Raw genomic sequence first — 144,179 nt, forward strand, 5'->3', positions numbered from 1 at the left:
AGCCATGAGGAGGATTAGAAAACATGGTTTATAGTGATAGACTCATGGAGCTGAATCTACTTAGCTTAACAAAGAGAAGGTTACGGGGTGGCTTGATTACAGTGTACATGTACCTACATGGGGAACAAATATTTAATACTGGGCTTTTCAGTCTAGCAGAGATATGGCTAGAAATGAAGCTAGACAAATTAAGACAGGAAATAAGGCATACATTTTAAACAGTGAGGGCAATTAACCATTGGAACAATTTACCAAAGGTCATGGTGGATTCTCCATCACTGGCAAATTTTTAAATCAAAATTGGATGTTTTTTCTAAAAGATCAGCTCTAGGAATTATTTAGAGGAAGTTTTCTAGGCGGTGTTACACAGGAGGTCAGACTTGATGATCAAAGGGTAGCTTCTGGCTTTGGAATCTATGGGAAAGAAAAACAAAAGAGCCTGATTTCTCTAATAGTAGGCCAGAGTTACCAAAATGTTAAAAATATTTGTTGGAACATTTCTGTAAGAGGGAGTTGTCCTGGAGAAATTTAACTATTTTTAATAATATGTCAAGACTTCAAATAAATGAGAGGTTCAGTTAGCAGCCCTGCTTCTCTCCTTTCTTTACATGTGTCCCACCCACACTACCTGTTGCTGTCTCCTTGGGGGACACCCAGTAACCTGCAGCTTCCCACCCCAGTGTCTTCAGCCAGGAGCAGGAGGCCTCTTCCCCCATCTGGCATCTTGAGGGATATATCCCATGCTTTCTTTATCAGGTTTGTCCCCTGTTTGCCTCTCTACTGGGAACCAAGGAAGTTTCCATAGTATTGCCAACCCCAGATGTTTGACAATCATGAATCAGGCTCAGGCCCCAAAAAATCATGAGATTGATTAAAAAAATTAAGAAAAATAATACATGTTCTGATGTTTTTATCAGCCTCCTAATTTCTGCACCTTTAGTGTGTGCTCAGGTTGTTTTCAAGCTTTTCTGTGCAGTCATGAGGCTAGAAACTTACATTTAAAAAAAAAATGAAGCCAGAGATTCTCCCATAGTCAGCTGATTTCTGGAGCTGGAGCTTTAAGGAAAACACCAAATATCATGAGACTTGTCAACACTGTATCCCCCAATAAGTCCCACTGTGTGCCAAGTGCAATTCCCAGTGTAAGACCCGGAGTTAGAAGGTCTAGAGCAGCGGTTCCCAAACTTTTCCTCTCACGCCCCCTCTTTCAAGTAATAGAATGTGTCCATGTCTCTCCCCCCAGTCCAGAAGCAGAGTTGTGGCCTGGCCAGGGTCCATGGCAGAATCCAGGAGTGGAGCTCTGGCTGGGAGCAGGGCCGCAACTGGGGGGCCAGGAGTGGGGACGGAGCAGAGCTTGGGGCACAGCGGGGCTAGGTGGCACTCCCTTCCTACTCCCTTGCGGAGGCTGGCCTGGGCCCACTGTGTCCCCCTGGATGTTTCTCTATGCCCTCTTAGGGAGGTCTGCCCCATAGTTTGGGGACCACTAGTCTAGAGCCATGGAACTCTCTACTCCCAACTGGAGAAAGGGAAAGCTAGCTCTAGCAGGCTTAGTTTACATCATTATAATTTCACCTCAGTGCAGTGCTGTACAGCATTTTATGTTGTCTTATTTGGATTCAGTTATGTTCTGCTTTTGGAAATTATATTACATGGTGCACGTAGATGTAATTCAAGAAAGGAGGGAGGATGGAAGGACTCTGGAGATCAGGAGCTCAACCCAGGTGTGATACTCTGACCTGGGATTCTTCTCCCAGAGATTAGGAGCTCTGTGCTGAGCAGGGTCAACAGGACCAGACTAGCAGAGCTGATGTAGATTCCGCAGACTGCAATGGGCTAAGCATGCACTTGACTCTACTCTAGACCATACTTGGACTCTGTGGGATCATACTGCTGCCAGTGGAACAGACTCTAGGGCTGCTGGACTGAAGCAGATAAGCAAGTAGAGCTACTTAGAAGAAATCACTTGACCAGCAATAAATCTAAGGTTTCTGCGTGAGGTTTGGGTGATAGGAATTGAGTTATTCACCTCCCTCCAGTGGAGCAAATTACCTAAGACTTTGGGGTTGGCTATAAATCTTATACACTGTTTGGGTTTTGCTAATTTTATTTTGTTTTCCTAAATAAGGGTTTTTTGTAATTTCATAATGCAGAGGACTCCCAAGTGCTTCTAAGTCCGGGAAAGGACATCTGGAAAAGTGATCAGGAAGGTTTAAATTTAGTTTCCTGGAGCCAGAAGTGGGAGTGCAGCTTTGGATGGGGGCTTGAGTTAAACATTTATTTTAGAAATGGATCCCCTAGACTTAATGATATCAGTCCTTGTTGCTGCCATCAGCACTTAGCACAAGCGTTACATTGTGTTCTCAATTAACTCTCACCAAATCAATTCCCCCTCTATGGACATCATTCAGTGCAATTACTAGCCTATTACAGACAGGACTGCTGAGAAACAGTACGTAGTGTTGCCAGCTCTAGTGAGTTTCATCCTGAGTCTCATGATATTTAGTGTTTATCATAAAGCCTCAGTTCCTGAAATCCTGCAGCTAGTTGAGAATCTCAACTTAAATCTCAATTTAAAAATAAATTAACCGTCGTGGTTGCTCAGAGAAGCTTGAAAATGAGCTGAAAGCACCGTAAAGGCTCAAAAACCAGAACACAAATAAAAGAACCAAAAAGTGTTGGTGGGGTATTTTTTAACATCAAGATCTTTAAGCTGATCTCATGCATCTGTACAGTGCTTAGTACAATGCGGCTCCAGTTTTGCTTGGGCCTTTGTGCATCAAGGATCCAAATCGCTTACTCACAAATTTTTGTGAGCTGACAATATCAGCCAACAGACCAAAACTATGATTTAATCTTTTATTTAAAAAAACCCTCATGATTTTTGGTGCCCTGACTTATGATTTCAGATCACCAGCATTGTTTCTAAAACCCAGGATTGTTGCACGTAAAGTGGAACTGTTGAACTCTGCACAAAGCTATTGAGATTTGATGGAAATGAGACCAAATGGATGCCAGAGAGCCATTGACCCCAGTGCATCCATATAACAGCAGATGTAATTTGGCCAAGGGGGGTGGGGAGAGTGAGGCATAATGCAAGGGCAAGCCAGTAGCGGTAATGGCCTCAAGGAAGTGAGGAGAGGATGACGGAAGAAGCAGGGAGGTTTGCCTTGGAAGGAGCACTCTTTACATCTTTTAAAACATAGTGCTGGGGGGCACCTCTTGCCATTCTCACCCCAGCAGCCCAATCTCTTTCTACCTTGCACAACAACTCCAGGCCCTGCTGCTGAAGTGGAGCAGCTTGTCCTTAATTTTGCATGGTTCTGACTACAAGAGGCACAAACAAGCCCACAATAGTTTATAAAATAACCAGCAGTTTGGATCTGATGTTTGAGGTGCTTTCTAATGAGGAGACAAATGCAGATGATCCTGTGGGGGCAGGAGGAGGGAAGTTAACAAATGTAAGGGATGGACAGTATAATACTAAGACAGGGCTTTGATAGTTTTTCGGGACTGAAGCAATACAGTGGTTACTCATATTTTAGTAGTGTATGGATAATCTTCTAGGTGATCATTATTTTCATGATCATTATTGACTTGACTGCTAAGCGTTTAACCACAGACAGGCAGACACCTGGGATTTGTATATATTTTGAGTCACAGAAATAAGCAACCTACCCCTTTATTTTCAGATACGATAGCTTCAGCAAAAACAACATACTACATCTGGAGGAAACCCAATCCTGTTCCCATTGCAATCCATGGCAAATTTCCCAGTCCCGTGAATGTCAGCTGAAGCAGGAATGTATCTATGAAGGAGAGGCACTTCAACAAAATACCTGAATATGTAATCCCATTTAAGGATAGATTACTGCAGTGGGCACTACATGGGGCTACACCTTAAAGCCATTTGGAAAATGCAGCTTGTGCAGAATGTGGCTGCCTGTTTATTAATGGAGCATCATGCAGGGAGTACATCACACAAGAGTGCTATAATCTGCATAGGCTGCCAAAAGGTTTCCAGGTGGGGTTCAAAGTATTGTGTTTTAACATATAAAACTCTTCACAGTTTGGATCAAGTCACCTGTAAGACTGTCTGCCTCTCAATGCCATACTGCTGCAGTTGCTATCAGTAGAGGCACTTGTGCTGGAGCCCCATTGGCTTAAAAGGGAGGCGGTTAGCAAGGAGTTCTCAGGCAATGGCTTTTAGCTTGTAACTCCTGGCATTCCTTGATCTACCTAAGTCTAGGGCATTCTGGAAAACCAACCTTTTCTCTCAGGTATTTGGGGAGGTTGTAGTTGGGGAATATACTAGATTTGATCCAGAGCAATTGTCATGATCACTTAGTTAGAGGGCTTGTTTATTTATGACATAAGCTTTTTTAAAGTATGTGAATGATGTTAAGTATGGTATGAGATTACTGTGTGACTTAGCTCTGTGAAGTGGCAAGAGTTTAATGTAGGTATTTCTTATATAAATAACATACAATCAGTCCTTCTTAGGTAAAATGTCTGTGGATTTTTTTTAATCTTTCAGGAATGAGTAGAGAATGAATTTACTAGTAAAGACCTGAGGGTTAGGAGTTGAGAAGTCCTGAATTCTAATTCTGTTTCAGCTACTACTCACTGTATGACTTCAGGCAAGTCTTTTCACATATGTGCTTCAATTTCTCTGTCTGTAAAATGGGATAATACTCATTCTCTGCCTCACAGGGGTATTTTGATAGTCTATTAGTTAATATTTTTACAGTGCTTTGCCTGTGTAAAGTGTTACCCAAATAGGAAGTGATCTTAATTGTAATTTCAGCTGATTAATAATGCAGCAGTCAGCTTATTTGCTGGAGTCAGTCTTTTCAAACTCATCCCGTCCTTACATTTTTACACTGGTTCTCAATAATACACCATACTAGTTTTAAAATTCATTTGCTTATCTGTAGTAAGTTCTTAATGATTGTATAGGCCCAGCTTAATTTTCTTACCTCATATGACTTTCTATTCCTGGCTGTTTGCTCTAGATTTGCTTCTAAAGTGCTAATTGTTGACAAGTAGCAGTTTGTCTCAGGCTAGGTCTTTCTAGCATCAACATAATACAGTATTAAACCAGATGCACAATTAAATGCCTGCATAAGGTTCCAATTTTAGTTTAGCCAAAGGTATAAACTGTATGCTGACTTTAGTACACACAGAGAGAGAAACTATACCAAATGCAGGGAAAGCCAATTATGCATTGGCATGGATACTAGAGTAATTAATCAATTACCCAAATACCTTTTTTAAATGACATATAAAAATTAAGAGTTAATAACAGAATTTCCAAAAGTCTATTGACTTCCATGGAGCAGAATTAGATCAATGCTGATTGTTTTTGAAAATTTCACTGTAAATGTGCCAGAAAAGGGATTTATTGGCACATAGATACCCCAGTCAAAGGTTCTTTGAACTGAGATGGATGGATAGGTAGCTAGTTAGACTGGGAATACATAGATATACACTGCCCTTATGTCTGAAGAAAGACTAAGCAAGGGAAACGTCAACCAAAAACAATGTTTGAGAAAGTGATGAGCATGTGAAAACAGAGAATTATACAACTGTTTTGCAGCCTAAATTGTAGTACTTGCTGCCAGCATGACGGATGTACTGTATTTATCCCTATTCATGTTTGGAGTCAATATACTGTTGTAAAACTCAAGCAGCAAATGGTCTTCTGCCACAATATCAGACCTGAACAAAAATTGTTTCTGCCTGAGCTACAGCCTACCCAGTCATCTCTGACAGGATCCTGTCCTGTTAGGAAAGAGCCACCCTACACCATCTTAGGAAATCAGGCTTAACGCAACATATGGAGTCAGTGAACTAGAGAAAAGGAATGGGAGAGATCACTCACTAAGAAGAGTAACAGCCATTTTCTGAGGTGAACTGTGTCTCCCACACCCCCACAATGCCTGATAACTCTTCTTCATTATACTTGCAGCCTCCCCCTGCACTGGGGAGATAACTGCAATCTGCTGGTGGGACAGAAAGGAAGGAACAGAGGAGTGACGCCAAAACCATCTTTTCTTCTAGGGATCTAAGGAAGAAGAACTAGCGGAACATCTAAGATGTAGGCAGAGGTGTTCTCCTGTCTCTGTGACCCTGTGCAGGAGAAATGAGTCTGAGGGGAAAAAAGGAGAGAGGACAAAGATGGGCCTTTTCTCCCCTAAATAATCATTTGCTGGAACTCACCTCAGATACAATCACTCCATAACCAGATCTCATCAGAAGAGCTCAAACTGGCCATGTCTTGGACAAGGTATTAGAATTGTATGGGTGGGCAGGCAAAACCCAAAAATACAAATTACAGAAACATTTTTACTCTGAGTACAGGCTGTACACCAGTCGGGCCGCTTGTGTGCACCAGTAGTATTTGCTAGATATGACCTTTTTTCCTTTGTTTCATCTGCAAGTACATTTAACATCCATTGGGGTTGAGAATGGAAGGGTTATACATGTATCCTGTACTGCGTTTACTTTTCTCTGTGTGACTGTGAGAACCATCACTGTTTGCAGAAGCTAAAAACCAGAACACAACAAATAAAATCTCAGGTATGACTGAGGTTCAGGAAGCCATATCTGCACTAGCATGGCTTAAGAGACAGCAGTGAAAACACAGCAGCATGGGCATCAGCACGGGCTGTAGAAACATGCTGGGGACTCTAGGTGCATATTCACATCACTAGCCGCACTGAGACCCATGCTGCTGTGTCTACATGGCTATTTTTAGCTATGTCAGCGTGGGTAAAGCTAGCACAGGTATATCTAAACATGCTGCAGTCACACCTCACAATGCAGGGCATATAAACTCTTAAGTAAGCAGGCTGCCCTGAGCTTCTGCACTAACTTCAGTTTCTTGGGGGTCTGATCATCTGGCCCTATGTAGAATCATTAGCATATTCTAGTCAATGGGCATGGATAACTGTACCAAGGTCTGCATCTAAAAGAAAAGGTCTCACACTCCTTTTGCCAGGCACAGATTGGAAAAAAGCACTCTTGGCTACAGTTGCTAATTAAGCATTTAGGAGTAGCTTCAGGTTGAATTAGACTCCTGCCTTGTGAAGTGGTGGTACACAAAGTAGATGCACTCAGTCCAGGGTTCTAAAATCCTTCCAGTTGCTTCCTCCAAGCTGCCATCATTCTTTCAGTCTTGGTGTGCAGCCTCAGCAAGCTAGTTCTCATCTAAGTTTCAGTTACATTTAGGCACTGAGTCATTCTCTTCTATGCACCAGCTGGGTCAGATAAGATGGACATCTAAAGCAGGGTATTGTCAGCATAATGAAGACACCACTGCCCAGTTCTCCTTACTAACCCCCCCTCGGGACTTTGGGTACACAACAAACAGGAAGAAAGATAAAATGGACCACTGCAGTACCCCATATGAGAGAGCTCTGGGGTCAGATGAGAAATTGCCCAAAAACTACTGTCTGGGACCACTCAAACAAAAGTTTGGAGCTACTCAAAAGCAATGCAGTCCAGTCATGGTAGGATCTGTAGGCATCTGAACAATATCTCGTGATGTCAAAGGCAGATAACATCTAAGGAAATTAGCAAAGATGCATTATCCTATTTCATCACTAAACCTACTCAGGCTTTTGTCCCATGTGCAGGCCTAAAACTCAATCGATAAAGCACAAAGAAATCTGAAGACTCCACATATTGCTACAACATAATCAATCGTCTTTCCCAAATTAAGTTAATAGTAAGACTGTCAACATCAAGAGAAGGTTTCTTGAACTGGGGCTTTACAATAGCTTTCTTAAAAACAGCTAGCCAGCTAATTCCTGCCTTCTTTCACTAGCCTAGGAGAATGTGAGTCCAGCTTGAATTTTATAGTCCAGAGTGCAAAATACATCTGAACTACTAGCAGAGTCTTAGAACTGGTCCCCTCAAAACACAGCTCTGTGGCTATGGAGGCAGACAGCTCACCCCGGAGCAGACAAATCATAAAATCAATCTCTACAAAGGCATGTGAAAATTCCAGTTATTCAAACTCTGCTTTATCGCAGAATGGAAATAGCCCAGATTAGCTAAGCTATCCACCACCCAGAGCAAAATTCCCTGAATTTCTTAGGTGTGTGGATGTAGTTCCTCCTATTAATTATCTGTTCTAGAAACTTAAAGAAAAGAAAGGTAAGGGGCAAAATGGAAGTGGAAAAAAGAATGAGCCCATGAACAAACTTCTGAGCTATGGATGTTTGCTGACAGCATTATGCTTAATTTTTGTATTTCCTTGTTCATTATCCACAGTAAACAATACCATCATTTTTAAGGCCATTATTTTGTCAGTGACAGGAACTCTTAAGCAATTTGATGTCTGAAAGTAAGGGCCAGTTTTCTTAATGCTAAAACTGAAATTAGAACTTTGTGGTTATTTGCCAAATTCAATTTGCAGATTACAATTCTGAAACTACTGAGGACTGAAAATGTTTTATCTGTGGCATGTAATCCAGTATTGTGAGCTATTCAGAGGCAGCGTACGTCAGTGACCTATACCTGTCAGAGGTTGAATGCTGCTCTGTTTGTGATCAGCCTTGGCGCTCAACTGAAATACACTGCATGACTGACTGTCTGCTTGTGGGGTACCCTATAGGACTATTGAGCTGTGTCCCTGCTTCTCAGAATCAGGCCCTCTTTTTAACCCATTTACCAGGTTTTATGTGGGTGTCATAATGTTTTGTCAAAACAACCTCATACAAACTAGACCTAGCTAAAGTGTATTTAAATTAAACATTTACCCTTTTGAAATGTCAGGAAAAACCTGCTTTAGGTGTCTGAGGAAAAGAGGTACTCTGACATACTCTGACTGGTGTCTGTTCTCATCGGTGCATGTTTGTATAAATCCCATTAATGTTAAAAATATTTACGATGGCCATTGCCACAGTCCTAATTGACAGCCTCTATTGTTGTGCACATCTCTTCTTCATTTTTCAGTCAATAAAGGGTACTATTATCACTGGTACCAGTGATATGTGGCGGTGCAAGTGCAGTTCCCTGCTTGTGGGGGCCTGTAGAGGGAGGGTGCTGAATGCAGGTGGATCCCATAATGAACAGACACAATCTAGCCTGAAGAAGAAGTCCAGGAAGGAGCTGATGTTAAAAGTAATTCTTAACGAAACCTAAAAGCAGCAATAAAAGGTTGCTGATTTAGGGTGGGATTGTGTTTTGCTTTATCCTCTGTGCGGATTATCCTCATTGCAGGTCATAACACTATTGAATCACTATTTCCCTCCCAATGCAGGTGGGTGAGATTGGGCTAGTAAGGGTGGGGATTTGACCACCTTTGGCTTTGACCATGTTCCTCTTCCCATGTGTTGGCCCACACAGTTTAGTCAGCACAGAAGGTGGTGGAATCTACTTCTTATACAGACCAGTAGCAAATTAGTTCTCCTCTGAAGTATGAAGAGCCAGAGAAGTAACTCTGACTCTCAAAATCACAATTCCTCCCAATTAGCTCATGTGCTGCCTCTTATTCAGGACAGATAATAAACTGATAATCTTTGAAGTCTTTGTTTGGTATTGAGAGTTATGCCACTAGAGTTAAGGTGTAAATAGCCATTTCATTTTTAGAGCCAAGTCCCGTCCAGTGCTGAATTAAGTGGGCCGCAGCGCTGGGCCTCTGCTTTTCTCGGGGCCCTCCAATCCTTGCAATATATACAAGGGAGATTTTGATCATGTTCGTGCTAACACTAAAAAGGAAAGAACAAAAAATAATTTACTCCCCCTGCTGACACTGATTTTCGTCCCAGTTTCTTAAGCTTTCACAGTTAAAGTTTAATTTTTTTTCAGAGTTTCAGTTGCTGGTGGAGGAGGTGCAAATTGGCAGCACTAATTGCTGGTTGCTAATGGCCAAACTGCACAGTCCTCCTTTAGTATTATTTTAAACACACTTCACCTAGACAGGCCCACCAACAGCAATTCCAGTCCCCAGGGCAGATAAGTCAATGGTCTCCCCCTAGAAAGGGATAGGGATGGCTGAGGTCTGAGTGAGCTTCTGCTGGAAGTTTTTACTATGCGCCCTGCAGGTTCCCAGGCAGCTGAGGCAATGGTATCTGCTACTCAGTTTCCCAGGTTCATTAGTAATCTCCCTGGGCTATTCAAGGGAACCGGGAAGCTGAGTAGCAGATATCACCTCCTCAACCACCCAGGAAGCTGCATGGAACATAATAAATAAGCTCAGCTCAGGGGAGGGGCAGAGCACGAAAAGCAAGGGCCTTGGGGGAAGGGTGTGTGTGGAGGGCCTCCCCATGTGGGCCCTTTTAAATCACCAGGCCCCTGGGCAATTGCCTCTCTTGCCCCCCTGTCGGCAAGCCTGCACCTAGATGTTCGGTTGACAACTTTCAAGTGGAGCAGTGAAAAGGAAAGCTAAGTTAGAGAGAAAACTGTAAGCAAGTTACCCAAACTATTTTTCTGCTTGTACTGCGTCAGAATCATCTTCAGAGATGCTGGATCATCTTTCTCAAAAAATGTTAAAGTGACTATATGGACATGAACCTGTTCTCTGAGGAGAGGGCAGAAGAAAAGGCAAACATTTTGGAAATTCAGGACAAATGTGATGAAAGGGATGACCCACTTTTCCTACCACTTGCCCATTCAGAAGGCAGACAGAATAGTAGTGATAAAGAAGATAATGTTGCTGTTAGTGTCAAACAAGATCTAGCTAAATAGCCTTCTTTGATAACAGGAATTTTGTGCCCAGTTTATCAAGAAAGATGTGCTCTAGTGTCAGAATCACAATGACAAATTTATAGCTTCTGAGTGGCAGTACAAACGTCAAATGGTATCTCTCACAACTTCTTTTAGAATATCTACCAAGTGGAGAATGTTATCAGAGGCATTGGCTGATGTATTCTAAATCCACAAGAGTAGTATTGTGGTTTGTGTGCAAACTCTTCTAATCTCCTAACAATCTTAGCACCTTTGTAACCTCAGGCTTTTCAACTGGGAAAAAAGTAGAGGAGAAGACTTGTTCTCATGAAAACAATGTGGAACATCACAATGCCATAGTTGCATGGTTAGCACACTCACAAGGCAAGCATCTCATTGACAGGGAGATGGTACAGCTGCTTCTAATTCAAACTGCTTACTAGAATGAAGTTTTAAGGCATATTGTGACAATTAACTTCCTCCCTTTCTTTAAATGCTACACCATGTTCAGCAAGAAATGTATCAGCTCTCCATAGAATGCAAATTATCTAGGTATTCTTGAAGCCATCACTGAATTTGACCTGTTTCTAAGTGAGCATATTAAATGCTATGGGAACAAATGGAAAGGTCATGTATCCTACTTGTCAAAAACAATCTGTGATGAGTTCATTGAGCTAAGAGAATATGGTTTTGGAATTCATTGTAACTGAAGTCAAACAGGTGAAATACAACTCTTTGATAGTAGATTCAACTCTTGATATCGCTCATGTTGATCAGTTATCTGTCATTTTACTATGCTGCTTACATGATGCTGCATATGAGTGTTTTGCCGGCTCCATACTGATTGAAAGCCACATGGGCAAGTCGCTCTTCCAGACTGCAGTCTTTATTGGACACAAATGACATTGCCATTGAAAACTGCAGAGGCCAGTCATATAATAATGCAAGTAAGGAAGCTGAAAAGTAATGAAGCTCTTCAAGGTCTGATAAAAAGACTAAACCCACTAGCTGAGTACTTGCAAGGCACAGCTCATTCTCTGAATTTAGTTGGAACTTGCTGCATCGATTCTTGCATGGAAGCCATAAACATTTTTAGATTTGTTCAGAAATATGTATTTCTGAAAGTGAAATTGCCCCCGTCATGGCAGCTTCTGTGCAACAATTTTACCAAGAGTGAACAAGGAACTGTCCTTGCCCTAAAATCCTTGTCAGATCTGAGATGGTCCTGTCATGCTGAATCTTGTAAAATGATTGTAGTGAACTATGAGGGCATTCAGCATTGCTTAAAAGAAACAATGAACAATGCCGATGAAACTGGTGAAACTCAAAGGAAAGCATGATTGTTGTATAAGAAAATGTGCCAACTGGAAACTGCATTGATGAGTATCTTATGGAAAGTGATGCTAGAAAGTTTTAACAAAATTAGTGTAAAGCTTCAAAAGTCAGGTCTGCATCTTGTTGTTGCTATTGATTTGCTGACTTCATTGCAAGGGTTTGTCATAAGCGTATGGTCTCAGTTTGACAATTTTGAAGAGCAAGCAAAAACATTTGAGAAGTGATGTTGATGGGTCTCATCAGAAAGCATTTGGACATATTAAAAAGCAAAAATTTCCAGATGGCGAAAGTGACACTATACTTCAAGGAAGAAGGTAATTTAAGGTGTACTGCTTTTATGTTATCCCTGACAAGTTAAGTTTGGAACTGAAAAGAAGTGAATGTTATGCTAAACTATCCACAAGGTTTGGCTTCCTTACGTCTCTTGTTCAAGTATGAAGTGAAGATGAAATGAAACATGCACTGAGGAATTGCTTGACGCTCACCCCAATGATCTAGAGCCTGAGCTTTTCACCAAAATGTATCCATTTTCCACCTAAGATATAATGATTATGCAGCAGAAGAGTGCTACTGGAATCATCACCTTTTTGCATGACAAAGATCTGAGTAATGTTGTCTTGCATATTTTCATTGTGTTGAGACTATATTTGACTGCACCCATTGCCAGTTGTGAAGCTCTTGGGAAGATCTGGAAGACTGGAAGAAAGCTAATGTGCCAATTGTTTTATCGATCCTGGGCAAGATAATGGAGCAGCTGATATAGGACTCAATGAATAATGGACTAAAGGAGGGTAATGTAATTAATGCAAATCAACATGGGTTTATGGAACTTGATACCTTTTCTTGATGAGATTACAAGTTTGATAAAGTAAATTTTGTCAACACTATTACCTTTTTTTATGGCATATGATTTGGCGCCGCATGATATTTTCATTTATAAATGTTATCGTTTTAGTTTCTTAATGTATAAAATTAACATGGCACACATTAAATGGATTGAAAACTGGATCTCAATATAATTTGTAAATGGGGAACTGTCATCACGCGTGTGTGTTTCTAGGGGGGTCCTGCAGGGATCAGTTCTTAGCACTATGCTATTTAACATCTTTATTAATGACCTGGAAAAAGAAGAAAAATCATCGCTAATAAAGTTTGCAGATGACACACAAATTGGGTGAGTGGTAAATAATGAAGAGGACAAGTCACTGATGCAGAGTGATATAGATCGCTTGGTAAACTGGGCACAAGCAAACAATATGTTTTAATTCAGCTAAATGTAAATGTATACAACTAGGAACAAAGAATGTAGACCATACTTACAGGATGGGGGACTCTATCCTGGGAAGCAGTGACTCTGAAAAAGATTTGGGGTCATAGTGGATAATCACCTGAACATTAGCTCTCAGTGTGATGGATTCTCCATCACTGACCATTTTTAAATAAATGATGTGCTCTAGAAATTATATTGGGGAAATTCTATGGCCTGTGTTATGAAAGTCAGACTGGATGATCACAGTGGTCCCTTCTGGTCTTAAAAATCTATGAAGTAAAGCAATCATTCTCTGAGTTTGCTTTAATCCAAAATCATCTTCAATCAACTATGGTAGAAACAAACCTTAAAATAAGCCTCCTGCTATCATGTCAACTGAACGGATTTACTTCATGCCCTGTTGTTCGAGGATACAATAACTGAATCCGTGGCACTTAAACATCATAAGATGAGAGTTTAAACACATTTGACTCTTATTGTCTGGATAAACAAAAAACATTATATAACCTGTTCATTGTCTTAGTTTTTTTGTGTTTATTCAGTAATAACATTAGTTGTTTATCATAAACTGGGTATTTTTGTTTTGCTTTCATTAAAAATGTCACGAAAAGGGAGCCTCAGAAAAACATTAGACCTGGGCATCCAGTCTCATTAATCTGGCCCTGGTCCTGTCCCAAATAAGAGCAGGGAACATCTATCCGCTGAAATTTAAAAGGCTACGACAGAGTCTAGCCCTAAGATCCTATTTTCAGGTAGCTATAACTTTCGTAAATACTACTTTTGGAGCTGAAATTCCTGAGACTCGCCACACACACATTTTTCTAACTGGTCTGACAGCAAGTTAGGTAACTTGTTTGCAATATCTAATGAGACTAAAAGGGATTTTTATAGGTTGTGAATTTGAGTATCAGACAGACATTTGAGAGAGAGAATTTATAATGGAAGAGTTGTTTTGGCACATTTTATAACATTGCTTGCTTCTTTTCAGCTTGTTTTAAGAATTAACTTGTGACTAAATAACAGTATAAAAATGTTACCTTTTATATTTTGAGTGGAGTAAACATCCAATTCCAAAAACCAAAGTGCTAGCTGTAAATGGAAAGAGAACCAAATTGTGGCATTTAAGTGATACATGAAGAATGATCTCTGTTAGGATATTTCTCTCTGCGAGTGGGGAGAGGAGAGGTCTTTCCCTGTTGTTGCAGACACAAATGAGTTATTCAGTCTCCTCTCTAAGGATATTTACTGTCATTTGTGAAATCAGCCAGCATGTATCATATTTATACAATGTATATTTTGTGTTCTCCCATTGTTCTGCAGCACTGGAGCTGATTTTTAGTGACATATATGATGCTTAGAGCAGAGGACCGGAAGGCAGGAAATCAGGGTTTTATTCCCAGCCCTGCTACTGAGTCATAGTTTGACATTTAGAAAGTCAGTTAACCTCTCTGTACATGGGTGAACTAACGCACAGTGAGCCTGATTCTCATTTACACCAATGCTCCTTTGCGTTGTTCTAGCAGTGTAAAGTGATCTTCATATTTACACCCACCTTGAGGCCATTTTACACTGCCAGAGAGATGAAAAGGGACCTTGGTGGTCATGAGAATTGAGCCCAATGAGTAACAATAATTATTTAATACATATTTTAAAGCATATTGAGATCTTCAAATGAAGGATTCTGTTTAAGTAAATCAAATTATATTTTGAAGAAAATAAAGATATTTGGAGGCTGGACCTTTAAAAGATAGTAAAGTTTTAGCAACCTGTGAAACTGTCTCCTCAACTATAATACAACAGCTGAGATGTCTTAAAACTGCGCGCAAAAAAAAAAACAAAAAAAACCCAACCAAACAAACAAAAACAAAAAAACAACTCCTTCCCCACTGAATCTGTAGAAATATAAACCTAGAGTAAAATGCCACATAAGTTATTTAAACAAAAATCTGTTAAAGCAGGAATAAATCATTTTAAAAAATAATTGAAAGAGCCTCTTTCATACCATATTACCCATAAGTGTGTTAGCCGTTTTTTGGGGTTTTTTTTTTTTTTTTTTTTTTTTTTTAAATCAGGCTAGATATTCTGGCTCAGAGGATTGATTTATGTGGTAGAAAACTTTTCATCTTTAGTTCGCAGGGTCCAATCTGGCCAGATGGTTAGTCGAAGTAACTGAACAACATGGCCTGGGAGCTGTTCAGTATGTGTTTTGTTGGTATTATCCATACAGTTCTTAGTGAGTAGGGTACGCTACCCAGCAATACGGCTGGAACCCCGGGTAACAGTCCAGAACAGAATGACTAAATAGCCAGAGAGAGTGAACTACCTTCTCAACCCTAAAGTAGGGTTCTTTTCAGGACAAGATCTATTAACAAACCTGCATGGGAAAGCTTGCACTACTACTGCACTGCTATAAACATTGTTGTCCCTTTTTGACCTGAGCAGTTAATCAAAGTTTGGGACACAGGAGATGTTCCTGTTGGAAGCAGAAATTAGTGATAGTCAACTGTTTTTTCTTTCATGCAGTGCTGTTTGTTTACAGGGAATATACAAAGTCCTGCATCTCTGAATGCAGAAGGAACCAAGATCAAAAGGAGTAGTTTCGTAACTTACAGCCCCCAAGCCTCTTTAGCCGACCAGACCCCAAAACTTTCTAGCATTTTCCAGTGTCATTCATGGTGTGTTTACAGGTTTCTGCTTGGCTTTTTTTGCCTTTTTTCCTCTGCCTCTCTCTCTCTGTTCTTGTCTGTGACCTCTGTCGGTATCCCCCACACACCTACCCAAAACACTGCTCAGCTCAAAAACAATCTTGGGCAAATTCACACATTCCTTCTGTCTTACATGGGATTTATGTTTACAGTTAAGTTAAGTGAAGGGTGAGTTAGACTCATAGAAGATTATGGTTGGAAGGGACCACAGGAGGTAATCTAGTCCAACCTCCTGCTCAAAGTAGGACCAACCCCAACTAATTCATCCCAGCTAGGGCTTTGTCAAGCGGGCCTTGAAAACCTCTAAGAATGGATATTCTACAACCTCCCTAGGAAACCCATTCCAGTACTTCACATCCCTCCTAGTGAAAAGGATTTTCCTAATATCCAACCTAGACCTCCCCCAGTGCAACGTGGGACCATTGCTCCTAGTTCCGTCATGGGCCACCACTGAGATCCATTCTCCATGGAACCCCCATTCAAGTAGTTGCAGGCCTCTATCAAATCCCCCCCCTCACTCTTCACACCTATCAGCCTCAAGGGTGTTTTCACCCAACCCATAACAAATTGTGGATAAAACCCCACAATTTGCAGTTAATCTAGCACTCTTTCATTATCACATGTATTATATTTGCGTAAAAACATTTAAGAGGAGGAGGAGGAGGTGGAAGACTCTTTATGATACGAGGTTCTATTTTTTTTAAACTCGTTTGAAGTTTTCAGTAGACACAAGGAATAGAAGGAGTGGGAACACTTCTCAAGTAGTATTGTGCGTAAGCAGGGTACTGTAGTTATTTATTAGAGCCTGGCATATGATCTTTGTAGATGTTTAAAACCAGATAAGAAAAGAACAAGAAGAGCTTGTCAGCTTTTCTTCTGTCATCTAATACTTGCATAGCAAAGTACTGTTAATAATAATTTAAATGCTTTGGTTGTCAGTCACTACTCTTTCTTTGTAAATGTTACTCATTTCATAAATAAATCAAAACCTGCAGACCCTAGGTTTTCAGAAACTTGAATGCTTTTGTTAAAATTGTATGAAGCAAATTCACAAACACATGATTTATATTATCTCAGCACAGCACAGGAGATGATAGAATATACTATTTAAATTAACTTCTCTCCCAACAAATGAAATCAGTTCTGTTCTTCGGTTACTTTTCATCTGCCTTTTGTCTTGTTGCTGAATCTTTTCTATTTCTCTCACTCATTCATCTATTGTGCCCTTTCCTTGATCTGATAGCATTAAACATATAATTAAGTCATAAAGGAGGGAACTGATGAGTATAGCAGATGGTAATTGCTTCCTACATTTGAATGAAATGATATGCATTGCTACAATTTACAGCTCTCGCCTCATATTTTATTCAGGAACCTTTTATCTCTTTTCCTGCAGAATTATTCTGCAATAAATTTAGACATCTTATCAATAGCTTGTGTGATAGTAGCAGAAAAAGAGAAAAACTGAACTTTGTGCATCTTAATGTTTAAAATAATTTTCTACAATAATTGAATTATCTACCAGCCAATATCATATAGAGAACCTGACTGCCTTTACTTTTTTTAAAAACTAACCCTATGATTAAAGAGGGGGAAAAATGGACTTCTGCAATTATAAATTATTGGTCTGGAAGATTCTGAGAACCAAACAGCTTTTCTCTTTTGGTTTTGTTTTATTTTTCAGTATACGGAGACTTTTACTGGGCCCGATATGTGGGGCTCAGACTCACAGGAAAATAGGGTGGGGTGAACATGAAGAAACTTTGTCTTGCTCAGGCACTGGCAGATTTACACTCTGGATTATGTTAATGACAACATTTGAGAAGTTCAGGATGTACTTCAAATTTCTCTAAACTGCAGAATTTATAGAATGTTTCAACATGCATTCTTTAAAAACTTAATCCTGGTGCTCTGTATAATTGTAGGGCCTCAAGGGACCTTTAAGTAATTTGCCACTGTAGTGTCATTGCCAACAACAACAAAAAGCCTTATGTGTTTGCTTTAAATTATCCCTCATTATTCCATATTGTAAAATCAGGTAAAATTTTAAGTAGAAGGATGCAATAAGATTTGATTCCTCAAACAGTGTGACTGATATCCTGGGTTGCCAGGAAGTCAAACATAAAAGGAAAATGAGAATGAAAAAAGGTTATTCCAGCTTTACTGGATTTATGGTTTTAACTTTTGGAGTACTCTGTAGTAGATCTAAGTAAAAAAAATTTAGTCACTCATTTAAAAAAATTAAATGCACAGAGTTCAGAGAAATGAAAATAAAGAAAATTGCTTTTACTGTGAAACATAACGTCTCCATGTTTTACAAAATTATTTTTAAAAAATGTTATTTTAGTGCATTACCTCTTGAAAATAAAAAGGGTGAAGTGAGAAAAGGTTGCAGAAGAATGAGTGAATCACTTATGTTTTTTCGCCCCTCCCCCCCCCCACCCCACCCCAGATAGAACAACCAGCACGAAAAAGGTGACATTAAAGAAGTTAGCTGTCTTTTAAAATTTTTAACAATTACACAGATGGATAAAAGGAACTTTAGTTTGCATTGCTTTTATTTTGGTGATTTAAAAAAAAATGAAACCCAAATATTTATATTGTGGGTTTTTTTGGTTGGTTTTTTATAAATGTGGGTGGAAGGTGAGGTTGTCTAGTCATGATGCAAAGTGGCTACCATCACAAAGACATTTGACATTAGAGCTCATAATTTCTTCTTGAACTGCTTGCTACATGGTTAGATATTAACTTGTTTCAAAGAGTCTTAAGATTCTCAAACTCTATTTTCTGTAATTCTCCAGACAGTTAAGATTTCTAAACTTTTAATGTAACTTTTAATGCCTGATTTCTTCTTTCACAGTAGTGAAACTTTGCTGGTTTCAGCTGAATTACTTCTGTTTATACAGGTAGAATGACGAGAATCAGGCCTTTGGAACAATACTTTAATCCTGTTAAGAACACAGACTTTTCTCATTGAGATAAATGGGAGTTGTGTGCAAAGATCAAGGGCAAAATTCAAGCAGAGATCTTACTTTCTGATGACTGCTTAGGAAGGAATTTTTTTGCTAATCAGAAAAGCACTTGCAGTCAATGTGTTTAGTTGATATAATAAATATTTTATTCTTTTGTTAATGTGTGAATGAAGAGCTAGTTGCAGATTTCACTTCCTAATGCAAGCTATTCATAATTATGGTAGATGCAAGTAGGAAGGAATTACCATTCCTTTTGGAAAGGTAGGACCTAAAGCAATTAGTGTTCCCTATTGAGGGTATTATTACTGCTGTAATATTACAGTGGAGGTTGTCCAGCATTGAAATTTCCAGCCTATCCAAACACCAGCAAAATATTCCCAAATAAGTGGATCACTTGAACTGTCTGACACTCACTGGTTTTGGTTTCAAATAACATTTTTATGATCAATTCATTTCCATTTGCCTTTCATGGAGTTTTAATCTCACTTCAACCCATATAACAAGAGGCAAATTTCAAAGCAAAACCAGTGCATTTTGTTCTACTTTATTCTTTACCTGTTGGGCTGGCTGGTGTCATTTTGGTTAACTAAGGCAATTTTGTGGAACCCAGAAGACCTAATCTGTGACCAGCTGTCACAGATATTCATGCCTATTCAGAGACACCAGAACAGGTCATCTTAAATTCTGAATAGATTCTGTAGGTCTATGGAAAATTGAAATTACTGAAGTTTGGTATAACTTTGGTCTTAATGCTGAATGAAGGTTCCAAGTTTTTATTATGAAAATGTTGAGACTCAAAGTGCAGGATTAGATTTAAGTTTGGTTTCTAAAGAAATTACTCAAGAATGATTGGCTGTAGCTATTAGGTTTTCTGACCAGCTGTCAGACATCTAACATAATATCAAGGAATAGACTGTTCTACAGAAAGTATTTCAAGTTTATTTATATAGGTCCAAATTGTGCTACTTTTGCTAGCACATTACTCTGGAACAATACCATGTACTTCGATGAAACTTCGGATAGAGAAAGATACTGCTTGGCATGACCAATGTCATCACAATCTGATTCTTAAAGAGTAAGAAATGGAATGTGAATGACGACCACTGGTATTATGAGCTGCAAAGGGTTTGTCCTTCAGGCTCTCACTGCACATGCGTCTGGAAGTATCTTTTGAGGGTTCCCCCATTGCTGCTCGGCAGAAGAATGTCAGTACAGATAAAGTGGTGGTGGCGGCATTTTTCTTAAATTCCTCATATAGGTAAGAGCAGAGCCTGGGAGGGGTCTGTAACAAAAGCAGTTGCCAAACTGGCCATTAGCTTTTTCCTTTCTAGTTTTCCTTTCTTCTTTGTGTCTTTTTTTTTTTTGTCTAAGGTTTTAGAGTCTAGTGAAGTATGAAAGTGCACCACAATAAGGAGTATGATGGCAGACACAACAGAGACATTGGAAAAAGTGAAATACCAGCATAATGTTATGTTAGTATCCTCAGTGGGTGAGATAAATTTTACACAGGAGCCATCACTTCTCCTATCACTGAAATGCAAGCATCTCTATGGTGAAAAACAGCAGTTGTTTGGCAGGGCAAATCATGTGTCTCCATCTGTATTTCTATTATATCTTATCAACATTGTCTGAGTTTAGTATCAATATATCTTATGATAATGTAGTGTAATGAAAATAAAATCTATGGCCAGTCTACAGTACATGTAGTGCAAGATTATACTGTGCTGGACTAGCCTACTCGTGAAAAGCCAACACATTCACCCAGAATTACAAATAAAAACTTCCCTAACAAAAATATATTTCTTATTTTCACTTGGCCAATGAGAGCTTTGCCTGAATATGGTCTTAATAGCCAAGGAAGAATTTCAGAATGTGATTCATTTTGTTTAGAACACTATGTAGACCAGGTCCTCGGCTGGTATAAATCAGTACCTGCCATTGGAGCTATCCTGATATATACCAGCTGTGAATCTGGGTCTGTGAGTTTATGATCAACAGTCATTTCCCATAAATTTTTTTTTTTTTTTTAATAAGTCCAGTTTAAAAACTGTCTTATTGTCCTCTCACTTCTACCATTTTTATACCAGTGCAACTGGATTGACATTAGTGGAATTGCTCCTGATTTTCCCCAGTGTCAATTAAGTTTGGGCCCTAAATCTGTAAGAATTTGCAGAGATAATTTGTCAAAGACATGCATCCTTTACTGCCATGTGACAGTGATGTATTTCTGTCTCATTTAATTGATCAGATCCTCACAAGCAAATAAACTGAAATATCAAAATACCTCATAGCTCATTTTGTAAACAGAATATCTGCAAATATTTGAGGAGGAAAATTATTTTTTTTTGTACAGTAGTAGTTTCATGATCTGTCCCTTAATATAACACAACAAGAAATAATAGAACTAAACAAATCAGTGAATGAGGATGACAGTTGCTACCATTACACATTTTTGCGTTATTGCTATTTTAGACAGTATTTAATATTTTCTGACAAATAAGAAGCTTGCTATAAAAAAAAAAAAAAAAAAGTACAAAACACCCACAGCATGTCTGGAATTAATATGTATTTTTCCATCAGTCAGCGTGTGGGAGGCTCTCTGTTTATGTAATTGCAGCTTTCAAAAAAAAAAAAAAGCTCAAATAGACAGGGAGCAATGAAGTGAAATTATATGTGGAATATTCAGATGATACTGTATATGCCAGGGAGATTAGACTTTTTTTCTTAGAAAAATTGAAATTCATTGCTTGAACTTAAATAAACTTGAAAATAAACTTTCTGGCTGGCTGAAAAGCTGTTCTTCAATGCTGCTACTGTTGTCAGTCCTGGCGAATTCACCAAACAAAAAACTTCCATCTGTCTGCCTTTACAGGACACAGTTAAGTGTTTGCATTACTTCAGCTTTTCACCATGAAAAGTCATTTGGTCACTGGTGCAATCTGTAGACCTGTATATTGTTCCCAACTGAAACGACTATGCTTCTTTTAAAAACTGTTGTGTAGCCTGACTAGCACTGATCATCTGCCATATTCTGTGTGAGGGGACTGCAGTTCAGTGGTGGATGAGTGATATTTTTTTATAGCTTCCACTGAAAGCTTTAGTTAAGGCTAAGGTCCAATTTCCTCTTCAGCTTTATCAAACAAATTCACTTTCGAACCATCTGAAATTTTTCATCTTAAAACATTTGTTTAATCCCAAAAGGTGATTTTTTTTATTTTTTTTTTTGAGTGGCGGGGGAGGAATTCTAGCATATTTGGTTACGCTTGCTTTTGAGTTTTGAAAGTGGCAAAATCAAATCCACATATCTTTCTATCTTCATGATATTGCCATCCTAAAATATTATATGCTAAATCCCAGTACCATTCTGCATGTGGAATTCCAAGTCTAGCTAATGGGAATACTGAATAAAAACTAATGGCAAGATTTTACAGTTTGTAAAGAAAAGTTGTCATTTATTATGCAGTGGTGGATAGCTGCACACATTTTCCATATGGAGATGGGTGCTGCCAAATGTCATTACAGAGACATCTGTCTCTCAAAGGATTATAATAAAAGGGTGGTATGCAAGAGTACTGGGAAGAAATTGGTCTTTATTGACTGTCCCTAATCACTTTGATATATTTCTATTTATGAGATCTACAAGTTTGGTTGATGTGGGTAACTGTGTTGACATAATAGTCTTAGATTTTAGTTTCACATGACATTCTGAGGTCTCAAAAAGCAATTGTAAATAGGGAATCAACATATTATGGGGCACATCTACATCCAGATGCAAGTTTATGCATCTACCAAAAAAGAATGTTGATCACATTTACAATCTGGGAAACTGTGTCCTGTAATATAATGACACTGAAAGTCTTAGGGTTAATGGTAGAAAATCAACTGAATGTGACCTTCCAGTGGAATGCTGTAGCTAGGAGAGGGAATATGGGCATGGGATGTATAAGAAGGGGACTATCAAGTAGAAATAGGGAATTGGTATTACCTCTATATACACTAGTAACACCATTACTTGAATACTGTGTCCAGTTCTGGTGTCCAATCTTCAAAAAAGATGTTGACAAAGTGAAAAGGTGTCACAAAAGAGCTTCAAGAACGTTTAGAGTTATGGAAACTAAATCTCTCGGTATAAAGCATGATCTAGTGTGTCCAAGGGAAGATTAATAGGTGACTTGATCATGATCTACAAATATCTACATGGGAAAGAGATTTCTGATAATAGCAATTTCTTTAATCTAACAGGAAAAAAGGTGCAATGAGATCCAATCATTGGAAGCTGAAGCAAAACAGATTCAGACAAGAAATAAGGCCAATGTTTTAACAGTGATGATGATTAACCATCAGAAAAACCTGTCTAGGGACATGGTGGATTCTCCATTCCCTTAAAGTCTTTAAATAAAGGCTGGATAGCTTTCCAAAAGATATTCTGTAGCCCAAATAGAATTTATGGGCTTGATGTAGAAATTACTGGGGGAGGTTCTTTGGCCTTTGTTAAGCAAGAGGTCAGACTAGTGGATCATAAATGGTCCCTTCTGGCCCTAAAATCTATTAAACTTTTTCTAGGTCACAGTTACCAGAGGTAAATACATCTGTTGCTTGTCCTGGTTCATTATTTACTGACCCCAGTGGACACTGGAACACGTTATTTCATTTTCCCTCTTTATTTTTTTTTTAAAAAGCAAATATAACTCTTCTGCCAGGAAATAACAGTAACAAGGCCAGGTTCAACATAATATCAACTGAAAATGACCATGATAGACTAAAACAACCAATTAATAAAGAGTTCAGATAACCTGAATCCCTTGAGAGGCTTATAAAGACAGAATAATCTTCTCATGTGTCTATCAGAAACCACAATCTCTGAATGCTGATAGCTATCTGTTCAGCCAGCCTCTTCTTGGTCTTGGAACAGTTTTTTCTCTGGAGGCCTGGTTGGCCTTTGTGGATCTAACACCTGAAGCCATCTACTCTTCCTGCTATTTATCATTGTGTGTGTGTTTCTGTCAGCACTGGAGCCAGGTCAGTTGTATTCTGGCCCAAGAAATAGGGGGCCAGTCCTTAAGGGTATGCACTGCAATCAAACTCCTCTGGCTGGCCAGTGTCAGCTCACTCAGACCGGGGCTGTGGGGTTTTAAAATTGCAGTGTAGACATTTGGCGCAGGCTGAAGCTCCCATGGGGAGAGTGTCCCAAAGCCCTGACTCTAGCCTGAGCCCAAATATCTACACAGAAGTATTGCATCATGAGACCGAGTCACCTGATGTGGGCTAGCCACAGAAGTTTAACTGCAGTGTAGACATGCCCTAATGGTCTTCTGGTCTTCATGTAAGACCATATCTCCCTGGTTGTTATGATATGTGACACTGGTGTGGATGATACAGCTGTTACCTTGGCAGGTCAACAGCCACTTTCTGTTTATAACAGGGGAACCATTTGGAGCCCTTATTCTAATATTTTCTGGTTCTAGTCTGCTGGCATATAGTTCTATTATAACTGCTTCAGGATTAATTTGTCTTTGGCTCACAAAGCTTGTTAGCTTCTGGGACATAAAAAAAACCAACAACCTTATTTCCCATATATGTCTGTGTGGTGGACTAAGCCGTTATGAGGAGCACTGCAACACTATAACAATGCCAGTTATGGATCCCTCGAATATGCAATGGCTTTTTGAAAATCAGGTCCTTTGCTAATTATACTGACTTTTCTGATAACCAGTCTGATTGTCCATAGTAAGGCCTTGAATTGGTATATCAAGGAGAATTGTGAAAACCATACTCATGAATTGTAGGTCACTATCTACTATTAATACATGTGAAATCCCAAACAAAACTTTCAATTTTCAAAATGTTATTACATTACTACCTGTTGTGTTGTGCAATAGCACAATTTCACAATAGCGAAATAGTGAATAGTGTCTGTAGTAGTCCACTCATTAGGTAATCTCTCATTTAGGAATCTTGTGCTGTTTCAGAGGTTCTTTTGCATTCTGGTTTGTGTTTACTGGCTCATCTCTTAGCTGATTTTACAGGATGAGATGCTGGATGCTAGCATATGTGCCAGGCCATAACCAGGATAAACCTCCACCTAAGATAAAAGTGGGATGTGAACCCGCCATTTTGCTGAGTATGGGGAGGTGAGTGAGTTTTGTGTGTGTGTGTGTGTGTGTGTGTGTGTGTGTGTGTGTGAGTGTGTGTGTGTGGGGCAGAACAGACAAAATCATAGGAAAGACTCGGGCCATGTCTGTACTAGGGCATTATAAGAACATAGCTACAGCACTAGAGCCATGCCACCGTAACCCCCTTCTGTAGACACACACGACAGTTACCACCTGGGGGTGTGGGGCGCGTTCTGTTGCCGTAGGACCTCCACCTCCCCAAGTGACCATAGCTGTGTCTACACCAGGGATTTAGGCTGGCATAGCTACAGTGCTCAGGAATGTGGATTTTTCACACACCTGAGGGCCATAGCTATGTTGACTTAAGTTTTAAGCGCAGACCAGGCCTTAGAGACAGCCTGAAGGAGTAGTTGGAAACATGGTGTCTGACTTTGGAAGAAACCTGGGGAGAGGTTTTTGGATCAAGGATGCAGGGTGAAAAGAATGTTCTTGGTGCTGTGAGCAAAAGAAGCTATTTCCTGCCATTTGATTCCTTCTGCATTCAGAGATGCAGGACTTTGTACATTCTCTGTAAACAAACAAAACTGCATCAAAGAAATACCTATCACCAATTTCTCCTCCTAACAAGAACAACCTACTAGACCTAAAATTTTTGGCTGGCTGCTCAGGTCAAAAGGGGTAAGAGTATGTTGAGTCCTGCTCTTACACTACCCAAGCACCTTATGAAATTCTTAAATTAATGCATTTTGCATCATGTTCAGTAGATTAATGGATTTATAACTAGATCATCTGAACATATGGACTGCTTTTCAAACCAAACACCCATCAGACTTCCTGTTCTACTATATTAACGCTACCGAGTGGTATCTGTTCTTATGCAGACATATCATTTGTGCCTTTGCCATGCTTCACGGAGTTCAATTCACAGCAAATACATACTAGCTTGTGTGGTACGTAATCTTTCCCATATGCTTGCTATGTATGCTTCTTTGCTTTAGACACGTTGCTGCCAGTGTCGGGTTGTGCACCACAGCAGAATTCCAGCATCCCATCTCACACTGTACAAGGCTGCTTGCCTATGGGACTTTAACTTCCTGCTGACTTGTGCTCCTGAGCAGGCAAGTACAGGATTTAGCCTTAATGACTACAAGGCATACCATGTACTTTTGGAGATAAAACAGAATTTGCGGGATTATTTTGCAAAGCAGTGCAAACTTGTGGGAGTGCCATTCATTAAAACAAACTCCCTCTTCATACAACTCTTAACAACTCACTGTAATACTGGTAGGTTTGCCTGGCATTACTATAATCCAGCTATTATTGGAAAATAAAAATAAAAAACAGGTGGATATCCCAGTGTCTATTAGCAAACACTGAACTCAACAGAGTTTTATAACAGTATTTACAGAACATCTAAAAATTAATTTCTTAGGGGACTGACTTTTTTAGCTGAGCTCCTGGATACATGGAAGGAGAATTAGGTTTTAAGTATTCATACAGTGGGTGCACTTAAGTTTATTCTGTTTTAGTAGTGTTTGCTGGTTCAGTTTAGGCACAGGAATGAACTTTGTAAGTGTTCACACCCAATGTATGATGTAAACTCATATTCTTTCCCACCTCTGCCAAACCTATTTAAAAAAGCACAAATCAGTGTTGAACAGGAACTTCACTCTCTATTTACTGTTAATGGCAAGTTATGCCTTTTATAATTGTGGTACAAATTAAACTAGTTTTTCTGCCCAAACAACTATTCTTGTCTGAATAATCCCCTGCATTAGCTTTTAAGCAGCATGATTTGCATGCTGATACACCATTGTGACTTTGTTGGTCTTAGTATTTTTAGTAACAAAACAGCACAAACTCAAATGATTGTCTGGTCCTCGTATTAGATGGGATGGGTGAATTTGCTGATTTTTTTTTTATTTTATTGTATAATTTAACTGGTACATTCTAATACTATTACTATATGAAGTGTAGAGGTAATTGGTAATTTTAGAACTGTGACAAGCTATTGGTGTTAGATGACAGTATTAAAAGCAATACTTGGTACCTGTAGAGAGATTCAGATGAAAGGCACTATAAGTATTTTCCAAAAGTTAGACATTATTAGAGTTCCTGTTTTATGAAGGAGGAAACTGAGGCAACAAGAGGTTAAATGGCTTGTCCAAATTCACTCATGGAGTTAGCTGCAGAAATGAGAATAAAATTTGCTTTCTAATGCCTAATTTAGGATTTAATCCCCCATCCACTGAAGTCAGTAATAAAAGTGCTATTAACATAAAAGGGTGCAGGATTGGATCCTTAATTCTGTATTCTCTGCACCATACTGCCTCTCCGATGTAACTTTATAATATATAATTTATCACTGTTCTCACTTGTTGACTTGTGGGATCTCTAAAACAGTTCATCACACAAACACGTGGACACGTGTGAGCGCCCTCTGGGTCAGCTTTGACAGAAAAAACTTGGAGCCTGGTCCAAAACCCATTGATTTAAATAGGTTTTGGATCAAGCCATTGGAGTATAAATAGGACTAGCCCTTCATGGCAATCCCATGTTGCCTGCACCGGACACAGTGATCACCAGCCAATGACAGCCCTCCTTTGTTAAGAATGTCACCATTGGTTTATTTGTAGCATTTCTTTCAAGTGCTGGGATTGGGTATAATAGAAATGCACTGCTCCTATAATGCAGCAGCAGCAGCAGATGGAGGTGGCCCTATTTGGAACCACTCTCTGCTGTGAGGCCTGGGAAATGTTAGGTCGCTATGGATTTGAGCATAAAAAAATGGGAAGGTTGTTGACAGCCTGGGGTTATGTAGTCTTAACCCTCTGTATCTGCTCACTACCTCCAGGACAAATTGTTTATAGGTGATATCCTAAGGTTCAATAAAGTTGCAGAGACTTGGCAGAAAAAAAAAGAGAGGGCAAATTTCTGACTTTGTCCTCATTGACCCCTAACGTTCACAGTAAATTTTTTCCCTCTCTTTTTTTTTCTGTCACTTAATCCCTCTTTCCTTAATAACAACACAAAATACAAAAGTTGCACAGATGGCCACTGTGTTACTGCTGTTACCTCTTGAAATCTGAGAAGCATAACACTTTAAGTGAAAGGTGGCTTTTTCCCCCCAGATTTTCATCTGTTTTGAAATGAAAATAACTACTGCCCAAAATACTTACAAAAAAGTGTAATTTCAGGAGTGCAAAACTGAATTTAAGTGAAATTTCACATTTAAAAATAATCTTTGTCCAGTTTTTAAATGAATGTGAACATGAACAACACAGAGTACACTAGGAAAGAACCAGTGAATCTTTGAACACGTATTGTGGGTTATTGCAGGTGCTGTTTTGACTGTATTTGTAGTGTAAGGTACTGTTCAGTATGAAATTTCATTAAATAATTTTTAATGTCCTGAATGTACATTGCAGAAAAATCATCAGCTTCCTTTCAGACAAGGCAGCTTCTTCTCACAGCTTTTCTTCTACTTAGTGATTCAAGAGAGAGTTGTCAGTAATAATTTCCTGAGTGATTTTTAAAAACCGGTGACTCCCTCTCTTATTAGTTTTAATAAAGAGTCACAGGTCCCTAAGCTTGCTTGGAAAATTATTACCTATCAGCAAGACAGAAGACAAACATATGAGCTATTGACAGCAGCAGAGAGTGTAAGTCCCTCATGATGGCTATCAAGAGACAAGAGTTACCTTTTTTTTTTTTTTTTTTTTTTTTAAATTCCCCACAGCCTATCTGATATTAAGTTCTTTTTGAAGATCTGAACTCTTGAACAGTTGGGAGTTCATTCAGACTAGCATAAAATGGCTTTAAATCAAATTGATTTTTAAAAAATCAGATTAAGTGGTATGCATAGACAAGTAGTTTATGCTGTTGATTGGTACATGAGGTAAAACAGATTGGAAAAACCACACATTATTTGTACAAATGTGGTAAAATTGTGTTACTTGTTTATGTAAGTCAAAGAGGAAAAATGTATTCATCTCCTAAATGTAACAAACTATTCCTGATAGCACTGTGAGATGTAGACTTTCTGTATGGATAATAAAGATTTCCTCATGAAAAATATTGCTGGAGGGTAGAATTGCAATCTGTTGAAGTTTCAAATAAACCAGATTCATGTGACAACATATTTCCACATCCTTATATATTTTTTTAACTATTAGATAGAACAAGGTATTTATGCTTTCACCCCAAATCCCTTTCTCTTGCTAGTTTTGTGAAAATAAAAACATAGGAACTGTTATATTTAGTCACCTTTAACTGTGTATACATTCAATCCAGATTTACACACATTTTATAGTTAGACACCCTGAATTATCCTCTGACACTTTTATCTTTGAAAACTGTCTCTGGCCTACTGGGTAGACTTTGTGCTGCCATTAAGAGGCTGGTTCCAAACAGGATTTGCGATCCCTGTTTCATGGGATGACAGGGAATGAAGTATTATGGTGTGATACTTTCAGCTTCTGGGAGTAGGTGGTGGAGGTAACACGAATTTCATGCATCTTCTAGGAGCGAGCTATAGCGCAACACCATTGTAAAATACGTAGTACGCTGAGAAGAGCTTGGCATGCAGCACCTACAGCTATTGCTGAGGGAGCGCTGCCTTTGCTCATCTGGCACAGCTGCTGCCTATGAACTGAAATGACCCCAGTTTGCGTTTTAGTCCTGTAACATACAGGACTCGCACACAATAACTCCAGCCACCAGAGAAGGGAATTATACTACTGTTACCTGTCTGCTCTAATATCTATATGCAGTGTAGTTGTGCTATTTGGGAGAAACAACAATTCTAACCTCATCAGAGGTTGTTCACTCTTTTAGCATTAATATACTCATCTTGCAAGGCACTTAACCACATACTTAAGCACGAATAGGACTGTTCACATGGTTAGAATTTTGTCTACTAATATAGAATTAGGTATAAAAGGAGTAAAGGAACTCAGAATTCCAGGGTTGGTGGAAGCTCTACAAACACACTGTCTCCAGCCTAGTAACTACAGAAAGATGTAAGCTATCCTGATATCCACCCTTCAGAAGGGCATTGGGTAATAGCTTGCTCACACATCTTGTGCTCAGTGATTTTTTTATTTTTTTGTGCTCTACAGGTTATTCTCCATTAACAAGCTAATGAATGAGATCAGCCATTATTACATCATGGCTAAAAGGAACTGAATGAAAGGAAAGTTTAAAGTCTTACCCTGTGTCAAACATAGTTAATAGTTTATTTGCAGTAAGATAAGATGCACATCAGTGTGCAAGCATATCATCAGAACACATTTGACAGTAAAGCTTATGGCATACATCGACGATTTCTTCTTTACTGTCTAATAGTCATTGCCATGCTGTTTGAGTTTTATATGACACAAGCAATTTTCAACTTTTTATTAAATTTAATTTTTTCTAACCTTCAGCCTAGGGAAAAAAAGTAGTCATAATGCAGAGGTTCAGCTGTGTGCGGGGGTGGGCGAGAAGCAGAATAATTCAGATTTTGGAAGCATATAGGCTAAATTTACAGTCGTGTGTGGTCAAGCTGCTATTGATGCTTGAGTTTCCAATTGCAGGTAATAGACTGGGGGGAAAAAAGATAATGTGTTTGATCGATCAGCATGGACAAATTTCATTTAGGAGATCAATAACAGTTTATACTTGACAGAGCTGAGGGACTACATTTATTTTTCCCCTTTGATTCAATAAATGTTTTCAATGGGACTGCAAATGTAAAGCAATCCTAACCATTTCTTAACTGGAGGCACAGCTCCCACTACAGTGTTGTTGCAAGCAATGTGTATTTAAAACCCATATGCAGTACAATGGATAGCCAGAGGCTGGAGCCACTGAATGAAACTAATGTACAGTTTATTAAAACGGAACACATGGAAAGTGTATGGTTTTGTTTCTTGGTTCCTAGCAACGTGAAATACAGAAGAAAGACATCACTTTGCTACAGTCCACCCCCCCCCCCCTTTCTTTTTTTTTCATTAAGAATAAATCCTTCTAACCTTCACCAAAAAAAAAAATGAAAAAAAGCATGAAGGCATGAAAGGAATTAAACATGTGTGACAAACTGCAGTGGGCATGATTCCATCAAAGGCTGTCTCACTATGCACTCGGGGCATGATTCCCCTGCTCATGTACACAAACTCGTGCTAGCGCTCCATCAAGCTAGCCTGAGTATAAATAGCAGTGTAGCACAGTAGCATGGGTAACAGCAGCAGAGGCATGGTTGAGTATATACCCACCAGTTTCAGGCAGGCTTGTACTCAGCACAGATAAGCCACGTCTCCGCTGCCACTATCCATGCTACTGTGCTATACTTCTATTTATGCTCATGCTGGCTCCAGGAGAGCTAGTGTAAGTATGTGTGTGCAAGCAGCGAATCGCATCCCTGGCTCATAGAGTAGACATAGCCATAATGTAAGAGACTCGTTTTCTAAATATCTTTAACAAATAGGCTTTCCCATTACATTTTAAGGCTCTAGGTCTTGGTTAAGCAAAGCGCTTATGGACACACTTAACTTCAAGCTTCAATGAGACTTAAGCATGTGTCTAAGGGCGTTGTCGAATGAAATCTTTAATCAACTGGAAGAGCTTTTATGGTCTGTGCCTGTAAGACTCCAGCGTCTGCCCTTGATATCTCAGCAGACAGTCTGTTCTATTAATATAAACTTCAATATATGTATATCGCTGACCAGTAAAGAGGGGGTCTGAATTTTTACTTGCTGATGTAAACGGGTGGACATCCAGTGATTTGAAGACAGTTTTGAGTCTGATGAATCATCCATGTTCTGAGTGTTCTGAGCTTGATTAACCATCTGAGGTAATTTCTTGCAAATCTAAAGATCCAGCCAATCCACAAGCAAGGCTCTAGCCCGGTGACCCAAGGCAGGCATATAGGCTCCTAATGAAAGCAGCTATTCCAATCTGCTTATCATTGCCACCTGATCAGGAATACACCCATCTGCCTGGTAGTTCTGACTGACTGCTTCTGATCAGCTTGTTCCTGCTCCAGGTTACCTGGCTGTCCTGACAAGTTTGCACTTACTCATGTTTTCACCAGGTTGAAGTTTGGCCCATGACCTTAAATGCTAAACACAGTGACATTCTAGTTTTTGTTTTGTCTGATTAATCTATTATTAGGGTAGGGCAGATAGTTTTGAGGTGGTATCTCTCACAATAGACACTAGATGTCCCAAAAGTGCAGCAACGGCTTCTATCGATTTGAAGACCCATCATGCCTTTCCCCTGCTGAAGACTGGCAAGACTTTCCAAAATGGGTACTCCACATGGGGTACTCTACTTCTAACTTATTTCCTTAAACCAGACACCCACTAACACACACACTAACTGAATGAGGAATAGAAGCAATGTCATGTGACCTATGGTATGTGTCAATTAAGGCTAATCAATACATCTCACCTTTTTAATATAGATCATGCCTAAGCAACTGCTTTTAACAATCTACAGCCCAAAAATTACTCGCTGAGAGCATTCAGCGAATTTTTAATTTAATCACTGTTCAAAAAATTCAAAATCAAAGGAGTCTAAACTCATCAAATTATTTGCTATAAATTTCTCAAATTAATTGCTCAGATCTAGTAACTAAGAAATAATAAAAATCGAACAAAGCGGGAAACGTAACATTCAATCCTTTCTATTGTGATCTCACCTTTCGCATAGTTCACTGTATAAAACTGACCAATATGTATTGCAATCTTTTGCAGTTAGGGTTGCAGCACTGTGTGGTACATCTCACAGTGAAGTGAAAAGCAGATCACAATTGTGACGTATCTTAAACAGGTGACACACTGCAGACAAAAAAAAAAAAAAACCAGTGCAGCATGCCTGTCACTGTACTGACATGCCACACAGTGCTACAGTCTTTCTCACATTTTATATAAGCAGTTCCATTTGTTTGTGTTGTCATTCACATTGTTAAAGAAAGTGGAGAGTATGTCTTCCTTAAGCTTATCTCATGGTTTTTTTACTGTTGTAGACTCGGTTATCTCTATCCCTAATGCCTTATCAGCCCTTGCGGTGTTTTTATATGGACTAGATTGCAAGTTGCAGTCTTTTTACTGGTTCTGTCATCCTCCCCCACTTATGCTAGACAATAAAAATATTTGCAACTATTGTTATTGAGTAATGCTTGGATTATGTATTTACGCAGTAGATTGACACATTACTCAGGGCTCTGGATATGGGTTGGCACGTGTTGCAGCTGTCTTGTCTCAGGAGGAGTATTGGGGAGGAATTGTAATCCTTGCTCCAGTAGGATAGTAATCTGTACTCCCCTTTAATGAGCATGGCATGTCCCTCCCACCAGTTGCAATGACCATGCACTTTGGACACGTCAACTCCTTCCCCTCCACCCCCTTCTCAAGGGTGGAACACAGCTGCATAGCCCTACTTTCCTCCCCCCCACTTAGACCCAAGCTTTGGGGGACCCCAACATGGTCACACAGGGAAGGGGGTTGGAAAATTGATTCCCCTGCTTGGCCACACTAGGGCCAGGTGTAACTGGGTCTTAAATGAAGTGTAGTCTCTTAAAATAAGAATACTACATATATGTATCTGGAGTAATGTCATTGATACAAAGTTGCTCAGAGATGGGCACAAATCCAGATGATATTCCTGAGGGTTTGATTTTTGGGGTGGTTTTTCTCTGAACTTGCTGGAAGGGGTGGGGAAACAAGTGGCTAGATATTTCTGTCTGCACAGTTGAGGAGGTTGATGATTACAGTTGTGCTGTCCAGCAAAGGGCTGGAATAAACTACATTAAAGAAACGTGTTCTTTCTAGGCCCATTTAATGACTCTCCCGTTGTAACAGATGGAAGTCTTTGAAAGAAGTATTCCTAAATGGAAGATTACGAAATACTTGTGATAGTCTTGGCTTCATATTTCATAATCATGTAGAGATATTAGATGACAGACAATAGAGAGATTGTCTCTATTAGGGAGACAATATTATTATTAGAGAACATTATTATTAGAGACAATATTAAGGGTGGTTTTGGATTTGCCATATGATATTTAGTTCCCATGTTATATATGGTGTGGTTTTGGATAAATGGTTCTAGTTTGGTCCATTTCTAACGGTGCATCAATTCAAATACTTCTCAGGAAGCATAAGCTGACCTCTAGTAGTTATGCTGTGTTAAGCACAAGCTTTCAGATGAGATTTCTTTTGCAGAGAAAGGTGGTGGGGTTTTTTAAAAATGAACTCTGGCTAACAGAGACTTCAAAATAGGCTGGTGTTACATAATAACTAAGTTTCTGATGACAATATGGAGCAAATGCCAATACTAAGTGCAGCTAGTTTCTAGTGCCAGATGCATCAGACTGTTTTGTTAGCTGATTTGTTCCTCAAAGTCAGAGAGCTGAAACAGTGAGAAGTCTGTTATGAAAAGGGATCCGTGGTCCAATGACTGTTTTAGGCACACAGTTCTGAATTGTTTAAAATGCATATTGTCTGTGTATATTTCAATAAGGAAAATGCCAACTATGAATGCCTTAGGGCTGCTTGTGTGTCAACTGATTAAATCTTCAAGACTTTCAGTCATAGGGTCATTATCAAAGATACTTCCAGGTCATTGTATGCACAGTAAAGTTTGAGGCAATGGTTGACCTTTTGACAGCACTGCAGGGTAACTTAGCTTCATAGGGCATAAATAATCATTTTTAATTTTTTTGTGTGATGGCTATTTATTTTAAAATGCAAATATATTATAACATATGTGATTTAAGGATATTCATTTGGAAAAGCAAAACAGTTTCCCTAACATTTCTCTCCCTCAGTGACTTTAAAAGCAAAATATTTAAGGGGGAGGGGAGAAAAGAATGGAATAAATAATAATAAAGATCTCCTAACTCATCTTCTCTGAAATGACACGTTTTTACAACTGCGTATGTGCGTTTTTGTCAGTTGCATGCTGTACATGAATGAATCTTTCCATACCTCAAATGAGTCTGTGATACTGAGAAAAAGATATTGAAACTAGTTTGGATGTTGTCTCTTATTTTACACATAATGTACATTACTGTACTTAAAATCAGTGAGTTTTCAAGAATCTTCTTTTGTTTGTCTTTAACAAGCTTTTAAAAACCTGTCTGTTACACTTTGTAATGTCCTGAGTCGCATAAATCCAGAAGCTGTTGTTTGACTCTGTATTTTTAATCTCTTCACAAGGAATGGAACTCAGGATAAATACACATAAAACAACATGCTTCAAGAAATAGCATCTTGAAAGGTTTCATGATTACCTATGATCAACTTATTATAATACTACAGGGCCAAATTCTGAAATTTCCAGTCCTTACTTAATAGGAGTTTTGATTGAGTAAGGAGTGAGTTAGAGGTTCAGGATCTGACTAATAGTTAACAATTCTGTGATGTCACAGTCCTGAAGCTACCTTTCAAACATTAAAGGCAATTATTAGAAGTTGGTTCATTAAGGAAAAAGGTAACACATAGGGATGTGTGTTCAGTTGTATTTTAGTTCAATTTCTTGCATTTGCAGTAATGTGATTTTTCATTATGAGTGAACTATTAAACACTGTATCCCATTAAACTAGTTGTGATATAAAATTGTATCATAGAAGTGTAAGATAGTATACTTAAGGTGCATTTTGCAAGAAGTAAAGGTGTGTACAAATACTATGGTTGAATTCCTGTTCCTTAAAGATAATGGGAGTTTTGCCATTTACTTCAGCAGAGCCAGGATTTCACCCTGTGTATTTTGCAATGCATTAATAGCACGGACTGGAAGATGACACAGTCAACAGCATATTCTTAGCAATGGTGGAGCACTGGAGAGATGGAAGCAAAAAACACTTATGGCAGGAACCTTATGCCGGCTCTCTTGCTCTACCAGAACAAGTGGCTTCCCTCCAATTCCTAATGAATAGAATGCCTGAAGGTGTTTGGGAAGGGGAGATCACCCCCCATCCAACATATACCACTAGGTTGGCTGCTTTTGCATAAGTTTATTTTGTACAGCAGATGGTGAGCTATTTCAAAACATGTATGCTTATTTCTGGTCCATTTTCCTATGTGATTCTTTGTGATATTTTTACACATTCATCAGAGCATTCAATGCCAGCTGTTTTTGATACGTCTTAATTGTTGGCATGTATCACTGTTGTATTGCATTACACTCATGGTGACGATGAATAAGTTAGAATAGCGAGGTGTTCCTGGAGCTCCATACTTTTCAGTTTTACAAGGTCATTTCCAAGAATGTGTGTTCCCTAATGCATAGTCTGTACAGTTATGTTGCTACCTTTAGAAAATCCTAGATCAGTGTTATAAAAGTGCTTCCTGTGCCTGCAGTACTGGGCATGGCAGGGCAATACACAGAATAATGCTAAGATCCTATTCTTGCCCTTGCTCCTATGAAGCGTGCAAGGGTGCCTAAGCAGAGAGATGTAGTGGATATGCAGGGTAGACAGGCAGAATGACTCGGGGGTGAATGTGTGGAGAGGAAGCACTCCACATATGCACTGTAGAAAGCTGCAGCTCCTCTCCGCATGCCTATGTCTGGTCGCTAAGTGATGTGCAGGAGTTGGAACCCTGACAGCACTCTGAAAGGGATGGAGTGTCACTGATTCTGTCTAGATGTGCTAGTGGAGAAGTGGTCTTCTAGCTGGGAGGAGGAGGAAGTGAAATGCAGTCTGCCGTTAATACCTCTTAATCAGAGAATAAGAACTGGGTATCCAGATACTGTTACATTCCTCACTCTTTTTCTCCCAGATGTCAATATTGTGCCTGACAGATTCAAGGAATGGAAACCCTAAGGACGCTTTTGAACCTGCATCTTGTTTGTTGCAGTGTGTCATGCACCACCAAGCTTCTGCTTTGCTTTCACCTTCTAAGGTGACCAAGGAACACATAGCATAGTACTGTAGAACATGTGCAGCTTGTAACTAACTAAGCTATATACAGTATTACAATACGTATTTTATTTGAGTATTTTTTAATAATTATTTTCTCCTGGATACTATGGACTAAATTTTCAAAATGAGAAGCCATGCTCTGTTTGTAAATCTGGACACCAGTTACTGCATTTGTGTATGCTAATAGTAGGGAGTCTAAATAATATAGTCATTTATGTCCATTATTACTCAGTTTACTTACACCATAGTGCATTATAGACAATTTACATGCATAATGTATATGTCTGATGCACACTCATTTTCTTCTTGGTCCTCCTACCTCTGATAAGGAAAAATTGGTCCTAAATGAAACTATATGCATATTAACCACTAATCTCACCCCTTCTGTGAGCAGGATGAGATCAGGGTTTCAGGCTGGGTAGAACCCTCTCCTGCCCTTCCTGTAAGTTCTTCTTACAAGTGTGGATGGTCAGTATCCTTACACAAAGCAGAACTCTGCTCTTATGTAGGGTCTCTTACATAGGGTTTCCAATTTCAGAAACACTAGAGGTTACAGTATCTTAAAAGGCTAATGGACAGATTTTTTAAAGGAGTTTAGGCATTGCTGCACTTAGCTTTCTAAGTGCCTAAATCCCTTTGTAAGACGAGTTTGACTCTTAAATCAGTTAGGAGCTAAATTAGAGCTGAGCACAGCAATGCCTAAATACTTTAAAAATCTATGTCCAAGTGTGTTGATAATAAAACACTCCTTTTTAACATTGTTTTAAGTGAATTTGGTGCTGGAAGAAGGTTTTGGACTGACATCGTTGGAGACTGAGAACTTCAGTTTATATACATAACGGATGCTGCAATGGCTGCATCAGCGCAACTCACTGTTCCACACGCTGCTTTTCCAATGTACTTGAACCCTGACCTGGAGGATCCACATCTACTGTACGGAGAGATGCTTCTGTAGTTTATCTACATTCTTCTTGTCCTTTCTGTGGAAAGTCCCAGAAAGATTGGGACTGAATAATAAGATGAGATAATCAACAGATTTCACATATAGTAAGCCATCAAGCAGCCAAGTCACTACTAGGCTGGGTTTGATTGTTCATCATAGGAAAAAGAAATCTGTACCCCTCTAGCCAACCAGATCCCTGGCAACCCTTCCAAATAAACTGAAAACCAACAGCCAACAGTAAAAAAAATAGTAAAGACTGGTATCATGCCTCCGTCAATACTTTATCATGCAGAGGAAAATGAATATGCCCCTTCAAGCAGTTAGTCCATGTGCAGTGTTACTGTACATTTTGGGATGGGAAAGGAAGTTAAATTAATTGAACAAGGTTACAAAACGAGCCAGTGGCAGAGCTGGATATAGATCCTAGTAGATGAAGACGGATATGTTTCTTGTGAAGTATCTTGCAGCCCTTCAGAGCAGGTGTGATAGATGAGATAGGTCTGGGTGAAATTATGAAACCACATTGTACTATGAGTGAATGAAAGCCTGGATGTGCCCAAACAGCCTGTTGCACTACCTTTAGACAGCTGCCCTGTCAGGAGACTGCAGTCTGGAGCCATTGATTTTTGATCATCTCTCAGCTGCTGGCCCAGCCCCATGAAACAGTGATGGTTCTACATGGGGCCTGCAAGAGGAGCAAGCATAATAAAGGGTGTATGTAGCTTCTCAGCTGGGCCGATGGCACAGAGGAGAGACCCTACTGAAGAGTAGTGTTCTGCTTTGTGTAGGGGGAGTTGACCACTTGGAAGAAGGACTTGCAGTGATAGGTAGCAGGAGGGACTCTGCCCAGCCTGAAATGCTGACAATCCTTGGACTCACAGAAGGGCAAAGATCAGATCAGAGGATGGGTGCATCTCAGGACTCTGGTTATTTTTAAAGATTTCTAACTCTCAAAGACTTCTAAGAGTAAAGTTTCTGTGGTTAAAAAATTCCTTGGTTAAGTCCATGTTCCTTGCTTGCAGAGGCATTGGGTGTGTGTGTGAGGGGAAGGCATGGGGGGTCAGGTGCCCTCCTCAGATTTGCTGCTTGGCTTGTACTGAATCTGCTCGCATGAACTGAACACGCTCAGTATCGCTGCTGAAGCCGGCTGACCTCATTTGGCCCCTCCTCCTCCTAATATTGGCAGGCATGGGTCATCTCTGCTTGCTTGCCTTCCATATTGACCCCCAGAAGGTTAAAACTAGAAGCCCCGAGTGCCCATAACCTAAATGGAGCTCTGGGGGAGTGAGCTATGATTAAGGTTTAATTAGTTGTTTTCTTGTGCAAGAAAATCCCTGCCTTTTAGCTAATGTTATGAATTAGCAGGAGAAACTCAGAAATAGAGTTGCCTACACATGGTTTGAAAATTGTTTACAGCAAATAATGAACAAAGCAAATCAGATTGCCAAAGGCCTAGCTGTTGAGATAGTGTATCACATTATTAATTAAAATACAAGTCAGCTTTTTCCAGCACTTGTAGCCTGTGGGTATCCAATGTACTCCACTTGATTGAATCAGGTAGTGGCAGCACAGGCATTCTTTATTTTGTGCTTGAAGGGATAACAAAAAATGTAAAGCTGTTCTCATTTGGAAAAATATTATTTTGGAATGAAAGCATAGCAGTTGCAGCAGCCAGGCAGAAATAATATGAGATATAAACTTATACCTTTGCACTGTGATTTAAACAAGGGGTCTACATCCATAGAAACTCCTATGGCACTGTATTATAGGCAGACCTTTGTCTATGACCAAGGCAACTGTTTCCATGGAGATGCAAGGCATTTGACAGTGGTCACTGTTTTGGTGAAGTAAATTAATCCAAGCAGGAGACCAGTTGATAGTTATAAGGGGTTGTTGGTTTTTTTCTCTTTTCTGGGGAGGGGGGGGGGGAGGGAGGGAAGGGGAGATGTGTTGGTGAGTTGCAAGAAATAGAAACACTTCTGTCGTTTGGTTGTTCAGGGGGGCATGCAGTAGTCATGGATATTTCAAGAAACCTTAAAATGTATAATGAATTTTATTTGTAGAATTTTGATTGGAAGCTTCAACTGTACAGTGAATGCAGATAAAAAGAATAAGCTGGAAAATCTCACTTAACCTCTAGCTAAATTCAGATTAAAAACAAATAAAGCAGTTAGGTTCTTTTCTGTTGAAAGGGTCAGTACTAGAGGGTTTTTAGCTAATGTTTTCAATGTAATATTTACCTTCATTTAACACAGTGATGAAGCCAAATAATGGTATCAATGGAATTTGGTTGTGAAGAGAACACTAGGAAACAATATTCAAGACAAACATGGGGTTGCAAATATAGACATATTTAAAATATACTGTATTTTTAACTATCATCCTTAACTTTTGCTAGTTTTTAATTTACATCAATATGAGACTCAAATAACTTGCAGCATTTGAAATTATATTATTACTTTTCTTTTGACACAAGCAGGTGGCCAAAAATGTGGGGTGTAGTAAATTGTTCCAGTTAGGAGGAAAAATTGATGATAGTCAGGTATTTATTTGATGCAGTTTTGTTTATTTACAAAAAATGTACAAAATCCTGTGTCTCTCGATACAGAAGAAATTAAATAACAGGAAACAGTTTATTTTGTCCCTAGCTCAATAGTGTTTTATTTCCAAATTGAAGAACAAAAAGTGTGGTTGTCTATTTGCTTGGCATCTCAGGCATCATCTTTATTCCATTACTAGTCCTGTACATGAAGGCCAACATTTTCAGATCTGGGTTAGGCTTCTATGGGTAACAGTTTTGAAAGTGTCTAAGTGACTTAGCAGCCTGCTTGCTGTTTTCTAAAGTTACTTAGGCACTTTGGCGCTTTTGAAAATGTTACCCTAAATCCATCTTTAGATACCTAAATAAGTGATTTTTTTTGGAAGTGTTGAGTAACTACAGCTTAATTCACTAGGAACAGGAGTTGCTCAGCACCTCTGAAAATCAGGCCACTTATATTTAGTTGCCAGAATATGGGCGTAGGAGCTGATTTATAGGAAACATTCACTTTTTGGGCTGACATCTTCTATGGATGGTCTCTGCGCAGTTCCCTCCTCTACCCAGAGTTAGTGCAAAATCGTTTTAGATATTTTTGAGATCACGAAGGGAAGGAAGTAAACATCTTTCCCATTTAAAAAAAAAACAAACAAAAAAACAATAACACAGCCACATTTTAAAATAGAGATGTAGAACAAATGGGTAAAGTTTGGACCTTGATATGATCCTTATTGAGGATTAATGCTTTCCTGGGATTGAAACAGATTTGATTTAACAAAAAAGTGAGCACTGGCATGTAAAGTAAGTCATTTCTTTATTTCTACATATACATCTTAAATCATAGAGTCATAGAGTTTAAGGCCATAAGGTGCCACTAGATCATCTCGTCTGACCTGCTGTATAACACAGGCCACCAACATCACCCAGCATTTGCACACTAAACCCACCAACCAAAATAAGATCCAAGAATTACAGCCCACAGTAGACTAAACTATTATGTGCTACAGGCAGGGAATAGGAGTGCACCAGTGCTCAAGGCCCCTTCAGTGGCAGGGAAATGATTAAATGAGATATATTTTAACTTCTGGAATTTCCTGAATTTTAAATGCTTGATCTTGCAACATTAACATTGCATTAACACTAGGTTTTTTACATTTACTTTTATAAAGGCCAGGGGGGAAATAATCTATTTCTTTGTAGCCCATATTTGAAATCCATGCTCAAGTGCACACTGGGTCAAACCATCACCAGATGTAGGTACACAGCCATGTTATTGGATTTCTTGCTGATGAATAGAGATCAGAAAATGCACCTGTCTGGCTGCAGAGAGATTTACATAAAAATGAAGATTGTGTACACTTGCATATGTAAAATATTGATGAACAGAATCTACTGTATATATGTAAAAACATTGGTTTTCAAACAATACCATTCACAGTGTTTAGAGAATTACCTACTGTGTGAGGGCAGTCAAGTCACTTAACATTTCTGCCTGTTTCCTCATTTGTAAAATAGAGCTAGTGCCTACCTGCTTCATAGGTGTTTGTGACACATCATTCATGAATGTTTACAGAGTAAAAACCTCTAACATGTCTAACCCTCATCTTGCAAACCTAGGCTTATCTGCTAAATTGTCCCTCAAAATTCTGGGGTAACGTATCACTGGATGGCTCAGCAGTGCAAGCTGGAGCAGCTTGAAAGATGCTCAATATTGTGTCAGCTGCCCAAAGCCCCAAGGGGCTTTTATCCAAAGTGATCAGATAGGCCCAGGGATGATCTAACCATGCGGCTTGCTTCTAGGCAGATTCCTTTGCCCTCATCCACTCTCCTATAAAAATCTCCTCTCTACTAGCACAGATTTTAAGGCTGGAAGAGACCATTATGATCATGATTATGATCATGTCCTGCATAACACAGGACATTGAATGTCACTCCATAATTCCTTGAGCAAGCCCATGACTTCTGGTTCAGATACATCGTATTTTGTAGAAGGATATCCAATCCTAATTTAAAGATTTCTTCTGATGGAAAATGTACCATATCCTTATTTAAGTTATTTTAATAATTAATTATCCTCACTGTTAAAAATTTGCACACTATTTCTAGTCTGAATTTGTCTAGCTTCAGCCGCTGGATCTTGTTAGGGAATTGTCTGCTGATTAAGGAGCCCTCTGTGATCAAAAAAATTCTCGTGTAGGTTCTCATTGACTATGCTCAAGTCCTCTCTTAATCCTTTGTGAAATAAATTAAATCGATTGATCTTCTCAAGTCTCTCACTTTAAGGCAGGTTTTCCATACCTTGAATCGTTCTTTTGGTGTTTTTCAGAACCCTTTCCAATTTTTCAACATCCTTTTTGAAACGTGGATGCCAGAATTGCACACAATATTCCAGTTATGGTTGCACTAATGCCATGTACAGAAGTAATACCACCTCCCTACTCCATTCAATATTTCCCTGAGTATACATATAAAGATTGTTAGCTCTCTTAGTCACAGTATCACAATGGAAGTTCATGTTTAGATGGAAAATTGAACTGCTATACTAGAAGGCAAGGGGTAGTTCAGTAAATCTGGTATTTGTGGGAATGCTTTTAAAGCAAACAAAGGAACAGCCATTGCATGGTGGCACGAAAATTCCTGATTCCATCGCTGTTGGCAAAAATGATGAAAAATAGGTGAATTTGCTGCCACTTTGGTTCTGCTTCCCTCTTTGATATTGCTGGTTTAAAAATTGATTAATGCAAAAGAGAAATATTTCCAAATAGCTTTCCCCCCCTATTTTGTATTCCTCTGAATTTAAGAAAATAGCTTAAGGAATATAAACACACTACCTACTTTTTCCAATACCTTTGTTCTGAGTGTAAAGGTAAAATAGTATATTGATTACGTTTTTAACCCTTTGTTTATTGTCTGAAAAGACGTAGCTAAATTATAGAGACAAGGTGGGTGGGGTAATATCTTTTACTGGACCAAGTTCTTGAAAGCTTGTCTCTCTCACCAGGATAAGTTGGTCCAATAAAAGATATTACCTCATCCACTTGTCTCTCTAATAACCTGGGACTGACATGCTACAACAACACTGCAGATAGCTAAATTATGCCATTAAGTATAAATATCAATTATCTATATGCAGTCCACATTTTTTGGGCTTATCCTCAGTTGGTGTAAATCAGTGCAGCTCCATTAACTTTACTGGAACAATGTGATTTTTATACCAGCCTTCAAACTGAAATTGTTTACAGAGGGAAAGTGGCTCAATTAGAGCAAGATTTTGCCTATTCACTCCCTGGGTGCACAAGGAGGGAAAGCACAAGGAGCCACTTTTCCTTGCACCTTTGTGCAACATCTGGGTTTCTGTGCTACCTGAGTGCAGGGACCACTCCCTCTGTGTCCCACTACAGCACAAGACACCACAAAAGGAACAGGGAAGGGGCAAGAGGCAGGATCGTGGCCCCAATTCACATATCAAGCAGCTGTATCCCTGAAGGAGGGTAGCAGTGAGCCACCGCCCTGAGGGGCCTTGAGAGGCTGTGCCTTAATGGCATGACTGAACCCATAATAACGGGATGAAAGAATTACAGTTCATTAACCATGTTTTTAATAAAGAAAAATCTCTCACATATCAAGGCAGTTTTATTCCATGGCAACCAAGCCTTTATTATTATATGCTTAACTCCAAAATATTGCTGCCAGTGAATGAATATTACAATATTGAGAGTGTTAACCTCTATATGACACAGTGCTATGAACCACAAGGTGTCATGTTGGTCTCAGTTTTCACATCAGCTACAGCACACAGCTTACGTTCTCAGCCCTGACCTCTTTTGGGTGCTTGATGGGCTGTCAGGGGCTGTAGCGAACTGGCCAAATTCCAACTCTATTTATATTCTGCCTACATAAAATTCCCCTGTAGTTTCAATGGAATAATTCTTCCCCTCCTAAAACACAACTCTAAAATGTCACTGATTCACATGGCTGCTGCACTTCCTTCCTACAGAGGGCTAGATTTCAGGAGTTGGTAATGTGACCCCCTGAATAGGGCACAATCCTGCTCTTTGATCTATTATCCACAGTGAGGATGCCTATTGGATACTCTGCACGTGATCCCAAGAACAGGCAAACTAGTTTAGATAAGATAGCCTTCAGCCTTCTTTCTTTCTGTGTAATCTGTTGCATGTGGAATGTGTCCATCAGAGTAGGACACAGATATCAAGTCACCCCCTTTTAGAACTGTTGTTGAATCTATCTTGTGGTTCTGCAATGTTTGGGTAAGAACCATATAGGACAAGAAGAGAAGGAGTCATAATATTTTGAAAAGACTAATTTCAAGGTAAGGCCAAATGGAAACTGTCATGCCAGGAATCTCACTAGAAAATCTGTTCTCAAGAGGTTTTCTGCTCATTTTTGCAGACTGAAGAGTTTAGGGATAGTTTGAATAAGATTTTAAGAAATGTGTGGATCTTTGGTTGCTTATCTAAACTGAACCCAAGCTTTTGTCAATTTGAAGATTGTCCATTCCTACTCAAAGCCAGCAAAGAACCTCCTTTGATTTCAATAGATGTCTTGTGCAAAGATTGAACATATGATAGAAACCTGCAATTTGGCTCCAGGGCCAAAACTTAGCCCACAGTCTATAAAGCAATCAGGAATCCTAGAGAATAGAAATTGCTATACAAATGGGAGGGGTTATTGTTAGAGATGGAGTTTTTTGCATCAACAAAACAGAAAAAATAGTAGGAACATTTAAAATTTCTTGACAAAACATCAAATGAAAACTGTTTCATTATGACATGCTTATGACATGCTGAGTGCCTGCTGGGTGATGGTGAGCACCCTAACTCTCTGTACTAGAGACATTCACAGGATCAAGCCCTAACTGAGTTCCACAGAACTGGGCTCTGACTCTTCTGAAACAATGAGGGACCCAAAGAGGGACACTGGCAGGACGTCAATTAAAAAAGTTATATATATGGCTCATATGTATAATTTATCAATTTGGGCCTTAATGACTTGACAATGTCATTTTTAATGCCCAAAATGGGAAACATTCACCAGGGTCTCTCTGCTAGTAGGTTTGTATAATTACCATACAGCATGCCGACAAAGGTAGTCCCGTCTTTCCATTTGCTCTTTCCCAGCCTCTCTCTATTCGCTCCAGCCTAAAACAAAGCCAGCACCTTGAAATGCAGGTCAGATGACTAGTCAAAAAATGATAAGAGAGAAGCTTCTCCAGGTACCATCCTCTTTAAACAGGCGAGAATCATCTGTTCCCCTGGCACCTGGTCTGACAGTATCATCACAAGGAGAAGGCTCAATATATCTCTCTATCTCTTGTGTTATGGGAGGGATCAACACTGTCATTCAGAACCAAGCATTTTGATTGCCATAAGGAGAATGATGGAAATAGGGAACTACGATGCTGTAACTTAGTATAAGAAGGAAGGTGAAAGAAGAATGTGTTATGGAAGACAGCCTTATTAAAAAATAGGTTGGAAAGTACTGGTAATAACTATTTTAATTCATCTCCTCTGACATGAATAGGAACTTTCTGTTACAAGTGAATATAAATAGAAGTTGGACATAACATTACTATATGAATAAATGAATTAGTCAATCAATCAATGACAAAAATATACTATGTAATCAAAAGATTTTTCATGTTAAGATTAATTTAGTGTAATACAAGCCTAAATATTACATAAGCCCCTTTGACATTGAATTATAGTGCTGGAAGATGGCAATAGAACATTGTGCAAGCCACTGAAAGGCAGGACAGAACACACAATCAAGCCCATTATCAGACTCTTCTTCCATTCTTTGTGTGGCAGTGGTGAATAAGGGAGATGGGGGGTGGGGAGGGGAAGGGTGGTAAAGGCAAGTTGAACAGTTGAAAGCCTTCAGATTTCAAAGCCATAGTCTTACCAAGAGAACTGCAGGAATAACGGCACTAGACTCAACCATTCAAACTGTCAGCATTTTATAAAGAAGTAACAAATGTAGAGTGAATGAAATAAGTTATCGCTTGGCAATGGCCACTCTTACCCAGACATTCTGCTTAGCTTTGTAATGGATGGGAAATTATTTCCTCGTGAAGGCACTTTTTTTAAAGTGCGCATCTTAAAGGAATATCTTCTATATCTGTTCCTCTATGTGGTATAGATGAGCACCAAGGGAATGTGTATTTTTGTGTATATTAAAAGTGCGGGCTAAATCTTCAGGACATCAGGCTAGATGAAGTCCACAAGAAGACAATGGGAGTTGAGAACATTCAGCATTTTGTAGGGTTTGGCCCGAGGGCTCTAGTTACAAATATATAATTCATCCAATAGGCAACTGTTCTTGATACATTATGTTAGTCATCCCTTTTCCCTACAAATGATCACACATCCTTATTTCCACACGCTAAAATATAATCCTTAATTAATATAATTCTTAATTGAAAACTAATAGACCTATTATATATTACTGTACACTGTATTGCATTAGTGCCTAGGAGTCATGGACTCAGTCATGGACCAGGACCTCATTGTGCTAAGTGCTGTACAAACACAGCACCTAGATGTCCCTGCCCCAAAGGACTTAGTTGACTAATCATCGTGTGCATCAGTATCATTATAATAATAATAACAACAAAGATAACAAGTGCACTATGAATTGAATAAAGTTAAACATAAAAGAATTGTCAGTACAACACAAATAGTATTTGCATTAGCAGAATAGAATCAATATTAGGTGGTCTTTAAGTAATATAAGATTATAATACAGTTTTTTAAATGCGTGGGCCTCTGCTGCTGATTCTGGGTAGATTGTCTCCTTGGTTGTCATGAAGGTTCTTGAGCATTTAGATGATATTTTAGGCACATTGGATTCACTCTGGCATTTCTCTTTGATACCTCACCATTACAAAAAAATTAATGCTATAAGTAGCTCCAGTGTATCTTGCTAATGACAAAGATTACAAGAAAGTTCTTTTTTCTGGCAAGTGGATTACATTGTGTCCTCTGCATCCACAGTAAATTCCAGTAAATTGCATGGAATTGATTGCTTCAGCCTCAGAAGTGCAAAGGGTTGAGTTGTCCTGCCAAGATTTTAGCTTCTAGTTCCAGACAATTGCAGTGTTTCAAAGGTGAGGCTTCAATCCCTATACCATCATTGCCCGATATATTGGCCAACCCAGACACTCTCAATATCAACTGGAATGAATATCATCACAGGGACTTTCCAGCTAATTTCTTGCTAATGTCTGAAGAAAAAAAGCTTGCCACATTTGGACAACCAAAGTGAGACTAAGGAGGCTCCAAGAAATAGTACCAGGTTATGTGGCATTTATGTGTTCAGCACAAGTTAGACGGTACTATCCAGGGAAGAACCTTTTGATTTTACATTTATGTTGTGTATTGATTTCCTTTAAAAGAGTTGACAAGGGCTATTACTAGTACCTGTCTAGTTAATAGTTAATGGCAGCTATGCTCTTATGTCAAATGGGAGCAATTTTACAATGCATGTAGCTGAATGTGTTTCTGTACACACATCACTTGTGGTGTTTTCTCTTAATCTATATTTTTAATCCCATTTTGCATAGATGTCCACAGAGACAAAATGGGATGATAAAGATGAAATCTCCCGCCACAAGGATTCCTCTGGGCTTGCTTTAGATTGGAGTTCATTATTTATTTAAAATTTGTTTAGCTTGCATAGGCTCAGGAGAGATCCATCTCATTTTGCAAGGATCTTAGAGGGACAAGCAGTCATGACACAATCTTTTCCCAATATATTTTTCTGTGCCACACAAACAATATAATGCTAGATGCTTCATCTACAATTGAAGACCTTAACAATGAGCAGTCACAATTTCAGCTTATTTTACAATCACAAGTCTTAGTAAAATAAGAGTGAAGATGTGCTTTAAAGACAAATAATGTCCATTGCAGATGGTTCTCAAAAATACAGGACATCCTAGTTTGGTCTTCCCTTGCCTTTTTTTTTTTTTTTCCTATCTAGAATCCACTTAATTACTGACCCCATTCACACCCTACTTCTAGACTAATATAATCAAGTAATCCCCAATCCTTTTCCAATTCTGCCTTCAGTCTGACTAATAATCTTTTAATGTAACTGGAACTGTTTGTGACCTACCTGTTCTTGTCTCATAAGAAATGAATGGTCAGACACAAAGCAATTAGGTAATGCTGTCAGTACTTTGGTGTCTGAATCTATGCATGTATGTCTCTGTACTTTTTTAAGCAATTAACTTTCGGTGCTGCTGTTCCATCTCTGTATAAAAAATAGAATTTAGGGGTAAACTATTCACCTCTGCTCTGGCCCCTTTAATCCAGACAAAAGATAAGAACAGAGTAGGCCCTAAAAGCCCAACATCTGGCAATGAGAGGATTTCCAGTGTAGGCACTATAGAAGACAACCATACACTTGTATATAAACCACACATTCACAAGGGAGGAGTTAGGGAGGCTCTGTGTGCTAAGGTAACCCCACCCTACCAGCCCAGCCAATGATGTGTAGTAGGGAGGAGGTCTTTAAAAGGGAGAAGCTGCAGCCCACATGGGGGAAGCCCTGAGAAGGGATGGGAACGGCTCCTAAAACATCAGGAGAAACCCCCAGCTCTGCGTGGAGTCCAGTGAACTCCAGGGGAGCCTAGAAGGGAGAGACTGACTTGGCTACCAAGCTGTAAGGACGCAGTGTGCCACTGACATTTTTGCTTTTGGTTGTCCACAGGAGGGGCTTGTTTTGTGTTCAGTCTGAACTTTTGCTTTTCCTCCACCCAAAACAAAGTAAGCAGGCCCACAAAGGTGGGATCCATTGTAAAGACTAAGAAGCTGTGGCCTGTACTGGGCCAGTCCTGTGGTGGTAACTAGGTGCTGCAAAGTGCCTCAACCCAGCCAGGAAAGTGCCCCAGTGAAACTCAGCTTGTTTTCCCTAGATCCCCTCACATAGGGGGTGCTGGGTCAAGTATGTAGGGTGGAGGGGTGTCTCGGGTGGAACTGCAGCGCACGTGCTGTGGCTTATAGAGCTGTTGGGGGAGGCTGCTGTAACTTTGTTCCTGACCCATCTTGATTACTTTCAGAATCTACGAATCCCATGTGGCACACTGGTGGCTCAGCCATGGGGAGAGACCACAATACATCATGAGATGGAGTCTGGACAAGGAACTGGGCCCCCAGAAGGCAATGGGGGACAGGAGGGATGCAGAACTAAAACTCCCATGAAGCACCTAAAGGCTTTTGTTTCGTCAGAATTAAAGGGTATAAACGATAACTAAAAAGGAACCAGTAGAACTGTTGACCCAACCCAAAGCGAAGTGAGAGATTATGAAACACAATATTTCGCTTTGGGGCGGATCAAAGATTCCACTGGTTCCTTTTTACTTATTATTTATACCCTTTAATTCTGATGAAACAAACAGCTTCTAGGGTCCTGGCCTGTTTTTTCCAGGGATGTGGCAGGTGAACAATGAGTCATTCCTATTGTTTTTGCATTACAAGTATAACATTAGTAGTAGTAGTAGTAATGTTGGTACTGAGGTAATGCTTAGAGGCCCCAGCAGAATCATGTCCAACGGGTGGCACACACACAGAGTAAAAGACAGGGCCCTTACTGCAAGTATCTAATGTAGACAAAGTGCAACACATTGATGACACAAACTTTCAGAAGAAAGAGGGGAAGGAGAACATACGTATATAGACTATAAATTCACTGGGACAGGGATTTCTGTTTGTTATGTTTTTGAACAGTGCCAAGCACATTGGGGTCCCTGGGTACTACCAAAACACAAATAATAAATAATTCTATCAAGAGGAACAGTAATAAGAAGCAGCATTGACTTATGACTGATATTTGCACATCTAGATGGCTCTGATTTGGCTACTTAAACACAGTTATAAGTTATAGAGAAACAAATTAGATAAACAGCAAAATAAAATAGCTGGCCACCTTCCTAGGAGATATCAGTTGGCAGTTTCCCATAGGCATCATGGTAGAAGTGGATCTTGAGGAGGGATTTGAAAGAGGGCAGGGTAATGGATAGGTTTGTGGATCGTTGGACAGGAGGTTCCATACGTAAGGGCCAACATGGAAGAAAACATGAAGGGAGAGGCTGTCAAATCAGTCTGCAGCCACTAGTGGAGTGGAGGAGGTGCAGGTAATGTGATAACCTACAAGAGCAGACACATTATGAAGGATTCAGTTGTGAAGGTCATTAAAGAAGTTCACCAGAAATTTGTATTTGATGTGGTGGAGAAGAGGGAGGAAAATGACAAACACATAGAAAGAAGCAATATTAGCCCTGATTCCAATCTAAATAGCCAAGACAGACAAAAGGTGAGAGAAAGGAAACATTATTACCCCCATTTTACAGAGGAGCAATTGAGACCCACAGCGATTAAATGCCTTGCCTCAGGTCTCACAGGAATTCTGTGGTTGAGTCAGGAGATTATGCTAAAATTCCTGAGTCACAGTCCAGTGCTTTAATTACAAGAGCACTCTTCCTCACAAGTCCAGCACTGACCTAAGCTATCAGTACAGTATGCTTATTGCCCATATTTTGGCATGGTTTACACCTGCTGCAAAACTCCAGAAGTCTCATGGGTTGTAAATCAGGGAAAATTTGATCCAACTTATTTTTTCAGGAACAAGCTGTAAATATTTCCAGTGAAATACATTTAAAATTGATATCTTTGTAACACGGTGCCGCTGCCTCCTCTTCCCATGTTCATAGTTATGAGAGAGAGGTTTTGTTAAGTGGGAAAACACTGGAATAAATCCTCCAGTTCCTCTTGCTTCCTCCTCATAAGCAAAATCATGGCTAGGGATTATCATAGGCTGAAGTCCTTGTACTGCAAGGTGTTACGTGACTGCAGGGAAGTATGGAGACCCCTTATCTCCTGTTGACTTCAATGCTTTTCATTATATTATAGCCACACAGTATGGTTTTTGTCACCAACAAATTACAATACTGTTTTATTCCAGGTGCATGCTGTAAAGTGAGTAAAATAAAGAAGAATGTGCTGTACAGCTATAGACTAGGGCCAAATACTCAAAAGATGCAACTTGTATCTGCAAATTCTGCTGCTACAAAATGCATCCTTGCATATTTAAATGCCTGACTGCAGGTGAGAATCAAGTAGCTAGAGGTTAATGGATTCTCTTTGCACCTGCAAAAGAAATGCCTTACTCTTTTGAAAATTTACCCCATAATAAGAAGCACATGTTATCAAACATCTTTTTACAAACCAAACATACCCTGCATGGTTAATGGTTAGGTTTGAACTTTTCCACAGCTGTCATGGGAGTGATGGGTTCCATGATTTTCATAATTTTCAAAGAAAAAAAAATCCACAGCCTGACATTTTTGGGTTGGTGCCTGCAAATGCTGCTTGGGTGTATATGCTGGTAAACAATTAAACCAACTCCAGCAAGAGCTTGGAGAGCTGCAAAAGTAAAAGCTGAAATTCTGTAATGCCATACGAGAAAAAAAGAGCTGGAGCTCGGCAACAACCCTGTAGCCACACAAAGGACTCTTAGTGAGAACATGAGAGCACTCCCCAGCTTCCTGGGTTAAAAAAAAATTGGAAAGCTGGAATGGTTTTTCAAAGGTCGAGGGCAGTCTGGCAACTCCTCCAGTACTCTGCACTGTTAACACACACAGCACATGTTCTCTTCTTCCCATATGGACTAAAATTTAGAGGCGGGGGAACATATGAGGGACAAAATTTTCAAAACCTAATATCCAAAAATCTGCAAAGTGGGTCAATGTACAGTTAAGTGCCCATGTGTGTAAGTGCACAATTTGCTTTTGCAGTTTTGGTGGAGAGCATAAAGAATTTGTCCCTGTACATTTGTGATTTTTAGATATTATTTATATTTATGTCTGTATCTGTTTGGGTGTTTTCCTCTATTTCCATGATTTTTGCTTTTTTTCATTGCTACCACCAAATTCCTTTGCTAAAATTCTGTTTAAAACCCTCCTGGTAGCCTTACTTATGTATGAAAGACTGAACCATTGCATGAGAAACCTTTCTTCTTTTTTCCTTATGTGCGTGTGTGTGTATGTTTTTTAAATTTCTGTGCTTGGCACAAAGATTGCAAACAAATGCCTGTACTCTCAGCTAGCACTCAAGGAGTAAGAAATCAAAGTATTATTTCTACTTTAGAAAATATTTTTTATTGCTATTAACACAGTCAAGTTAAACAATGATCGACAGGAACTGGTGTTTTTATTAAATGTTCACTTATTACATTTGAACACTGAAAATTAAATTAGCATATAATCAGGGTCAACAGAAAATACAATGATGACAAAATAAATTGTATTCATACATTTAAGTGAAACTGAATTGCAATTAGCAAAACTCAAAATACATCTGTCTCAACTAAAGTATATTGGGTTAACAGAGGCAGACACTGATTTGTGGAAGTCATGCAAAGTGGTCAAGCCCTCCAGAGGGCGCTATTGTATTTGTACTGAAATACCATAAAATATGAGCTCTTCTGAAGAGCAAAATAGGATTTAGTAATGTATTTAATTCCAACCCATGTTAAGCCAGAACGTCTCACAGGTGTGGACAAACATTTCAAATCAAACACGTTCATCTCCCATAATTATTTTACAAACGTATACTTCTATGAATCTTGGTATTACTGACGATGGTAGATGTGAAACAAAATAACATTGATGGAATTGATGGATTTTTTCTTTTAAAAAAATCATTGACAAAAATTAACTTTAAAGACTGGTCATATCCCCCCCCCCCCAGTAAGTTGATTTTGTGCTAACACTGATCACAGTCTGGTGGCTACTATATGTGCACTGACTTCACTCAGAACTCTGCAGGCAGCTGAGAGCAGCTTCAGGAACTGTGCCAGTCACTGAGCTGCTCTTTTATGCAAAATAAAATAATCTACCATTCAAAACAGCCTCCAACCCATGGTAAAATAATTTACCTGTCGATTCAAGAGAATACAATTATCCCAGCACAAATGTGATAGGGTTCATTCGTGCCCAATGAGGCCAACAGCAAATCTCTCCTTTACTGCAGTGGTGCAGGATTGAGTCCATAGTAAGGAACTTTGAAGCTAAGGACCACATTGTGCTGGCTTTGCATGGGTGCACAGTGGAGGGAACATGTGCAATATGCCTCTCCCATTTGCAACCTGTATAGTGATAGCCATGGCAAGGTCAGGGAGCAGATGATGGTGTGTGTAGGGAGTTAGTGGAGACATTGATCTGTGCTGGTACTTTTCTGAATATTAGCCTCCTCAAAGAGAGCAGTAAGGAGCCAAGTTGTGGCCCTTCCCGCAGCACTGATCATTATACCGGGCTGGGTGGAGAGGGAAGTGCATGCAGCACCCTGTTAAGAGATGGCAGAGCTGATACTGTAGCATGGTTTGTATGCACGCTTCTGGCTCCGGGACTGTGCTGTCCTCAGAGTTCTCCCAGTTCTACACACAATCCTGTCGTAAAGCTACTGAAGTTATCCTAGCCCATGAGTCTCAAAAATCCCCCTAGAGATGATGTTCCATGAAGTTCCAAGGTTTTGCACTGCAGCCAAAGACATTGCGGAGAAAATAAGATAAAAAAGCAGGGTTCTGGCTATTCCATTCTGACTTCCATTCTTAAAAAATAAATTGCAGACACTTTCAAAGACCTGTGACAATATATTGTACATGTCGTTTCTGTTCTTACCTTATGTGAAATGATGCTATTCTTGAGCAGTTTAGAAATTAATTGAAATTTTTTTATCAGTAAATTTTAGTTTTTGTTCATTTTAGAATGCAGTTATAGTCACAGCACTGTGCAACTCACAATAACTGCTTCCAGTCAATTGCTTCATGGAGCTTGGGAGAGGAATGGCCATGTAGTCTGACAAATTACAGCGTTTTCTCTTATATTTCTCATTGTAGCCAAGATTTTCCTGATTGCCAGAGCTAGGCTGAAGTTGTTTCACTTAAGGCCTTAATCCTACAAGATGCTCCATGTGGGTGGGGAGCTCATTTTAGGAGCTAAGCTTAAATGGTTAATTAAATACATTTAAAAGAAAGATTCTAGCTCTTTATTTTTAAGCTCTCAGGTAATCATAACTGAACAGTGACTTCTCTCAACCCAGGTAAGGTTTATACAGGAGACGTAAAAGCATGAAGCATAGCAAATATGCATGAACATGTACAATTATGAGTTTAATAAAGGAAAACAGAGAGTGTAGGATAAGTGTAGGGGTCTATCAACCAATTCCTATACATTGACTGCAAGTTAAAAATACTGGGCCAAATGGAATCCAGTAAGAGTTTCAACTGTGTAACTGAAAGCAGAATTTGGCCCGTAGTACCCTGAATGTAGGGAGCAAGGGCTAGATTTACACAGGGACTTAGGCATTGCAATGTCTAACTCCTAGGTGCTCTACCCTGCAGGGAATTCTCAGCTCCGAGTTAGCAGCTCAAGCTTCTCATACAACATGTGGGGAGCGTTAGGCACCTAAGAATGGGAGTCTCGGACACCAAGAGTTCAGCAGGGAGCTGCCTAAGCTGGCCAGGAGTAAAATGCCTAGGAAAAGGAGGTTTAGGACCCAGATTCACAAAGGTGCTTAGACAATTAATTCCATTGATCTGGGTCTCAAGGACCTGACTGACAAGTTTGAGACAGGCTCCTCCCTCAGCTGTGAACCCTCTCCTGGAGATAGGCGGCTAAGCCAGGTCATCTTTACTCATGAAAAAACAGAGAACTCCCCTCCCCACTGCACTTCATTATAGCCAATAGCTCCCACCAAGAATCTGGGAGATAGGCAGAGCAGGGGAATGCCTTGTTTGAGACTCCAGCCAGGGCTTAGTGTGGGAGTGAATAGCTTGTTAGCTGAGGAGCAGCATCAGGACTTAGGTAGCTTTGCACATCGCCGCTGGCAGCAACGTAGGCAACTACAGGGTTAGGCAGCAGCTGAGCGGTGGTGTTGAGAAGGTCTGCGGCACCTAGATGTTGTACTTAGGTGCCTAAGGCCCTTGTGAATCTGGCCCTAGGTTCCAAGGGCGAGGATGTCTAATTAGGACAGACCTATTGCTATTTGCTCCTTGCACTATGGATGATGTTTCATGTGTATATAGCAGCTGACGAAACAGCACATATGAGAAGTACAGTAAAAGTAATTCTTGGGAAGGGTTGGGTGACTGAAGATCGTGTTATATGAGATGATTATCTCCCTGGAGATATTGAAAATAAGCCTACGTACAGCCACCCTGAGGCACAAGGGATATATGAGCTCTCCTGTATGCCTTTCTCAAGGTGTCATGCATTCTCAAATGTGATTCCTCCACAACTTCTTGGTATGTTGTCCCATCTGTGAAACTCAGTATGTACTTCTTGGCCTAGTTCTGAAGCCCCCAAAACCTGCAGGGCATTTTTCCATGCTCTTGACTTAACAACATCCGGTGAGGTGATGTGTGGAAGTTGCTCAGAATCACTTTTTTGCGCTTGATTAATATTGAAAACAAAAAAGAGAAACATAAGACTGACTGCTGGGTGGACACCATCTTACTTTAAAATCATTTCTTGAAATACAAGGCACAGTCCTGCTCCCATTGAAATCAATATGAGTTTTCTCATTTTCTTCAATGAAAGCAGGATTGGGCACACACCATCTCTGTTCTAGGGATTCCACTTGAAATAATTTACTTCCTTGATTAGAAAGACAGTGATAAGGCAAGAGAAGAGCTGGCAAATGACTCCAAAAGTGCTATCTTCACTAGAAGATGTTTATTTTTGCATAAAGGGCACTTGCTTTTTGTCAACCACATTCTATGTGTTATAAAGCACTGTGCACAGTTACAGCTCTATATAATTAAGATTGTTTTCAGGAAGGGCATTTTCCTTGCATTGGGAAACAACTGTTATCATGTTGATTGTATATCAGCGAAAATATAAGTCATTTGGGGAATAAAACAAAGATCTAATTGAGGATCTCCTGTTTATCACTCTTTCTAGAATTGTTGAGCACAAAGCACTTATGCTATCGACATACCTACCATCGTCTCACATTTGTTTCATTGTCATCAGATTTGTTTGATAGGGATAAAACACCCAATTCTTCTAAAAAGTGTTTTTGACTTTCAGACATTAACACATTGCTTATTAGATAGGGAGATGAATTTATAGTTAATGTTCTAAATTTATAATAATCCTTTCATAGGCTGCTGCTACCAGGACTGCATAAGTAGTGACATTAACCATTATTGTTTTAAATAGAAATCAGAGGGCAGAAATTTAAATAAGTACTGTATTTTAATATGCAATTAGTTATTCAAAAGCCTTAGTTCCAATATTTAATTATAAAAAAATCTTATGTTTCAATATACTCATTTTAAACAAAAGAAATATATGTTAAATATTGACGTGCAAAAATAACCTGCAGCTTTCAGGATATAAACTGGACTATATTTTTATTCTCTTCTTACATATTTCTATATCTGTAACTCTACGGTATATCTGGATCCACATAGATTTATGCAACTGGATACAAAAATCTTAGAATCGTATCTTAAATCCTATCTATTTGTGAGGATTAACCTATTCAGCTAATTCACTGAGGTAGGATTTTTAGTTATTCGGCTAGTCCTTTACTTAAGACAGTATCCTGAGGGAAATCAGGCAGCATCTCATCAGCTTGTAAACATTAGCAGTCAGCCCACACAGACTTGCTTCATTTTGCAGGTAAGTGATCGTAGTTATTGTACTAGCAATGGATACTTATTTTGTCATGCAACCTGTAAAGAATGCCTATCATAAGTGAAGAGAGTGAAAAGCTTTCACACTTTGATGCCCATAGCCCAATTACATGGAGATTAGTAAGTTTATTTTTTTCACCTTTAAGTACCAACCCACTTTCCTACCATCATTCAACAAAATGCCATATTATTTTATGAAATCTCTAGTGTCACTTCAGAAAGTAAGGAGGGTTGAATTAAAAAAAAGGTAGACAAATAAAGGACAAAGGGCAAAATTCTGCACGATTTATTTAGTTCATTCTCCAGCAAAACTCCCATTACTTTCAATGGCAGTATGGAGTAAATACTACAGCATTTGTACCAAAGACTATAGGATTTACTGAAGAAATCTTCCTTCTTTCTGTACTCCTTAGTGCAGCCTTCAGGGCAGTTGCTATAATTAGGACTCTATGTGCATTTCCATTATAACTCCCTCAGTGGGAATTCTGCACATGGACGAGATGCAGGATTCAAGACTCCGATGAGAGAGGAAATTTCAGGAAGGGGATTGCACTTTTGCAGGTTTGTTTTGTCTAAATGGAATTTTGCATTTGGTCAGTCTCTAATATGTAGACTGATAGTATTACAGGCATTGCTTTGCATTACTTACTTAGGGCTGTATGATGCCATCATGGAAAAAATGGCGTAAGGAGTTGAAATACATAAAAAATCCATGGAAAACTATAAAAGGTCCAGTAAGTTTTAAGGTAGCATTTGTGTGAAAAACGCTAGTCCTACAGAGCAGTAGGTATGGTCAGAAAAGGTTGAATCACCCTAAAAATTAGGGCAAAAAATCTTAAATACTGCATGACAGATCATCAGCTGTCCTGCCCTATATACCCATAGGCCCAAAGATGCCATCCAAACACTCTTCAGAGAAAACCCCATGCCCCCAGAATACAGCTGACATTATCAGAAGACTAGTGTGTATTTGGTGTAAATAAGAGAAAGCTGAAACTGAGTTATGCGTCTGGCTGCTGTGTGGGGGGAGCATTCAGACAGCACCTTTATTCAGTTATTTGCATGAAGGTAAAGGCACTGCACTACAGGAATCTACAGTCATGACTCCGTGGAGGTGGCTGCCCGCACATACAGCTGTTGAGCTGAACTCATGGAAGCATTTTAAGAAAATACTAGTGTAGACAACATCTCAAAGACTGGGTAAACTGGATCATGTTTGACTGGCACTAAAGACTGACTGGCATCTGCTCTATTTGAGTGAAACCACAACCTGGAACAGCAGCAATCTTGGCACATTACCCTCAAAATGAGGCAAAAAATAAATAAATAAAAATGAGTGCATTGCACTTTGGAGCACACAACAGCAAAAATAAATCTATTCCTTGTTTTTAAAATTGGCTTGTATAGTTAACTTCAGTTCTAACTTAATGAAAATTAGAAAGGTATGAAAGTGTTTCATAATATATGATATCTACCCAGTATTAATCCTATTTATTATTTTGAGAAAATAATACAATTTTGGGGCAGATGAGTTGTTACTTTGACTTACACACTATGGACTTATCTTCTCTGCAGCATTACTTGCCTCTAATTCCTGTCCCAGTCATACACAAAAAACTCACCCAAGTGTGGTAGTGCTTTGCACCCAGGTTAGATGGCCATCCTCAGCTATAGGCTAAAGCCCGAGTGCTGCTTAAATTCAAGCTGGTAGCCTGTCCACTTTGCATTGAGGACTCAGGCTAAACCACTCGAAGGGTCACACTTCTCCAATGCCTTCCTGCAAGTCCCCCGAGGATGGGGGATAAAGTGACTCAGCTTACTGAAGTGCTAAGAATCATGGCATCTGCCTCCAGAAGTGCTTGCACCTCACACAAGTGAGTACAGCACCGTTATTGAGGCGGTCGAGTGTACCTTTTCTCAGCGGCTGCTCACATCTGAGCTAAGCCCTGTTGAATGCTCAAATCCTAGTTAACTCTGCATTGAAGATCTATTCTAAGAGCTTCTCACTGAAGTCAGTGAGAGTTTAGTTTGCACAAGTACAGCAGGAGGCCCAATGTTTTTTAATGGTTTCCTTAATTTTTAAGGGAGGAGGAATACCTACAGTTTGGTTTATGTTTTCTCTAAGTTCAGTGCTTTCTTTAAGACATGCAATACACAGATTTCCTGAAAGTTCAGAGGGACCTCTACCAAACCTGGTATGATATTCTGCCACTTTTCTCTTTTTAAATTTTGTACACAAAAGAAACCAAATACCCACACAGGCTGCAAGCTCAAGCTGAGAATACAAAGGATAAGACTGAGTGAGATCAGAACGTACCATAAATGTTTCTTTTTCCAGTTATTATTGAGTTCTTTAATTAAAAAGAATATTATGAGAAAATTATAGATAACTGGGAATCAGAAAAGTAGCAAGCATATAATAATTCAGAACAGCATAACATTATTTTGTAAAGTTTCTTTTATATCAACTGTATCCCAGAATGCTTTTCAAAGAGATAAATAGTAGTATGAAAGAGAAATTAGGAAGTAAAGACAAGGAAGAGATTATAAATTTTCAGATGAGATTTGGAAAAAGGAGCAAAGGCAACACATAGGAATTAGGATTTTGTTTTATTTGTAATAGTCACGTCTTCATTCCAGAAACTTCAGCTGTAGTTGCTGGAAGTTGAACTACTCTTTGACACTCATTAATGTTGATATCACCTGATCAAAGGCTAGATATTAGCTGTGCAAATATAGGAAACTCTTTTGCATAAGAAGAATCTTTTAAAAGTTGCAAATCTCCCCAGAACCAGCGGTTAGGAGGCATTCATTGTGTCATACACATTAATTCAGTTGGCACATTACAATGTTAAACTAAATGACATTATTACAAAGCTGTGCTAAGAAGTGTTGACAGGTCCATATGGTAATTTTACAATGTATAATGAACACACAGACTCCTTTCTTGCAGAAATTTATAGTTCAAATCTATACCCAGGATATCCAGTTTTATTTCCAGAAACTTAAATTGACTTATTACGATGTAGTGAATGTATAAATTAGTTCCAGTAGTTAAACTGAAGCATTTCCCTACAGACTCAATTAGGTTCATTAATCTACTGTGTAGACCTGTAAATGGTCCATTGTTCTTTCCCCCCCAAAAATGTCAAAAACTATTTCTCTAACTATAAAATATTTTCTACAAAAACTGTTTTAAATGGTAAAAATTGTTTAATATTAGAAACAAAGATCCACAAATTATCTCATCGCCCTTGTTCTTCTCCAAAAGAAAAATAGGGTTCAGCCTTAACTTGATAATTTAGTGGGATGGTGGCTGGATTCAGTATTCTATTAAACTTAAGATGTCCAGATATAAAGAGAAAACTTATTTCCCAGGATGGATGCAGAAAATATCCACTGGAAAGGGGCTCATTGTGCATTTTCCTAACCTACAGCACGTTACTCTAAACTTTTGTTTACAATCACATGCTGTCAAAAGAAAGACACAGGTATTAGTTCACTGTAACACCTTCAGGGAGTCAGAGTATAGATTAAAAAAAGAATAGCTAACAAATTAAAAACTTTTCATTTCACTATATAGAAATATCTTTCTACATTTTTTTTTAATATTGCCCATTGTGGGGTGCATAAAATACATTTAAAGAGCAACTACATGGTTTTAAAAAATAATTTACTTAAGCAAAATCTGTTTTACTGATATTTGTAGAAGTCCGTTGCAAGCTGATTCATATTTTTTTCCTTTTGAGATTTCTTAAAAATTACTGGTTGTTAGGGGAAAATGAGAACTTGTTACAACAGCTTGTCAGACTTCTTGCAGTGTTAATTTTTGGTCATTGCTTCCAAAACATGATGGGGTCAAAACCTCTTGAATATGCATTGCAGAAGAGACAGCTGTACACACTCCAAAAGCTGAACTCTGTTGAACTTTTCTTAACAGAATGTGAATTTCCATGTCACCACCTCTCTTTCTGTTTTCTTTATTTCTTGTATGAAGTAACACTTACTACAACAGAACTAAATCAAAATAAAGTTAAAGAAGACTTGCAAAAGAAAGCAATGGGGTTGGTGGTTTGTTTTTTTTTTTTTTTCCAGCTTTCTACTTTTAAAAAAGGCCTGAAAGGTGGCGGGTTTTTTTTTATTTTGTTTTGTTTTGAACTGTTTTTGCAGCATAGTTTTTTACATCATCCTAGAACACTCTTATGGATGACTTGAACACTAATAGGCTTATGATGCCATATGTAACAGGGTTGTGATGTATGTACCAACCAAGTAAAACCTGAGAAAGAGTCCACTTATGCTCTCTTTTAGGTCAGTGGCAAATTTCCCACTGACTGCAGCGCTGCACAATCAGGCTCTCATGGAGATTGACTTTTATCCCAACTATTTAAAGTGCTTTGTATTTGCTTTGTTTCTATTAACATGTATTTGCAGTAAACTGTTGGAAGCAAAGATTTTTTGTTAAGAATTCAATACTTTGCCCCTCCAGTTAAGGCCTGAAAATATCCCTGTCTACATCTGTGGGTCCTTCCAGCAAATTGGGAAGGCACAACTGACATTCATGATATTTCTAGGGCAAAAAACAAGCAGGTGAAACAAAAACAAACAAACAAATACATCAAAAAAACCCTTTAAAAACACTGCAAGTCTTTCCTTATCCATTAAAGAAGCAAAGAAAAGCACAACCCATCCCCCCTAATCCTCTCCTCCTTTGCAAGTCACTGTTAAAGATCAGTTTAAATCTACAAACACAAGAAATGCAAAAATAGTTTTCCACCAGAATGACCTTGAACAATTAATCTTACTCCACCCTTACTAGGTCCACTGTTTTACTGTATATTAGTAGTTCCTGGCATTCTATGATACACAGCTACATTGTATTCCAGAGTTTTACAGTCCTACACCCAATCCATTAGGCCAGACAAACTGTTGACATTTTGTGCCTAAGGGACTTAGAAGCACAATTCCCATGGACAGTCAATGGGATTTGTACTCCTAAAATCAGTCACTTTTGCGAATTTCTCCACTAATTTCCCTGGAGAGGAGACAGAATCTTCATTCTCCTCTTAGCATCCTCAGGGATTCTCAAGGTCCTGCAAGTGATAGCTATCCTGGGATCTTCTGACTTGATTCAGTTCCCCCCAGAGCTGCCAGCCTGCAAGAGAAGGGAATCTTTCCCACTAGGACTGGTGTGTCCTTCCGTAGCATTCCCAGTCCTTTCCAGCCTGCAGCAGAGACACACCAAACTCAGATTTCTGATGGGTAGTGAATTATGCTACCATTACACTAGCACAACCCTTTGCTTTTATCAATGGTAACATAATTAAGGCGCATGCTAAAGAGCTGAACAACAATCCTATTATTTCCAATATACAGTATCTTTATATACAGCATTAATTATGGTGGTGTCATTAGTGATTGCATAGTGAAGGCCGTGCTGTGTTTTTCATTTAAAGTTAAATTTAAACATTTTTTCAATATATACATCACTAACGTTATTCCTTATTTAGCAGAACAAATACATGTACTAGATTCATAGATTCCAAAGCTAATGGTGGTGTACGTATTGAAAGAGTTTATAAATGTATGTCTTGTGTGTCAGAGGTAAGGTTGTTATGAATGCAAAATGTTTCAGGTGAAATTTTACTTGTTTATCTTGTTAGTAAGTGAATATGTGCACTGTAAGACTAATAGAATAGTAATTTAAAAAAAAAAAAAAAAACCTTTCTATTTTAGTCTTAGTTTTTGTATAAGAGTTAGAACAGTTAATATAGCAATTTCCAATTAACCAAGTTGTTTGTTTGTTTTTTGGTTCACACAGTCTATGATTCTATAGACTTATAAGAAATTCCATTGAAAGCAATGATGCAGGCATCCAATTAAATTCAACAGGATTTTACAAAGTGAAAATTAAACAGCACTCAGTGAGCCCACTGCTTAATCTGCCCACAGAACAATGCTCTAATCACATGAGATACACCAGCTACCATTTCATTTGTGTTTAACCAAAATTACCTCATATAATTCCAACTATGTCAAATTCTCATGAGATCAATGGGGTAAGCATTCCATTCACTTCAGTGGAGGATTTCAGAAGTAGAAATGCTGTAGTGTTCAGTAACATACACGGCATAGAAAGATGCTGTGAAATTTTAAAAAATTATTTGTTGCTAGTGTAAAATGCTTTGTTCTTTTTTTTTTTTTTAATTAACAAGTAGCTTATCCTGCTGCATAGCTATCTGTTGGTCTGCTAGACCTGACTGGAAAAAAAGGAATCTAGAATCATGAAACACAGATTGTGACTGTTTTGAAGAATCCCTAACACTAAAGCGCAGGGCTGATCACACTATGGTAGGTCCTTCCAGAAGGGTGGAGTTGCCACTCTCCACATGGAAGCAAGGATGTGTCTCTTTCTACTCTTGGGCCCATGAAGCCCTCTTCAAATGGACTAACATCCACACGGGAAAAAGGGGTGAACATGGGAATGCCAAGGAGGAAGACCCTTGAAGCATAGCACCACATGCAGGGAGGTGCTGCTGCAGGTCACAGCCAGAACCACGACACAATCCTGGGCTTTTCTGCATAGGTGGAGAGAGGTAAACTCCAGCTGGGATGAAGAGGGTGGGAATAATCTCCATCTGCAAAGATATCCTCATGGACAGTTTCTCACAAAAAGTCTCCCCTTGAACTTTGTGGTGCTGGAGGTGACAATCTTGCCCATTATTTTGGAAGGGCAACGTGGATCTGTTTGGCAACTTCTGTGCCCCGTTTCAGCTGGGTACAGTTTGAAGCAACTGAATTATCCAAGCCTGAAAAGTTAAGTGAATGTATCAGCTCTTTCATATCACAGCTCATTTCTGTGGTTTTTGCGATACAGCTCAAGGTCCAAGAGTCTACATTAAGGGATAAGACCCTGATCAAGAAGCCACCAAAGTCATCAGAAAGCCATTCATTAACTTCAGTGAGCTTTGGCTCCAGGCCTAACTGCGTACACAATGAAAACGGGTGAGGAGGACTTGGTGAGACCTTGTCAAACAATGAATTCTATTCTTCTCTTAGACTCCTGTACATGACTGGCTCCTGTCCACGCTCACGCAGTTGCACCTGCAGGCCTAGCAAGGAAAGAGTGGATTGCAATGCCTCTGAAACAGATCAAATCTATAGCTTTCTTTGCTGGCTTTAATTTACAACAGCTCAGATGATTTACATAGTTTTAATTGAGTGTTTGAATTTGTTCTGGCAGCCTGACTGCTAGATTACATTTTATACTCACAACCAACCAAAGGACTGTAGAATGTCCTGAATATCAAGCTGGTGTAGCATTGATTTAATGCCCACTTGAACTGGCCTTTAAGGCCTGATTTTTCAGAGGAGATGAGAACCTGCAGCTCCCACTGACTTCAACAGGCATTATGACAATCTGGACCTAATACAAGCTACATGCAGTAATAAAACTAAGGCAGCTACTTCCAGGCAGGGCTCTAAGTAGTTATTTTTCAAAAGCCATTTCAAAATGTTTCTTAACACTAGCAGAAGGCATCAGTCTACCACAAGGACCAATGAGCGTGTAAATATTCATTTTAAAAATGTTTCTAAATGAAACCTTTAAAAAGCAGCTGAGGCTCATATCAGTCTTGCTCAGTAGTGAGTAGATATGTGTGAAACAAAATGGGACAACTTTGACTATCAAGAATATCTGGTTTCATTTTGAATTATTAAACATGGCCCAATTTTTCATTTGAAAAAGGCAGCTTCTAAGTGGAAAATAGGTCTGTTTCCACTCAAAAGAAAAGAAAAGAAAAGAAAAGAAAAGAAAAACTGTTTTCAAGTGAAAATGTGACATTTTGAAATTAAAACTTTAAAAATTTCTCAACTCAAGAACACTGGAAATTTCAAATGTGGCCATTGTGTACCTATTTTGTGAAAAATGAAATTTTTGTGTCACAAATATTTCATGGAACATTTCTGAGAAAACACATTAACTTTAGTAGTGAATCTGTGACCAAAAGTTGTTCCTGTCTGAGGGCTAGTTTGGTGGCCATGAGTGGATGGTCTGTGCAGTTTCTTGCTGCCATGAATCCAAAACATAAAAATCATTACCACAATTGGCATTAACTGGCAACTTTGCATATCACTCTCCCAGAGATCAAGGACTAATTGGGAACTACCTTTGCTTTGCTAAGGATGTTCCCTCCAGAACAAAGCCAATGCAGTGATGCAACCATATACAAAAACTAGTGAGGGGGAACAGATGTGAGATTGAGTGAATCCTACAGTCACACCGAGGGGAGAATTAAGAGGATATTTATAAAACCAATAAATATATCCCACGTCCCATGTTCCCCACCCCCACTGTTTGCACCTATGGGTTGATGATGATGGGCCGGGCAATAAGGAAAAGCGTACGGTGTCACTGTATGTGCTGTACTTAGTCTGTGGCTAAATGGAGGAATTCGTGCTAATGACAGGCAGTACAGCACCTTTCACATGTAGTGAATTTCACCAAAAAGGGTTTTAACAAAAAAATATGAAACAAGGTCCACAACTACTACTTGGCCTGACAGCTGTGAATATTTCTCCTCATGGGAGGCAATTGCTAGGGAAACCTATGTAGTACTGTATGTATGCAGGAATGCGACTTCTAAATAGGAAGAATCTATTGTTTTCTTTAAATAATCAACTCAGGGCATTACAAATCATGGCTCAGATCCTCCACTAATGTGCAACCACTTTGTGCCATGAAAGTCTTGCTAGATGTAATAGGAATCTCTATGATACTCCTTGTATTCTTATTTCAATAAAGAAATTGGCCATATTTTTCTAGATAGAACTGCACAGCCAATATATGGCAGCATTAGAAGAGTACATTGGATTCTATTCTACCTCATGCACAAACAATGAAATTGCCAGGTCCAGATTCCAGAATCTTTACTGATAGTGATGATGTACAAAGCAAAAAGAACAGAGCATGATTTTTTAAGACACTAGGTCAAGTTTGCAGCATTGATAGTTATAAAATTCTTGCCCTGACTTTTATACTGAGTGAATTTTATATTGGAGTCATTGAGGTAGAATAAATATGAAAAACTAATGTCATTTACCATTTCTTTGGCTATGACCCTGATCCTGTAACCCTGACACATGCAAAAAACGTACTTGGATTTCACTGAAAATTCTGCTTGCAGATGCATTGTAGGGTTTGGCTCTGTTTTAAAGGTTTAAAAAAAAAAACATATTCTGCTGTATTCAATGAACTTTTAATAAATATATGGGGCAGATATAACATTTTAGCTCACATTTTAATATGTTAAATATTTCCCTCCAAAACCCACTTGATTATTTTAGAGAGAACTGCTATCAGCAGAGAGAGAGCACCATGTTACCAATTGCACTGAGGCCACTTAATAGCAAATATATTGCAAGCATATCTTTAAAAACCAGGAGCGGAGAGGGAAAGGGAATCAGATTAGTATTATAATTTTTTTCACTCTATACATTTCTGCCTTATTTTGCCATGCTCACTTTTACTCACAAGATTTTTTCCTACTCCTTTTCTCCCACACACACTTTTCCCCCCTGGCATTTTGAAATGGCATTTTGGCATTTTGAAAACATCTTTGTTCTGCCTCAAGGGCAACTGCCCTCCCCATCACCAATGTAAATGATATCAGGAAACTCATGGAAATCATGTTTGGAGTTTAAATCCCCAGCTGGGACTCAAAGCCATGTCACCAGATAGCCAATAGTCAAAACAGGAACATGAAGAGATGGTTTCATTTAGCAACTACTGTTGCTAAGTGTGATAGCATTATGATGCTATCACTCGTGACAACAACATTCTTAGTCTGTCATCAGCAACAAGACAGCTGTTTTTGTGTGTGTGTGTGTGTGTGTGTGTATTCTTTATAGCCATTTAAAAAAAGTAAATCTTCCACATTTCATTCTCGATTTTTCGCTCACATTGTTTGTTTTGAAGTGTTGGTTATGCATGCCAAAGAAGCAACCTTCATTCATTCATGAGTATCATTCATGTACTGGCTAATTTAGGTCTGCTCTCCACTTGGTTTAACTGTACAAAATAATGGTAGTTAATAAAAGCAGTGCACTCAGTTCATGTGGAGCAGATACTAAAGATTAGAAAGGTCTAAGCGTCCACAGATACATGATTCGGGAAAGTTTGGATTTGGATTTCCTATTCCGAGCTCCGGGTAACAGAACATACAAAGCCATTGATAGTAAGCCAGAACCAGTGCAAACGTCCAGAAGAAAAAGGAATCTCCATCAGGAACATGAGTGCCAGTGCCCGCAACTGAAGAAGATGTTTGGAGGCTAAAGGAATCAGATGTTTTTACAGTGGGTGTGTAGCCTAAACAGCAGCTTCTGAAAATTCAGCTTCATGATTTACCAAAGGTTCATAACAATTTATCATGGACGTAAAATACTGTCAGATTAGCATGGCAGCATTTTACACCCACTTTTGCAGGTGCTTTGTACTGCTGTAAATGACTACACAAAGTGTGGGGCATGGAGAATCAGGCCTCCGTACTTAAAGGCTCTATGCTGCCAACCTTGTTCACACTGGACCAGATCAGAGCTATGCTGATTTACACCATGTGAAAATCTGGCCCATCTGAGTAGTGTTTACTCCAGAGAGTATTTCTATTGATCTTAATGGGGCTACTTGCACAAGTAAATACTACTCAGCCTGAACAAAGGTGGCAGAATCAGGCCTATAATTTGTAGGCCATGCACAGTAATGACAGAAGAGATACATAACACATCATTATTTGATTCACTTAATCTAAAATTATTTCTAAAATAGAAAGAACTTGAACACAGTCACAGAAACTCTGAGTCATCTTATGGTATTTTCTCCGTGCTTGGGTCTGCCTAGTTGACTCAGAAAGAAAGTGAACATTCATGAGCTTAAACCTTGTTACTTGCAGAGGCTGATTAAAAGTTACAATAGAAAGATTGTAGAGGAAGAATTTGAACCAAATAATCTGGAAAATATTCATGATAAATGAGAATGAAGTGTGTGTTTCTGTGAATATCCGGAACAGGTCATAGAAAAGAGCCACAGCATCTTTTCAGTTATTAAAGAAAAAAGTTCCTAAATCATTACAGCTAATAGCTAAACAGTGGATGGCGAGATAACCCCTGCTTGTGATGAAGGCAGTTGACGCAGCGAAGGTGATCACCGGCACTGGCAGGTGTGTCTGGTGCAACAAGAATCATGCTTTTGCAAGGCAGGGTTCTCTATGGTGGGCTGACAGGATTTGCTGTGAAGGACACTTAGGGTGATCAGATGGCAAGTGTGAAAAATCGGGACATGGGGTGGAGGGTAATAGGCACCTATATAAGACAAAGTGCTGAATATCGGGACAGCTGGTCACCCTAAGGACACTGTCCTCTTCTGATGCTGCCAGCTAGTGCTTGCTTCTGGTGGCAGTGTGGGTGTCAGTTCTTGGGGGACTTGACATATCCCCACAAAAGTCATTTGTGCTGCCAGAGTGCTGCCAAGTAACCTTTGGGCTTCCCTAAAGAGACAGCTCAGGATTTCCCCGTGTGAAGGAATCCTGGGCAGGCAGCTGAACCAGGCCCTGCAAGCACAGAGGCATTGTCAGGCCCTGAAGGTGGAAGGGCAGGATACCAAAGGTGGGGCTGCCAGAGCACAATACAGACAGATTACAGTAAAAATGATTTTCAGGGGGATAGAAACCACTCTACAAATGCAGCTGTTCAATGCTTGAGTTAATTTGGTAACTGTGAAAGAAGAGACTGGTATTATTGACAAGCGAGGAAGAAACCCAGCAAAAGACTCCAAGTATACCATAAATCTGACTTAAGGCATCCTTGCTTCTGGGTACCTCATGTGGCAGACGCAATCAGGTGGAACTGTAGCATACTCTGCACATGGTCTGTAGGTTTGTTAGCCACACAAATGGGATAAGACCAGCAAACTAATTATTTTCACTTGTGAACTAAGCTAGCATTTGACTAGTACTAATTTCCCATGTATCTCCAGAAAGCTTGTTTCTTCCCTTAACAAAGCTCTCAGCCTGAATATAAACTGCTGCTAAGTGACCACATTCTGATTCATCTCATTAACCCGAATTTGAGACATGAGGATGTATGTATTACTTTCCCAGGTTGTATTAAAGTACATAGTCACTGGGAGATGTTCCAAAGCTCTCCCTACAGTTATACCATTTCCTCTTGCTTTCTTTTGCATAGATACTGACATCAACCATGCTTTGCTGAGCTGGGTTCTTGCTAGATTTCATACCTAAGGAAGGACTGACCCAGCAAGTTCTTGGCTAAGAGGTTTGTAGGGAGTAAACCCAGTTCCTCTAGGAACGGATGATGATTGAGACTCAGTAACATAATTGTAAGGGATCGAAGTCTCCTTTAAGCCTCAGTTCAGCTGCTTATTTGGTTTATGTGAGTTTTTTTTTAAACCTCTTCATTTTTCTTTTGTCATCACTGCCAAGTCAGCCCTTCTATCGGGTGTGGTTACCTCATGCTCTGAAGGTAGTCAGGTTTGGAGTCAATCTGATTTCTTGTGGTACGGCGTGCCACATTTGAGGTCTCTCAGATGAAATGCTCTGTCTCTACCTGCAAAACTCTGACAACTGCAACATCTCCCATCAAGCATGTATGCCTGAGTGGGTGAGGATGGAGAACCAGAGGGAAATAGTAAAAGAATACCCCAGATTGGGATAGATTTTTGTAAGGTGACTAAGTTCAAATTCAAATCACGATAGTGAGTCAAAGTTGTTACCATTTGGCCTCAGCTCTTTAGTGGCCTATGTGAAATGAATTAGTAGATTCACTCAATTTTCCAGAGGCCAGATCTCCAGATCACAAAAAGGTGGCTTTAGCGAGCAGTGTCAACAGGAGTTCAGGACTATAGGGGACATGGAGGCTGATCTATTCTCTCATGCCTACATGATGAGGCAGTGCAGTGTGAGAGAATCTGCATTGCTACTGCCAATGCTCTACCTGTTCCATGGATAAACAGAGGAACTCAGTCTTTAGCACTTTGCATAAGCACTGCATTTCTTAAATTTAAAAAAAATCTGTAAAACATTGAACATTAGATTCTACGTACCAAAAATCACATCCCCTCGCTGTTACTCTGGGTCTCTAGTTGCTTGTAGAGTCTTCCAGGAAAAAAAAAGAATACAAGACCTGAACTTCTAACAGAAAAATCAAACAGAAAAAAATCTCTGAGGTCTTCCCTATACAGCGCAATGCAGCACAAAGAAAAAAAGCATGTCTTTCATATTTTCTTTGCAGGTCAACTTTGGGTGTAAAGAATGCAAAGTGAGCATGAGAACAGGATTTCTAACAGTGTTGTATGGAACAAAGCATCCTAATACAGCACACAAGATTGTGTAGGGATCAGCAAGCAGCTAATACAACTGACCAAGAACTGTTTCCATAAAAGAGCAAGGACTGACTCCATTTCTTCACTTAAACATTTAGGTGTGATTTTTAATTTGTTCCCTCCTCATTCCAATTAGCATAAACTAAGTTCTCTCTGACGAAAGGAGACTGACTGTCAGGTGGATACTAAGACCCTTTCTGAATACCCATCTCCTTATTGAAACAAAGGGCCATGTCATCCCATTGATGTTTAAGTGGATCCTCCCATTGGTTCCAGTAACATAGTATAATGTATACTATAATATATGTTTATAATAGTATAATATAGTAGCACTCAAAAATATCCTCTCAATGCATATAAATGATGTTTTGATATAAAAAGATCTTTCTTTCCATTTTGTGCTGGATATCAGTGGAGGGGATAATGTTTACAAATCAATGGCAGGACATGACCACTATGTTCAGGACCAGCATTTGCTTTCAAATCCTGTGGCCTGATCCTGATCTCAGTTATACTGATTTTATACTGGTTTAACTTCATGCTTCAGTGGAGTTACTCCTTCATGTTGAGAGCAGAATCAGGTCTTAAATCTCCAGTCTGGCATCTGAGCATGCTTTTTTTCTGGTACAAATGTGGTTTCACGTTTCGGGGCTCCAGAGCAGAGACAGAAATACAGTTACATCCCTAAGAAAGAGTACTGAGGAATGCTTTCATCAAGAAAGAAGGGAAGTTTGTTCACCACTGCTTCCTGACATCTTGTACACTTCAGACATTTTCTTGTAAATGTCTGCATTATAACATATAGTCTGTATGTTTATTTTGAAAATAAGCTAAATTCTGTTCTCAGTTACCTATGTATTCACATACTTATATTGGTTACAGTGGAGTTACTCCAGATTTACCCTGGTCTAATTTAGGGTAGAAACTGGCTCCATTTTCTTGCAAAAGATCCAAAACACTTTATTCATTTTACTAATTTTAATGAAGTTTTGGAAATACACTGGGTGAACCCTGAAGAACTGCAGTTGACTTGTTATTTCTTAAAACTTGGTTTAGCTACTCTGGGCCTTACGTCAAAGATATGGCTTTATCAATGTCACCTTTATGTTAGCAAACAGATTAAATGCTTCTAATATCTAGCATAATGACATTCTGTATGGTCTAGATCACATTTGTGATAGTATATTTGATACAGTTGTAAACCTTGGAAGAATAAAGCTGCCTAAGAGAATAGCTTTTTTCTAACTTAAACACATTACAATTGCGAGTGTAAATCACTTGTCAGTCTATGGCAAATGTAACAGTGTTATAATCTGAGGGAAAAAAAAGAAATAAAGTACAGATAATCTTTTTGGTCATTTTCCTGGCACCGTCAGACATTGGAGACTGACAGGTCCTTCACTTGAATGACAGGTGTCCTTTGAAATGCCTGTGAATCAGTATCTGTACAGACTGTTGAAATGCATATTTCCATCCTTATCGTAAAGGAATGGATGGGCAAGATAGGTGCTGTTAACATTGCAAATAGCTCCAGAATTATTCATTGTCAGCTCCAGGGAAAGAATAGGGGGAAAGTTTTATTATTCACCATGCACAATAGCAGGATGCTTAATGATTCTCAGTTACCTTGGCAGAATTGTCTGTCGACTTCAGGCGCTAGCAATGGGTGACACAGGTCTGGCCAAGTGTTAGAGCAAGATCATACGGTCTGGTCCCATTTTAATTTCTAATACATTAATCTTTCCCTCACAGATGCACAATGAATATTCCATAGTCTCTTGTTTGTCAGAAGCTGTCTGGCTTTCATCTATTCAGGTGGTTTCATTGACTGTGAAAGCTAGCTTAAAAGGCCTGATCAGTCAATGACAACTGTCTCACAATAGCATTGAGTAATGCTTCCCTTTTTTCTTTTCAGGCATCTGATAGACAACTTTGACACCTGATCTCTGGGGACCTTATGGAGTCACTCAGAGTTCTTAAGAGACTTCCCTTACTTTATCATTCCAGAAAGAATTGTCACAGGTGAATGTATCGCACTTTCTCAGAAGCTGAACTCGACCCACGAATCCATTTCATTTGCACTGTAGGTTTCACTCTGAATTAAAATGGATTAAGTTGGCTTAATGCTGTTTTACAAGCAAGCTGCGAGCACCACACCATTCATTTTTAATTTTAATCCTTTGTCTTAGCCTGTTAATTACAATTGTTTTAAGTTCATTATCCCGCTGTGCACATTGTTACTAGCTGGATACAAATGCTTGTAAGCTGTGTCCTTACTTTTCCAGGTACTGACCCTTGAATTGTTAAATTAGCCTATGCCTGTGCCTAACAGCAGACTCTGTGATCTACAATTCACTCTTTAACTTTTTATTCTTCTCTTGTTTCTAATTAATTAAGTAATAACCCTACAGCAGCATTGGCAGAAAAGGGGACTATCCCTAGGAGAAAACCCCAAAAGCTGAGATGTAGGGTGAAATCCTGGCCCTATTGAAGACAAGTGGCATTTTGCCACTGACTTCAGTGGGGCCAGGCTTTCACCCCAACTTCTTATGCAATGGGATATATTTATACTTCAGCTTACCTCACACTGCTGTGTTAAGTTATGTCTATTATACAGAAAAGTTCAATTTTTAAAAAATCATTAAATGGACCCAAAAACCAAATGTGGACTCTCATCTCTTGCCTGGATACCTCTTACTCCCATTCCTTTCTGTACACTGGAGAGAGTGCACACAAAGGTCCATGGAGAAAATATTCATAGGCCAAATGAACCTTTTGTGTGAATAGGATATGCTTTTTTCTCTTTTCATTCCCTGAAATCTATGAATCCACTCCAAACTGCACATGCCAAAAAAATTGCGTAGTTATCTGTGTTTGTCGGTGAATAATCTCCATAGATTCTTAACCCCATTGACCTGAAGAGTATGCAGAAGGTATGAGCATTGGTCACCTTGAGTAGGATATAAGAATTGACACCATGCTTTGGGGAAAACCTGAGCCAAAGCCGTGTAGGTAGCGTCCAGATAACATTCTCCCAGACGTATTTTTTATTTTTGCCTATTTGCTATTTGATTTTGGCCAGAAACGGAAGTACTGAAATATAGTGAAGAAAGGCTGTTCTTGTGATATTTCTGGCGTGACTGGAAGCAGGAAGTACAGGGACGCATGAAAGAAAATCAATCCTTGCGAGACTTCCAGTCCAATTTTGCAGACCCAAGAGGTTTGGTTTGTTCTAATAAGGGTCAGATAATGTTATTCTGATGGAACCGAAACCATCTGAGGTTCACCCTACACTGATTAGTGTAGTTATTAGTACAATATTCTGTCAAGGAGCTATAGAACTAAAGCTACTTGTTCTGATTGGCTGAGATATATTTGTAATATTATTAAGCGATGATCCAAAAGTAACATCCAGATTACAAGGACATAAACTCATTGTAATGGCCTGAGCCCTTCCTTGTCAGTGGGGTTGCAGGTCAGTGTGGTTTGAGAGAGATCTGGAGGAACGGCAGTTGAAAAAATTGGGCTTCTGGTGGGTGGGCTGCCTGGAGCCAGCACTGGGGCAGGCTGGCGTTGCTGAGTTAGAGACCTGGCTACATTAAAGTTTGTGTGGATTTTCAGACTGTGTAGCCTTGCTCCATTGATTCAGCTAACCCTCATGTGCTGTCTTACACTTAGCAGTTCAGTGGTCTGAATACAAGACTGGGCGTCATCAATTCCCAATCCTGGCTCTGACACTTGCCTTGGGCAAATTACTTAGAGCCTCTCTGCCTCAGTGTTTCCACTCTAATAGTAACTATTTCACAGGGGTGTTGTGTATATTGATTAGTTCATATTTGAAAGGATGTTATAAGATCATTACTTAGAGCACTAGGACTTGGCTGTTTAGAGAGAAGTGACTATTTACTCTTGAAGTCCCATGGTGTTACAATGAGGTCATTGGTATTATAAGCACTCAGTCAATGCCTCAGAAATAATACTGACAAAGGTGATAATGAAAATGTTTAGGTTAGCTGTGGAAAAACTATTTCATTATTAGGGTTAGTAACAGAATGAGGGTGAATTAAAAGCAGGTTGGGAGAACTGCTTATCTGAAGATTGACTATTTTTGGTGTTGCCAACTACGTATCTGATGGGCTGAAAGTCCTTGCTCCAGGTTATCATGCTATTGTAAGCCGGGGGGAGAGTGGGGAACTGTTTCTTTCTCTGAGTTTGGTGGATAAAAATACCAAGACAAGTCAATAGTTGAATTGCAGAGTTCCTGTTTACTCTCTCCTTCAATAAATGCAGCATAAACCTATTAACAAACCAGTCCTGAAAAAAGTGGTATCAACTCCTGTGTACAGGTTGTTCCCTGAGCTATAGGGTCACATCTGGATGGACACTCATGTGGGCATCAGGGAAGGCATTCACAGCCTATGCAAAGGGCTGTCACAATTACAGTGACAAGTCCTTTGGGGGTACCCCTCTGGGAGTACAGTGTCTCAAGGTGAGTGCCCAGAGAGGCAGCCTGCCTTCCCTCCATATGTGATCACAGGTTGGGCTTTCCATCCTGCACAGAAGGATAGCGTGTGGGCAGAGCCATTCCACCCCCCACAATGCACTGGCTAGTCAAGCTGAGCTGGTGTGGAGGGGGAAGTGAGTGGTGCCAGGTAATGCACTAGCTCAGATTCCATCCCTCTGAACTAAATAAGACCCAGGGACTGAATTATGGTTCTGACTCGCAGTGTGGTCCCTGGTCGTCTCCTGTGGTCGTGCAACTACCCCTTTCTCAGGATTCAGGATAATGTCACATTCTAGCCCTTAATGACTGGCCTGCAGGTGGCACAACCCTTAACTAATAAAATTGCCACTGAACTCCACAGTGCGTTCTCATTATAGACTCCTCCCTTCTCTCTTGCAGTGCTGCACCAAAGATAAGGAAGCACATTTCACATAGGGCTGGAAACTGCAAGCACTTCAGGTTTGTCTACAATTGAAATGCTACAATGGCTTTGCTGCACCACTGAGCGCTGCAATGTAGACACTACCTGTGCCGACAGGAGGGGTTCTTCCATCAACCTACGTAATCTACCTCTCCCAGAGGTGGTAGCCAGGTCAACGGAGGAATTCTTCTGTTAACCTAGCACTGTCTACACTGGGGCTTTATATTGGCTTAACTATGTTGCTCAGGGGATGACGATTTTTCACATCCCTGAGCGATGTGGCTGGGTCAGCCTAACTTTTTAGTGTGGACCATACCTTTCTCACACTGGGCCAGATCCAACTCCCACTGCAGTCAGTGGAAAGGCTGAGTTTGATTGGGCCCATTGTATAGTACCTGCCCATGTGAATAATTCCAGTTAAATCAATGAGCAAGACCTGTTCACTGTGATAACAGATTGCAGAATTTAGCCTTTAATGTTTAAGTAAAAAATGCTAATACAACACGAATTCCTAACCTAAACGCTAAACAATATCCAATCTTACAAACACGTTACGTTACACATCACTGCCATGTAATGATATTACTGCTTCAAAGTTTAAATTCATCCCTTACATCTTCCAACAACAGTCCTGGAAACCCAAAGAAAGAGATGACATTGGTGTAAAAGGCTCACTGAGGCTTGTCCAGCAGAGCTCCCTCCTTGAAAATATCCTTTCTGTCAGGGTCAAGTGAGCACAGAGCATATGTGGTACTAAAAAGATCTGGAAAGAAAACATGATTTATTTCTGTTGAACACTCTCCCAAGTTCCAGTTGCAGTGCACCCCTTTCTGAGTGTTTGAACTAAAGAGTGCCTCTACTCATCATTCTGTTTCAGATTCTACTTACTTTGTTTTTGGCAAATGGCCTTTCCCCAAGAAACAAAACTGAACTGTGTGTAAAACTGACCTTCATTTATTCTAAATCTTAAAAAAGAGCACCGGAGTGAGCATGTATTCGTCTGAATCACACTGTGTTCTTTTAGACATTTCTGTACAGCTACCCCTGCTGCATACGAGAAATTAGAAAATAGTTAAAGGAAATCCACATGTATTTGGATATGAATAATTAAGACCATTTCAGTCTGAAACAAGTCACACATTAAGGGGCATTGCCATTGCCACCAGTGTCAGTGACTAAATTGGCTAACGCCAGCAGGCTCCAGTGATCCTTTGCTTCCCAGTACCAAATCTGATCACTTCTGCCTCTGTGCCATCATAAGGCAAAAGAAATTTTTTCTGTATTACTCTATCTCATAGTGGACCCCTGAAATGCAGATCCCAAGGGTCTTTTCAGCAACACATATAATCCAGTAATTCATTTTAGCTCTTTGGGATGGAAGAGTGCCCCCTTTCCCCCATCTTGACCTCCTTTTGATTTGAATTAATATATGTTTAAGCAAAATTATTATTTGACATTAACAAGACTTTAATCTAACTTCTGTTGTTCACATTCAAGGTACAAAAAAGTGGATTGACTTTTTGGTGGTGACTGTTGAAGAAATTCAAGATAGGAAGGAGTATCCCAACTCACAATCAGTTTAACTCTGCTATCCATAGCTAATGATCGCTTGTCCTATGCACAGAAAAGCTCATTTGTTTTTGAAAGGATGGTGGTGGGGTTTTTTTTTTGTTTGTTGGTTTGTGAAAAAAAAAATTTGAATTATTTTTTAATCAGAAAAACTTCAGAGATTGAGTAAATGTAAACAGACTTGACTGTTTCCATTCTAGTGTATCTCTATAAAACATTAAGCAAAAAAACCCCAATTCCATGTTAATTAAGGGACTTCGACTGGAATTGTGAATGCACAATACTTCACAGGATCAGGCCCTAAGTGCTTGTTTGGCCCAGATCCTCAAAGATATTTAGGCATCCAACGCCCATTGTTTTCAAAGGATGTTAGGCACTGCACTATGTGTGAGGATTTGAGCTTTTAAACCTTTGTTTCAGCAATTACTTTTTCTTACTGAAGAACTCCCCAGTTGCAATTCACAGATGTACTTTTTTGGCTTTATTTCAGGGAGGTTGAAGTTCACTTGGAGATTTGGGGTTCAAACTAATGTAAAAATCTCAAAGCCAAATTCAAAACTACCAACTGTTGGCAGATTCAGGATTGGTACTTGGGAAAAGCATGGGTTTCATGTGGTTTCCACTCAAAGTGAATGCTCTGACCTGGACTTGCTTGAAACCCTGGCCCATTCTTACTTAAAATCCAAACCTAAGTCAGGAACCTGAAACTGACCTCTTTTGGCATTGTTTTTTAAATGTAAGTTTCACAAAGCCAAAAGGTAAAATCCAGTGTTTGCAGTGCTGAAAGGTCAGGGTTCAAATATAGGGGTTATCACAAATGTACATAACAGGCATTTTGGAGAGGCAGTGTAACCAAATGGACTGAGCACAGCTGAGTAATATTTCCAGCCATGACATTGGCTTACTGGGTGATGCTGGGCAAGTTACTTCACCTTTCTGTGCCTCATTTTCCCCAACTGTAAAATAGGTATAATGAGATACCTCCTTTATAAAGTGCTTTGAGATTAAAAGTGCTATGGAAGAGCTAGGTAATTTTTTCTTAACATTTCATATTTTAAACTGCAAGTGTTTCTGCTCTGACTTCCCAAAGAATTTATATTTTCAGATACAGTGCAGAGATCATTTTAATAATTCAAAAACTGATTATTTTTTCTGTGGAACTTAGTTATGATTAACTAGGCACATACACAGAGGATTTGAAAAAAAAGTCTCTGTTGAACATTACACTGAATTTGGCCTATGCTCTCAATAAAAGCTCATTATGAAAAGATTATGAACATATAACAATACGTTTTAAGTGTGCTGCAATGATCCATAAAATTGGTGTGACTAATTAGCAGATCAAATCTCTATGAGAACTGGATCACTGTAATATCCTTGGGTAGTTTAATTCTGTAGGTATTTTACTATCCACACATGTTTAGTAAAAATTAAATAACAGTATAAATGTTCAGTGGGATTAGAACAACAGTAAAATGAAACCAAACAAAATGAGTTTATTTTGTTAATAGAATAACAGAGAATCCCAATGTTGATATAACATTACACAAAATCTAGAGCAAACATGGTCTGAATCCCAGTCTCATTTCATATGTAATTAACCTTTCTCAATCAAGCTAAGTATCCCTCCTCCTCAACTGTTACGCACCCACATCTCTTCTTTCATGTGGATAAAAGGCACACATCAATTTAGGCTAGAAGTGCTTCCTTACATAGTGCTTAGGTCAGTGCCTTCCCAAGAACATTTACAGCCCCGATCACTCTATAGCATTTACGTGTCTTTTGTGCAAGTCCCAATTCATAGAATTGGGGCCTGATTCAAGGTTCACTGAAATCAATAGAAAGACCCTTAGAGAGAAATTTAATGGCAGAGTCACTGTATCACTCCAGAGTTCAGTGTGCACAGTTCAGAGTGCACAGTTGCCATCCAAACTCATCACCTCGCTACTCAGACCACTACCCATCCAGAGATGGACTTTCTGGCAGCCCCCAAAAAATCTCAGACCTTCAAAAGTCTCAGAGAAGAAATGGAGGGACAATCAGAGATGTGCTGGAAATGGAATTTTTTGCTAAAAATTGTAATTGCTCAAGAAAAACTATGTTCTACCAAACTAAAACTTCCCCTTGTTGTTTCAATTAGGGAAGTTATAGATAGCCTTTGAGAAGTTTATTAATCACTTCTCCTCCTAAAAAATCCTGTTGTTACAGACTGAGGGCAGGTGGGGGGGCTGTGATCCTGCACAGAGACAACTGCATTTAATTGGTGGATTGGTGATCCCTCTATACCATATAAAGAGGCATTAATCCTATCCCAGGTAGCATCCATGATATAGAAACCTCAGCAGGTGTCTTTTGATGGAACTTTACCTAGGTAAAGATTTCAGAATAGGACGCACCATTTTTACTGGAGCCAGGAAATGTAGTAGTGTTTGTGAAAACCTCACTGGAAATTCCAGGTGCTAATTTTCATTTGGTTTCTACTAGTTTTAGTTGGCAACTACATTTTGGGACAGAGCAATGGTCTCTTGGTCCTCAAGTAGAAACCAATGGACACCAGTATTAATTTAAAGAGAGCAGTTGGAGGATTCTAATAGAGTCTTCTTGGAATTTCTAGTACAGGATGAAATAACAGAATGTAAACACATAGTTCTGAAAATGATTCCTTTTGGTTAATTGAAAAGATAGGAAGTGTTTGGATCTGTTCCTGTTTCATCCAAGTTCTTTAAATCCCCCTCTTCTGCCCTTATATAATAATAGTTTTTAAAATAGTGTCCCCCAACACTCTTCTTTATACAGGAACTCTGGAAGCATGTAAGCTTGCAATCAAGTTTTAAATGATTTATTAAATTCAATGAATTTGTTTGAACAGTTAGAATACTATTGTGATTTATAGGTTTTTTAAGGCGGTAGTAATGTTTCATCCACTATTTTGCTTTTGTTTTCTTAAAAATAATCTATTTTCTCTGTGACATATAAAGGGAGGGTTTGTCTAGACGTAACACAAGTATGATGAATCTTTAAAGCTGGTTCATTAGTGATTGTAGGATTTAAATGGTAATGCACAGTTAATTATCTAAAAGGAATTTTTCATATTAACCTCAACAACACATCTGTAATGCTCATGCCGCCAACTCAGAAAGGTATATCTGACCGGAAGTAGAAATGATGTAATCAAGGTAAGGTGCATGGATTAAAGCCCTACTATCAGGTTGGTAAGCGTTATCATCCCAGTTTTACTGATGGGCAAATTGAGGCCCAATCCTGAAAGTATAGCTTTGAGGATCTGGGCCTAGGTGACTTCCCAAAGTCCACATTGAACAGCTGTAGCAGAGCTAGGAATAGATCTCAGATCACAAATCTCCAGTCCTGTGCTTTAGTAATAAGGCCCATTGCATCCCCATTTAGTAATATGTTCTGAATGCTTTTGCTATATTCATTTCTGAGTGTAGTAGTGAGTCCATGGTATCCTGGCTGGAACATATCCTTCTGGACTGTGCAATCATCCTTGGAATGATTAATGCTAGCAAAGTATTGGATAAGTTCAATGTGCAAAAAAAGACAAAATAAGAGTGTCGTATGCATTTTATTTAATGCATTCAAGTGATTGTAAATGCTGCATCTGACAAATGTACAACTAACCTGCATATTTTGTTGGAGTTACATAGAAGAAGAGCCTACAACTGCCTTCTAACTTTTGATGTTCTCATCAGTCAATGAATTTTTCAGATCCAACAGCTAGTAAATAAATAAATATGCTGCATTTTGTAAGTAATTTCTTATAAAATCTTAACTTGTGTTGAAGTATTTATTTTAAAAATGTCCTCCAGGGATTCTCAAAGGGCGATCTTGAAATGTTATCATATAAGGCTATTTTAGTATTTATAAAATAGCAAATTTGACACTCTCCATAACAAGATTTGTACACGTGATGCTAAAATGTTTATGCAGTCAAATATTAACATATGTCCTCCATGATGTACTGCAACTCTATATTGCTTTGGAATCAACTTATGCAGGTGCACAGCTGGACTGAATGACTATTTAAGGCTATTAAATAAATAATTTTATGTAATTTATTTAACTATCGCCAATTTTAGGTTTGTTTGTTTTTTTTCTAGTTAGCTACTCCTGGTTTAAACAGAGCTGAAACACAGTCTGAAAGACATTATGGACTTTAACTAATACCAGAAGGTTCACAGATTGTTCTCCTTTAGTAATCAACATCTAAACAGAAGGGGGGAAACCTTCTCCCGATAAACAGTCATAACAGGCTTTAAAACAAGGACCCTGCAGAAACCTCCACTAATCCTGAGAATGATCAGAGTAAATGTTTCTAATTTCACAAAAGAAAAGAGAGAATGTCCCTGTCATGGAATCTATGATCTCAGGACTGACACAAACAAGATCTAAGCTTTTCAGAACATGAAAAAGTGAGATACTAACTAGTATTAGCTGTAATAAGTAAGGCTGGTATTGAAATACATGACGACTCATGGGAGTAGAAATAGGGAGTGTGCCAAAGGAACCTTTGCTCAGTAATGGAACTGTGAAACTCTCCCACATTAAAGCAGTATGTATGTGCTTGAGTAATAACTACTTTAGTTTCATTTTGATAGATTTTTGATATTTTGATAGATTTTTCTTGTCATGGGTAGATAAACTGTCAGCACAGTACAAATTATATATAAAATTCAAGGGACACTTTTCCATACATTTTACTGGCAAGGCCTGTAGATTCCAGTATTTTGGCCTCTAGATTTCCAAAGTCTCTCGACGTTCTCGGAGATTTCAAATTCCAGAATAGAATGAATACCCTGTTTAAGGATATTTTCATTTTGTTCCCTTTGTCCAGTTCTGCATGGAAGTATCCAGGCAACCATTTTCTTTCACCTGAATTTGTGTCTGCAGTCTTAAAGCAGTTTAATAAATTAAGCTGCATAGTATTGCTGTGTGATAAGTAGATATTATCTACATTTTATAGACAGGGAAACGAGAGGTCATTAGCCTTATATGATGTTAACTCAGAAAATCTGGTGCATAGGTAAGAATAGAACCCAAATCCAGTTTATTACCTGTGCCTTAACCATAAGAATCCTACTTGATTTATTGAAGTATAGTGTATTGACTCATTTTTTTGTGTTTATTATTGTGATGAAATTACTTATATCTTAAATTTCCATACTGTGTGATAAGTGTTAAACTACCAGGTGATGGAAGTGATGTACAAACACAGGTACAGACAGGTAGATAATAGAACAATGAAATCAACTGACTGGTGTTGTCAGCTACAAAGAGGGATTTTATAAGCCTATTTTATAATGTATCACTCTTAATCACTAAACCAAAGAAACTGCAAGTACCAAACTCAGAGGCAATCTTTCTTACTGAATTTGATAACATTACCACTAGCATGCACAGTTCTTGTGGGAATTAATGCATGAAAATTCAGTTTTGCATAACAATGTCAAAATCATAACTCTGAAAAGGTCCAGCTTAGTTATAAAACTCAAGCGTAGGATTGATACAGTATCTTTAAAGACTTCATAAATGCTTTGTGATTGTGCATTGTACAATATCTCTGACAAGATATAAGAAGAAAGCGTTCCATTAAGTACACAGGCACAGATCAGATCCCATAGCTCCATTTCTAGAGTCATGTTTGTTTTAGGTAAAGGTCACCAAGAAATGTTCCTTTGAAACTTCAGATATTAGAAAAATATGAAGAAACATTAGGAAGAAGGACCTTTGTGTAGATCATTTTGTCAAACACCCATAAATATCAGAATAGGACGAGGGACTTCACCATATACTATGCAAGGCTAATGGCCCCTTTAGAGCAATATTCAGTACTTTTCACATCAATTGCACTTTAATTGAAAAATGTAAGATCCATTGCATCAGTATTTAAAACACTGAATCTCTTATTGATTTTGTATATTTTTAAAAACGCTGTCCACTTTTTATTTGCAGCTCAAAATCTTTTGGTAATACATGATGTTAAAAGGTTCTATTTATATATTTTTTATTCTTGTCTCCTTACTACTAGTAGCCCACTATTTGGGCTGCTGTTTATCAAGAAACACCAAGTGAAAGTTAATAATAACATAATTTAGAGCAATAATTACATTTTTATTCAATAGCTGTGGGAAAACATTGAGTTGAATAATGAGATAAAAATGAGTGTCTCGGTCCTAACAGGACATTAATCAACATATTAACAGTGTAGGCAAACTGATTTGAGGCTGTTATGGCTTAATTTGTCTCAAAATCATTATTTTTAATGTATTGCATAATGTACTTTAAAATATGTGTTGAAGTGATTATATGTAGGCATTACATTTGCACAGAATAGATGTTACTCTTTATTCTGCCATGAATTATAACTTTTTTTATAGTACACTGTATAAAATCGATATTCCAGAAACTCTGGCATTTCAGAGTCATATTGAGATAAGACTAAATTAATTCAGCAACGTATTTTACCAAATCCTGTTATAACTACAAAACTTACTGTCGTGGCTGGAGGTTGTGGGTTTGTTTTTGTTTTTACATAATTCCAAATGCTATCTAACTTGTCCTTGAACTTGCAGCAATTGGCCCTGGAATTCATTTTAAATTTGCTCAGGTCTTCACAAAATTCTCCAACAGAATTAGACCGTAAAGTCTTCCATTCTAATCATTAGCACTAGGTTTGATCAGTGGCATGTCTGATGACACATAGGCATTAGACCTTCTTTGGTGCAGTGTGCATTTTGTAAGAAGATCCTGGGTTTTTTGTTATAACATTATGATTGAGAAAGCTACCAAGCAGGTATGGAGTCTCCCATCGATGTCAACGAACGAGTTGTATCAGTGATCTTTGTGACTATGTTCATTTATGTGTGAGTTTGTGTGAAATAAGGCCAATCCTTGATCCACAGAGGCAGCCACAGCTGCTGCAGGAGTTGATGGAGTTACAGAGATGGCCTTTCTCCCTCTTCTTCCCTTATAATTGCTTGTTTGATTTTGAAGCTTCTAATAGCTAAATGACAGCACTGCCTCCCGCTGGCCCTATCCAGGGCCAAATCCTGCCAATTGTTGGTATCGATGTTACAGGCCTTAAGATTTTGTTTCAGGGTGTCTTTATAACTCAGATATGGCCTTCCCAGTGATCTTTATCTGTTTTTCAACGGCCTGTAAAGCGCAGCTTTAGGGATTCTGGTGTCCTCCAGTCTCCTAACATGTCCAGCCCACTGAAACTGCGCTCTCAGCACCATGCCTTCCATACTTGAAATTTGGCACACTGCAAGGATCTCTGTATTGATGATTCTGTCATGCCATTGAATTTTACAAATGCATCTCAGGGAGCGCTGGTGGAACTGTTTGAGTTGCTTGAGGTGTCTATGGTAGAGCGTCCATGATTCACCAAGTAATAACAGAGCATTGAAAGTTCTTGCTGCCATTGATTTTCCCCACTGAATTTATTTGGACAAAGCACAGGTTTCTAGTTGTTGACACTAAAAGTTGTGTAACTTAACCCAAAACAGCAGTGTGGGTGAGGGGAAGACTGTATACTGTGTTGCACATGACAAGTGCTATCTCTCCTTGTTTCTTCTGGAGAACATGCTGTGGTGACTTAGTGGTACTATGTACAAAATGGCCTAAAATAAAGCATTTCATTTCTTACGAAAACACAGAATACACTAAATTCATCTGGATAGAGTATGAGGCAGTGAATTTATAGCAGGGATAAATTTGGCCTCTATATTTTGTTGCTGTATGAAAATTAATGTTCTCCCTTAAACTAATTCTGCTGTGAAAAGTGAGTATGTTAAAATTGCATCTTCTTTCTCAACATCTTTGCATATATTCCAGGTTGTGTCTGCTTATTTTAGTGACAAATGTACTGTTTATTTCTGTTACAATACAGGACAGCAAACATATGCAAGGGGGATTTGGCTCTAGTCCTTCTTGTGCAACATCAACAGAATCATTCATGAGAGCTGTGCAGAAAAATTCTGTTTTGTGAATTATGGATTTTGGACTTCGTTCTGCAAAACCCAAAAATGTAAAATTCCTGAGAGCCCATTAAAATGCAGAGCCTTAGGTGCTTAACTGCCACTTTACGCACCTATATCCCAGATTCAGGATATAGGTGTCAAACCCCTGTTCAGCTGCTACCGCATCCTGTGGCCCTCCGTCATTGCAGCAAAAATTCCCTAAGTGCCTATGTTTCTGCTGCTGAACATGCACATTGCTGTCTCACTCTAGGTGTCCGGGCGTCTATCTCCTGCCTGATTCTCAGCATAATTCATGAACGGGGGGGAAGATAGGTGCTCCTCGGTCTAACTCACCTGCAGGGCCCAATCTGGTAGCCATGAGCTGAGCATACCTAGCCACACAGCATAGGAGAGAGGAGCAGGAAGGAAAAGGCTTCCCCCCCCAACCTTTAGTCCAGTTGTTAGGGTACTCACCTGGGATATGAGAGACCACCAGTTCAAGCCCCCCCCCCCGCCTGATGAGGAGAAGAGATTTGAACAGGAATTTGCCCCTTCTGTGGTGATTGCCCTAGCCACTGAGCTATGGGATCTCCCAACATGAGACTCCATCTCCTGTAGAAGCTGTTAGAGCCTCTAAATAATCAGTGGCATTGCAGTAGGGATCTGAGTGAAGGCTACTCTGTCATTCTTGGGCATGAGCGCTCTCTTTCTCTCACCTGGGATGTGGCTTGGTCTCCCACAGCTGAGAATCCTAAGGATAGAGAGGAGCCTTCCTTCTGCTGGGTCTTAGAGGACTAACTCCCTGAGGAAGCCTGCAAGTCTAACTCAAGCTTTGTGAATCCCAGTGATATTCTGGGTCCTAAAAGTTAGGCATTGCAATGCTCAGCATTGCAACACTTCAGTCCCTTTGTGAATCTAGCCCACTATAGTGTCTTCTGCAGTAAAAAGGCGACAAAATCTGGTATTAGTAACTACAAAGGCAATTCTTTATTTTGGTTGCTAGACACAGAGCACTCCTTTAGTTTGCCATGGCTCTCTAGGCTACAGATTGGTTAACCCAGTCTGTGTTGCCGAAGTCCTAGTATGAACTAAGCAGACATGAAAGGATTCCTACATTGGCTGTGGGACACCCATGGTGCCATTTTTACATTTTTGTAGAGCAGAGCGGCACTCTAAAGTAAAGCTGTTGTCTGTCATGGAGCACTGGCAAGTGACGAAATAAAATCAAAAATTTTGTGGGGGAAAAGTCAAATTTCCTACTTTAATCCTTTAAAATATAATTTTTAATTTTCCTTCACATTCCCATTTCCAAAGCCTTTAAATTAGCATATTTTATTTCTCATAATACCTCCCTGGGTACAAAGAGTCTCTCTTTTCTTGGCTTTCTTGTTTTGTTTTTTGGCTGCTGGACCGGATGAATAATGTGGTGGTACAATATCTGAATTGGGAGGCACTTAGTAATTAGGTACTTAGCAATGCTAATGTCAGATGCCAGACAAACTGGATGTCAAACAAAGACTGGCTCGATTTAAGTATTCTGTGTGGTGCACAGAGCTGGCTGTATTTATACATTTTGGAAAACAATAGTGCAGTAGATGCTCAAAAGCTAGTGGGGCCACTTAGAATAGAAAGAAGAGCAAAGAGAGGCCACTGCTGATATTTCGATGGAATTTTCATAAAGGGAATAAATGCTCCATTAAATAACTGCTATCTTTTTTCTTCTATCAGGTGTATTGTATCTTATTAAAAGATCTGCTTATTTAAATCAGATGAAAAAGGGAGTTGTAAAACAAATCGGATGCTTTTCTCCATTCAGTCTCTTTCTCATTATGTTATTTCTTGTAGAAGTTTGTGAACATCAAATTTGGTAAATTTATCACCTGGAGGTGTGAAAGCCACACAAACACTAAATGCTAATTGAAATGGGCCAAGTTTTAATAACATTTGTCATGACATTACTGTTTGCTTTAAGGTTTACATATTTAATATGATTTTTCCTAAGGATCGGAACTGCATTAAGAGAAGGAAAAAAAAGAATACCTTCATTGTGATGAAAAGTATTTTCTAACTTAGCTGGAAACACAACATTGCTGGAAGCTAGACTCACTTTTTGTAATAAAAGGTTTAACACTTTCTTAAGGCAGCTTTTGTGATGCAGGTCTTCGGAGTACTCCCAACATACAGTTTCAGTGGAAACTCTCTGAAAATCTGCTTAAAGAGACACTCCTGGCTGTGTTCACATAAATCCGAGATCCCTAAAGAGACCATAGTGTGCTTTTGTTCCAAGTGTTCATAGCATGGTTCATGGTTCAAGTGTGACAGTTTGTGATTTCCTTGCTTTAAGTAATTCTTATGATTTTTTCCAGTTTTAGATTTCTCAGTGTGCATGGTGTTTAAAAGTAGGAGTGAGTGAATGTGTGTAACTGATTAATCTTAATACCCACCTGCTGCTAAATGTAAGCCTTCCTGAAGGAGGAAGATCACAGCAATATGCAGAATAAGATTGGAAATTAGCCATAGAACAAACCATAGGTGTTGTGTATTTTGTGTCCTGCCTACCTTGCCGTAGCTAATAGAGCTAGACTATTATGGGATAGCTCAGCCAGTTCTGTCTGGTCTTAAAGTAGGAGAATAAACTCAGTCTGTTTATATCTCCCTGTGTTCCTGTCTGCTGGTTTTTCTCTGAGTATCCAAACATAACACTAGGCATAAAAATATGGTTGAAATGTATAGGTATTCTGTGCTCCAGATGCAAAGTCACTGGACACTCTAGTCTGGCTTCTAAACTCTGTTACACCATCTTAAATCCAAATTAATTCCATTCATTTTAGTAGAATTATTGCATATTTATATTGGTGCAGTTGATTTCAGTAAGGCATTTGATATGGTTCCACACAGGGAATTATTAGTTAAATTGGAAAAGATAGGGATTAATATCATAATGGTCCCTTCTGACCTTAAAGTCTATGAGTAAAAGGGGAAGTGCAATGTCTTTGAATCTGACATCTTTGATCCATCAAACACTGTCATTTTGAGGGACAAGGGCAATCAGTGAACTGGTACTTGTGACCTGGAGCCCTTGGATAGTCGACGGAGTGGGTTAAAAATAAGAGAACAAGTTGCAATAATGCCAGTCCCAATGTGATACTTATTAATTCACTGTAGAAAGAAAATTCTCAGACAAAGTCCCTTCTTGCTTCTAGAATAGCAAAACTGAGGTAGCAATAGGAGAGTTACCTGCTGGTTTGAGGTATGTGCCTAGACAATTGTTGGTAATACTCCATGTTTTGAAAAGGGATTTACTTCCATGTGGAACACAAGAGTTCCAAAACCCATTCTCATTTGATTGATCTGATTCATATGTCTGTGTTGGTGAACTACCCTGAAAGCTACTTGACATAGTTCTGCTGCAGCTACATTTACTGCAGCATTATTCTGACACAGTTTTCCTATGGCAGAACAGAGATGCCCAGTCCAGTGGCCTTCACTGTAATTCTAATAAGAACACACACACTGGCATTCCATTAGCTATGAATTTATTGCAGGTGACATGAGATTAAAATAAATAAAATCTGCTGCTGAAGTTCACAGACAATGTGAATATTTTAACAATATGTTAGTTAATGCCTGTTCTAAGAGATTTTGTATAGAAGAAATATTGGTCACATGGTACTGTGGCTTGTAAAAAGGAATCAACAGAAACAGAAGCTCATCTTTTATTCCTAATCTACAGATTCAAAGAATTGTGGGAAGCGATACCTTATGTTAAAATGATTGCAAGTTCTTAGCCTTAAAGTGAAACTATTCTTATAGCTGGTTTCACAAAGCTTTGCTCAGCTAAGTCTCATCTTGACAAGGACCCAAGAAAATAAAGTGTGATCATTTCAGCCTCTGGTCTTCAGGTGAGAATACTCCTAAAATGACCACTAACCAATAAATTAGTGTCACCAGAACTCCATCCTGATACCCAGTGGAGCCTCACTAATGACCATACACACTGGTAACTGGGCAAAACCATTGCAAAAATGCTATTGCATGTTGTGCATGGGCAAGTTAATGGGCCAGCATGATAAAAATCAAGAAGCTTGCATCCCAAAAGGAACTTTGTTCACTTAACAACTGTAGTTCAGTTGTATTTATTTATGCTATTCCTTCATCGCATTCTAGTGTCCAGACAGCTGTATGTTTTGTATGGAGAACTCCTGCATATGCTGCTTTATGCAGTATTTGGCGGGTTGCAGATCAATCTGTTTCTTTGCTGCATTCTCAGATGGAAGTGGGAGCAAATGATGGGGGCATGGGAAGGAGGAGGAGACCCTGTTCCAATAGCCTGGGTCACAGGATCCTCTCTGCGTATCAGACTAGCATGCCAGGAAGGGAGAAGCTGCCCAGGAACCAGCAACAGGTTTTGTATAGGAGAGAGGGCAGGAGACAGCAAGCAGGTGGGGTTGATGCCATTTTCATAGAAGTGCAGGGAAGTGGGTAAAAGTAAGCTGGCCCTGGACTGCTGGGCTCTTTCCTCACTCTCCTCCTGTGGAAGATGTGTTGGGCCTGTCTGCTCCTCGTGGTGGAGGAGGAAACCAGAGTGTGGCAGGGAGGCCATAGTGGTGGAGCCCTGGAGGTGAGGACAGCCTACATTAATTGTTTTGGGGGATACCAGAGAGAAACCCTGCACTAATTGAATTTTGAAGGCAGAAAGGGTCTTCATTAATTGGGCCGGGAGCAGCCTGGGCAGGGCAGATGGTCCTTATCCATCTTTAATAGGGCACTGATGCTCTTTATTGATGAATGGTACCCTGCAATGGCAACAGCATGCAGCAAAAGTGGAGTTTCATTTGGAAATATATTGCTTAGTAAACAGATTTGATGTGAAAATGGAATTGAGAGAAATTTTTCACCTTCTTCCTACAGACCACAGTGTGGCTAGTTCACGTGCAGGTATGTAAGGGTGTGGGTGGAAACAACTTCCACCTTGTGCTTCCCAGATAGGGCCAGCCACAATTGCAGTCTGTGTGTTCCCTTGAGTGCAAGCACTGTTCCTAGCTGTTGCCAGCAGCCATGCCAACAATGGATGGGAAGCAGCAGACACAAGACCTTGTTTCTCTTCTGTACCAGTCTGTCATGAGGAGAGGGTATGCTTTTATCTCTTTAAGGGGAGTAGGAAGGGCCATGCAAGCCTTAGAGTTCCAGAAGGCATCTCAGCACAGTGCGGCACGTCTCCTGCACTGCTGTGCTTTCTGGGTTAGTATAGGACTGCAACACCCCTCAGTGCTTTAAATAAATGTGCCTAGTCAGTGTTGCAGATGTAAGGACAGCGTCCTGCAAGGCACTGAGTGCACTCAATTCCCTTTGAAGTCAGTGGGAGTATTGTGCACTCAACACCTTAGAGTATTAGGCTCTAAATTTCCACATGCATACCCTAGCCTAAGCACAAAATACCTACATAGCAGATATTCCTCTGCATACAAGAATTTAGTTGTAGTTAATGTGGTTTATTTAGTTAACAGCTACTAAAACAGAACATTTGCTTTTGTAATGATGAAAGTATAGAACCTGTGACTCAAGACCTGTACAAGATATTTCAATACCTGCAGTTTATGGTTTTAGATTATGAAAAATTATGTACAGTTTATTTTTGCTCCCTCACAAAGTGAGGCAGACATGGATTCTTTATTTACCCTGCTTAAGTTACTGACAGTGATCCATCTTCACACATTAGTCCATCTGAACATATAACATGCAAGATAATTCACTGGCACAAAATACTATGTCCATAATAAAATTAAGCTTTTTTTAAACCTACCAGGAGTTTCAGACTTTTAAAGAAGAAGGGGGAGGGGATGGAGGGTAATTATGATGTGTGACAAATCGAAGTGATGACAGAAACATGTAAATTTCATGTATTATCGAGCCTCATCTGAATGTCTTTACAACATATACAAGTTGAAGGATTAAGTGTTGGATGAGGTTTCAGAGCTGGGAAGGTGCTATGGGGTGGTGTGACACTCTGATTAAGACACTGACAGAGTGCACCAAAAAACCATTTGTTGGCATGACATGTCAGATGAATGAAGAATCAGTCTTTGTCTATGTGAGTTCAGTTTTCTTTAAAAAAAGCCTTATGGATCAGCTGCAGGGACACAAGGAGGCAAGCAGTACACTGATTTAATATAAACAACGTGTAAAGTACATAATAATGAAAATCAAAATCCTTTCATAGTATTAGTAAGCACAACGAACAATGTGAATTGACACAAGCAGCATTTCCTTCAAGTTTTACGTCCAAGAGTAGCTCACATTGTATGACTAATTCTCTTTCCACCCATGACCAAATTGTGTCCTGAACTTCACTTTTGTTTGCTACTGAAAAATAATGATGGAAAATTGGAGCCAACAATATGTTCTGATTATTCCTGTGGCATAGAATATTCTCTGTATGTGACAAACCATATTTATCTCACTAGGGAGAAAGAGGGAGGGATTCCTTACGATTCATAGGCATGTGCCATACTGTTAAGTTAAATAGTCATGTTACCATCTAATACTGACAATGATACATTTTATTTCACTTTTCCTTAACTATTAAGATTTTTATTTGCAAAATTATGGCTGAATAGAGTTTGGTGTTGGAAAACAAAAGTTATTTAGGGAATTATGTAATGCTGTTTTATCCACCCAAATCTCTTCTTCTCGTGATAGTATTTTACGTCTCTGGGATCTAATTGTACCTTGGTCAAAGGAACTTTTCTGGTAGGCCACCCTACACATTTAGGTAAGATAAAGTAATGCATTGAGATTGTTATTGACATTCTTCATAGTTTTACTTGCCTTTCATTGTCATGGTAGAAAATAATATAGGAACCCATATAATCATAAAAGAATTTTCCATGATTCACTTCAATTTCCCCTTACTCAAAATAAGGAAAGGACTCTCTTGTGTGAAATGTATTGGACTATTATTTTATTTATTTGGATTTATACAGCTAATGAATAGGTACCTAAGACGGGGAAGGGGGTGGAGTGGGGGGGGGGGGGGAAGAACGGACTTAACAACACTCTTCAAATATGTAAGGACTATATAAAGAGGACAGGGATTGCATGTTCTCCATGTCCACTGAAGGTTGGACAAGAGGTAAAGGGCTTAATATGCAGCCAGGGAGATTCAGCTTTCTAACTTTAAGGATAATTCAGCAGAGGAATAGGCTTCAAGGGAGGCTGTGAAGGTATTTAAGAACAGGCTAGATAAACACCTGTCAGGAATGGTTTAAGTATACTTGCTCCTGTCTCATCACCAGTGGATAGACTAGATGACCTCAAGGTCCCGTCTAGCCCTACGTTTCTATCATTCTATAAACAGCAATAGCTGGTTCAGCCTTAAAAACAAGACATCTGAAGCTATCAAAAGCCCCCATTAAAAAGATCAGACTTACAATGTGCCCTGAAGGTCAACAAATCTGGGCTATTTTGGGGCATGGTGGGGAGGAGGAGGTTCTAAAGCTGGGGACTCGTGGAGAGCAGTCTGTCATACACATGAACATCCATCACGAGTGCCTCCACTGATCTCCGCTGCAGCAGTGTCACATGAGGAGATAGGAGGTCTCCCAGTCCATTTTGGTCTTACAGCACTGTAAATTCAACCTGGATACCCACAGGCAATGAGCACCAGTAATGTAGGATGAGTGTAATGCATTTCTAGTAAGATGCCCTGCTAAGCAAGTGGGCTACCAAATTCTCCAGCAGCTTCAGCATGGGTTTAAGGTATAGCCCAGGGGGGAGCGCAGTGCAATAATCTAACCCTGAAGGGATAAAGACATTAATCATAGAATTGAGATCTTGTATAAGAAAGAAAGAGTCACCATCTTCTAGTCAGACACAGCTGGGGGGGGACTAAACGACATCTTGGCTGCCCTTGAAAACTGATCATCCATGAAGAAATGGGAATCTAACCAGACTCCTATCTATGCGTGCCACGAGCAAGTAATGAATCACCCTCTCAGAGGGGCAGATGTAATCTTTGTCAGATCTTTCTACAGCTTTTCCAAATCTACTAACTTCAACTGTTTTATCTGGAGTGAAACTCATCCAATTTGCTCTCATCCATGCCCCAATCTCCACCAGACACTGGCAAAAGCAATTGAGTGTACTACCTGAACCAGAAGAGATACAAACATAAAGCTGGGTGTTATCTCCACATTGCAATCCACGTTTTCTCATTAAACCTCCCTATGGCCTCATATACACATAGAACAAGAGGGAGAAAGATGTCACCCTGTAGAACATCACATGAGAGTGCCCTTGAGGAAGACAACCTTTGCCCAGCACACCTCTTGAGATCTCTCTATGGAAGGAAAAAAAATCCACTTCAGTGAAACTTGATCTACTCCTGCCTCAGGTTTGTCAACAACTCCTTACAATCAACTGTGTCAAAGACAACTGATAAATCTAATAATATCAGCCTGGATACTTGCTCTTCATCCATCAGTAGAAGATCAACTAATGCAGACTTTGTCCAGGTTCGTGCAGGATTGATAAAGATCAAGGAAATCTCAAGCATTTAGTTACCTGGAATTTGTTCCACCAAAATTGTTCAATATTTTCTCCATCTATCATTTCTGTCTCCATCATGCTGTACAAGATGTCTCAAAGAATGCCCAAATCTATCTCATCTTAACAAGTATTTAATATTCAGTTTATGATGGGAAACATTTGCCTGCATTTCAGTATCTCTTCTGCTTACTTTACTCATTGCGTATCTATGCTTTCAGCTCTGGTGCATTTTATTAATATTGTTCCGTATTATTTGTCAGGTCCTGATAACATGAACAGCACACAAACATCAAGACAGCCCCTACCCCAAAGAACTAATCTCCTACAATGGAACAGGCCTAACACAGTTTACTCAGGAGCTCAGTCATGCAGAGGGAGACATTGGTTTGTGAAAGATATAGATTCAATACAGTTTTGCTTATCTAACTGAAACCAAGCAATAAAGGGTAACATTTTCAAAAGTGCCTAAACTACAGAAAACTGGGACTTAAAACCAGATTTTAAAGGTTTTAAAGGTGTTGCTCTGCTCACCATTGCAGAGCTGAAGGGCCAAGTTTTTAAAGGTGTTTAGGTAAAGATGCAGATGGGTGCCTAGTGGGATCTTCAAGAGTACCTCGGTGCCTATCTGCCATGTTTAAGGCTGAGATGCTCAAAGGTATTTAGGCACTTGACTCCCCTTGAAATCAAGGATTTGGACCAAAGTCCCTTTGTGGATTTATCCCTAATACCTAGGTCACTTTTGAAAATGGGACTTAGGTATCTAAATCACTTAGGCCTGGCAAAGCTGAGTGGAACAACACCTAAATGCCTTTAAAAACCTGGGCCTTATGCTCTTTCGAAAATTTTACTCAACGTCCAGAATTAATTGTTATCTCTACTGAGTGTTAAAGGCCCATGTAGGCTGGTGGCATGGTCCAGCCTGCGGCGTCGCAACCCTTCCTCGGGCCCAGGCTCTGAGGAAGGCCACAGCGCTTCTGCTGAGGGGAATCAGCTCCTTGTTTCTGAGTCCGTAGCCCTGGCCCCTAGTCGGGGTGGGCTCCTCCAGCAGTCTATAGCCCCCTTGTCCTCACTTAGGGCAGGGCTGACAAGGGGCCCACAGCTCCCCGGCCCTCAGGTGGGGTGGGGCAGGTGAACAGTCTATGGCCCCCAGCCCTCAGGCGGGTCAGGGCAGGCAGAGATCAGGGTCCTCGGGCCAGCAATGTAGAGGACAGCAAGCACTCCCGGGGTGGTTAGGAAAGGGTTGAGAGGGATGCAGGACCACCTGACTCCACTGCATCCCAGCCCAGAGCCCTATCAGTGGCAAAGCTGTTTGCCACTGAGTCAGCAGGGATCCAGCCGCAACACACTGACAGGGGTGTCACCCCTGACTCAGCCACTTGCTAGTTGGCTGTCCCTGGACCACTTCCTCCTATCCAGTTCCCGGGTATCTGCAGCCACATGGCTCCCTCCGGGTCACTGGGGGAGGCAATGAGCGGGCATCCAGCGAGTCCCTCACCATCAACCGGCAGCAGGTCTGAGAACCCCTCCGGGTCACCTGCAGAAGGTAGCTCCTCCAGGTCATAGGGACCCAGGGGTTCCTCCAGTCCATGAGGTAAAGTCCACTCCCATGGGTCCTCCACACCAGGCAGCTCCTCCAGGTCAGGGCCAGTCTCAGGGGGTTTCTCCCACCCAGCAGGCTCAGGTAGCTGTTCCCAGCTACTAGGGTCCGGCAGCTCTCTCCAGTCACTTGGGTCCAGCAATTCAGGCAGGCTTGGGAGACTCCAGTCAGCGGGGTAGCTGCACCAAACAGCCACAGGGCCTGGGTCGGGTCTAGGTCTAGGCCACAGCCACTGGGAAGACACATCTGCCTGCAGCAGCAACCTCCCCCAAACTGAGCTGCTGGGTCTGCTTTTTATACTTCCTTCCCTGGCCCTGGCTCCGCCCCTCTGGTTCCTGGTGGCTTGGCCTGCAGAACCGGGTTCTGTCCAACGGGGGCAGAGCGATCCTTCCTCAGGCCCAGGCTCCGAGGAAGGCCACAGAACCTTGCTACAGCCCATTTCCTGTCCTGGCACTGGGAAGCAGTGAATGCTAAGCTTCTCAGGATGCCTCCATGCAGAGTTTTGGTGGAGGTGGCTGCAGGAAATAATATTGATCTGATTGGCTTAAAAATGTGTGTCTGTTTTTAACCTGCTTAATTGCTCCTGTATTATGATAGTCACCATTTTGAGATGTCACTGGCAGTGATGTTGTACTGCCTGACAGGAACTGTTCAGCTGCTTCTTGGATGAATGGCAACTACATATCCAAAATGGAAGACGAGAGCAAAACTGCATGGGTGGCTGGCTGACTGCCTAAAGTTACTGTGGAGATTTTCTCCTACTGTGCTTCATAATATAAACAGCAGATTTAGTGCTTGAGCAGTATAGAGCTGGATCCACCCTGTGAGCCCTTCACTCCTGGAGATAAAGTGAAGGTGAAAGATAGCAAAGCGGTTTATGTTTAGAACAGCAAACTCTCCCCTGGCTAGCATAGCTATGGGCACCTATAATGTCCCTAGGAGGCAAGTAAGGTGATTATGACTCAGCTATAGGCCTGATTTGCAGCTATACTCACTCTTCTTTGTTAAGCAGTGTTTGAGCAAAATGTACATACCAATAATTTGGCATGCAGCCAATTGATTATCATACATATACAATAAATGGATTTGTTGCATGTATTCATTATCTTCCTCACACATCATGGCATGTCTATCGAGAAGTATGACCAAGGTCATGTTTTCAATGACCGCACAGTCTTTGTCTTTATCATCTTCAAGGCTTCTGCTGATGTTGTCCTATTTCAGTGAACCATCTGAGCCGTAAATCAAATGTTTAGGGCACATGGGCATCCCCTACATCTTGTTCAGAGTTGTATGCTGAAGTTAGTTTAACCACTCAACAGGCAATCCTGATGAACCCAGGGAGTTATCTCCTGGGGAGTACAAGGGAGCCGGGAAGCTGAGTCGCAAATACGACCTCCTCAGCCACCCAGGAACCTGCATGGCGCATAATAAATAAGTAAAAACTTCCAACGGAAGCCCACTTGGACTTACTTCAGCCATCCCTTTCTGGGGAGGCCACTGACTGTTCTGCCCTGGGGCCCACCCTTGCTATCAGTGGGCCTGGCTGTGCCTGAGAGAGCTGGGTAGCAAGAGTGGTAGGGTTTTGTTTCCTGTAGCTGGTGAGTCTCTCCCACAGCTGCTGCTTCCCCAGCAGATGGCTGTAGATGCCATTCCTAATCATAAGAGGAGAGAAGTTGTATCCATGAGTTCATGGTGACCATGCATAGGACATTACAACATTGTGCAGTACATCAGGGACTCGCCCACCTATTCTGCAGTAGGGATTTACTTAGCCAACCACTTTTACCCACTGCTATGCAACATATGTTCAATATCTGCCCTTTTGGTGTGGGGTAGATGCACATCCAGCCTTCTGCCTGTGCACAGGTGAGTTTCTAAACCAGAATGTGTATGACCATAAGCTTCTCCTCTTAGCTGTGTAGTAATAAATTGGCCTCCTATGATTGGGTCCATCCGTCTCACTGATGGCTGGGCTTGCTGGCAATATGAATGTGCACCAGGTGCAGGCAATTTATGGTCCTTTGCAGACTTAGCTTTACATATGCCCAGGGTGACTGCAGCCAGCATTTCTGGCAGGTGCAACTCCCAATTTTCACACATCTTTAACCCCTTTATGTTTTGTTTAATAATTAGAGGGATGACAGTGCACCTGCAGACTTTGGCCTCCGAGCACACACTACAGACACATGGTATTGTACTCTGGAAAGGATAGCCCATTGCAATTGCCTCACTTTGTTCTTCTTTGCCTTCCCCTCTTCTATTCTTCCCTTCTCCTGTGTGTGAGGTGTGGTTTTTCCTACTTTGACGGTTTTAGTGTACACTTATTCTGATTCTAACTTCTCCTTCCTTTCCTTCTAGTGTGATGGTCTTCCTTCACTCATCTTCCCCATCCTCAGTCTCTGAGTGTCATCTTTCTTACCCCTTCTCTCTTCTAACTTTTTCTCCTTTGTGTTGAACTTGCTCTTGTCTAACCATATCAGTCTCTTTCTTGCATTCTTTTCATCTTGCTTTTCCCCTGCACTTATACTTCATTCACCCTCTTCCCCTGCCCTGTGCATAATCCTGCACACCACACAGAGGTGGCTGCCTCTTTCCCCAGGAGCCACACAAACACACTGTGTTCTCTCCACCCATCCAAATTTCCACTCTTACTCGTGGCTAGAGTTAGCATAGCTAGCGTTTTATAGCTTTGTCAAATGTTTGGCCAAATGTCTCTATGTTGCTAATTAGACAAATCTCCCGTTTTCCAGTTAATTTCTATAGACTGGGGGGTGGGAGAGGGATGTCTATATTTTTACCTTCTGTAGAAAGTAACACAGATAGAGTCTCAACTCATAAGATTAAACTGCAAAAATAACCTTAACTGATACTCAGCCATCAGTGATATGTTCCTGTCTGAAGTCTAGGAACTTTGGACTTGGCTATGGTGATGTGAAGGATAAAGTCAGTCCTGGGTGGACTGAAACAAGACAAGGCATCTGCAACCCATCACCATCTAGCATAGCCCCAAAAGCAATTGGCACTATCCAGAGATGGGGTAAGTGCAGGGCAACCAAAAATGTGGGGATTCAGTGCATGTCCCAGTCAGCTTACTTTGCAAGTTCAAATTGGTGAATCCCCGAAGGAGGGCGGGGGGCTGAAATTCCAGGCAGCACACATGGGCCTGCAGTAGCAGAACTGAATTTAATTCATTACTATTTTAAAAGTTTTTCCACATCATCTTTAAAAACAAAGCCTCTGTTTTCAAGCAAACAGCCTCAGTAAGCAAAGATGGGGGGAAATGTAGAGAAGCTGAATATTGCTCAGAAGGTTCTATACAGCAGCATCTAATAGGCTTGGTTCTGTGTCATACACCAAATTCCTGCAGAAGTGCTAATGTTTCAGTGCAATGCCAGCACATGTGGGTCTGTTTTATTTCATAAGGAAAAGGTAGAAGCATTAAACAATACGGTGTTTACAAAATACAACCAAAGTTCCAAATACTTCCAAACTTTGGGTAAGTTCATAGGTAGCTAAAAGTCCAAAATTTGCAGCTGGCCCATCTCTGTATTATGGACTGAACCAGAACCCCAGATTTGAACATTCCGTGTACCCTCATGTTCTGCACTTTAGGGTATTTTGGATCCATGTATGGTATTTGTAACCAGTCTCTATAAGTCCGTGAACGTTTAAAAGCTTTGTGAATTGAAAAGCCAATGTTGTACCTCCCTTCACTTCACCATAACAATAGGTTAGCAATAGCCACACACCAACCTCCCCTCTGGAGTGCCCAGCCTCTGTTCCACTGAATACTCATAGACCTCTCAGATGTACTCCTCCAAAACGAAGAGTACACACCAGCTTGCAAGATTCACCTCAGGATTGCCACTCCACTTACCGCCACACTTAGATATATATAGTGAAAACAAGAATAAGTTTATCATCAAAGACCAGCGATTCAAGTGATAGAAAGTAAGAATATTGGAAACAAATGGTTACATATAAAACAAAATTATAACATGCTTTCCAGAGCCTAACCTTAACTCATAAGGCATTCCCCTGTCTCATACAGGACAGCTTACCCCAAGTCCTTTTCCCTCCGTTTTTCAACCACGTTGGCTGAGATTCCTCCTTTCATAAGATCGAGTCCACTGGTGGCTTGCCCTCATAGATTGAAGGATGCCTGGGGGTTCAGCTGTACTTCATATATCCTGGATAAGACCTTCACCTGAAAAAGAGGCTGTTTCTCCCTATTCCAGTGTTTACCTCTTCCTGTTAATTTTCTTCTGACGTCTGCACAGATTTTTCATTAGCATTTGACTGGGTATGTGACTAGACTGCTATTTTAAGACACATAATATGCAGTTGTCCCCCAGGAGATTAGTGCATAGGTGCCAACTCCATGGGTGCTGAGAGGTGGAGGCACCCACGGAAAAAAAAATAGTGCCCTGAGTGACCATCTGCCCGGGTTGGGATGATAGCTGTCGGCAGGGAGCCAGCAGCTCTTTCACACAGGCAGTTGCAGATAATGTTTGGCATGCTCCGCCTGCCCATCAGCTGTTGATTGGTTTAATGTGGTTTATGGGCACTAAGCTGCTCCAGAAGGGGCTGAGCCATTGAATCACAGCACAGGCCCCTGGGGCTGCTGCTCCAGCCAGGGATACTGGGGGGAGGGGACGGGGCAATTCCCAAGTGAGGTCCTGCCCCTCGGCACTGTGTAACAGGGGGAAAAAAAAAAAAAAAAGGTTTAGGGACAGGATTAGGTGTGGTTGTCCTAGGTCATCAGCACACAGGGCCAGCCAGTGCCTGCTGCTGCTCACCTGGGGCCACACACACTGGGCCATCCTGCACCCTTCTCCAACCGCCTCCCCTCATACCTGCATGAATGTGCCTCATGGGCAGACGGCGTGTGTGGCTGCAGCCTGCAGCTCCCCTCCTGCTATCCTCCCAGGATCCCACCCAGGCTCCAGGTCGGATTCCAGGCAGCAGGTAAGTCCCAGGAGAAGAACCCAACTACCAGACTAGGGCTAGGAGGGTGGGTGTGCTGTGGCGGCCAATGTGGGGCCACTGGAAAATTGGGCACCAGCTGGAACACCCCAGCATCAGGCTTCCAGGGATGGGTGGAGGGAACTAAGCCCCCAGAAGGTTGCCGCCACCACCTGGGGAAGCTCCAAGGGGGAGCTGGACCCAATCCCCTGTCTATGGCAGAAGCCAGGAGGGGGCAACTAAGCCCTGGCCCCTAGCAGAAGCTGGGCAAGCTGAGGGGGCAAAAACCCATGGGGAAGCCATGCAGACGGGGAGCCAGACCTCACCACTGGCCCCGGCAGAAGCCGGGCACAGGCACCCACCAACAAAACCAAAAGTCAGCACCCTTCTGTCTGGAGAAGTTTTGTCTCAAGATACGCCACCTTTGTGTGACCTACCTTTACTGCAAGGCCCAGAGAATCTAATTTTCAGCATATATACATAAAACGCCTCACATTTTCCATACACACATCTCGCAATGATTATGATGACCAGCATGACACAGGGTTTCATTAGAACCCTTACTTGACTCTCTTTTGATGAACCCAGGGGACCCGTGTGCCCTGATGCCCTCTGCCAGATGGCATCCAGTGATCTTTTGATCACACTCTATCTACAAAATGTGTGCATGTTCATGCTTCCCTATCTTACAGGGATGTTGTGAAGCTCCATTAATTACCTCCTATTGCCTGGTCAGCAAGACAGCGCAAGACCTAAGCACTACTTAAGACTTACTTTAAGGCTCTGCCCATATGAAGCCACCTGGAAGCCAGTGGGGCTCCACACACAGGAGTGGGGTTTTAATGTCACCGGATAGAAGGGTTATTCTAACCAGAGTTACTGGGCTGCCTTAGTTAGGTAAAGAAAAGCCTTAAGCTGCCCCACCCACAAATACTGAGGGGTTCAACAGCTGCTTGCCGGGCCATGCACATGCAAGACCCAGACCTGATGTTGTGGCAGTTCGTAAAACCCACACAGCAGATCCGAAAGGAACTGTTGTTGCTCCCCATTGTTGCCTTTTTGTTTCTGGTTTTTAACCAGCCTTATCATGAGCCATTTTGATTTCCAGGCAAGAAGAGCTGATGAACCACCTCCTCCCAAAGTGGTTCACCATGTTACCAGAGACCCTTTTGAAATGTTTCTGCCTGTGGAGGCTGGACTCTTTGGGACTTTCTGCTTTCCAGAGACCTTCTAACACTCGGGTGGCCTGGATGGGTTAACCTCAATAGGGTCAGTTCAGCTAAACACCTAAAAGTCTGGATGGTTTAGGTAAGCAGAGTCAGTGGAAAGTGAAACATAATTGTTACAAAAAATTGTCACACCCTTTATTCAAGTTTTGGGGAAAAGTGTAAGTTGGGTTTTATTTCGGCTGTACTGATTTACACATCTCCAGCTAACCTGTCTCAGTTGGAGAGTGACGAAGTGCACTAAATCTCTCCCCCCCCCCCCCCCCCCCCCCCCCAAACGGCTGTGTATGGCAGCGTTGTAGTGCCAGGTGCTTGCTATTCTCTAAATAAAAAAGTGGTTTACAACAATTCTAAAGCATCATTTTGTTAAGAAAAAAATCCACACCACCAGCACTAGGCAACAGTATGACTATTAGTTATTACATCAAAACATAGAACAAGCCTTGCCTTAGTAAAAGTCCCTACAGTTTACATTGAGGTCAGCATTCTCAGTGTCTCTACTACAAAACAAGAAGCTCATTGAAGAGAAGAACGTATCCCTTGTCTCCCACAAAGCAGGACTTCCATTTACAGATTTTTACTTCTGATTCCAAAGGAAACTGCTGCCCAAATAATTTGTGCACCACTATGTGCATGATCCTGAAGGTCAGTAAGCACATTTGCACAGAAGATGTATATGGCTATAGGGAACCTCCTCTTCTTTAGCATAATAAGGGTTTGCATACTGCTGTCATGAGGAATTTGCACAAGGACATATTCTCAGCCAGGTAATAGTAAGCAAATTCCTTAGGATCAAAGGGGAATCAAATGAAAATAATGTTTAAGGGAACAAGGCTGCCTGGCAAGTCATATAATGGCTGACTTTGTGTCAGTGACAGACAGCACAATTGCCTGTGAAGCCTGCTAAAAAGTCAGATGTGCCCACTGAGTGATTAGATTTCTTCACTTGAAACCAGAGTCCGACAGTGGCTGACACAGATTTATAGGTGGCTGTGAAAGATACACTGCAGAAGGGGGACAACAAGCAGGAAGATCCAGTGAGGAGTTGCATCTGACGAAGTGAGTTGCAGTCCACGAAAGCTTATACCCGCAGAAATTTGTTAGTCTTTAAGGTGCTACAGGACTCTCGTTGTTTTTGCAGTGAGGAGTGATTATTTGATCATGGAGCAGGTTAGCTTTATTGCAAATGAGCAGCACAATTTTCTAAAACTAGTATTATTTAACATTCTGATTATGGTAGAGCACAGAGTCCCTGAGACTGGATCAGGTCCCACTGTACAAAAGACAAAGGTAAACGTGGTAGATGTTAAAACTGAACTAAAAAATAGCCTTCTGTGTTTAGGTTCCAGTAGAGTAGAAAACAGCGTGGGTTTACCAGCTCTTCCTCAGCTGCTCACTTTGAAAACTCGGCCCAGTGTCTAACGTCAGCATCGGGGAAGACAGACAGCTTTACAGAACTGCTCGTGGAGGAAGGGAGATAATGTTGTGGCTGATGTATGGCAGCGGATGAAAATCTTTAGGGGTGGGGCTATCCTGCCACCAAAGCAAGTTGGACAACGAAAAGGTAGAAAGGTGACGTTATTCTAAACCCACTTCCACACTTTTAAAAAGAAAGACTGAGGCTAAGATAATGGCGGTAGGTATTGCATTGTTTATTAACATTAAATACTTGGATTTTATTTCTATTCCAATGTATTTACACTCCAGCAAATATATGACTTCTTTCTACACTGGTTTTATTTTGTGCAACTGTTTTTACTCATTTGAGAATAAAAGTGAAAAGAGCAGAAGGCTGAAGAATGGTTCCTTTCTAACTTTCACCCAGTTATAGAACCTTAAAGTGCACAATGGAGGATGTGGAGATAGGAAACTTAATTCAGGAAGAGCTGTGCAAAATGCAGTGGGTCCACAGCTACATTTTTCTTTAAACTGGATGCAAATAAATTTGTAATTCCTTTGAGTTTTGTTCTATACAAATAAAAAAATCTCAATTACAACAGCTGAATTTCACCGGATTTCAGTGCCATGACAAATTGGCTTTGGGTTGCTCAAACCATTTTGTCAGAAGTGGTCTGTGTTTAAATTTGTAATAAAACCCCAACCCAGATCATACGGTTTCTGAAAGAGATGGTCCCGCATACCTGAATCTGAGAGCCCTTAGCTTTGGGAAATACGAATCTGCATCCAAACGTGAGGCTGCGTCTGTCTGAATTCAAACCGGAGAACTGAACAGTCCAAGCTTGGGGAATCTGGATTTCAGCCAGAACTCTGAGAACTGAATCCCTCTCTTGTCTCAAGTCTGGTTATGACATTCTGCGTGGCTCTGCTTTGTACCACAAATTCTTAAAGGGAAAGCAAATGTATGTACGCATCCTAAAAAGGGGCTAAGCTGTGGCTAGGCCTAAGGTGGTCATCTGCAAGGAGGGAGTAAGGACTCTCCCCTATCTTGTGAGGCCCTCATAAGGACTGCCTAGAATTGTTGTCCCAGCACTTAGGGGAATGTAAGGGCTGCTGCTGAGTTGTTTCCACTGAGAACAATTTACTGAAAAATGGACAGGGAGGCCAGGTGTCCTGCCACACAGGAGGAAGGTGTGTGTGTGGGGAGGGGTGGTATGCTGCACCCTTTAAAGAAATTTAGCAAATTACCCTCCCCCATAGTCAGTGCAGCCAATGAGCTTCAGGAGGCATTGTGGTGCCCTTAGGCAGAATGCCTTCTGTTCTTCCCCAGAGGATACAGCTCTGCATCACAGCCAGTGCAGGGCTGTGACTAAATGCCCACAACAAGGGCTTCTAAACCACTTCACAGCCTCTGAAAGCACCAGGTACTTCCTGACGTTGCAATGATGTCCACTGACAATGGCCCTTCGACAAAGGCCAAATGAAAAAGAGTTAACCTTGAAAAATGAGAATTCTGCTTCTACGGCGAGGAGAACTGTGTACACTAGCAGTTCGGATGAAAGTAAACGACATAAAGTAATGTAAGTCTTTTTATATCCATTTCCTCTTTGTACATGACTATGGACTATTTACTCCTAAAGCAGGAGACGCTGGGAAGGCCTCAGCTTCTAATGTCTCTCTGCATTCACTGTATGGTAATATGCAAAGCTAGAATCACAGCTAACCAAGCTGCAGTCGTGCTCATTCCTGCGTTTTCTTCTTTGTGCTCAAAAAAACTAAATACGGTCTGGAGCAGCAAACTTACAAATGTTGCTTGATCTAGAGAGGGAAAGGGTTAAGGAATTGTGCTGCAGTAGAATGGGCATGCACAATGATTTGACTCCTTGGTGCAATATTTCATCTTTTTCACTACCCTCACCATTTCACAGACAGGAGTTCTTTCCAGTCAAGATCCCTTATTGGTAAAGATTATGCACAATTTGGCTTCTTTATATTGATCCCTCTTTTAAAATTTTTATCGTGTTATACAACAATTTCTATGTTCAGAGGAAAAGACCTTTTACCTGCTAGAGTGAGGTAAATATATTGTACACTGTTTTGCCAAAAGAGGGCAATGTTGCTGTTCAGAATTCCAGCAATCACAGACCTGTACCTGTGCTCTACTATGGTAAATAATAGCTGCTGTCTCTTGCCTTCACTATGTACAAGTTTTCACATGTCTACGTATTCTGTAGTTAATCAGGACTTTGTAACTATCTGTCCTACCTATTAACTGCACCAACTTCTAAATTGTTTAAAGGTTAACACATTTCACTCCATGCATGAGTGGCACACGTAAGCAGGGTATGTAGAGTTGGGAAGATTTTTCTCTCTGCCAGCAATAGGCAATGAAACACTTGCATTCACAAAACGTTCACAGATACTTCAAACATATCCACTTTTACAAACATTCAATTAGTGACTCATTCAGGCACACACCATGTTTAAAAAAAGAATTAAAAAACATGTTAGATGCTATGTGCAATGTAATAGCAAACACTTAAGGGAGAAACCTCTTCTTTTGGGACCATATATTTCCTGTTAGTTCTGTTACCAAGTATTCATTCTGTATTAAATGAAGGGAATTATATAATATTAACACTAAAGGGTCTGCAGTGTTCATGACAAATGAAGTTACATGATAATAGCTGTCCCAATTGTTATTATTCTGGTCTCAAACTGGTTGGGGGTATGTTTTGGCAGAAAAGAGAAGGGGTGGGAGCAGATGGGTAATGTGTGGTGAATAATACCATCTTTTCCCCAGTTAAAGCACCATTATTTCTATACACTTAGCATATGCTCACTTAATACTTTATTGCCATGAAACATTCCACTGTTCAAACCAACTCGTTAGTAGACAGGAACTTCATAGTTTTCCTTTTTGTTTTTAAACTTTGATATTACCACACTAGCTGATTCTCTGTTTTATTCTTTAGCGATTCAGTTCTAGTGCAAACAGCGTTCCCTGATTACACTACAACACACCCATCCTGTACAACAGCTGAGGTCTCTGCATTATCAATCAGTAACCAGCAAACAGGTGTTCCTATACAGTCTCCCTACAGTCTTTTCCTGCCTATTATTGTACAGCAAATAACTAAAACGATATGTCTGGAAATGGAATGTTACCAGATATTACAATAAGGGCCAGAAATGGAAGCCCATGTTGTATTGAACAAATATGCCAGCTACACATCTTTACAGCAAATGATATACACTATTCCATTTTTAATTTGACCTTTCAACCTTAAGGCCATGCTCATGGTTCATAGACAATGATATAGATTTTTTTAGTGGGCAGACCTGTTTTTTTACTTTCTTGAAATGGGAAATGAAAGCTTCTTGTATCTTCACTCATATAATAAAAAATGCACATATACTCTAAAAAAAGAAGGTAGGTGAGTATTTGAATCACAGGAATATTGTGGGACAGACCCCAGAGGGAACAGACCTACTGGGGGTCACCTGGTCTTCTTCGGTCTCTATAATTTCTCATGTTCCTATATTTAACTGGGCATGAAAGGTTTAAGTAGAGTATACTAACCTAGGGACATCAATAAAACCCACAGAAAAAAGCTGTGTCTGGTGAAGGTGGTTCTAGGAAAACCTTATTTAACATTGACTTAGTTTCCTATGAGCTCTGCTTTTCATTTCTTCTGAGTCAAAGCTCTTACACCAGCCATCTCATTTCTGCTGCCTTCTATTACATCTGTCAGTAAACGTACATGAGAAAGTCTGTTATTAAAAGAATAATAACCATATTGCAGGTTTCTGAACCCAAGATTGTATTTTCTTTCTCAAATATTCATTAAAAATATAGATTGTATTTTATTGAAAGTGGTCTTTAATGAATATTATTCTTGTTTGCGTACAAGAAGTAGCTTCCAGTGCAATTCTCTGACAGTAATTGTGGTCTGAATTGAGACTGCACAATAAGAGTGCAGTTAATGGCTACCCTGTGGATTGAGTGCTCCACTTTTGTCATTATCAGGCTACTTTTTAAAATGCAGAAATTAGTTAGGCCAGCAAAGAGTTAATTATGTTCTTGTGGCAGGAAACCCTCAAAGCACATTAATTGAGTGGAAATCTTTGTCTTTAATACAAAGCAGAAATTTCAAAGACACAGGAAGATGATATAATATAAATAGTAACTGAGCATCTTTTTTCAAAAGAGTTGTGAGAGCATGGGAAAACCCTCCTGGTAGGCAAGCTCGCAACACTAAGAAGAGCTGAAATAAATTCAGTGTCATCTATTAATTTATCTGAAGGGGAAAAAACAGCAACATAGATGGATGCATTCATCTGAATCTCATTCTTTTCTATCCTCATTCCACCTCTCTTATGATCTCACTTTGTGGCTCTCATGCCTTGGCAAAGACACTGGAAAAAAAAAAAACCCCTCAAAACTTCCAGAACAAGACCCTGAGGTCATGATTTCATTAAGATTCAGAATGGTGTGGAACATTAAATGAACATTGCAGGCTTTAAAATGGGGCTATTTTATAACTGGCTTGGGAAGCCTATGCTACTTGCAAGAATGCCAATAAATATATGAGCTATTTAAGAACTAGAGAGCCATAAATAACATTCAATTACTTCCTTTCAATACCTAAGGTAAGTAAATTCCCACTCTATGGGTTAATCTACCAGTTAAAGTTGCAACGGAGTACTTCAATAGCTTTATAAAGTTACCAACCTCAAGAGTGTAAGAGTAGCCTCTGGAATTAGGTGAAATCCTCAAATGTATTTAGGTGCCTAAATGTCTGAGGATCTGGGCTTTGTGGATATGAACCCCTGTCATGTGACAGAAAATTTACCTTTTTGTAACACTGGCCCAAGTCAGGTATATGAGGTCAGGAAACAAAGCTCATTGTCTTTCTAATACTCCTGGCTTTACTACATGGTATCATAAATAAACTAAATCTTTTTGCATGGGAGAAGAGGATCAATTGGATTCTGTCTGTGTGAAAGGGATCTGGCAGAAAAGTGGAGAAGATAGTTGCAGCATTTCCTTTTGAGATTGCCTTTGCATATAGGATATACCAAAAATGTCTTTAATCTTTGAGCATCTGAATGGGGGGTGGAAATAATTATTGATGATTGATTGACTTGTGGCAAGAATGATCAACACCACAGTTAGAAACTGTGGAAAATACTGCAGTCTGGAAAAATGCAGGATTGGGCTGAAAGTTATAGTTTGCAGGACATGCACTCAGTGACAAAGTGGTTCTATGAGACTCAAGAAAGGTGGAGGTAATTATATAAACAGAAAGACTCCCAGACCAGGAGGACTTACAGATATTCATGAGCATATCTAAGGAAATTCATCCTTACATTTTCACACCTAAGTGTCCCACGCAGCTTGCTGTTTCAAGACAGTATAGAATGGTACTGCAATGACTATCAAAGAGGCATCTACTTTGCTTCAGTTCTCTGCCTATACAAACTGCCCTGATCAGTCCTGCAAGATTCTTGGGTCAGTCCTGCAAGATTCTTATTATTAGTTAGTATATGTATTATGGAAACACCTAGACACTCCAACCAAGACCAGGACAGCACATATAGTAAGAAACAGTTGATGACCAAATGAGCTTGAAATCTAAAGAAACAATATGACAAAAGGTGGAAACAATAAAGTATTAGCTTCCTCATTTTACAGATGAAGTATTGAAGCAGAGAGATATTAAGTGACTTGCCCAAAGTGATATAGGAAGTCTGTGATAGATCTGGTGTTTGAACCCAGATCTTCAGTCCAGGGCCAATACCACAAGAACATCCTTCCTCTCTAGATGGTCACTTAGTGGCACATCCTTCCAAAGTACAAACACACACTAGAACTTATGCTGAGACTGAAAAAGAAATGTTGGTTGTGGAAGAATTTAACAAAATATTCACAGGCAGAAATCAGTCAAGGCAGAAGTAGACCACAAATCACTGGGAGTCATACTACAGGACCATTGTGCAAAGCACTGAATAGATTTGCAAAATGATCATTAAAAGCCTTTGTTAAGTATAGGTCTGATAGGGACTTTCTTGTATGTTTTCAAGGCTGCCTATGACTAATGGAGGTAATGAGCTGCAAAAAACAGGTAAGACTCAAGTTCCACCCATTTCCAAAATGAAATTTAAGAAACTCAAATGAAAAATACAAAACAATCCAAAGTTACAACAGTTTGAGAGAGCAGTTTTAGATGGATGGACAACAGAAATGGTCCAGGCACCTCCAAGCACAAAACACTATTGGACCTTCTCGGGAGGTGAGTACCCTTCATCCCCCTTTGGGGGTCAGATTGTCCAGAGGTAGGAGACAGTATGGCCCAATGGTCATGGTCTGTATCACTGCCTAGGGATTGCAAGGGAGGCCAGGGCAGTCAAACAGTTTATAGCCCTGGCCCCCTTTTGTCCATCAATTTTCCAGTTTTGAACCTGCACCATGGAAGTCAATGGAGGTTCTTCCCTGAGCCTTTGGGCTTGATTTTACTCCCATGGAAAGCAATGCTATTGACATCTATGGGAGCAGGGCTGAATCCACAGCTGGCTGCAAAGTGAAAAAAACTTTGGTCAATAATTTTATTATTTTTATAATTTTATTCATTGTAAATGGAACTCAAAGGGCTACAAGGATACTGAAATATTAGCCAGTGGCATAACTAAACATCTGATTATTAGTTTTAACTATGGGTTAATAATGTATTTATTTTTCATTAATTAATTTGGTAACTAGTCTCCACTTCATGTTACTTTTCTCAGTTGTAACAGACTTTCTTCTTCTCATGTTTGATAGTTCAGCTCAAAGGTATTCTTACCGAGGGAAAATAAATATTTATGCCTTTCTCAGGACATCACAGAATTATGAGTAACAATCTCGATTTGGGATATCATCATCTCTAAACTAAAAAATACAAAAGTAGAGGGCACATTTACATGCAAATACAGGCAGTGTAGCAAGTGGCAGAGTAAATATGTCTATATTAAGGGTTTACACTGAAACTGCAGGCTTCAGTAAAAAGGTTTTTATGCAAATGAGGCATGCTGTGGAAGTCAAGCAGTTGATTATAAATCCTCAAATAAAAATTATCAATAGTGGAAGCCTATAGCTGCTTTGATGTTTTAAACCATCTTTATGCATGTTTATAGTGGGATTAATTTCTACAATTGAAAGACATTACCCTAATAATTAGGCAGGAGAAAAATCAAGTGGTGATGCAATGCGTGTTGATCCTGATATAAAGCAACCAATCTAATCTAAACAATCATTATAGACTATCTATAGCCTGTGATCTCTTTTCACCATGAAATTTGCTAAATGAGTGTACTGTATAGTATCATCTCACACTCTTATAACAATATATTCAAGGAGAGTAGACCCAATAGTTATGCAGAGTAATAATTTATGCAGTCTACCGGGGGCTGCCTCTCTCCTTTCATCAATATGGAATCTAAACATATGGAATTTTAACTGTCACTTGTATTGTATACTGAAAGATGAAATCTGGTTTCAAAGAACGATACTTATCATTTTAAGGGTCAGCTTTTGGGCTTCTCTGAGGGTAAATTATGCACTAACAATTGATCTCTCGTGTTACTGAAATTGGCTGTAAGCCCAAATGATGTGAACGTTCAATTCAGATATTTCTGATATACTGAATTTCTCTTAGATAAAAACACAAAATACCTTATGTAAGAGCCACAGGCATCATTCACTACAGGCCTGATCCTGCTGCCATTGATATCAATTATAAAACTCCAAAGATGCAGGAAATAGAGCCATAAGCTTGCCTAAATCCATCTCTTTTAAGCAAAGCACTTAAGCACATGATTAGTTTTAATCATGTACTTAAGTCCTATTGAAGTCAATGACAGTTAAGCACATGCTTAAAGTTAATTACATGTTTAAGTGCTTTGCTGAATTGTAGCCTTAACTTCCATCAGTATAAACAGAGTTTCAGTGTCTTCCATCCATAGATAATCGGATTGGGTAAATCACAGTTATGCCAAAGCAGAGCTCAGCACAGATGAGGAGGAGAACACAGGCCTTGCTCCATTTTTCTCCTCTCAATGATCCAGTGGGGCTGTCTCAGCTGCTTTAACTTGAACTTCAGACAATATTCCCCAGTGGCTAATTGACCAGGCAAGATTGCCAGAGCACATTAGACTCTACCCTGTCCCATCCTGCAACTTGCCCTCTGAATGGGAAGGATGGGGCAGGAGAGGCTGGCAGAGGCCTACCAGCCCTATGCCAGTTCAGGTTTCCCCAATACTAAGGGAATCCTCAGCTCCAGCCATCAGGCAGATTTAAGTATCATTTACGCTGCTAGAGTAGCACTAAAGGGACTTAAGAAGACCCAAAGACCCTAAAGATCCTAGATGGAATCCAGTGAATTCTGAATATTATCTTTTGGTTTTCCATCCTGAATTTCATGCCCAGGGTTGATGTATGGATATTTTGTGGTTTTTTTCCTAAGAGAGTATATTGGCACACTCATCTAACGCAAAACAATATTTTTCTAAGGCTGTGGAAAGTTTTTGTAACAAAACCCCAAAGTAGGCAAAACTCACATGCCTTTGAATTTTGTCACAAACCTAAATTCAGTTCAGCTTTGTGGAAGGTTTCATTGAGGTTCATGAATCTTGCAGCACATCAAGGCCAACAGCCAAGCAAACTTTAGCAGACTGTGGAATGAAGCTGGACCAATCTCTGAATAAAACTGTGGAGAGTTATAGTTTCAGGTGGAAACTGTGCAAAACTTGGACTTCAGACTTTCTGGTGCATGGTGGCTAAGAAACCAAGGAGGATTCCCTATCTACTATACTAAGCTTTACGAGCTGTTACCTAGCAATACCATTGCAGTTTGGTGCTGAGCTGATGCAGCAGAAGAGGAAGAATTTCCTGGCCTACCAGAAAACCCTTGAGATTAGCTGCCCAGTAGCTATAGAGAATGAATCCAGTTCCTTTTTATGATTCTGTAAGAGGCAGTGAAGTGAAGAAGGAAATCACATGACCTCTTTTCCTCATAAAACGGCAATAATAAATAGGGGGACTAGACTCATTGGCCCTGTTCAGGATGACACTTAAGCATATGTTTATATGCCTTCCTGAATATAGATGGATTTAAACAAGTGTTTAAGTGCTTTCCTAAATTAGGGATATCTAGAAGGAACAGGTGACTGCTGAAGGAGAAAAGACTAGCTAGATGGAGGATGTTTCAGAAAGGTTCATTCACGTCTCAGATGTGTACACTTCTTCCCACCAATTTTTCAAAATGTATTGAACCTCAAACCCAGATCTGGTTTATGAGAGTTGAAGGTTCAACAGAAACATTACACATACAGTAACTCTATTTTGGGGTTTAAATTAATCAGGTGGAATCTCTCCAAAGATTATAAAAATGTATATCTCGTGTCTGCTAAAACTAGATCTCATCATATGCAGCACTGAAGAAGGAATAAAAGGTTTGAAGTTTTTGTTTCAGTTCAAGTATAATTGTCCTTCTCCTTTAAAGAAATTCCCAATAGTCTTATTTATCTAAATCATACATTGTTCAATGTCTGGTGAATGAAAGGAGGGTCCCATCACAAAATGTTAGTCATTCTTTTTCAGAATTAATTAGCCCAAAAGATGCTTTTAAGATCATTTACATCACTGATTAAAGAAAAGATATTATCAGTAGCGTAAGAAGCAGAAAAAATTCAATTAACCAGATTTGTGAGGGCTCTCTCTTTAATCTCAAATAGGTAATGTATGAAAGACAGTAAATAGATAATGTTTAAAACAATTTATGAACTTCAGCTCATTATTTTATATCTGAAAAGCCATTCTTTCAGGGAAAGAAATGAAAAGGGTTAGCAACAATATTCACTTTAACTTCCACTGGGTTCTTTTATGATAATAGGAAACATAAGTTGCTGCTGGGGGGGTCATGATTTTAATATACTGTGTCTTGAAAGTATGGGGCCAAGTTTTCCATTAATTTACACTCTCTGTGCAATCCCTTTGAAGTCAGCTGTTTAAAACCATAACAAACGTTGACACTAGCCTCTTGGGTGTTACGCCCATGGCTTGCCTGGGGCAAGTGGGATAAGTCCATTCATTTTCTGAGGAGTGGCAAAAGCATCAGAAGGAAAAGTGTATATGAAAAAGCCACACTAATGCTACTTCACTTGGAAGCACAGTACTAAACCCAGGGCTACTTAGGACTGTATGGCATATTTTACACTTCGTTCACATGTTGAAAATAGTTAATTGAAAGGATTGGGGTTTTTTTTTTTAATCCTTTAAAATATCAGTGGTGCAAAACCTTCTTGTGCTATGATAAAGACACATTGGACCAAATTCAGCCTTGGTGTCAGTTCATTGGCGTCAGCATTATTAAACAAGGAATGTAATTTGGCCCATTGACTTCAAGGTCCTATTTTAAATTGAGATAGAGGTTTCCATCCTACAGCCACACCTCACCTTTATGGCTATTGATTTTCATGTAGTTCTTCCTCTCTCTCTTGACTTCAGGCCCAGTTCAACACATATTTTGCATATGAAATCCTCTTCAGCCAAAATTATATTACTTAACTATCAGATATATATCTGCAGGCAAATGTAGGATTTTTGTATATGGGCCCAATTTAGCTGCCTTTGAAATCAATGAGAGTTTTGATAATGACTTCTGTGGGAGCAGGATTATGTTTTTTCTTGGGTAGAATTTGAATTATATTATAGTCACTAAAATATTAACACTACTGATCAAAAACAAAGGAAGAAGAGGTCAAGTGACTTGACATGGTGAACTACTGAGAAGCCATATTCCACATCAAACACTGTTCCACCTTCCCTTTGCAGCTTCCATTAAACACAGCTTCTTTCACCTGTGTCAAGCACAATTTAATATTAAAAATAATCCTCAGTAACTCTTTGCCCCTATTATTTTCCATGAATATTTGTTATTGTCTAATGCTTTTACAGACCAAAGTACTCTGAAAATATATAGAAGTCTTTGAAAACATTTTAAGGTAAACTACTTGGAATGCAATAAAATGATACTTTTCTAACTAGATTTCTTTATATTTTATAAAATGCTCAGACTGCAAGCCCTCTTGAAGAAATACACAGAGTTCAAAGGTTAACAGTAATATTTTTCTCTTCTATGCTATCTTTGCCTCTTCTCCCCATCTCTCCTCTTCCATACCTTCCCACTTCGTTCTCTGACAGGATTCTTTTCTTTCTTACACTGGGATTACACCCATATAAATCCATTGATTTCTTAGGTATTACTCCTGATTTACATCCCCCAGTGTGAGAAGAAAATTAAGTCCTTTGAACCTAACCCAAATATTTGCTGGGTCAGAAGTACATATCACAATGAGAATAAAACTGCTACTGGGAAACACAAATGTTGTCTCCCAGGGCCTGAAGATCTCCTTGAATCAAAACTGTGATATGCATAAGTATAAATTCTATCAATGGCTGCATTCCTACCATCAAATTCTCTGCTGGCATGACTCCACAGAAGTAAATGGTGAGTTACACCAGCAAAGAACTTGTGCTATGAATATTCACGCTGCACTGACTCAGCTCCCAAAGTCCTGATAAATGTGTTACAAATACCTTGATAGATTAAACAGGCAGAAATCCACAACAAACTTCTGCCTGCCAAGTCACTGGCCAGGACTCTGAGATCTTGTAATTCACAGCGCTATTATTACAGGAGCTAATACTTTTGGTTTTTTTTTAAAGTATTGACAAATTTGGTAAGAAATGCCCAAAATTGCAACAAGTTATCTGATCACCTATTATTGTATAGTGCACACATCCTATACATATATGTTTCAATTTGGGGCATTTCTTATTAAATGTGTCAATATTTTTAAAATATATTGTTGCATATCTATATACATACATACATACAAACATACATTCAGAGAAGTCATCTTGTCATTAATGACTACTCATCTTACTTTCTTGTAGATTTCTCATTTCAATAATTTACTATACATTTCTGGGTTAATTTCTTTCTTTCTTCCTTTAAAAAAAATCAGAAACAGCCACACATATATGATCAAAGCTTTTCTAAAGAAAAAAAAAACAACTGATTATTGTAAGGTTCATTTCTGACTGTTCTGAAATTTGAATACATATATACTATCTGAAAAAGACATTTTGGATTATACTATCAGTTTATCAGTAATGTGGTCTTTCCAATAGCATGATTTTTAGGTTCATGCTCAATCTCTGCAATATGTTATGATTAGACAGAACAAAAAGGACTTTTGTTCTAATTACAAACTCTTTTCTGTCACTTGCACATTTTAGGAATAGTCATTAGCATAAGATGTTTTTCATGATATTGTATGATAGGAAATGTGTAAAAGAATCTGGTCAGTCTCTCCTGAGCTTAGGTTTTATGCAAGTGAACTTAATCCCAGTGTTCTCAGCTTTTTCTTCTTATGCCAGTCACAATTTCTAATTAGCTTTCCCAATGGAGGAGGAAGATGGATTATATTTTAATATCTAGAGACTAAAATTAGTTTATATTTTAGCAAGTTAGCACTTCTTAGCAGTTGATTTACTCTTGAAGCTGCAAAATCTGTGCATTTGCAATTAATCATGTGCTGGTCATTTTCTTTCAAAACGTTCGTTTTGGCTGTCTTGATCATAATAGGGGAAAACATGTAATTTATGCATTTTAAAAATTATAGCTCTGTGTTTAACTATGTCATAATGTATTTTCTCATCTGCTCATTGTTCTTAACATGATAAAAGAATATAATTTCACAGGGATTCATTTAAGTAAACCCTTTAAAGGGAGAGCCACTGAAAAATAAAAACCTGATAAAGTTATGTGTAAAAAGAACTGATTATTTTTATGTTTATAACTTAGGTATATCTCATAATTAATTAATTCCATCATTTTTAGTTATAATTAGAATTCCATCTATTTCTTTTTGCCTGTCTGAATGTTGCTTATGTTGTCTGTCAATACCATATGTATTAAAATATACAGGGCCAGATCCTATAGTCCTTACACAGTCAAAACACCCAGTACACTTTGTAGTTATGCATTCTAAAAAAAGACTGGGCAGGAACACTTAAGTTTTTTAAATCACTGAATATATATAAAAGATGTTGTTTACTAATAAATCAAAAAAGAAATTATTGTTTCCAGCTCATATTAACTAACCTCTGCCAAAAAATTAACCTGTAAACTGTTTGACATCCTAGAATAGTATATCAAAATGCCGCCAGCATACTGATCACTCACTATGCTGCTGCAACAAATCAATTAGGCTACCAATTGTGTTCATTAGAATTCATTTAAATCTCAATTAGAAAGTTAATTAAAAGTAAGAGTGAGGAGGAAATCATGTCTAACATTCTTATACCCAAATCACCAATTTAATTTCAAATTCAAATCAACAATCAGTGTTAAAATATAGTACACTTCTCCATCTGAACAAACGAAAGCAGTTTCACTTTAGTGCTCTCAGGTAAAAATATTATCTGGATCAAAAAATTGATCTCAGCCCTGTGCTTTCTATTACCATGCAATTTAGTTTTAGCAGACAATATTTCTTATTTTTTCAAATAAATTTGTCTTTGTCATACTGAACCCTGAAAAACCACATGAGGTCAAACAGTCTGGTACCACAGTAATTTCTTTTTTAAATCAACTCATTCGACTCTTTATATATTTATTTTAATCCCATGTTATGGAAAAATATTTTTATAAAGAGATCAAGGCAACCTTTACAGAATCAAAGTATTCTGTCTGGAGATTGTGTTCTTGATAACCTTTTTGTTTCTGATCAACTGCCATCACATGCAGTCCATCAGGTGAAGGAGCACTGCTTTACAAAGAGGATGTAATGCAAAAGACAAAAGGCATTACTCTCCCCACCCTTACACCAGTGTTACTCTGGTAGCTTCAGCAGAGTTACTCCTGATGGACCTTGGTGTAAGCAAGAGGAGAATCAGCACTACAATGTGGATGTCTCCAGTTGAGTTGTAATCATAAGCTAAGTATTTTAAGATATTACTTCTAATTATAACACAATTTTTGTGTTAAGTAATGTGACTGTTTCGTTTGTTTTTCTAAGGTCCAAAAAAGAGCCCCTCGGAGGTTGTGAGCATCTTCCTGACAAGCCACAAAAAAAGCCTCAGACTACTTTCATATGCAGTTCTTGGCACTGAGGTCTGGGTGGAGGTGGGTAGGGTCCACCCAGCCTTTCAGTCTCATTAATCATTTGGCTTTCCCTGGCTGCTTGCAGCCTCTTCTGGAGGAACCCTTCTCTTTATTCATTCAGACAACCCTTTGGATTAAACAGAGCCAGCTAAATGTCAAACCAAATCTGAGTCTTGATGCAGATAATCATTTCAATAATATTTCTCCATTTGTGCCCAAACACCAAGGGAATAAAGCTTTTCTGCTGTCAGGTAGTGTAAGACGGCAGTTGGTGTAAATGCTTGACATTGAGCCAGATGGCTTAGCCGTGCCTCAGACATATGTTCAACAAGCAGGCTTGCACACATTGGAATTTTATTATTTTGAACTGGTGAGGCATGCATATTTATTTACTTGACCCCTTTTGGTGTCACTTTGGTATTAAAACAATCAGTTATAAAGCTTCTCCAAGCAGCAGGGTAGGCCTAGTTTATAAACTACTTGTCAGCTTCACATCACCACATACAGTGAAGTACTCCTCCTTTTAGGACCTTAATTCACTAATTCAAGGGGAGTGGAAATTCATGGGCCACCCTACAGAAATTATGAGTTTGCCCTTCCCTGGCCAGATGTTTACAATATCATTATACAAATAATTATCTAATTATTTTAAACCAGGAATTTTTCCACAGATGATATAGCACATATTGTCAAGCGCATTCAAAATGTCTCACTGAGCCCGCAGCATAAAAAAATCAATACAGGAAAAAATGAGCAAGATAAAAAATTAAAACCTTTAGTCATGGAGAGAAGGCTAGTCAAACACAGGGATGGGCAAACCCAGCCTTTTTTTTTTTTTCCCTTCTTCAAGATTGATATTAAATTTCTGAACAGAAAATTTGTGCAGTTTCATTTAGCAGCAGAATGGCTGCCTAGTGCCTAATCCTAAACCCACTGAATCATTCTATTGACTTCAATAGGTTTTGGATCAGGCCCATATTACATTTTTGGGTCCTGATTCTTATGCCTGTGTCTAAGTTTACTCGTGTGACAAGTCCCATTCAGTAGCTAGTGTCCGTGTTAACAGAATCTGGTCCTTGATTTGCACTGAAAGCTTGATATGCAAATTACTTAGCCCAGGTGAGTCAAAGGCCAATATGGAGACTAAACATATTTTTAGAAGTTGCAATTATACTACTATAGAATAGCAAAAATGCTAGTCTAGCTTTGGATAAACACATACAGTTCCTGTTTGTATTTATTCCTATTTACATCATGCAATCTCACCCTTCGAAACGACACCATACGACTGATATGACAATCACAATTAACGAACACAGTTCACATTTCAAATTTCAAATTCTGGATAGCATACTGTGGATTAAACAAAAATCACTTAACTTTAAATAACCGACTCGTGCTCTGCTGGTAGACATCCCACAAACAAACAAAGAGGCAAATTCAGCTAAATTATTTGATACTCATTATAGCTGCAGATCTAATTTCAGCTTTTCCTACAGATCAACTTATTGCTCATTTAAATTATCTATGTAGTGTATAACGATCACAATTACACACACTAAACTACTTAATAAACCGATATAATTGTGCATATACTTCCTTAAATACTGCATTTATTTAAAGGTTTATGTTAAGTACGCATTTATTTCCGAGCCTCTTACATTATGGATTCCTTCCTTGGGGACTGCACCTTGATGTGGTGGAAAGGCTTGTGTGTTCCAGTGACAGAGTGCTGCTGATAGGAGTTTTAACTCCTGGTAGGGCCACCCAAGCCAGACAGGTCAAAGGGTAGGAATCATACCAAAGGCAGCCCGTTGGCCTCGAGGTTGGGGGGTTGAGTGATAGGCCAACAAACTATCCTTGTAAAAAAACGTTGTTATAGAAAAACAACAAGATAGGGATTCTAGCCAGCGGCATGATAGACAGGGATGACAGAACCTTGTCTGTGCCCTAAGCAACACCTGATGGTGCAGGAAACATTCCGATTCAGACATTGCACACTGGCTGTCTTACACCTTACAACCCACAGTAAAACATCTTTCTGCCATTTCTGTATTTGTCATTTCCCGCAGAAGGTCCAAATAGATGATCTCAGAATATAAACTGGGAAAACGCAATGAGTAAATGGGATTGCTCCAAATTTACACCAATGTTAACAAAGAAGCTTTTGAACTATAGCCTTTCAAAATGTCTCTTTATTCACCTGTATTACAATAACATGCTTCCCTCTTTACATAATTAGGGTTACTTCACTGGAGCTATGCTCGTTTACACAAGCTGAAGGTTCTGGCTCTTGACTGCATGCAGCATGCAACTACTAACCTTCTATTACAAGTTTATGAGCCCTTATGTACTCACCCACATAAGTCTTGTATTTAAAGCCCATTTACTCACCCTAACTTGTACCTTATAATAATTTGGGAAAGGCTGAAGACTGTTTTCTAAAATCTGATCCAACGTCAATTGCCAGGCCTTCCATTGACTACAATGGTCTTTGGATCAGATCCTAGTAGAGACACGGGCCTTTTGTTTCCTATCAGATATAAGTAGTTTTCCCTCTAATGCGTTGTATTTAAACATGTAAGAGATCATTAATATTCAGTGAACATCTTTATACAGTAAATGACTGCAGTAGGTGATTCTAGAATATTACTAAAATAACATTGTCATGTTTATCCCATTTTAGAATGTACAGAGCCTATCTATCTTAAAAGCAGCAAGCACATTTAGCAAATCATGTGGTAATAACTGCATGGGGACATCATAATATAATAGGTGATTCCAAAATACAAAAGCAATTAATTAGTTTATCAGAATACTGACATAATACCCACAGAAAGCTTCAAAAAGTCACTTGCTAACCACTGCCGTAACAAAGTAATTAGATATAGGACTGCAGCACCATTTTGCCTGCTCAAAATCACTATAAGTAGCAATGAAAAGAGAATGGCTTCCTTTCAGTGATGGCTCCCCTACACACACTATTTGCTACTGTTACTCCTTGTTTGCTTGTAAAATCATTAATATGGCACTCAATGTCCATTAAGGAAGCTATTTCTCATGCACATAGTTGATGCCTTCATCATTCTTATATTTCCTGAGCACTGTCCTAAAATTTTAATATAATAAATAGATATAAAATGAAAATACTAACTAAGAGGAGCTCTCAGGGGCCTAATCCTGCTCCAGCTGAAATGAAGGTCAAAACTTTCAGTGACTTCAGTTGGTTCAAAGTCAAGTGCAGAAGTATGTGATAACCGAAAGTATATATTATGATCTTTCCCCATTGTTACCCTCATCTTCTCACGCTGCATTTCCTCAACTCTTTGTGCATTGTCATCTCTTTCTGGATTTCGTGCTGTTTAGCCTCACAGGGCAGAGACCTATCAATTGTATTTGTCTGTAAAGTGTCATGCACATCTATGGTGTAATGTCAACAGTAATGACAATTTTGTCACCTCACATAAAGCTTTTACAAGTTGTACAGCATAACATGTTGCAGCAAATTGCTAAACAAGACTGATTTTTCCCCTCTTCTTTTCTATTGTGTTTTGCAGCTCCGAGTTTTTGGTATTCTTTCACTTCTACAGGAGGACACACTTTTCACCCTATGATATCTTGGATGTTTTCATAATTTGAGCGTACCTATGGAACAATATATATGCGTAAACAAGTGCCTCAAAACAAGAAAATCAGTATTCTGTAAGGGATTAGTATTTTTGTTAGTAGGAAACATGATGTACTTTGATAGTACTGACTATATTACCTCTGAATTTCATTAGAGAATTCTTTACTATTTACTACTGAATTTTAGGCTGAATGTAATAAAAATGAACAGTGATGCCAGTCAGTTTTCGAGTTATTCCTCATGATCTCCTCAGAGTATTCAGCAAAATGGGAGTTCAGTCACTGATCGTGACTAATATTTCACTCTTCCTGAGAGAGGAAATTAAGGTCCACATTTAGACTCAGTTCTGCCTGGCCCCCAAAGCAGTCCTTGTGCCTAGGAAGCATAAGGAATACTCAAAGATAAGTGCTTGTGCTAGCACAAGCCTCTCCAAAGGCAAGGAGGAGACAGAAACATGGAGTTTGCCTCACATAGGGGAGGAGAACCTCCCCCCTCCCCCTCCACAACAAAATCCCTGCTGAGCAAATCCCAAAGGTATTTATTTCTGAAGAAGCAGAGGTGGTGACTGTACTGCTGCTTTCCTTGGGCTAATGTTGGGGGACAGCAGCCTTAATTTGCAGTGGCAGTTGCATAGGAGCCCTGCTGATCCATGCTACCTACGGGACAGAATCAGTCACTGCGTTCCCTAGCCAGCCTGGCTATGTTTAACTTCAGCAGCCAGAGCCACCCACTTTTGGGCCCCAGAATGGAGGACTGTGCTGCGAACTCCCTCCATCGGTATCTTCTGCCACCAAGGGCCCTGGTCTCTGGGATGTGCTGTCAGAAGCCAGGGTAACCAAGGGAAAAATTAAATTCACAGTGTTTTAATATTGGGCAGACCCTCAGCTGGCATAAATCATCCATTTGTCAATACAGCTAGAACAATTTATACAAGCAGAGGATCCGCCCCTCTCAGAATACCCATATTTACAATGTGCAGACAACTTGTACAGCACTTCTGCTCAATCATCCTATGCTGGACACCTTTTGGGAAGTTGGGAAGTCAATGGTACTTTTGCTGTTGCTGTTAATGGGAACAGGACTAGTACCAAGTTTAGTGTATTCTGTATTTAATTGCACTGCTAATTAGTGTGTTTATTGTTTTTTATTGTACACAACTGAATCAACAACAGACTGATAAACATAGTGCATTGACCAATGTACAACTGACACTGCAGAGCCTTCTGTGTTATATATGAATGCAAGCACGAACAATTACAAATATCTTAAGCATCACTGGATAAACCATGGGCTATAGATGGACATCTGAAAAGTCTTTTGTCTTTAATGGTGTACTTCTTGTATGAAAAAGCCAGTAAAACTATGTAATTTAATAATTTAATATACTGATTTTTAATTTCTAGGCCATATCCCCTGGGTATTTTAGGATTTAGGCATCTAGAGCTAGGCGGGATATTTTGGATTTGTATGATGCTGATAAAAAAATAATGACCCAAAAAAGGGGTACAATTTTTCACAAAAACATTTGCCATTTTTCAACCAGCTCCACTAAAAACATAATTTATAGAAATGTGGCAAGTTGGCCAAGTAAATACCACGCTGGAACCATGTCTGAGGGAAATGGGGAAAAAATGCACACAAAAACTATAATGAAAACTAAAAGGATCCTATTCTGCCTGAGGATGAGACACTCCCATGAAATGTATCTTAGTATGAGAACTGGGCCCCTGGAGTGTATCCCTGAAGAATACTTCTAATGTAATTGTGCCTGTTTTCATGGGGAGTAAATTCTACTGCCAGGGACCCTTGTCAAAGTAGACCTTGCTCTCCTATCCTCTTCAGATTGTACTGTGACACAGTGAGCAATTGCAACACTGTTGATCTCCTTAGTAATATTGCCAACCCAAAAACTTTCAAAAATCATGAGTCAGGTCCCCATAACTATAAGATTGGTTTAAAAATCATGACAGTCACAAAAACACTAGGTTCTTTTTATTTGTCTTCTGTATTCTATGTCTTATGGGTTCATGTTTTCATGCTGTACTCTGCAATTATGTGAGCTGGAAACGTTAAACAAAAGCTGAGATTCTGATGTATTCATATGATCTGAGGCACTGGAACTTTCAGAAAAACACCAAATGTTGTTATACTCATGGTAAAAACACATTACGTGGCCACACTGAATTCAGAATGGCACGTGAAACAGGCCAGCCTTTGGACATTGAAATGGGGTATTAATAATGTTTTTAAAACCTAATAGTATGATCCTAAATTATACTTGCTGGGCTATAGATTTGTTGGAGTTGGAATAGGATTACCTTTAATATGGCATAAGATTCTTTATTCTCAATTTCTAAATTTGTAGAGTGAGTAAAGGGCACGGACAATAGGGCGCGCTAACTAAATGAGATATGCCATGCCATATGACAGTGTAGATAGATATGTCATGTTTAAATGCTGTTGTGTTTCCAGAAGGACTCATTTCAAGCTAATAAGTGCTGCTAAACAGTCATTTTGATTTATATCTGTTGATAAATCATTCTTCCTTAGCAGTGCCTAAATAAGATTCTATTAGAATGAGCGGATTGTCTCCTTTAAAGAAAATGATGCAAAATATAAGAAATGCAGATTCAAGTAGAAATAAATATTCTATAGTTATTTCCCTGGTAAATTCTATTCACACCAAAGGAACTCTTGCAAAACCTGGTCTAAAAAGATTGCATATGTCAACTACAGTATTTAGTTCAACAGTAAAATATTCATTTGGAATATCATTTTAGGTTCACTGCTATTATTCTAGTGTTTGGTATTACGTTTTCTTTGCAATCTGTCTATAATTATCACATATAAAAGTATAAGACTCCTGTCAAACTAAAAACTCTGATTCAACCTGCACTGTCCTATCACTATTGCTCTACCTCGATCTCTCTCTCTATTAATTAATTATATTGTAATTGTTTCTAATGTCTTTTTATACATAAAACAAAGGCAAGAAGTAAAATACAGACATTGTAATATAGAAACATATAAAAACAATTAATTATATAAGGCTAGATCATACTAACCCTGCTGAAGCATAAATCAACCATTTAGCAACTGGGATTAGGGAGAAACTGTGCAGGTCATTCCAGAACTAGCCACTACATGGATCTGAGCACTTGAAGAGTCTAGTGCTGGTCCCTTTTGGAGAGGATATAGGATGATTGATCAGATCTGCTATGGCAATTACATGTGAACAGGGGGTCTCAGATCTAGTAGATGGTAACAGTGTAGAGGGGTAAGTGTTGGTTCTGTGGCACCATCACTCCTCTCCACCTGGGACAACACAGAAGCTCCACTGCTGGAGTTTCATGGGTCAGACAACAGGTAATTCAGAAGCAGGAGGAGCAACAGAAGGGAACCAGATGCTTTCCATGACATAGTCCCCTGTTGAATCTGGATTGGGAAGCAAAAATCTAATCAGGAGTTATTGCTTCTTCAAGCAGCAGTAACTCCCACTAGTCCATCTGAAGCTGCTGCTATTCAGCCACTGGAGTACTCAACCAGCATGCTGTCAGGGAAGCAGAGAGGTCTCACAGATTTCCAGCATCTGGATTGGGAGACTGCAGACTCTTCCCACCGTGCATCCTCAAAGCCACCTGAGGACACAATTGCTTGGAAACTCTTCAAGGAAAACCTGACAGTTTCCTATGCTCTCTGTTCGTATCTTGCAGATTTGTAAGGACCCACAGAAGGAAATGATCTAGCCCACAGAGGCTGAGATTTGATCCTGAAGTCCTTGCCCTCCACAAACCCTCATTGAATTCAGTGGGAGTGACCAGGGATTACTGGATCACTTTCCCCCATTTTCTAATTAAAAAAATAATTCCCCCTTTTATTACTCACACCCCTTTCCATTCTAGGTTTAAGCACTACTCTTTCCCCCGTCACAGTCACTCACATCACCTCTGCTGGGAGAAGACAGACAACCAAGTATTCCCCCAAGCAGTTGACGACCTCACTGGGACACACAATGTTTGCTGCCTGCTATTCCAACTATTTTCTGAGCCCACCTAGGAAATCTTTGGGCCATTCCTGACTGCTCAGGGGGTGCGACTTCAGCCCCATGTGGTCAGGCATGTGGGTAGAGGTATGGTTAGTCCTCCAGCACTCATTGTCGTGAGAGGGCAGGAGGGGTGCCACTCAGAGTGCAAGCATGGAAGAAAGCAGGTTTTTTTATGGTGCCCTAAATGGAATTGATGATATTTACCCCAACACTTTCTGCCACCTGAAAAATGCACTTTTTCATTTCAGCTATAGAAGAAAGTTTCTTTAGCTGAGCAAATACTGGAAATATTTCCCATGTATATTTGTTCCAGTCCAAAAGTGAATTTGAATTTGTCCATGTTCCGTGCAAGTCTATGTTTGCTTCAATTCATTAGTGTTGATACTTGCAGGGAGTGAATAGTCACCCAGGCCACCCAGATATTGGGCTACATGGACTTGAAATATAGATCCCTTCGCAGCTGCATGCAAGATGTTTGCCCATCCCCTTGTTCAGAGGAATCACTGCAATGGGAGCCTTCTGCAGGCCTAGTATCCCTGCTTAAATTTCACCCACAGTGAATAATACTAAGTGACATAAATCCTAGTTTTTCTTTCATCCAAATCAGCATCACCCGACAGCTTTGCAGTTGCAGCTGAAGGGCATGTGGTAGTGAATTCTTTATGCTGCCCTGAGAAGCAACTAAATACAAAAATGAAAGAAAACTTAGGGAGGGAGGGTTTGTTTATTTATTTATTTTGCTTGGTTTATAGATGCTTCCCTCTAGTGAACAAATCTACTCATCCTTATGTGTATATTCGGACTAGATGACTGAAACATTTACAATAAAAGACTGAGTAGTCATGCTACCAGGCAAGATATTATGCTGAATGTATGGAAATGAAATGTTGTTCCTTATCAATATATTTTAAAATATTTCTAGAAATCAGTATTACCCCTCCTCCACTCCAGCTACTTGACCAAGAATTTTGTCTGACATTAAATTATAAAAGATTTTATATCATCACCCTTATTCTTTCTAGCAGAGGAAACTGTAGGGACTAGTGGGTAGAGCAGAAGACTTAGATTTGGGATCCTGGAGTCTATTCTTGCCCTTCCACTGACTAGCTGTGTAACTAGGCAAATCACCAGATGTCTCAGTACCGCAGCTTACCCATCTGTAAAATTAGTCTAATACTTAAAAGGGTTTGAATGTCTTTACTGATGTTTCCTCAGGAGAAAGGTGCTACGCAAGTGTAAAATATATATTATTGCAGCCTTCTATGTCTAGCCTATATACAGGCTTTGAAAATTAAAGGTTTGCTAGTACAGTATTTTCTATTAGTGAGTTAACATTTTGATGGAAGTTGCACTGGTTTATTCTAGACCCAAATTTGGCTCTGTGAACTCACTGAAATTCAGGTAAATGCTTAATACAAAGAATTAAATCTGAATCGAAACCAAGGTGATCGGTACCCTCTAAATACCTAAAATATATAGATTAGGTATGTTAGGCAGGCGGGCAGATTACTACTTCTTCTGGCTGCAAGGCACATACAGTATTTGCAAGAAATTTAGTTCTTGTATGTATTGCACCCTGTAGACAATTTCTAGGGTAAAAAGCATATGACCAAATTTCAGGGATTTCAGAATATATGCAGTTCTGAACACAATGCAGACAGTACATTTGCACAGCTTGTAACTATCAACATGAACATATGAGGAGGCTTGAAGGGATCAGAAACCTATGCTCACTGCCTCAGCACAAAAGATATGTGGGTAGCTTCTGGGACGTAAATGTAACATTAATTGTATCTTCCACACACACAACGTGTTTAAATGAAATTTTAAAAGACTGATGAGAAGGTACATTATTTTTCATCCACTACTGATTTGATTTTTTTCAGAATATTCTGAATTTGATTTTTACTTTTATTGATTTTTGTTCTCGTGCACACTGTTCACTGGTTTCAACTTTAGCGCAAACTTCAGAATTAAAATTTCACTTCAGAGTTAAATAGTAATTTTCTTTACAAATAAAAGACACGGTCCTGGCAAGTTTAGCAGGCACTCAACTCTCACTGAAGTCAAACTTCAGGATCAGTCCCCTAGGGTCTGGTTCTATAAAACACCCATATTAGTCTGGAGGAGTTTTGTTTGTCAGCCCACATATCATAAATAAGCTTAAGTTATTATGACTATGACAGTTTGTATTGCCCCATTACTAAAATACCAACTGCTATTCTTTGCAGCTCTTCCAATTGCGTGAAGTGCTTCTCAGAAGAAAATAATAGGCCATCTCAGCTTCCCAGTGGGCTAGTGTAAACTGGTAATAACTCTGTGGACTTCAGTCTAGTTACTCCAGATTTACACTGATGTAACAGAAAATGGAATATGGCTCATTGTGTAATGGATATAATACAGATTTCCCTGACTGCCTGAAAGGTGCCAGTTGTTTACCTATTCCAAGGAGAGTTCTGGCGATAAAGTCTACACCTTGCCCTCCACTCCCCCCCATGCTTATTCTCCATCATAGTATTTGTCCTACACTACATTGATCACCCACATTTAATTTTAAATCTTAATTGTGATTTGTATCATTTTTCAGCAATAAAAAAAAATGAAAACATGCCTTTTTTGATTACATATGAATCCTTTCTCATCCATCTCCTGTTTTTTATTGTGGCAACCATAGTTCCATTGTTAACTTTTGTAACGTGTTTGATACAGTTTGTATGAAAAATACTACATCAAATAAATCCATGATCCAGCAACTGAACCCATATCTGGACTGAGATCCATTAAAGTCAATGGGGTATTTGCAATATCGTGGCCTAAAGTTGCATTGCACTGTAAAAGAAAAAATCTTTATAAAACATATTATCAATTGTTGATATAATACAGAGTTATGGTTCTTTGCATCTAAATTGTTCCTGATGTTTATATCACCTATAGCAAAAACTACTGGTTTAATGTATTGGAAGGTTGAAAGGATATGGACTACTGTGTTTTCCATTAATTAAACTAATCGGTGATCTATAATTCTATGTATAAAAAGAGATGAACTATAAAAACAATATAATGATTAGAGGCAGCATCATAAGCAATGGATATTATTTTGTCCTTGTGCCTGATATTTAAAAATTTCACGTTTGATTCAATAATAAAACTATGTATACATCTGCTCTGTTGAACGTTATGGATGGCCATCAAAACTGAGAAATATAAATGGTTGGTAGTTTATGCTTCCTTGCAGATAGTTACTTCCTCGGTACAAAAGATGAACATAACTGTTATTGTATCAAGCCATCTCCACAAGCTAAGTACATTTCTTAGAACTCTTTCATGCTACCAAACTCTGCCATACAAACTCTTTTTTGAATAGAAAAGGGAACTATATACCACACAGGGAACCCTGTAACAGTGCTATATTGAATCTTCTGATAGACTGAATGTTTCCTGGTTCTGTTTCCTTCCACAGTGTTTCATTGCTTTATTGAAAAAACTCTTTCTTATAGTGGCAACACAGGTTATTTTAATAGACATCACTTTAACAGAGGCTTCACATCTGTTCAGTCCTCTAAATACAAGTGCAAAAAGATCGTTGACAATTTCACTATCAAGAGTAAAGTAAGATATGATTTAAATATATTGGTATGTTCTTTATACAACACAGCAGGCAACTGTCATGTTTTTCTTTTCTTTCTGAAAAATCAGGAAGAAAACTTCTCCCCTCTGATCTAGTGAATTTCTTTCCAGGCAAACAGATATCCAACAGGAAAGGGTTTCACTGTATTACTTTCTAGGAAGCAGAGGAACAGCTCTATCTTCAATAAAATAATGGTATAAAATAGAGTAAATTACACCTGCCAATGATTTTCCTTTAAAAAATGAAATGGAGCTGAAGTTGACTTAGGATATAGATCTCTATCCTCTCAGTCATTTTTGTGATATTTTTTCATAAATTCAGCTGCTTCTAGTTTGCCCTCTAATAATACTCTGAAGGCTTATTTCCCCTGTATAACTCTATGTAAACATAAAGTTGAGAAAAGGGTATTTAGACTCATCCTTCAGGAATGCTGCTTTTCAGAAAGTGCTTGTTTACCTAAGCCAGTAATTTTCAAAAATATAATGTGCATGTGAAAATCAAGATAATTACATATGAAAACTCCAGCCTTTTCAGTCAGGTCCAAACTCTTGTAGAAATCTTTTTTTTTCTTTTCTTTTTTTAAGTCACCCAATACATGTTTATATTAAATCATAATCATTCAAAACAATGAAAATGTAAGATATTGTAGAGAGTTAGCAGTATAAGGATTAATATACAACATACAGAGAATATATGATGGTATCGCTCTTTTATGACATTTTTCTTCATGAGTGAGGAGGGACCTGATAATTCATGTGATTAGGTCTTCTCTCATGAGTGAAGATAAATGTCATCTAAGACCTAAGCCATCATGTATTATATACAATGTAAGTTTCCCCTGTATAATTTTTCCAGGGTATTTTCTTAACTATTTCACAATTTTTCAAGTCTTAATAAGAGGTTTTTACATTTTTTATCCTCACAAAATTTAAAAAATAATTAAAAATCATTTTTCAGAATGAATAATTTTTTCAAGTATTTAAGTTTTTGGGTATGTCTACACTGCAATTGGAAGCTCTGATTCCAGCACAAGTTGTCTGTCATCCATTGTGAGTGACATTTTCTTTCACAAGTGAGATGAGGGATAACTCAGAAGAGTCTGTGAAAGTTATCAAGCATGTCTAATAAAGAGAAGGCAACAGTATTAAACTAATTCAGTTTTCACATGTGGTGCTTTTTATATTAAATATCGCTAATAAGAATTCAATTTTAAATCCTACTCTAATTTTTTAAAAACATTAATCAAATGAAATTTTGAAATATATGCAGCTAAAGGATTTGATAGAAACTGGCAGCCAACTGTAGGGTTTGAAATGTTTTGTACTCCATCCAAAGTAGGATGAGTTTTGCCTAATTGGAGAAGTATATAATATACTCTTTGCTGTACATATTGCCACTGCCCCCAGTTGGATAAATTGTTAGATCTGTTTGTGACTATGTTTGCAAATGTTTGTGATTATGTCACACTCTAGTGACTGACTCACTAAAGGAGCATAAACCCATAAAAATTCTACAACATATCTAACAGAGATTTGTCTTAGTTTAAGTTTGTTATTGTTGTGGTTGTTGAAATTTTGAATTGACAAATAAAACCCTAACATTTGTTAAGAAAATTTTCAGAAAAATTTAATCCTATGTTTTGACTACCTATGAAGCAGGTCAAAAAAAAAATCCAAACTTTTGCCCTTGCATTTTTGTAAAATCAAAATTTCAATAAAGTTTAAAATCTCTGTACAAAAGGACAAAAATTTCATGAAAATTTACAAAAATTATGTCCTATTTTCAGCCAGCTCTCCTACCCTAGATTGAAGTGTAAGAATAAGAGGTGCTGGAACAAACTCATAGTTTAAAAAGCAATAAGCAAAAAGCAAGATGGTATATCCAAGCATTCTGAAGAAGTTCAAGTATGAAGAGGCTGAGCTGCTAAAAAAATATCCAATCTATCATTAAAAACAACACCATGCTGGAGAAATGGAGAGTAGCAAATGTTATACATATACTTAATAGGCTTTTGGGTCGCCTGAGAATTAAACACCAGTAAACTTTACATTTGTACCTGGTAAATTGGTTGAAATTATCATTAAAAATAGAATAAACAAACACCTAGAAGATCACATTATGATAGAGCATAATCTGCACAGTTTCTGCAAAGGAAAATTGTGTTTCACTAAATTATTAGAATTCTTTGAACATGTCAATAAAGTAGAGGATAAAGGAAAACTGATTGACACAATTTATTCAGATTTTCAAAATTCCTCTGACAAGGCTCCACAGAAGAGGTACTAAAGACACTAAGTAGTCATGGGATAAGCAGCAAAGTATTTTCACGACCTAAAAACAGGCACAGGAAACAAAGAAAAGGGATAAATGACTATTGTATACCATGATCAAAGATTAAAAGTGGTGTGCCTCAAGTTTCCACTCCAGATGTTTTGTTTAAAATATCAATTAATCTGGAAAGGGAGATAAGGAGTGTGGTAGTGAAGTTTGCAGATGACACAGAGTTATTTAGGTTAGTCAAGCTAGAGACAAGTGAAGAACTTCAGAGGGACTTAATCAAGCTATGTGAATGGACAACATGGTGGCAGATGAACTTCTATATTGTTAAAAGCAAAGTAATGCACACTGAAGGGAAATTTTGGTCCTACTCATCCACATTACAGAGTTCTAAATAAACGATATCAACTCAGGAAATAGATTTGGAAATCACTGTGGACAGCTCCAGGAAGACCTCTGCTCAATGCATAGCTGTGGTCAAAAAAGCAAACAAGATTTTAGAATGCATAAAAAACAGGCTGCAGAATAATACAGAAGTTATAATGTCATTATAGACATCCATGGGGCAGCCATAACTGGAATACTGTATGCAGTGCTGTTCACTCCTTTTAAAAAAAAAGAATATTACAGAGAGGGTTCAGAGATGGTCTAATAAGACAGATCAAAGAAATGAAAAAAACTCTCAAACAAAGAGAGACTGAAAAGATTTGGATTGTTTACCTTATAAAAGAGACAATAAGTGGCGCATTGATAAAGGTATATATAAAAATGATCCAGAGAAGCTAGATTGGGACCTTCTGTTCTCCCTCACAACAGAAAAACAAAGGGACATTCAATTAAATTATAAGGTTGCATATTCAAAAATAACAGAAGGAAATACTTTTTCACACATGTATTTGGACTGTAGAAACCAATACCAAAAGAAGTAATTGAGGTCAAGAATTTAGCAAGATTCAGAGACTGGATGTTTATATGGATAACAAATATATGCAGAATTATAACAGTTAGTTAATGCTAATGAAAAGAAAACCTATTGGAAAGCAGATAAAATTTCATATTTCATGGGTTAAGGCAATCTATAACTACTAGGGATTTGGGTGAGACTTCCATGGTGGACAAATCACTCTATATCTGCCTGTTGTGAGGTTTCTTGCACCTTTCTCTAAAGCATCTGATACTAGCAACTGTGAGAGATAGGATACTGGACCAGAAGGACTATTGGTCTGATCCAGTCAGCAATTCCTATGATTCTGTATTCTCACAAATAATTCACACAGCTAGAATTTCAAATAAGTATTAAATTCTCAAAACACACTATTGCTGATTAATCCATAGATTAAAAACAGACCTCAATCTCTCTTTCTCAAAAAATCAAACCAAAAAACCCCCTATAAATTCAAATAATAAAGAAATTTGTTTCTGCTCACAATCTCAACTTCCTCATTGTCTACATTGGTAAATTATTTGCTGCAAATGATTCATTCTTTTCTAAGTTTTATGGACCAAATTCTGCTCACAATCACACCAAAGTGATAGCACTTAAGTCGTTTGCATTTTGGCGCACAGACTATAAGAAAGATTCTATTTAACATGAGGTTCCCAGTCCTGCCACCATTATTCCAAGTGCATATCACTTCACTCCATAGTTAGCACAATCCCTCCTGGAATTTGTCGGCCTTGGAAAGCCAACACATGGCAGTGCCTAAATGATACAACTGTGCCTAAGTGATACAACTGAGCCCCAGATGTGGTGCAGGTCTCAGAAAACTTGCTAGGAGCTTTACATGAACCACTCAAGGGGTCAAACAGCAGTGAAAATGGCACAGGTGAGCAAGTGATATGTAACTTTCTACTTATGCAAAACGTTTTTAAAGGGCAGATGGAACTAGTGATTTGTATTTATTTATTTTTCAGGTGAGGGTCAAAGGAGCAACCTCAGTCCTTTACAGAAGTCTTCTGCTTTAGTTTAATATTTGAGGTCTTGTCGTGCTCAAGTGCCCCTTCCATTGGGGGAGTGCCACTCTGTCATCAGCAGGGAACAGTAGCCCACATGTACTCTCAGGAGCAGCAGGGTTGGTTCTCAGTACAGTTGTACTCAGCCAAACTAGAAAAGAAACAATCTTCCATTTTTCCTTATTTTTTACCCCAACCCACATGAGTCTTTATTAACCAGCCTTTGCTTGTGCTCCTCTTGGTACTTAAATAACTAGCTAAATCACCATCATCATTTCAAGCTGTCAAGCAAGGTGGCAGATCATGGGATTGCAGTAGTTCTCAGTTGAGTAAGTTTGTAGAATGACCATCCTGCTGCTCTTTCTGTGCAAAGCTCAGTGGTTCTATGCAAGTTTGAAACCATTTAATGGCTGACAATGTATTATGCATTTAAAAATACATCCTCTCTGAAGATTAATGGGAGAGATCTTCAAAAGTGTCAAAGTGAATCAGGTACTCAGCTCCCACTGACTTTCATTAGGAGCGGGCACCTAACATACTTTTGAAATTCCCACCCATTAATCTTCAGATGGGGTGAAGACCTTTGTAGTACCCGTGTGCGTAGAGGAGAGGAAAATCCACCGACCGGCTGGCAGGGGAATGGAAGGCTATGTTTGCAGCTCCTAGGTGAATGCAGGAGACTGGTGACCTTTACCTGCATCACAAAGTTTTTTCAGGGAGAGCCTTTGATCAAGAATGGTTTGATCAATAATTCAGAAGTGTTCAAAGGGACAAAAGTTTCTAAGATGCTTGCAGATGTTTCAGCTAAATAATATAATGAATTTAACCTCACAACTCCTCCATGTGGTGGGAAAATATTAGTCTGAGTTCTACAGGCAGGGAAGTGAGACACAGAGAGCTTAAGCGACTAGTCCAAGGTCACAAAGAAAGAGTGTGGCAAAGCCAGGAATAAACTCATTTCTCCTGAGTTCCAATGTAGTGCCTTAGCCACAAGACCATCTTCCCGCTTCCCAGAATTTCTTCTTTCTGCTGCTGTTTCAAATGTTGCATTACTTCCCAATACAGCTGGGCAAATATTCATTGTGAATAATTGGTCACATTTAGCCCTTTTTCCATATATGAATTGTCAGTGAAAAGAAGCCAGGTTTATGTGGATTTGTTCCTTGTTTGTACTAAGTCAAGAACGTTTTTTGCAAATATATTGCAGCCTATGGGTTGCTCATGAAGATTTTGCTCAGAGTACTGCTGTAAGAATTTGACATTTTCAATTTAAGATGTGCAACTGGTCAATTAAGTCACATGATATTGTTTCTGTTTCTTTATTGGGTATCTATCACTTTTATAAAAGGTGGAAGGCCAGAATAAGTAACTAGGGATTAAATTCTTTTAGCGAGAAGGTAGGCAAGAGATCTAGATACATGGGCATAAGGAATTATATACTGTTTCAAATCTTCTCTTTCCTTTTTCCCCACAAGAGCATTATTATAGTCTAGCTACATACATGAACCACAATGCATTATATATATAAATATGAGTGAGGACAATATGTGTGGCAACATAGTAGTGGGACAGTGTTCCTAAAACCTCCAGTTAGAGGCTTGGAAGTGAGGCAATTAATCAAATAAGACAGAAAAGGATATGTGACCACACCTTTGCAACCAGGAATGGGCACTTGCACACAAGGGCAATTATTTTGTGTGAATGTGACAAGAGAAAATTTAGTGTACAATCTGCTGTAAACAGCCAATAAATCTTGCTTTCTATGGTTTATGCCTTTCAGTTAAGAAGGAAACCAGGTGTTTTTAAATCTGAGGCCCACATATGTAGCTAGAGTACAATAACGCTCTTGTGGAAGAGAGAAAAGGAGAAGATGTGAAATTGTATATATGCCTCAGGTACATTTATTTAAATTTAGTGATCTTCAGTTTTCCATCCTCTTGAGCACCTGTGTTACCCAATTCCCCTCCTCACTCAAGATCACACAGTTTTATGTTTGTGTGATTGAAGAGAGAAAAGAAGCAATTAAAACACTTTCTATGTTCCCCAACCCACAAAAAGAATCTGGATGGCTCTGAGAAAATACCCAGTGTGAATGCTAGCTGTCACACAAACAAATGTATTCACACAAATAAAAGATTCCTCATAAGCCATTGTTTAAGTACAGGGGGGAAATTTTCTTTCACATGAGTGTTCTCAGAAAGTGAAAAAAAAAGGATAAGAGCGCAGTCACATTGCATTTGATTTAGGATCCAATGGAATGATCAGGGACATTTTTACCCCGCTATTCACTCTGCTCTTATTTCAGGTCAGCTCTGGGTTTAATTGAAGGAAAGTGTAACATGTCAGAGTTCTAATAAAGAAGCCTATTTACAGGTGATTATGCTTAGTACATAATGAAAAATAAACTATCATCTCCACTGTATATTTTTACGTAGATTTCCACTGTCATTTGCTAACTACTTTACAAGTAGTACAGCATTTACTTTGAGAACCATGTGTCTCCCCTCCTTCACACATGACATCACCTCTAGGAATTTCACACTGTAGAGCACGTTGCCTTAGTAATCCTATTATTATTTGGGCTGATTTTTTACACTAACTAATCAAAGTTACATAATAGCGCCTTCTCATTCTAGTCCGGCCAAGCTTGTACTACTCTCACTCACATGAATTTAAACTGGAGTTTCTGTAATACAGAAGGTGCCACAGTTTAGGAAGACTCAATTCATATCAATCTGTCTAAAGTTATAACATAGTGCCTGCCACCAGAGTATCTAAGATTCCCTCCTCACCTCCTCAGAGTGAAATGTTAGTTCCTCAGGAAGTCAGAGGAGGGCAATGAGTTTTTTGCTGAGTAAGTGTAAACCCAGGACAAATATCCCTTATTGCTCCCAGTCTCTACCAGGACTCCAGATTATGGTGCTTTTGGTTCCTGTCAGACATGGTTGTCGCAGTCTATGCACTCTCCCTTCCTCACCAGTGCTAGGCCATAAGGAACAATGTATTAAGTGATCAAACATTCCCCACAGCATTTAATACCCATGGTGCAAGAATATGGGGAAAGGAGAGACACAGAAGTAGTATTCTCGAGACTGAGAAGTATCCAGTGCATGGAATGAAAGTTTGTAAAGAAAGTACTGAACACAGACTTCCTGTAGTATCAAAAGGAAAATTTATGCATCGCCTTTGAGTTCAACTTCTCCATTAAAGCTTTTTCCCTATAATCTAGGGAGTTCTTATCTTGGTGACTTATGATGTTATGGAGGGGCTCATGCATGGAAAATGTCAATAGAAATAGTAACTCTAGAAGGGAAGGGCCTCCTAATTAGTCCCCATTTAGATTTTATGATGGCTTTGAGATCTGCTCATCCTGACAGTGCGCACTCTGGTTACATATTGTTCTAGCCTGAGGGAACCATAGGAAAATCCAGATTTATTGTACCTATCATACCAGCATATTTCATTTGCCATTATGAGCAGCCATCTCGCAATGATGCAGGAGTATTTATTACAGATTAAATTGTAGGACCTGGATGGTTTAGTGAGGTTCTTGAGGTATCATTTATGTCATTAACTGGCTCATTATCAGATCTGCAAATCTGAATTCCTTTTTGTGTGTGTGTGAGAGTGTGTGTGTGTGCCTTCTGTTTAAGAGCAGAGATTTGGACTGGAGCACTTTCAGGCTGCAGTTTCTGGCAGTGTGTGCGCGCATCAAGTTTAAACACAGACAAAGCAAATCACTTGTGTCCTGTGCATTGTTATTTACATTGTACTGAAGGTTACAGCATGTGCCGTTCTAATGATTTTTGTTCTTCGTCATTGGGGGTTGTAAATTACAACACCTAATAATTATCTATGGGTTTACGTTAAAATAGGACATGAATCTATTTTAAGCTTGGGGTGGTATTTCGTCCGATCATCTCACATGTTTCTTTACTGATGCCTCGCCATTAAACTGCACCTTAGAATCAAAAGGCTGAAAAAGGTGGTGTTAGAGGAGGAGGAGGTAATTTAATTGTAATTATTTAACAAATCCATTGCAAGCATGAGCTGATTACTAGAGGCAAGAAGATGCAGTGGTTGTTTCTTACTTTTGGAGCTTTAACTCTACCTGGACAATTATTTGAAAAGGATTAATCCAGACCGGATTGTTATCATTATTATGTTCAGACAATAGATCGTTCTCAGGTGTGCTAGGCTGTTTTTAGATAACTAACATGCACAGAGAAGCTTTGATTCAGACGCTGGCTCTATTCGTAGATTTAGTGATATTATTTGAATTTATTGTTTGACTCAACTTGTGTGTCCTTCCTTGTTGGTATTTGCCCTATTTACTCTCCTATATTGCTTTTTCATAAAACCAAGCGAATGGCATTTAAATTGTTGTGTTCTTTGGTATTAAAATGCACTTCATACAAGCACAGAACTACATATAAGAATTTTGGGTTCAGGTCACAGATTATATGGGAAAGAAGTGCCCCATTCTTTGGTTGTTGAGCTTAATTAATTTGTTAGATATATAATATTTGCAAGGAAACTGACATTTTGAAAGAAGGTAATAATATATAAAGAATCACTGTAATGTTTTTGGAATCTCCCATCATTCTACAAGTATAGACGAAGTAAATTTTCCTAAGGAAACATGATTTGAAAAGGGTACATTTATTTAATGCACTAAAAAATCATTTTTGTAAAAGTAAGTTTTAAACTGTATGTCCATGTTATTTTCATCAAAAAGGCTAAATAATATCCCATAAGCCCTTGACACTCACTTGGCAAAGGGATGTTTCAAATGTGTACTTAATTATTAATTCAGACCTTAATATATCCCCCATTATCTATTTCAGGAATGGTACTATTCAAATATTTTAGTATGTCCCACAGTGGGGGGATCAGTCAAAAAGGCAGAGAAAAATTAAATTCTAAGAGCAATAGAAGTTGATTGTCAGACATGTTTTTCTGTAGCTCCAAAACAGATGATTAGCACCAAAATCTTTTTTACATTGAAACTTTGAAAACAAAGATAACCACACAGCAAAGAGACCTTACATTTAAACTTGTTGCTTGCAATCTAGAGTTAATAAAGTGATGTTGAAAGGTGAGATGGAAACTTTTACTTAAACTAGATAATTTAGATTAGAAGCTTTAGAACATCCTTATATTTATTATGTTGATAGGGTGCATTAGTTCCTAAAAATGCCTTAAACAGTGACATGCAATTATAATATATACACATATTTTAACATTTAAAATTCCATAATGCATTAGGAATATTTGTATAAAAATAAATGTATCATTAGAGTTTTAGTTGCTATACTAACAATTTAGTTACAAATATATTGAATATTTTTGTATAATAGAACAATCTGCTGTAAAAATTAAATCATGCAAAATTAGATTAGCTACAGTATATGACGCTATTTAAAATTTACCTTCTTTTTTAACTGGAGATTGATTAAAGAATGCTTAGTTAAGTTGTATTCTCTGTAACAAGTAACTTAGGACCATCCCTTTTTATTTTATTTTGCAAGCTAGGAAACATATTTTAAAGTCCTATGTTACCTAAGATTTGGTTCTTATAAACCAAACAGAGAAGGTGAAGTGTTAGTTATTTCCTATATTCTTTAGCCTTTATATCTATTACAAGTCATCTTTTTTAAAATTGCTCTTGATATTTGAAATGCAAAAGGAAACCTTTGACTAGCGTGTCAATGAAAAAAATAAGATAAGCTTCCATTTTTAAGAGAATTTTCCATACTGAATAGTTATAATGCCATGAGTAATTTCACATATTTTGTCTGCTTTAAAACTAAAGCTATGTTTGTAAGGGGAGCATCCATAAATACAAATGTTTAAAATATTGTTTAGCTATTCTCTTTATAAATGTTTTAAACCATGTTGAAAATGGATTGTAATTATTTTTTTAAAAAACCCTCTACCTGAGTTGATAGCCAATTAAGGAGAACTTAGTATAAAATGAGTCATCTCTTGCACTCTGTATATATAGGCACTCTTGAATAAACAAAAATCTGTAATGCTATAAATAGGCTCCTTGAAATAAGAGATTCTTAGCTGAGGCTTCTTTGTAATGCTTCTCTCACCAATCTCAGTGCTTAGTCTTTGCAGCATAATCTTAATATCGAGCTTCCTCATTAATCTCCATTCTTTTTTTAGGTTAGTCTGGACTGTTCTTGTAGCTGTAGTACTCACTGGGTTGCCGTAGGAACAAGGGATTCAAGTAAATATGCTTATGGAGAAGAAATGACTACTAATTAAATGTGAATAGCATTTATAAATTGCCCAGTTCTTGCAAAATGCAGAGCATAATATGCTTTGATGTACTTCATTAGTAAAAGGCATCTATATATACATACAGAGGTATATATTTTTACTTATGTAGGAGGTGAAGACAAAATTTTTAGACAGAATGATACTTGATATGATTTTGCTCCTCTCTAGGCTATAAATCCTATAATCTTATGCATATATCCTTTTATTGCATTTACATGGCAGATAAAGACATTTGGCTCGCTGATATAAGTGCTGAAAACCTTCAATATTTCCTCACCAAAATCTAATTCAATTTTCACTGTTAAAATGCAGTTTTCCTCCTTTATTTTAGTTTTTTTTAAAAACCCGACTCTGATATTCATCTCACATCATATTTTCCTACTCTGATATATAGGGCTGTCTTTCCCCTTTCTGTTGTTGATAGAATACACACATTTTGTTGAATTATTAGGAAAGCATGTTATTTTTGGAAACCGTCTCCCTTTTAAAGGGTCGCACTTACCCCATTTTTTACCCCTGAATTAGTATTTGTTTATTCACAAGGCACTGAAGCTCAGGAAGGAACTAACCTGTGATAGGTAAGGAATTCATTAAATGATCGAATAGGTCTTTCCCAACACCAGACTCCTCTCATTCTATCATTCATAAAGAAGTGTGTCCCTTTTGCTTGTCTTCCCATTTCAGGAGTTCTATGTTTGGAACCAACTTGTTTAAAAGCAATTGATAAACAAATGATCCAGAGCATGTTGGTGTAAGTTTACTAGAGTAAGCGCTCTCTCTGCATTTCCAGGGCAAGCAACCATAAAGTTAAATGGCCCATGTTCATACTTACGTTACCTTGCAAGTTAACTGAGGCAACTCTTGTGACTTGATTCTTATATGCTGTGTGTTGCAGTTCTTCAAAAGTCCAGGGCCCCAGGCTTCCTTTTGTATCAGTGAGAGGAGCAAAGGAGAAAAACTTGTGGCAGAAAGTACCCTTAAAATCATACTCGGGCAAAGCAGTGACTGTGCTCCATGCTGCCATCTCTCTCCTAGCCCCAGGAAACCCCTCTACATGAACACTACAAGATGAGGTTCTGAGGGCTAACAAGAGGCAAGAAATGTTGAAAGGGGAAGAGCCAGGAATCAGCCGCTGTGTGTGACCTGCTGCTACCTCCATGAGCCCTATTGCAAGGGGCACATAGAACAGACTAGGCAAAGGGACAAATGGCAGAAATACCCCCAAGTTAGCCTTGCTTCCAATTGACACTGGCATTCCCATCAGATCATCCTCAGGATCCATACGGTTGACAATCACGTCCTTTACCACTTCATCACTGTTTCTAACCCCCTCCCATTAAGTGAGGAGTAGCTCTGGTTTTCAGTGGTTCCTAAATAGGGAAATTGTGAAATTGTTTCTTTGGGTTCATATGTTATAATGCAGAAGGTACAACTTGACCCCAGATACTTTTGACTACCATAACACAGAATGAAGACGTTTATCTATTGTGAATAATATTGGCCAAATTCTCTGGTCTGTTAAGGCTGCTTTTGCACCATTCCAGTAGTACAAAGTAACCTTAAAGCCAGCTTACTTGACTCAAAGAGGACTGCCTGGCATAAGGCTGGCAAAGCAGTTCCTACACCAACCCTCCTTCCAGTTGTGCAAAATGAAGCATAGGATGCCACTGTAACTGGCTGATTCCCAGCTGCTGGAATAACCCCTTGGGGTCATGGGCACCCAGGCGTATCTTAGTGCAGCCTTCACAACTGGACTGGCCCTTGGATGAGGGGTTTAAAGACATCTCTGCCCCAGCTCTCATTCTGGTCCTACACCAAGCACAACTTGGTGTACATACTAAAGAATCTGTGTTGATAGTGTCCTTTTTGCCACATGCCATGTGAGATGGTGGATGTTGTTTTACTTAAGGCACTTGGCTGGGAACCAGGAAATTTGAGTTCATTTCTCAGCACTGCCACAGACTTCCTTTGTGACTTTACACAAGTCATTTCATCTTTGTGCCTCAGTTTCTCAACTGTAAATAGGGATAATACTTCCTTTCTCCCACATTTAGTCTCTCGTCTATTCAGATTGTACATTTTTTCAGACAGGAACTGTCTTATACCACGTATATAGAGAGATTATCTTGATCATGGTAACACCTGGGAATCTCAAACCAGGCACCCCAAAACTGAGGTGACCAAAATAAGAGGCCATTTTTATCATTTGGACATTGCCAAGTGACTGGCCAAGATGACACAGGAAGTTTGTGACAGAACCAGAAATAGAATCCATATCTCTTGATTCCTATGCATGCAATTTAATGACAAGCCAATCCTCATTTCTTCTTTTAGGAACAAGTGCCTGTTTCTGTATGGGAGACTACCTATGTAGGATGTATATTCTACATCTTCTTATGTATTCTATATTCTTAAAAGCATTCCCATCCACCTTCCAGTGCTAGAACCTTAATATAATTAAGGCTGAGGTTTGCCAGACTGCTGATGACAGTTCAAAGCTTGTCTCTCTCACCAGCAGATGCTGGTCCAATAAAAGATATTACCTCACGCACCTTGTCTCTCTAATATTCTGGGACCAACACAGCTACAACACCACCGCATATGACATGTCTATCATGTGACATGTTCTCCCATGCATTTATGAATATGGCAGATATAATTGCTTACTCTGTTGATGAACACCCACATCAGGCTTTAGAGGAGTAATGAGGATACTTTTGCCTTGACCTGGGGCATGTTTCACGGTAGTTGAGATCTGAATTTTCACTGAAATTTTGCTTACCATGTTAATTATATGCAAAAAAACAATAAAAAGATGTGGACAAATGTTACAATCATATATCATTATAGAGCAAATAAATAGTACCCGATGCTTCAAAATATCTTTATATAACCAAGGATTATTATTAATTGTAGTACAGAGAAAATATACATTAATGGGAGCCAAACTTCAAAAACCTCATTGCAGCATTTGTGACTCTTGGTGCTCACTGAAACAGATACTTCTAAAGGTTTCTGTGAAGTATACTTTAGTATTTGTACTGAATTCTAGAAGTTATGCAAAGGATATTCTACCCAATAGGCAGCACTTTCTCACTTGAACAGAAGGCATGTGCATTTTTAATCTGCATAAAAATATAGGATCTATAAGCACACTAATTTAGTTCTCATTATGAATTACAGTCCAAGGACTAAACTCTGATCTCAGTTACTCCAGGGTATATCTGGATTAAATCCAGGGAAGTTACTGTGGATTTATACTGGTATAATTGACAGGAGAATTTGGCCTCATATTTTCCTGAAGCTCATTACTCTCAATGGGCAAATACTTCACTGACTTTTATCCTCACTCGGTGAAGTGCAAGTCCAGGCAGAATTTGACCCACTGAATTGAGTTTAAGGACTGGATTCTAAATTCTCTGATAATTTTCTTTTTACCCACTTTAACTTTGTATTATTCTATTCTATTTATCCTCTTACTTTGTCACACATTCATTTTATCTCCTCTAATTTAAGGTTTCATCTTGCACATGCTTGTGCCCAGGAGTAACTTTAGCCAAATAAATAGTCCATTGAAGTAAATGAGGTTTCTTATGTTAGTCAAGATACCCAAGAGCACAATTGTTTGCAGAATCAGGCTCCTATAAACCTTTCTTGTTGGGGAGGGTTGTATTCACCATCTCATTTTCTTCCTCTCTCTCACCCATCCTGCCCCTTGATCCCTATTTATATGCAGACAATGGTTACCAAAACTCACTGGCAATCCTACCATTAATTGTTATTCCTCTTAATTATTATTCATACAGCGCCACAGATGTGTACGACACTTGACAGGTTCCTATTCTGAAGGGAAAGTATCAGGGAAAAAGAAAACCTGGTCTTAATTCCCCCTAACCATTTACAATTCCTATGTCTTTGTCAGATAGGGAGCTGGATGACTATAATGTCATGTTTGTCCTACACCCTGAGAAAATCTCCTTTTAAAGATCAGCAGCTTATCTTTATTGACAGTAACTCTGGAAGCCATGATATTTACATATATGTTGTGTTTTCCCAAAATACTGATTTTTTTAACATTAAAAATGAAATAAAAGCCATTGATTCACAAACCTATATGGGGCTCCGCATCCAGAACCAACATTGCAAGGAGAAGACTGTTGATCTTGTGGCTAAAACACTGGACTGGGCCTCAAGAGGACTAGGTTTTGTTCCCAGCTCTGCCACTGACTTTCTTGAAAGAACCTGGGCAAGTCACATTTTTTTTTTCCTTTTTAAAGAAGCCTAATTCTTTCTTAAAATGAAAATAACTTGTCTGACTCTACAGGGCTGTTTGACCACAGGTGCTCTGATTTACACTGAATACTGTAGAGACAAGGTGGGCAAGGTAATACCTTTCATTGGACCGACTTCTGATGGTGAGGGAGACAAGCTTTTGAGCTCTGTGAAGAACAGCAGCTCCATGTAAGCTCGAAAGCTTGTCTCTCTCACCAAAGAGAAGTTGATCCAATAAAGATATTACTTCACCCCATTGGCTCTCTAATATCCTGTGCCTGACATGGCTAGAACTACACCACATAAATTAAATACTATAGTCATAAATCTTAAAACATCTGTATTCCCACAGACAGCTGTAATGTCTGCTACTCTATGTATATGAAACAAAAAGCCTAGATGTCTTATATTTCAATATTCTATTATCTCTCTCTTTTCCTAAAGTCCAAGGTTTGGTAGGAGCAGATCAGATGATTCAACAGCAAAGACCAATAATTCTAAATTCTCTTCTAAAGCCACATGTCTTTTTGCGTTCTTACCTTTTCCTCCTTTTAAGGACTCATCTGCAGTACAAAGTCTGAGCAATCTTCTAAGTCGTACAAGGTGTGGAAGGCTGTGGATACTGATTCAGCAGCAAACCCTATTATCTGAGGACAGGCATAAAGTCAGCCTGCTATGAAAAAAAGAGCAATGTGCTTGGAGAGTTGCAGAGCTATTCCTGTGAAAGGGGCTCAATCAAATAGCCTTCATGCCTCCCATTCTCTGTATCAGGATACCTTTTGAGCAAGCCATCTGTCTGTCTGTCTCCTCATCCATTTGTTAGGTGATTGTGTTGTCAGAATGCAGTAACAATCCTGGATGAAAAAATATCGCCTGCCTGGCCTATTGCCCAGGACTGTAAGAAACATGCAAACAAAAAAAATCCTTTTACCTCGAAGCGGAAAAAGAGACTAATGAACTTCACTGACACTGAACAGCAGAGTTTTCACAACCACAGTGGTTTGGTTTGGGAAGCTTGATCATCAGGATGCACAAGTCTTCTCCTTGGCAAGCCTCTGGGGCAGGAAGGGTGATCTTGATACTTTAGCATTT

General features: G+C 39.2%; 1 long non-coding RNA gene across 1 annotated transcript; it reads left to right on the forward strand.

Annotated features, from left to right (window-relative positions):
- The first annotated feature begins 4,217 nt into the window (after positions 1–4,217).
- Positions 4,218–73,225, forward strand: LOC137154190 (uncharacterized). The gene is made up of 3 exons (XR_010920133.1): positions 4,218–4,277; positions 70,481–70,669; positions 72,487–73,225. It is a non-coding gene; the product is annotated as an uncharacterized lncRNA (long non-coding RNA).
- Positions 73,226–144,179: the final 70,954 nt, after the last annotated feature.

This window comes from Emydura macquarii, unplaced genomic scaffold, assembly GCF_026122565.2.
Source record: "Emydura macquarii macquarii isolate MOO-44397 ecotype Brisbane River unplaced genomic scaffold, CSIRO-AGI_Emac_v2 contig_1253, whole genome shotgun sequence".
In the NCBI taxonomy this organism is placed as follows: domain Eukaryota; kingdom Metazoa; phylum Chordata; order Testudines; family Chelidae; genus Emydura; species Emydura macquarii.